This window comes from Periplaneta americana, chromosome 2 (genome assembly GCF_040183065.1).
Source record: "Periplaneta americana isolate PAMFEO1 chromosome 2, P.americana_PAMFEO1_priV1, whole genome shotgun sequence".
Taxonomy (NCBI): Eukaryota; Metazoa; Arthropoda; class Insecta; order Blattodea; family Blattidae; genus Periplaneta; species Periplaneta americana.
The window spans coordinates 19,998,295-20,141,468 of NC_091118.1; the positions used below are offsets into that span (position 1 = coordinate 19,998,295).

Sequence of the window (143,174 nt, forward strand, 5' to 3'; positions counted from 1 at the left end):
AGGCAATATTAGCGACCCTAGTGGTTAGCAACTATCTATGGATGCATATTTACTACGTATTATCAAAATACATCTCATTTCTCGTGAAAAACAACTGAATAGTAGACTACAGTGGACTATAGTTGACTTTATGTTGTCAGCAAACAGCTGGATACATTAAGAAGATTGACAGATTTACTATGTATTGAGTTTCATGACTGTATATACTAGACTGTGCTTTTAGTTGATTCTTTTGTTTTGTTTTTCACTTTTAATTTATGAAATATATATATATATATTTTTTTTTTGTTAAAAGTACAAATGTTGTTCAATATATAAAGAGAATCTTTTATTTGTTGGACAGTAATCCCACATAGAAAATCTACTGACCAAGCGAGTTGGTTCAGACAACATTTGAGTCTCGCATTCGAGAGGGCCCGGGTTCGAACCCTGTGGCCGGACAATTTTACTGGGTTTTTTATGGTTTTGCTCAGTCATAAAAGTAAATACTGGGTTGGAAATTTACACACCATGATTCATCACAATCTCAGTCACCAATTAAATCTGAAACCAGTTACTTGAACACAAGCCATCTACAGGACTGAGCACGAATAACCAGCCTGCCTCATCTCACTAACACGCACATAGAAATTTTTTTTTAGTAGGTTATTTTATGACACTTTATCAACAGCTTAGGTTATTTAGCGTCTGAATGAGATGAAGGTGATAATGCCGATGAAAAGAGTCCGGGATCCAGCACCAAAAGTTACCCAGCATTTGCTCATCTTGGGTTGAGGGAAAACCCCGGAAGAAACCTCAACCAGGTAACTTGCCCTGACCGGGAATCGAACCTGGGCCACCTGGTTTCGCGGCCAGACGTGCTGACCGTTCCTCCACAGGTGTGGACCATACAAATGTTTGGATGCTTATGGAGGACATTTTCAGCTTCCATTGTGAACATTACAGACAGTTCATTACTTACATTAGGCTATTCATTTTCACTTTCATTTTATATCGCATTGATTCATTTGGAAGGAAGTTTAGATTCAGATCAAGTGCGATGCGTTGAGCCGGTTATTCATGCCCAACCGTGTATAACACACTACACTAAAATAGCAACTCAACAATTCCCGTACTTTTGTGATCAGAAGTTAAAGTTGGTTCACAATAAACCGTGAACGAGAACCAGGACGGGAATTGGAAACGGAGGACGTGAAAGTGAAAATTTTTTATTCACAATAAACCAAGATTGGAAACGGCTATGCATATCGATATGTATATCAATAATGATATGTAAAGTGGATATTACGCAATCTAATTTTTTACGTGTTTAATTGATCAATGACGTTCTCTCATTAGAAAAAACCAGCAAACATAAACACAGGTTCACCAACTTCAGAATTTATGACAGAATATTTAAGAATTCAATTCTCCTGGTAATCTGGTCACATATACACGTAGCATATATTGAAAGTGATTCTACTGAATTTTCGAGTGGGTTAGAAACAACACATGAAGAAGGATTTATGTCATGGCCTCCATGGTACAAAATACACGACGGTCAAATAGCTTTATCATTGCAACAGAATAAATTTAGCAGGCTGTGATCGGAAACGAGAACAGCAAAGTTGAAACTTGGGCAACCTCACGTTCCCGTTCCCGGGCTCCGGCAAGCTTCTCGTTAATTGTGAATGCTCACACTTAAATATATAATAATAATAATAATAATAATAATAATAATAATAATAATAATAATAATAATAAGACCAGCCTCATGGTCTAGTGGTCAGAGCTTCTGGCTATAGTTCATGAGGTCCCGGGTTCGATTCCCGGTTAGAGCACAGGAATTTTTCCTTAAAGGGGATTATTCCTGTGTTCGTCCATGGTCTGGAATTTAGGTTAAGTTTAGATTTAAGGCCTCTCCTGGCACCACATTATCATAATCATCCTATCACATCATCGGGGTAATGTAACTCCGCCTTCCAGGTGCCCCAACCTCAGAAATGGGTTACAACTAAGCCACGGCCAGGAGAGAAGACCAGAAATGTCGAAAGACAACCTGGTGGCATTGTATAAAAAATAATAATAATAATAATAATCTGTAACACTACAGCCCGTGAAGGGCCTAGACCGACTAGCTGGCTGCTGGCCTCACGCCCACATGCCGAAGCAGAGGTGGACGATCATCGAACCAGAATGAAGGTATCGTGTGGTTAGCACGATGATCCCCCCAGCTGTTATAGCTGGCATTGCAACCGGATTTCGCTACCTATCGTAGCTCCCCAAGTGCATCACGATGCTGGGTGGGCACCAGTCCTGTACACTGGCCGAAATTTCATGAGAAAATTTCTTCTCCCACAAGGACTCGAACCAGCGCGCATTCACACTTAAATATACACATTTTAGCAAATTTTCTATTCTCTTTCTCGTTCTGGTTCTTGTTTCCGGTTTATTGTGAACCAGCCTTTAGTCACCCTAGTAATACTTTTCTTGGATTTACAGGTCCGTGATTGATGTGAAGGATCACAAAATACCCATAGACTGCGGTGTCGCAGCCCATCATGCAGAACTGGATAACGATGATACAGCTGATGATTGTGGCCTCTCAGATAACACCTCGGATCAGAAGTTGGAATTTTGTGGTAATGATGCTGCAGCGTCCAAAGACCTTAAACAAGGTATAGATACAGACTTAGGAGTTAATTCTTTTAAATGCTACGTTTGTGAGAAGAATTTTTCAAGATGGTCTAAACTTCAGAAACACTTACGAAACCACGGACGCGACAAGCCTTACAAATGCACCATTTGTGGTGAGTGTTATCACTTCCCGTATCGCCTTCGTGCCCACTTATCATCTCACACAGGCGAAAGACCTTTTAAATGCAATGTCTGTGAGAAGAGTTTTACGCGGCTTGACCACATGCGGAAACACGCGTTGACGCACAGTGGTGAGAAACATTTTAAATGTAGTGTTTGTGGTAAGAGTTTTGCCCGGCTCGATCATCAGCAAAAACATGAACTAACACACAAGAGTGACAAGCCTTTTAAATGCGACATCTGTGGTATGACGTTCGCACTGATCCAATACTTGCGACAACACGCAACAACGCACACTCGCGACAAACGTTTGAAATGCAACTTCTGCGATAAAACGTTCGCACGGCCGCAATATCTTCGCTCACATTTAGTAACTCACGTAGGTGGGAAGCAATACGAATGCAACATATGTGAGAAGAGTTTTGCGAGGTCTGATTATCTAAGAAAACACTTGCTAACTCATAAAAACGAGAAACATTTCAAATGCAACTTTTGTGATAAGAAATTTGCTCAGAATCGTCTTCTTCGGTTACACATAGAAACTCACACTAACGAGAAACGTTATAGATGTAGTTATTGTGATAAAACGTTCACACTACGACCATATCTTCGAAAACATGTATTATCAATGCACTGTAAAGACACGCCTTCAAATAATTGAGTACAACTTGTGTATAATGTATTTTATGTAATTGGTTTGCTTTTATAAAGAGCAATAGCCTTGAAACGTGTGATATTTACGAAAACAGACATTGTGTTCCATGTGCAAAACAGACATAAAGAGACAAACTCTTTACAGAACTGCGCAGTGTTGTCATATACTGTGTAGCAAATACAGGATGAATAATTGGGTTAACCATATCTACAAAATGTGTGTTTTTTGTAATATTTGTATTACAGATTAGCACAGAAAGGTAAAAAAGGGTTTTAACAGAAGAAACTTTGGATGCCACTGACTTTCGTTTGGAAAATTACCTTTAAAAATGTAAAATTAGATGGTTTGTTCAACAAGCAGGAATTTCTCGTTCTGCTCATAAAGCTACAGAGTTGTTGAAAATCAAACTGCATGAAATTAATGTTTATGAGCTATAAGCTTCACCTGGGCTATTATGGAACAAGGTGTACATTTTCAGGGTGGGTTGTGAATAGCAACAGTAAGAAATATAAATGACACTCGGGAGGAAATTAAACGTAGAATAAATATGGGAAATGCGTGTTATTATTCGGTTGAGAAGCTTTTATCATCTAGTCTGCTGTCAAAAAATCTGAAAGTTAGAATTTATAAAACAGTTATATTACCGGTTGTGAAACTTGGACTCTCACTCTGAGAGAGGAACATAGGTTAAGGGTGTTTGAGAATAAGGTGCTTAGGAAAATATTTGGGGCTAAGCGGGATGAAGTTACAGGAGAGTGGAGAAAGTTACACAACGCAGAACTGCACGCATTGTATTCTTCACCTGACATAATTAGGAACATTAAATCCAGACGTTTGAGATGGGCACGGCATGTAACACGTATGGGTGAATCCAGAAATGCATATAGAGTGTTAGTTGGGAGACCGGAGGGAAAAAGACCTTTGGGGAGGCCGAGACGTAGATGGGAGGATAATATTAAAATGGATTTGAGGGAGGTGGGATATGATGATAGAGACTGGATTAATCTTGCACAGAATAGGGAGTGATGGCGGGCTTATGTGAGGGTGGCAATGAACCTTCGGGTTCCTTAAAAGCCATTTGTAAGTAAGTAATTCTTGTTTTATTCTCTGAGGCGTGATTGCATCTCCATGACTACGTAAATTCAAAATATCACCACTACCTGTTCATAAAAAAACAAGACATCATTGGCATAGTTCCCTCCTACTTGACGAGATAGTTCGTGTGTTATACCATGAGTGGGGAAAGTATTGTCGAACTTTCTTTTTTGAGGAAATAGTTCATGCATGTAGGTATGTGAACCCAATTTTACACCTTTTTTTTTTTTTTTTTTTTTTTTTTTTTTTTTTTTTTTTCAAAACTTTACCCAGATGCAACGAAATTACACATTCTTTCAACAGGATTCCACCACTACTCATACAGTGAAGGTAAAGTTTCCCTACAAGAAATTAATAAAATTTTTCAGGACATAGTAATTAGTGTTAGTCTGTGACAACTCTGTCTCCTGACCTAGCCCCCTGTGATATTTATATTTGGGGTTCATTAAAACTTATGCATCTATTTCTTGATGGGAACTTCAGCGAGTGATGGACAACTTATTAAGCAGGTACCAAAAATGTATAGAAAATGACGGCGGGCAATTTTAGCATGTTTTTTATTGAATTGGGTGAGTATGTATCATTCTGAAGAAAATGAAAGAATCAGGAAAATTATTCGTTCTTCAGTCATGTCCACCACGAGGAGGGTTTTCACGTCAGTCCAAGCCTGGAAAGCAGATAATAATCTACATGATATAACAGGTAACTTAGCCACCACTGTAGCTCAGTTGACTAAGGTGCTTGCCTGTCGATCCAGAGTTGCGCTCGGGCTCGGGTTCGATTCCTGCTTAGGCTGATTACATGGTTGGGTTTTTCCCCAACAGTAAAGCGAATGTCAGATAATTTATGGCGAATCCTCTGCCTCATCTCGCTATCCTCAATTCCATCGACGCTAAACTGAGTAGTTGATACAGCATTGTTAAATAACAAAGAAAAATTAAAAAAAAAAAAAAAAACTTAGCCATTAGCATAGCACAGGTGGTAGTGCATTAACATACTGATTCAAGGCTACATTTGGTTGTGGAGAATTACATAGTTGAATTTTTGACGTACAACTTAATCTTTCTATTTGACAATGTAGTCACCAACCATTACGTAAAAAGTCGGCCTCAGTAGCGTAGTTGGTATAGCATTGGCCTTCTATGCTCGTGGTTGTGGGATCGATTCCAGCCGAGGTCGATGGCATTTAAGTGTGTTTAAATGCGACAGGCTCATGTCGGTAGATTTAATGGCATGTAAAAGAACTCCTGCAGGACAAAATTCTGGCACACCGGCAATGCTGATATAACCTCTGCAGTTGTGAGCGTTGTTAAATAAACCATAATTTTTTTTTACCATTAGGTATTGATGTCAAGTTTCTATGTGTCTGTAATTAAGTTTAATTGATACGTTTTGTACCTATGTATTTAAACTGTAAAAACTTACGAGAATCCTTGGATTTTCTATAGCACCACACTGATACTTCCAATTTGCATTTTTTGTAAGTTCTAGATTGTGGGGATCTGTGACAGGCTGGGTTAGTTGATGCTTTTCGTATATCTTGCATATACGAATCTGTGACAGGTTAGGTTAGTTCAGGCATTTTCTAAAAAAAATGCTTTACATGCACTAAGTGAAGTGGAATGTGCGTTTCGCGTTCATTTTGAAGAGTTCTAACCCTTTATTTACGTGTTAAATAATCACTTTTACGTTACCTACACCAATCAATTCCTTCCCATTTTTAACTATTTTCTAATATGATTTCAAATCACCTGATGTCCTATATGAATTCTTCACATTCCAAATTACTTTCCCTCTGAAAATTAGACTATTTTTTCCATTTTTTTTTTCGTAAAAAAAACCTTAAGTGTCACGTGCTGTAGAAAACCCGTTTGGAAATCATAACATTTTATACCAGAGCATTAAGATAGGAACGATATATCGGTTTTTACGAAATATCGATATTTTCGTTTCAATACACTGATATATTGTTATCGAAATTTTTATTCAATATAAGCTTATCATATAATATATCGGTTTTCTCATAAATTTATCGCTTTTTGTATTTTTTGTTTTTGTGAAATTATTATGAACAACAAAATCCACACTAGTTAACTCCGATAATTCCAAAGTGGGCAGTTACATAATTGTGCAACCTTGAAATATCCAATCCAATCCAATCAATGCCTTTCTCTGATTGGCTGGTCAAAATGCAAGTATGTGAACGTGAGACTGAGATGGGAGGTTTATCTATTACTATTTTAGTATTAATGTTCTCCAAGACAGAAGCAACTGCCATTCTGAAAAGGAACCGTCTGACTTCAAAACTTTTATTTCTAAAATGGAAAGAGAAACAAGGATATAATACTGGTTTGAGATTTGTTTACGGCTAGGATTTATATGCACAACTTAGTATTGACATTGGTTTCTTATTATATATTTTAGTACATAAAAATTCTATCCCTATCATCACCATCAGTCTACCACCACCACCACCACCACCACTAATGTTTGGATTGTTATAGTGTAACAATAACTTGCAATGGGAACTTACTACACAAGAATTGTATCAAATCAATTGTGAAGTTTGCTAAAACATTCTAAGAACTGTTTACTTACATTTAAAAATAAATAAAAGATCTGTTTACTTACATTTAAAAATGATTACGTTGTTATCTAGAAAAGAGCATTATAATTTGTGTCCTGGACTGAATCCTATATAAAATTAGAATAATTGAATCGTGGATTGGAATAAACTGACGGGGATCCTAAAGAAAATTGATGTGGATTGGAAAGAGAGAACCAATAAATGAACCTAGTAACCTATAAATCGGGGCTGGCCAGCAAGAGCGGATTCTACTCTCTCACGGGGAGCCATATGATTTCTCTTCATCCCCTTTCTTCCCCACCGAACACCACGCAGCATTGATTCAGTGACGGATGAATATTAAGCATCCCCATTTACAGTTTGGATCTGCTCTCGATGCCCAGCCCTGCTATAAATGAAACGAGTCAAAGGAGAAGAAATATCAGAACCAAGTGAAATAGGGGGAAGAGTACGACAAGGATGTCCTTTATCAACTTCTACTTAGAGGATTTAGTGAAGAACTTTTTTCAGAACATGGAGGAGTGATAGTAGGAGGTAGAAGAATAAAGTGTTTCAGATTTGCTGATATGGTGTTGTTAGATGATATTAAGGGATAAGCTACTGGAGTTAACAGCTGTGAGCAGTATGGAATGAAGATAAATGCCAACAAGTGAAGAAAAGTAAAGAAGGTAAACTTGCGAATTCTAAATGATGCAGTAGAGCAATTGGACAGCTTCAAATACTTGGGTTGTACTATAAGCAGTAACATGAGCTGCTGCCAAGAAGTCAAGGAGAATAGCAATGGCAAAGGAAACTTTTAATATAAAAACGAGCATCTTCTGCGGACGTCTGGAGAAAGAACTAAGGAAGAGACTAGTGAAGTGCTTTGTGTGGAGTGTAGCATTGCATGGTGGCAGAAACATAGACATTACGACGAAGTGAAGAGAAGCGAATAGAAGCATTTGGAATGTGAATATGGAGAAGGATGGAGTGTGTGAAATGGACAGAGTAAGAAACGAAGCTGTGTTGGAAAGAGTGGATGAAGAAAGAATGATGCTGAAACTAATCAGAAAGCGAAAAAGGAATTGGCTGGTCACTGGCTGAGAAGAAACTCCTACTGAAGGATGCGCTAGAAGGAATGGTGAACGGGAGAAGAGCTTGGGGCAAAAGAAGGTATCAGGTGACAGACGACATTGATATATGGATCATATGCGGAGACTAAGAGGAAGGCAGAAAGTAGGAAAGACTGGAGAATGCTGGGTTTGCAGTGAAAGATCTGCCCTTGGTCAGAATACTATGAATGAATGAATATTTCAATGTCAAATACTGACTCATATAGGGTTCACTTAACACTTTCCCATTGTATCATTTAAGCTCAACTTACCTCCCCCAAAATTTTGATTTTGGTTAGGAACTACATAATAATTATGGTATTGAAAATGTATTGTTTATCGTTGCAATTTTATATTTAATCTTTTGACTGTTATGTTAATTTCAATGGTAATAGGGAATAGGCTACTAAAATTTAAGCAAGTTTATTGTAATAAATGTACACCTGCAAATGTAATTGCATTAGTATCTATTAATTTGCTTACAGAATAGCGATATATCGATAATCGTTTCGATATACCGATATATTTTCTGCAATATATATATATATATATATATATATATATATATATATATATATATATATATATATATATCGTTTATTGAAATTAGGTTTGCAATATATTGCAGTATCAATATATCTGTATTTAAATTCATTATTTAGTTACTGCATCACAGCCAGCTAGATCTTCTACAGCAGACTCACTGCAATATGATTGGCCACTATTTTATAAAAATGAAATGTATTGCTCTTGTTAATGACAAATTGGGAATTGGAAAGGAAGGCTGTACTTAAAAAGATGGAAGGTATGAGCTTTCTGTTTATGTAACTTCATATAATTTGTTTAAATTTCTAGAGATTTTAACTTACTATTATCAGGATTACCAGCTGATATTTGGTTGGAATTTTGAAGTAAGAGGGAAAGGAAGGAATCTGTGTTCTGAAATTTATCCAAAAAAACTTTTAAAATCATTATAATAATTAGGCATTTCCATCGACTGACAAATTCTTTTGTGCTTGTACAGGATCGCCCATAGGAATTGTGCCCCTCCCCCCTCCACCATTTTAATGAATGCTGTAATTCTAAAATTTAAATGCAGTACTAAGACATCGAGCTATGGAAATTTTATTACAGTGACTGGCATCCTTGTTTATTACTGAAATTGAAATATTATTTGAGCAGGAGAAATAAAAAAAGACCCTCAGTTTATGAACGTCCTCAATCTTATAATCAGTAAAAAACTAGAGCTGTAATTTTAAAAATAACTGCAGACCTACTTTAGTCAAAATATTGATTAGTATGCAGATATAACTAAGTAGGTCTAGTATTAGACTAATTAATTCTTGTATAATAGTATCCAAACTGAAACGTTACATTTAAAGAAGCTCTTGAGAAGTACGCTACTTTAGACTTCTTTATAAAATAAACTAATAAAAAATGTAATGTTATTCTGTTGGTGACCTTTTATGAGATCTAGTCCACAACTGTGGAGTAACGGTCAGCACATCTGGCCGCGAAACCAGGTGGCCCGGGTTCGAATCCCGGTCGGGGCAAGTTACCTGGTTGAGGTTTTTTCCGGGGTTTTCCCTCAACCCAGTACGAGCAAATGCTGAGTATCTTTCGGTGCTGGACCCCGGACTCATTTCACCGGCATTATCACCTTCATTTCATTCAGTCGACCTGGTTGGCAAGTTGGTATAGCGCTGGCCTTCTATGCCCAAGGTTGCGGGTTCGATCCCGGGCCAGGTCGATGGCATTTAAGTGTGCTTAAATGCGACAGGCTCATGTCAGTAGATTTACTGGCATATAAAAGAACTCCTGCGGGACAAAATTCCGGCACATCCGGCGACGCTGATATAACCTCTGCAGTTGCGAGCGTCGTTAAATAAAACATAACATTAACATTTCATTCAGACGCTAAATAACCTGAGATGTTGATACAGCGTCGTAAAATAACCCAATAAAATAAAATAAAATAAAATTTATGAGATCTAGCCAATAGAATATTGTCATTCTGTACCATTAAACTATTTCCCTCAATTCACACACTACTTTTTTTTTTTTTTTTTTGCTCCTTGTTAAGTGCGGGGATTCTGTACGAGATAGACACATAATGTTTGTGGATGAAAATTTGCGTGAAAACATGATTCTTAATAGCATAATATTTACTATGTTCAGATTTATAGAGTATAAAGTTATTTGTTTTACTTTCTAGAATAAGTCGATAAATACGATGAAGTAACAATGCAATATCACCTATATGTTACTTTTAGCTATCCCACTTTAGCCTTGTCACACACAGTCGTCAACCTCCTGTCACGAAACTATCCCCCATCACCTAACCCACTGTAATTACTTAGCTATTGGCGCATGTAACCACGTCGTGCAGAATAGCAAAAGTGTAAAATAGGGTTCTAGTGTATTTTGTGGCATTATTTTAGTTCTCATGGATGCTGTTAAAGATGAACCAAATCTGGATCCAATGGCTCTGGAGAATGATAGAAATGAAGAAGGGGAAAGGCCCATGCCTATGGTAAGTGACAAACTAGGTTACAAGCCTCATATTTAATGTATGATAATGTGATTAATAAACATCTTTAGATATCTTTTAAAAACCTACTTCATGAAGCAAAATATTGCCTAATTCCTCTGTTCTGATACACAGGAAGGCAATTTCTTGAAAGTGGATATTGAGATTAAGGAGGAACCTTCTGAACTGGTCGACGACCTCACATTAGATATAAAATATGAAGAAAATATATCTCCCACTACAATCCCATTGATGAAATTTGAGACAGAGGTGAGTTTTGATATTAAAATTATTATTTTTTTCTTTGAAGTCTTGCACAAGAAGCCAGATTATTTAGAATATTTATTATCAAAGAGATAGGTTTGGAAGTAAATCCCGAAAAGACAAAGTATGTGATTATGTCTCGTGATGAGAATATTGTACGAAATGGAAATATAAAAATTGGAAATTTATCTTTTGAAGAGGTGGGGAAGTTCAAATATCTTGGAGCAACACTAACAAATATAAATGATACTCGGGAGGAAATTAAACATAGAATAAATATGGGAAATGCGTGTTATTATTCGGTTGAGAAGCTTTTATCATCCAGTCTGCTGTCAAAAAATTTTAGAGTTAGAATTTATAAAACAGTTATATTACTGGTTGTTCTTTATGGTTGTGAAACTTGGACTCCCACTTTGAGAGAGGAACTTAGATTAAGGGTGTTTGAGAATAAGGTGCTTAGGAAAATATTTGGGGCTAAGCGGGATGAGGTTACAGGAGAATGGAGAAAGTTACACAACACAGAACTGCACGCATTGTATTCTTCACCTGACATAATTAGGAACATGAAATCCAGACGTTTGAGATGGGCAGGGCATGTAGCATATATGGGAGAATCCCGAAATGCATATAGAGTGTTAGTTGGGAGGCCGGAGGAAAAAGACCTTTAGGGAGGCCGAGACGTAGATGGGAAGATAATATTAAAATGGATTTGAGTGAGGTGGGATATGACGATAGAGAATGGATTAATCTTGCTCAGGATAGGGACCAATGCCGGGCTTATGTGAGGGCGGCAATGAACCTCCGGGTTCCTTAAAAGCCAGTAGGTAAGTATTAGCATGATAATTATGCAGGACACGTCGAACACACTAGTGGGAGAAGTGGGAAGTAGGGAGTTTTGGGTGGTAACTGAGAACAGTTGCCAAAGACTTTATTATTATCTCCTTAACCCTTTTACTCTTCCCCTTCCTATTCTCCTTTCTCTTTTTCACTGTCTGATTGTCTCATATATTTGCACTTATTATAACTTTGTATTTGCTTGTCTTTGCATAGTTGGGATTTGATCACACGTCAGGTGAGGATTTGTATGAACTTACTGGTCTGAGGTTTTATCACTAGTCCACAAGACCTGGTTGGAAGAAATTATTTCATTTCTGATATAGTAATGGTTGGATTTGAAGGGAATTTTAAGTGGTCTAGAGCAAAATTTCCCGTAAATGAAAATGAATTTACAAGGAATAATGAAATAACAGAATTAGGTTACCCAGAATTCAATGAGTACTGTAGCACAGTCTAGTATATACAGTCGCGAAGCTCAACATGTAGTAAATATGCAAACATTAGATAGTTGCTCACCACTAGGATCGCTAATATCGCCTCATTACAGGCAATGCAAAATAGTACCGTCACAGTCTATTGTTTCAAGCACCCTCAAAACTCAAGCTTCGTGACTGTATATAGTAGACTGTGACCGTAGATAGTGATTTATGTGGTGGCTGCGGAAATATATTTGCAAGTGCGTTGGATTTGAGAGAAAATGAGATACAGAAACACTTCATGTAACATAGTCTACTTCGAAAGTATTTAACTGTGATTTTAATTTCCAAAAGAATCCAATTCTCAGTATTGACTAGGTAACGGATTTCTAGAGGTTTTAAAAATGTATGATATAATATCTGTACAGCAGGGACATGTAATATTAAAAAAAAATTATGAGAAATTACCATTCTTTTACTAGTCCATAAATACGAAATTTTGGACTTTACATATACTGTCAGTATAGGACACCTGGGAACCTTAAGTTCACTTGATTTAGTAAAAATCCTTGTTTTTCAATAACATATTGCAGTTAAAAATTTGACATTCTTTTGAAGAATACATAATCAATTGGCATGTTATTAGTCTAGAAACCTTAGTTGTCAAAGTTCACTTTCCACTCTGTTTTTCCATAATTATAAAGCAGTTGTCAATCCTTTCGTAGTTTATTTCTTCTGGTTATGAAACATCCTCTTGTAAGTTTCTACCATATATTATAGAAATTATATTTTTCTTCCCCAGAAAGATCCATGTAATATGGCTGCAATGCAAGAGGACCTGATGACAGACATCACAAAAGCGGATGTTGACTTGATTGATAGGTGAGGATAGTTATGTGTGAGTTTCCATGTTTCTTTTCTAAAGTTACGTTGCAAAGTCTTGTCCACCATTGTTTTTGTATGAAGGGGTGTTGATGATATTTTAGCCCAGCACAGATAGTAACAGATTTCATGGGCAATAGAGTTGTAAACTTACTTTTTTGTAATGTTGACAGAGAATTTAAAGTTCTTAGCTATATTATTCTATATTAGATAGATCCCGAGAGAATTGAATACTAATCAGAAATGACTGAAATGAGAAAGGATAAATTGTTTCTCTGTGAATATGTAATGTTATAAGAGAGATTAAACAAAGTTTTTGGAGAGATATGTTACTATGGACGAAATATGAGTTCATAATTTCTACCTGTAACAAGAAATCAATAAAAACTGTGAAAACACCCTTCCACATCTGTTCCAAAAATATTTTGAATGCACTAACCAGATGGGAAGATTACAGACAATTCTTATATTGGATGCAGAAAGCATTATCGTTGTTGATTTCCTGCAGCATTATTACTATAATTTGAAATATTATTCTAACCTTCTAAGATGTCAACGAGATTGCTCAAGAGATGAAGGATGCTAAAAAATAGTCATTCTAAAGTAGAGAGCACTTTGAACTTGAGTTACATTGCAAGACTGTAGGTTTGAACTGTTCCGTCATCCAATATATTCGCCACAATTGGCCGTACCAGACTTGAAAGAGGACTGGTAAGGAAGGTAATTCGAGAGCAGTGACTTCATATTGCAGTAAAAAAAAAATCCCGAAGGAGATCCTAACAATAGTATCCAGTTGAAAGGGATTTATGTTTAAAAAATGAATAGGTATTAATCAGATCGTACCATTTTTATACAGTGGGTAAAAACATTAGAATCTCTACACTCTCATGGTAGCTCATTCATTTTTGATGATAAAATACTATAGGTAAAATTTGCCTGGTATGCAGCCAATTTACAAGGCTTCCTTGAATAAATAATTTATTAAAAACACTGGTTTTTTTTTTATTGTACGAGTCTATTCTATGTAAAGACATTGACAAATTTAATATCTTAAAATTCAGAAGATTTCAGACATTTATTCTCTTTTCTTATTCATTACCTTTCGATTTAAAGAAAAGCATAGGTGCCAGTAAAGCAGTTTTCTGTACCTGTAAACAATTTTTTTTCTCCAATGCCAGAGCCTTTAACTTCTTGTTATTTGCCACAACTCCGAGATGTTCATACGAGGCGTGTTCTTAAAGTAAGTTCCGTTTTCAATTATAGCTGTCGCATCGCTGCAATCGTTATTTTGCACATGCGTGTTTTCTTCTTCAGTCCTCAGGCAAGCTGTGCATGCAGTTTCAGAGCTTCAGTCCGTGTGTGTGGTTAGTTGTGATCAGTTGAAATGTTTAAAGTGATCGAGCACCCCGCCGACTGTGAGATGAGGTCTGTTATCTGTTTCTTGAATGTGAGGAACATCAAACCAGCTGACATTCGTCGTCAACTTTGTGAGGTGTATGGTGATGATGCCATTAGTGATAGAATGGTCAGGAGATGGGTTGGGAAGTTCAACGAGGGCCATGTCTCTGTGCATGACGAGCAGCGTACCGGTCGGCCATCTTTGATCAATGCCGATTTGGTGCGTGCTGTCGATGAAAAAATTCATGAGGAGAGGAGGTTCACAGTTTCTTCGCTTTCCTTGAGTTTTCCACAAATGTCGTGAAGTGTTCGAAATTTGGTTGGGAACAAATTGGCCAATCCCCCCTTCAGCCCGGATTTGGCTCTGAGTGACTTTCATCTCTTCCTGCACCTCAAGAAGTTCCTCGGTGGTCAACATTTTGATGGCGACGATGAAGTGAAAACAGCAGTGCGGGAGTTGTTTACATTGCAGGCGGGCAAATTCTACAGTGAGGGGACAGAAAGACTTGTGCCACGACTCGATAAATGCCTCAATAATGGTGGAGATTATGTTGAGAAGTAATTGAAGTGTGGGGAATACAATGCAACAAAAATGGTTTGCAAATATCTTCCCGTTTACTTAGTACACCCTTTTGGAACTTACTTTAAGAACATGCCTCGTAGATGTCGCTAGTACTAAAAGTACAGACACTTAGTTCGTTAGAAATTATCGAGGGTGCATCACATGGGCTGGGTTTGCATTGCATTCCTAATTGAAGATGGTGGAAAATTGTTGGAGTGTTGCAAGGGATTGTCAAACGTATTATATTACAAATTCAGGGTGGAGCAGGATTTGGAGCCGGTCTCCCTGGCTTATAAGCTCGGTGCACCACTGTGGTTCCATGAACGAATTAATTGATACAATTACGTCTTCTGTGATACTCCTATATTCTCTGAACCGCAGGGGTAGCTTGGATGGCTGGCATGTGTGCCTGCTGATATGGTGCTGTGCTCGGACGTGTGTTTGATTCTCATTTGGGATGATTACCTTGTTGGATTTTCCCCAACTGTAAAGTGAATGCCAGGTAATATTTGAGACATCCTCTGCCTCATCTCGTCAAGTGCCTCCTTGCTATCACCAATTCCATCAATGCTGAATAATCTAGTAGTTGATACACTGTCGTTAAATAATAAACAAAAAAAATTCTGCTTGATTGATGTCTATGCTTCACTTTTAAGCATTGCTACCATAATGTTTATTACAATCTTTAATATCAGGTAAAGACAATTTTAAAACTTTCATCTTCAGACTATTGAAATGAAGTATGGCAATAGACAACTATAGCCATGTTTTTTGTTCCAAATATTCTTCCCTATCATACTTTAAAATAACGGCATTCAGTGCCCTTCAATCTTGTATCACTTACGAGTATAAGAACTTCCGTACTAATGGAGTCAAATACAGTAGAGCATCGATTATCCGAATACTGATCAACCGAAACATTGGTTAACTGAAAGCGTTCCAGTCAGCAAATTTGAATTTGCACGCGCTCCATGTAAAAGTTTTGCTAGCGCTGTTCGCGAGATTTAGCGGCAAAAAAAAAAAAACTAGTCTCAGCTCTGAAGCAAAAAGAGAAAAGTTTGGACTTCTTTTCCTAAACTGTAGGCCTACTTTAATGGCCATTTTGAACTTGTCGAACTAGGCTAGTCAATTTTCTGTGTTACTTGTAAGACTGTGATACAAAATATATACTGTATGTACAGTTTCGTGTTTAATATCAGTGTTTCCTTGTTTCATACTGCTCCTATGACACTGGTACAATTTGTTTTCGTAAATGATCGATTATCCGAAGAATCAGTTATCCGAACACTCGATTGTTTCGGATAATCGATGCTCTACTTTACAGTAATAACTAATGACATAGATTTTGACAGCAGTAGTAGTGGTGGCAATAACAATAGTGTTGTTAGTAGCAGTTGTTTAGTCAACTGTCTGAAGTCAGATCTAAACCTCGCAAGTGATACCAACAAGGCACCATTTATGAGGCAACTAGGCCAGGAGATAATGAGGTCGTGTGGCCAGTTCCTTTCCCCTTTCCGCAGCAGTATTGGTGTAAAAATGAAGTTTGTTATATATTTAAGAATACTAATTAATGTTGTAGGGGAATTAATTATTTTAATTCTTTGACTAGGTACCATTTTAACATTATTTCTGTACTCTGAAATTCTCTCTTGGTTTTATAAAAATATAAAATCGAGATTGTGTGTGTGAACTTGTTAACTGTATGTCATATCTCGTGATATGATTGCACTACAATTTGCATTTTTTATTAGAATGAAGGAAAAATTAACATCTCATTAGGATTTTGTTCTGTACTTTGTCAACACTCATATTAGTTTTCTTCATTTTTATAACTGTAAAACTGGATTTACAGGCTCAACCAGCAACACTGCCAAGGAGATGTCAGAACTAACGAAAATATCACATCTGAGGGGTCTGTGCAACCCTCTGACATGGTGGTGATGCACACTCAAACATGTACAAATGGAATGCATCAGGATTCTGGCCTTGCAGATAAGCGTTCAAACCAGGAGGACTTTAAGTGCGAAATTTGCTCGAAAGTCTTTAATTCACTGTATGTTTTGAAGAGACACAAACATACTCACTTGGGGCAGAAGCCTTTCAAATGTGACCTTTGTGAAAAAAGTTATTCACGACTTGACAATCTTAGAGCCCATGCATCAACTCACACAGGTGATAAGGTCTTCAAATGTGACATTTGTGAAAAATGTTTTAACCAAAAGGAACATATTCGATATCATGTATTAATTCACACGGGCAATAAGTCCTTCAAATGTGACATTTGTGGTAAGAGTTTTACACGAGTTAATGATCTCCAAAAACACAGAGTAATTCACTCAATTGAGAAGCCTTTCAAATGCGACGTTTGTGAGAAGACCTTTAACCAAAAGCAGCATATTCGAAATCATGTATTGACTCACACAACCGATCAGCATTTCAAATGCGACATTTGTGGTAAGAGTTTTAGACGAGTTAGTGAGTTTCAAAAACATAGCTTAATTCACTCATCTGAGAAGCCATTCAAATGTGACATTTGTGAGAAGACCTTTCCAAGTAGTCGATGTGTTAAAAATCACACACAAATGCACACTATTGATAACAAGGATTTCAAATGCGAAATTTGTGAGAAGCGTTTTAGACGAAAGGCTGAACTTAAACAGCATTCACCAACTCACACAGGCGAAAAACCTTTCAACTGTAATATTTGCGCCAAGAGTTTTGCACGGCTTGATCATCTTCGACAACACGCATTAACTCACACAGATAGTAAGCCTTTTAAATGCTGTGACAAGAATTTTAGGAACCGTCAAAATCTTAAAATTCACAATTCATGTCAAACAGATAACAGGCCCTTCAAATGCCACATTTGTGATGTCTTTTCTTCGCCTTGACAATCTTCAACACCACACATCTACTCACACAGACGATAAGCCATTCAAATGCGATACTTGTGGGAGAAGTTACAGTATAATCATCTTCGACAACATGCATTAATTCACGAAAATAAACATTTCAAATGCGAAGTGTGTGAGAAGAGTTTTGCACGAATGTATGAACTTCGAAGACATTTATTAACACACACAGAAGATAAGAATTTCAAATGCAACATTTGCGAGAAGAAATTTGCTTGAATTAATTGAATCGTTGAGTTGGAAAAGGGGTCATGTCCTGAAAAGTAAATTGTTCAGGAGAGACAAAAAACTCTGTACATGACCCCTTCTCCAACTCAATACTAATCTAACGCACACTTCTGTGGACAGGACATGTCTCCTTGTTATACCAAATGATGCGTACAGACATAGCAGTCAGGTATCGCCAATAAATGCCATTTTGAAAAATGATGGACTTGACCCCTTTTCCAACTCACCGATTCAATTATCTTCAAAGACCTGCATCAACCCACAAAGTAGATAAAAATTTCGTATGTTTAATTTGTAGCACGAGTTTTAGAATTTGGAACGATCTTCAAATTCATGAATCGACTCACTTAGATGATCAAGTGATCGCATTTTAAAATGCGATACATGCAGAGAGCTTTGTAGGAATTGATAACCTACAAAAGAATGCATCTACCCTCTCAAACTGTACGAATATGTACAGTGAAAAGCTCTTTGAAAATTCACAGTATCTCCCCATGCAGTTATAAAGGTGATAGCTCTTTATATTGCAATCTTTGTGATGAGTTTTGTACGAATTGAGTGTCTTCAACACAATTCATTCACTTAATAAACCTTTGAAATGTGAAATATGTGAGTAGTTTTTCTCATGACTTCATCTTTTACAGCAGTAAAATTTTGGAAATATTCAACATTTTTTTTCCTCCCTTACTGTATCTTGTACAATAATGAAAATTAGTTTGTGTAAAACACTGATCTTCTATATGAAAAAAATATTTTTACAATTAAAGTTCTTTACATTTTTTTTTTCTTTTTTCTTTTTCAAAATTCAGTTCACTGTGCAGTGATGAAGCATTTCCCTCATAACTCAAAAACTATCAAACATTCTGTGTTGAAATTATTTGTGTGTATTTATGCATGTCATATCTACAATATGATGCAAGATCATTTCTCTACCTTTGATAGATTGTCTGATAAAAAATAAATTTATATAAAAAATGGTCAAATCAGTATTTTCTTCTAACATAAAATAAAAAAAAAATATTGTTTATTAAGGAATGAAGTTGAAAGAGCATGATATTGTAAACATGAGATTCAGCAATAAAATAAAAGAGAGAGAACATGAAAAAGTTAACAAGTTTATGAGTTACAGTACACTGCCACCATTTTGAATTTTGAAAAAAAGAAAAATAATTTGTTTCAAATTGTAAAACTATTTTTTTCATGTAGCAGAAGAACAATGTTTCATACATACCAATTTTTATTTTTTTATTTTAGTTGGTTATTTAACGACGCTGTATCAACTACTAGGTTATTTAGCGTCGATGAGATTGGTGATAGCGAGATGGTATTTGGCGATATGAGGCCGAGGATTCGCCATAGATTACCTGGCATTCACCTTATGGTTGGGGAAAACCTCGGAAAAAACCCAACCAGGTAATCAGCCCAAGCGGGGATCGAACCCGCCAATTTTTATTATTGTACAAGATAAAGTAATGGAGGAAAAAAAAAATGTTGAATATTTGCAAAAGTTTTTTTTAATATGTCAAATCTTTTTGTAAAATGGTTACGGTAATTATGTAACAGAACTTCATCTCAGTGGTAAGCTTTTTACAGAACAAAAAGAAATTGTTAATGGTTTTTGCTAATCACATTAAATCTGTTCAGGATACATATAACCTTGCTTGTTAAAACGATAACAGTTCATTACAAACTACTGTTGGGAGCTAGAGTGTTTAATAGTGGGAGATGACGTAGGGTAAGGGTTTTGATATCAGTCACAGCTTCAGGAGAAGATAAAATCTTGGCTGTTAAACTTATATCAATGTTTTGAAGTTGTCACTAACCATCAATAACTGTCAAGATGCAACCAATATTTATCTGAAAGGTTAATAGCATGTATATTTTGATTAATTGTTTAAGCATGGACAATGCTTAAAGCTTTCCTTATCACATTTATTCTCTCAGACTTCATAGCACCAACCAACAGTAACAAACGACAATGTTTGAAAGACATTTAAAGAATCAATACCATCAAAGTCAATGGGAATTTACGACATTCCAGATTTTATAATTAAAATATTCTCTGAGAGATTACAGATAAATCACTATTCTAACTTGTGAAATTTTTTCGAACACTTACTAGGGCTGGATAAAAAGTAATGGCAACAGTTTGATATTTCTGACATGGCTTCATTCACGGGGTACAACATTTACGTACCTTCTATATAGTCGCCCCCCTTATTTATTACCTTTTTGCCAAATGTTTGGAAGGCGTCGTACACCATCAACGCGTCCATCTTTGTTGATGTTCCATATTGACCGCCCTATAGCATGGATAAGTTCATCTCTGGTATTGTACCGGGTCCCTCGCAGTGGTTCTTTCACTTTGGTGAAAAGATCGTAATCGCATGGACTCATATTGGGTGAGTACGGTGGATGTTCCAGAATCTCCCATTGCCAGTGGCGCAGGAGGTCCTTGACACCAGCAGCGGTGTGACTCCTTGCACTGTCATGAAGAATGATGGGGTTCTGTACCACCAAGTGTCGTCGTTTTCTCGTGAGCGCTGGACGAAGGTGGTGGTGGCTTCACGCAGTCTCTGAAAACATTCTTGTGCACTACGACCTCGTGCCACATCAGTTTTGATCCAGGAACGTTGCTCTAGTTTAGTAAACGTGGTCTTAGGGCGCTCGCACTATTCCTATGAAAGTCAACATTCTACACACTGCAATAGATTGACAGAGTACTGTCGCCACTGGATGCACTAACCCATCTAACAGTCCTTGTTCATGTCCACACAGCTGGCAGCTCTCGAACGCACCATCGTCACGTGACAGCAGTGTTGCCATAACTTTTTATCCAACCTATGTATATGCAAGTATATTTCCTGTCACAACATGCCTTCATTAAATCTAAACCAATGGTATCTAATCTGGTTCCATAATTAAAACGCGGGACAGATTGATTCGATATATTTAGATTTTAACAAAGTGTTTTATGTTGTTTTACATTATATCTTGCTTTATAAGCTAGAAAACATTTGTCTGAAAATAAAGCAAACTGTTTTTGGACAGTGCTGTCTCCACTTTTGCTTCTAAACTTTGAAATCGAGTTTATATTATGCTGTGGAAGGGTAACTAATAAAATGATTATCCCTCTTATGTGTTTAATGGGAGATATACAGTTTTGAGCATTAAAAAAGTTGAGGAAATTCGAAATTTTTTCTTCAGTAATTAATGACGCTTCCATCTTGCAATTTGATATGCTCAGTATTCACTGCTTCTGCAATTATTGGCAATTTTCAGATTTACTAAAAGTCACCATTTTGAGTAATTATCATGACAAGTGGCCATTTTGTGCACTGATGTGCCTTTATGGTAATGTTCACAAATATGAATATTTCTGAGCCATTCTTTTTCTATTCGTTCCTGAATGTCAAATGAACACTATGAACTACAATCTTTGAAGTATTTTTTTTTATATATAATTTCTTACGAGAAGTTGAATTTTAATGTTTTTAAGTACAAATTTTTTTTTAATAAACAATAATTGTTACAGCAATAATTGTAATTCATATTGTTCACAAGTATGGAAGAAAGTTGCATGCAAAATTTTACTGCAGTCTCTTAAAAACTGACAGAGTTATCACAAAATCGGTTTTGAAAAATACAAGTTAGGAAGCGAGTGTTAAACATACCTGATGTGTATAGAGCTAAATAAGTACACGCTTGTACATTTATGGTCACTTACTTACTGGCTTTTAAGGAACCCGGAGGTTCATTGCCGCCCTCACACAAGCCCGCCATTGGTCCCTATCCTGAGCAAGATTAATCCTTTCTCTACCATCATATCCCACCTCCCTCAAATCCATTTTAATATTATCTTCCCATCTACCTCTCGGCCTCCCTAAAGGTCTTTTTCCCTCCAGCCTCCCAACTAACACTCTATATGCATTTCTGGATTCGTCCATATGTGCTACATGCCCTGCCCATCTCAAACGTCTGGATTTAATGTTTCTAATTATGTCAGGTGAAGAATACAATGCATGCAGTTCTGTGTTGTGTAACTTTCTCCATTCTCCTGTAACTTCATCCCTCTTAGCCCCAAATATTTTCCTAAGAACCTTATTCTCAAACACCCTTAACCTGTGTTCCTCTCTCAGAGTGAGAGTCCAAGTTTCGCAACCATAAAGAACAACCGGTAATATAACTGTTTTATAAATTCTAACTTTCAGATTTTTTGACAGCAGACTGGATGATAAAAGCTTCTCAACCGAATACTAACAGGCATTTCCCATATTTATTCTGTGTTTAATTTCCTCCCGAGTATCATTTATATTTGTTAGTGTTGCTCCAAGATATTTGAACTTCCCCACCTCTTCAAAAGATAAATTTCCAATTTTTATATTTCCATTTCGTACAATATTCTCGTTACGAGACATAATCATATACTTTGTCTTTTCGGGATTTACTTCCAAACCTATCTCTTTACTTGCTTCCAGTAAAATTCCCGTCATTTCTCAATCGTGTGTGGATTTTCTCCTAATATATTCACGTCACCCGCATATACAAGCAGCTGATGTAACCCATTCAATTCCATTCCAAACCCTTTCTGTTATCCTGTTATGGTCATATTTACCTAAATATTATATATATCGTAAAAATTTCTTCCCTGATATGAAGATAAATGTCTGATCTTTATATAAAAAAATAATTGAAAAATGACTTTTCTTGACCCTCAAATCTGTATATCCCCCCTTAAGATGTTATGTACTTCATCAAAGGTTTTGTGTCATATATGCCATTTTGCTACAATTACTCGTGGTACTATCCATTACGTAAATAATGCACTTGAAGGAAGTTGTTGTCGGTGGTGTTGTGTTTACAATACTAGGAGTTGCATCTCAGGTTTCCTTGTCTCCTCAACATCCTAAGATATTTGTCAAGAAGTTATACCAACAATGCGTGCAATTGAGAGAATGAATATTTTCTTCGCTTTCTAAAAATCTTCCAACATAAACCACATAATATAGTAAACACTAGCCGACCAAAGCCTTGACGATGGCACCAGTAAGGTAAACACTGGCCAACTAAAGCATTGGTGGTGCCAGTAAAATAACACTAGCCAACCAAAGCCTTAGTAGTGGTGCCACTCGTTATTATCCTGAATGTGGTTGAGCTAGTGTAAGAACTTCTAAGTGATCAATATATTCTGGCACTGGAGATTTCTTTGACATATGAAATAAGGCATGCCAATGGATTCAACTCCACAGCTGCACTTTACTTTCTGCATTCATTAATGAGGCAAACTAGAGTATCTAAATCACACGTATTTTCCCCTAAATCCCGTTGACTCACATACTAGGTTCTACGTTGCCTACTGTGACCGTATTTTCCAGAAACTGCCATATTTGAGCTAATATTCTTGGATCCTCCTGGCTTCTGTATTGGTCTCCTAATTTTCCCGAATTTTATTTTTATCAATCATGGTCACTAATTTTTAATGCAATCTAATAATAATACTGGCCAAATATAATGCATACATTTTATCTTTCCACGCTCGTGGATGTATAGCAGACGTGGCAGTGCACAGCACAGCTGCACACATGCGAGTGTGGAAATAAAATTTATGCATTGTCGTCACCCTCGGTAGAGTAGTTGATATAGCACTGGCCTTCTGTGCTCGAGGTTGCGGGTTCCATCTCGGCTGAGGTCGATGGCATTTAAGTGTGTTTAAATGCGACAGGCTCATGTCAGTAGATTACTGGCATGTAAAACAACTTGTGCGGGACAAAATTCTGGCACACCGGCAACACTGATATAACCTCTGCAGTTGCAAGCTCGTTAAATAAACCATAATTTATTTATTTATTTATGCATTGTCTATTTAGATATAAACTGACATTAATATCAGTAGTTTAGTAGGTATCAGTCAAGACAGTTTAGTTCCGGTGATGCTGTAATGTTTGGTGTTACTTTATGCACATAATGATTGTAAATATTTGCATAGCAGGATAAAAAATTAAACAATCTGCAGCATCTTGTTGACAAATATATATATATATATATATATATATATATATATATATATATATGTATTTATTTATTTATTTATTATAGGCCTCTTGGTCTGGCTGCAAATCTAGTGTGCCAGGGATCGAATGCTGGTTGGGATTAGTTGTCTGATTGAGGTTTTTTCTGCGGTTTTCCTTCAACCCATTAAGAGTAGATGATGGGTAACTTCCGATTTCAGATTCTGGGTTGCCGTCATTGTCACCTTCAGCTTTAGCCATTCTGTCTACTTTCATATTCACATGTCATTCTATCATGGGGGCTAACAGAATCCAATCTAATAGGCAAATGGCTACTCGCCAATCTGCCAGATTTCAGAAATAAAAAGTGGGCTGGCTAACTCGTGTGATTCGGGTTCCGCATACTGCGGATAGATGACAGGACTGTTGACCCATTTTTCAAGTTCCACACCACTTCGGCGGGTCCCGTTATCAATTCGAAGCATTTTGATATTCATTAGAGTGAAACTCTAAACAACAAGTTGTTAATATTTAAGTCTTATTCGATAGTCACAAAGTACTCACTGAAATTTCTGAAAGTAAATTAATTATTTATTTTTATTCATATGACCGATTATTTACTTTCAGTATCACAGCCATCTAGATATATAGAAGACACACTGCAATATGATCTATTACAGTTTTATAAAATTGGAGTGTATTGTTCTTAGCGAGAATTGGGTAGGAAGACTAAAAGAATGGAAGGTATGAGTTTTCCTGTATGTGTAACTTTTCGTGTAATTTAGTGTATTTATTATTACTATTGTTATTACTATTACTCAGTACCGGTATATACTCTCAACAAAATATACACGTATAAACATGAGTAAAGAATTAATAAAAAGGAAACAAAAGGGCAAGAAAAAGGACTACAATAGGTCGAAAAATAGAGAAAAGTGAATGTGGAAAGTAACCTGTACATGTTATTAATTATCCTTACATTTTTATACAATATATAGGCCAATGTCTCACCTATTTTGTCTTACTGTTCATATTTTATTATGCTTTCTTCTTTCTTCCTATATGTTATATATTAATGTATCATTTGTACTGATTTATTACTCACATTTTAGTATGAGTATCTCCATTTTTTTTGTATGCTACAATATTTTTTATATTTGTGTGTTTTTTGTATCGCAGTTTTACTCCTGGTTGAGTTATAGAAGGTCGTATGGCCTTAAATTTTCCAGGTTAAGCTATTATTATTATTATTATTATTATTATTATTATTATTAACTAACTAACTAACCCACTGTAATTAGTCTTGAAGAATAGTTTATTCTATGGCATAATTTCAGTTTTCCTGGATGTCATGGATGGTGTTAAAGAAGAACCAGATGTGGATCCATTGGCTCCAGAGAATTATGGAAATGAAGAAGAGAAAAGCCCCATGCCTATGGTAAGCCTCAAGTTTGTATGATAACAATACTGTATGAACAAACATCTAATATCTTTTGAAACCTACTTTGTGTGACAAAATATAATTCGCCTGTTTATCATGTTTGATGCACAGGAAGGCAGTGCAATGAAAGTGGAAATTGAGATCAAGGAAGAACCTTCCGATGTGGTCGATGATCTCGTATCAGATATAAAATATGAAGATGATGTAGATCCCATTGCATTCCCAGTGACTAAGTTTGAGGCTGAGGTGAGTTTTGATATTTAAATGAATCCTTGCACAAGAAGCCAAATTATTTCAGTAACTTTTCAGAGTTAAATTGAGAATATTTCTCTGTCACACCCTTCATCGGCATTATCTTTGAAAACGTGTTGTTTAGAAGGTGATCCTTGCAATGTGATGTTATTGATCTCCTAACTATACACTGTGCTCGTGCTTGAGTTCGAGTCCCACTTGGGATGATTGTCTGATTGGGTTTTAATGTGGAGTGTTCTTTTGTTTACACTTAAGAAGAATTGTAACAAAGATTACAGTATTGCCACAGTCTAGTATATACAGTCGCGAAGCTCAATACGTAGTAAATATGCAAACATTAAATAGTTGCTCACCACTAGGATCGCTAATATCGCCTCATTACAGGCAATGCAAAATAGTACCGTCACAGTCTATTGTTTCTAGCACCCTCAAAACTCAAGCTTCGTGACTGTATATAGTAGACTGTGGTATTGCCCCTTATGTGAGTTCCATAGATGTCACCCGCAATGCATTCATTACTTATAACTTCATTTATTCACTCATGGCCTAGGTTATGCTTCTGCTATAACATTTTTCAAATGAAATACAGGACCTTATGTTACCGGATTCATCTTCATATGCTTTTATATTTTAAGACATTATGTGCATCACAGCATTAATCAAATGGCATGCACAACTATACTTGTTATGTTGACAGTTCTATCCTCGTTTGTTTTTATATTTTGAGAGGTTATGTAAATCGCAGCATTTCGTGAAAGAAACTACCCAGCAATTCAGGATATCATTTCTTTAAATAGGCAGTTCAAACAATAATTATGACTTATTAAATAATAAAGGAATAAAAAAATTATTTCATAATTATATATTGATTATTCTTTTCACATTTATTCCTTTTTGTGTTTTATTTCGAAGTACCTAAGTGAAAGTGTTTTCTGATAATTGAAAAAATAGAAACAAAGACAAAATAAATAATTTGCCATTACACTAATTAAAATGATTAATTAATTCATTGTTTAAACATAATGAGTAACTCTAGGGGCAAAAAAAATGAATTTTTGTATATATAAAAAATGCACAAACCTGTAAAATGTCGTAATTATTTACATCAAATATGCATGGGGTCAAAAAAAGACGCAGATAAGTACCGGTAGTATGAAATTCTAGAGCATTCAAGTTACGAGGGTTGAGAGAGTGTAGAAAATGAAGAGAAAGTCTGTTTACAAGGAAAACACTTAAGTCACATATTAGTTCTGAGAAAAAGACATTTATAATGTACAGACTGTATTTGTATAAACTTTTGGAAAGTGAAATATACATAAAGAGAAACAATTTGCCAAAAATAATATTTAGAGGATTCAGGTTTATCAAGAACTTTCAAACGCAATTTTCTCAGCAGTAATATTTTCGACTTAATGTGTCTTGCTTGTAAACTGATGATCTGAGCAATTAAAGCTACCTCTTACTTTTAAAAAGTCCTGCATTTAGCTGTGGTAATATAGAAAAGCTCGAGACCTGACAAGCTGAAAGAATTTGTGTTGTATGATTTATTAATGTTCATATTTTATTTTCCACTAAACCACGTTGATCTTACATTTAATTCCTTATAAAGGAAACGTAAATAAGTAGTAGTTCACTGTAAATTAAGAAGTACCGTAGCAAAAGTAGAACATTGCCAGCTTCATTATGCTCTGTATCTTATTATAATAATGTAACATATTTGGTTGTCAGGTCAGTTGCATTTCAGTGTCTCGTACTTGTCCATTTTTGTTGTTCCTGTTTACTAAACGTACTCATCTGCTAATTGCTAAATAGTGATAACTTTCTTTATCAGGACGAATCGTGGAATGTGGATGAAACAAAAGAAGAACTGTTACCAGATGTTAAAATAGAAGATGTTGACTTGACTGACAGGTGAGCATAATGGTGTGATCTTTTATTCTGCATGGCAGAAGTTAGTCATAATATATGTCTAGAATTGTTTTCATACTCATGCAGCATTTAGCATCTCTTAATTCTAAACTTATTTCCTCTTCACGAAATTCTTTAGTTATCAGGTAGAAATTGTGTTTAGTTACTAACAAGTAATCATCACAATAAAGTTGCTGTTGTGACTCAAGCATTGCATTGTTTCTTGAAAAGGACTATAATTTCTGCTTCTCAAAGTGTCAGTTATGTTTCTTCTGAATGAGGAATGTAATAGTAATATGCGTTAAAAGAGCGGTATGTTGAAGTTTTCATGTTCGAGGAAAAGTTTGAAAAAGCGAAACATAGTTGAGCTTTTTTAATTTCCGAGAATTGAAAGAAAACATACCGATCGTGTATCGTACATTATTTTGTGCGAAAATCGTTTATTACATACCTGAAAGAGGAATTTCTAATTAGTTGCAATGAAATCTCCATCTTGGTTTCTGTTCAATGATGGCAAATGTGCAAAACAAAAATACCTATCTTCAACATTGTTGCTTTAAAATGTTTACTGTGTTTACTATACTCCAGCAGGCCGTGATATACGTCTGTCTTCCCCCCCCCCCCCCCAGTCTATAAATGCGAACTTAAAACAAACGGTAAGGTTATGTAATGATTTATTTTTCATTTTAATATTTTAACAATATTATTTATATAACATATTGCAGTAATAACATTGGCATCTGGAATCTTGTTGATTTTTTCACGGCTTCCTTAATGTTACTTGCATCCCGAACGCAGGAACTTTAGTGGAGTTGTAGAGTATACTTAATTTTTGAAAATATTTAAAAACAATAATTAACAGTGCAATTTACGTGAAATTGCAGTGGTAAGTTTCCAATTTATAATTATTACTATATTGAACGTTTCTAAAAATAATATATTAAAAGCCTAAAGCAGTAAAATCAATATGTCACTTAAGCGGTAAGAAGAGGGAAATTGTTGTGTGTGTTAGGTTGGGAATACTGAATGTGGAATTTTACATTTTCCGCGGATTGGTTTTGTGCGGAAACCAAGGAAATACGCACGATCTCGCACAAACGATATTACCTGCAGAAAGTATTACATGATACTATTACAATGATGGAAATAGATGATTACGAATTTTTTACAATTCTGGAATCTCATTTTCAATAGCTGGAAAACAGCACACTTCTTAATTGTATCTTATGTTATATATCCAAACTATAAAGATCAGTGTCAGTCATCAGAAATTGAAAGACATGTTTGTCTGTTCTTCCTTTTTATAAGAATATTTTTGGAGGTGGATTTTGTCAGTCTCGTGTTGGTATTAGAAACTGTTGTGGCTCTAGATTATACTCCTAACGTGGTTGTTTATTATCCTCTGAAGGAAGGCCCTGGGTTCTGTCCCATTTCATAGCGAAATTGTTTTGTTGCTAGAACTTGTAGGGTTCATTCACTCTCCTTTCGTGGGGGTAAAAGCAGTTGGAGCGTGAGGCTCACCACACCATCTGTCTAGTGCCGAGGTCATGAAAACATGGAGCTTTACCTCCATGCTCCCATGTGCCTTCGGGGTGTGTAAAGAGTATACCATTATTCAATGAGTGCTGGATGATTCAACAGTTGAAATGGTGTTACTGTTATACAACCAATTAGGAAGCAGTAATTTTAATGAATAATTTCAAGGGAAAAACTATTCCAGGGCCGGGTATCGATCCCAGAACAATTTTTTCCTTGAAATTGTTCGAGTCTGCTTCACAGGGAGCTATACCTGAAAGCCAGATTTGTAGTAATTTTAATGTTACGATAATGTAACAAGATATTGGAATATAACAAGTGTAAAAGTAATAATAATAATAATAATAATAATAATAATAATAATAACAGTTAAATTAAAATTTTATGTTTTATTTAACGATGCTCGCAACTGCAGAGGTTATATCAGCGTCGCCGGATGTGCCGGAATTTTGTCCCGCAGGAGTCTTTTACATGTCAGTAAATCTACTGACAATAATAATAGTAATAGTAATGTCATAACAAGATGATGATGATGATGATGATGGCGACGACGACAATGATGCAGTGAGGACTCAAACTTCGACTTGAGTCATTGACTCTATACACAGTGTTCAGGCTAGAGGTATCAAGAAATAATTCTGTACCTGAGAGCTAGAGTGGCGTAAGTCCACTTTTTTTTGAAAATGATATTATTACAGATTTGAAGTGCTCTTATTGCGATGCATGAGTGCCACAATGGAACAAGTCTCTAATGATAGTAATAAACGAAATAAACAAGATTATAATGATGCATGTCCAACTCACTTTAAAACCAAATTTAAGTAAGTCCACTTACTCCTATTTGGCTCTAATAATTTTTATAGAGAGCAAATGTAAGTCCACATAAGCTATTTTAGCTCTTTGGCTTTGGCTAAAATGTACACAACGCATAACTGAAACTATCCGAAATCAAATTCATAAGGAATATTGGAGTAAAAACAGGTCCTGGGATTCAAAACGTCAATTTATATCATGTGTCACTAGTAAACCAGTACAACGGAGCAGACCAAGGGACTCAACAAGGGCAAATATGAGGACACAAAGTAATGTGTATTCTTTTACAATAGAAACTGCAAAAGAATCAGTGTGTAAGACATTCTTTCCGAATACATTAGCAATATCAGAATCCTTTATGAGAGTAGCATTGGTGAAAACTTAGGAAGTTGGAATGGTGAAACCTGATAAACGTGGCAGACACTCTTCATTCAGTAAAACCTCTGATTGCATTATTGAGCAAATAAAAGCCCACATCAGAAAATATCCCTCTTATGAAAGCCATTATAGTCGAGAACGAACAAATAAGGTATATTTGGGCGGTCATCTTAACATATCTAAAATCTATGCACTTTACTTGATGAATGTAAGGCTTCCTGAGTTAAAGAAGCGAAGAAATGGCTATTTAGGCGCATCTTTAATGAAGATTTCAATTTAGATTTCCACCAACCAGATGTTGATACATGTGATACATGCGATCTTTACTGTGTACAGTTGCATGATGCTTCAACAGAGGAAGAGATTAAAACCATAAAAGAAAAACAAGATATGCATATGGAAGAGGCAAATATGAGGTACTGCTTGAAAAATGTGGATAAGGAAACTGCAAAAATCAATGAAAAACACACAGTTATAATGGCTGATCTGCAAAAGTGCTTGCCCACTCCATAACATGAGGTTTCTGTCACTTATAACAGCTACTATACGTGTTTAAGACATAAACAATAAGTGTAGCCTAAGTGAAACCCATAAGAATGAATTTGAATGTCTGTTATATTAAACTAGTGTTACTTGTATTTTGATACATGAATAAGAATTTAAAATATGACTATTTTGTATGTGAATAATAAAATGTAAGTCCAGAATGTATTACTTATATTTAGAGCTAAAAAACGCAAGTCCATTTAATTCCAATGTAACAAACCATTGGAAAATAAAAGGTGTTGATCATGTAAAGAGTAAGTAGTAGTCTATACAACACAATATGAGATTCGTAAGAAGCGAATAAGAGCACAAAAATAACAAAAATATGAGAATTTTTTTGTTTCTAGGCTCTCCTGTAAAATTATTGTTTTGTGACTTGCGTCACTCTAGCTCTCAGGTACAGAATTATTAACCATTTATTAACAGAAGGATTTTTATAACAACAATGCTAGAAATTTATACAACAAAATAAGAAAATTAAAAAAAACCAAAAAGATAAAATTTATCATTGCGATTTATGTCATGAATTGCTAACAGTCAATGTTAGTCATTTTAATTGAACGTAAAATGTGGACACCACAGCAGACAGTGAATTGCGTGCTTTGGCTTGCTGAATTTAAATCTGTTACCAGAGTTCGACGCCGAATTCGTCTAGAATTCAGCGTGGATCCAGCTACATCGAAATCAATTTTGCAGTGGGATAGAACTCTTAAAGAGACAGAACCCTCGATTCCACAAACAGACAAACCTCCCAAGAAGAAAATTACCGAAGAAACGGTCGATCGTATATAAACTGCATTCAACTGGAGCCCAAGGAAGTCCATTAGGCAGGCTAGTCTTCAGTTACAGATTCCCAAATCATCTGTTCATGATGTTCCTCATAAACGACTCAAATTACGTGCATACAAGCTCTATCTATAGTCCCGTCGCTCTAATTTCTGGCAGCCAATCGCATTGCAGGTCGGCTACATTTAAACGTGTGCGTCTTGTGATTTGCTGATTCATTTCTTAAGGCTCGATAAATATTTAATATAACCAACCGCCATTTTAGCTCTTTCGTTGGTGTTCGCAGAAAGCACACGAAGACGTTATTTGCCTCTCAATTATTTGCTGAATTACATTGTGTTTGATTTATTATCATAGGAGCTACGACATGATAATGTTTAACGGTGTGGCAAATAGATTCCTCGTATGGTAGCTCGGGAACGTAAGAACAAAAATGGCGAACGATACTACCTACCTAGACTTTATAGAGCCTTCACTTTCTAAGACGTAAGCAAAGAGGCAGAGTCACGCCGGAAATAACAGCGTTGGGACTATAGAATTCTAGATGAAATAGGCGTCGAACTCTGGTAACATATTTAAATTCAGAAAGCAAAAGCATGCAATTCACTTTTTGCTGTGGTCTCCACATTTTACATTGAATTAGAATGATTAATGTTGACTGTTAGCAATTCGTGACATAAACCGCAATGATAAATCGTATCTCTTTTGTTTCCTTCAATTTTCTTGCATGTTGTATAGATTTCTGGCATTGTTGTTATAAAAATAAAATTTTGGAGAGTTTCTGCATCCTGTGCCAAACCTATAGTAATAAAATATTCTTCTGTTAATAAATGGTGAACAATTTCTTGATCTAGCCCAAACACAGTACATTGTCGGAATTAAAGTTGATCATGGCAACAAAATTTGCCATCTTTGTAATGAAAGATTTATTTACATTGTTATTGTTCTAATTTGCTGCTAAATATTAATATTAACAGTTTAAACCAAACTCACAAGTATTCTCTTCTCTAATATTTTCAATAATTGTAGGTTATCGGTCCAGATTGGCATTATTTATATTATTTCAAGAGATATTTAGAATAACAGGAAGAAAAATAAATCTGTAATCAAGAAAACAATAATCTGAGATGCATAATAATATTGTAAATAAGTTTAATTGACAAGATTGATACGTGAGACAAGGATAATTTTGATACCTGGATATCGAAAAACAGAAGATAGATGAAACATGTATTTCCACAGTAGAGAAAGCTGCATATTTTATGACAAAACAGTTTACATAAAGCAAAACATGGATGATTAAACAGTTGAAATTTTGTTAAACAGTCAACTAGAAAGTAGTACTTTTAATGTTACAATAATGTAACAAGATATTAGAATATAACAGTGAAAATAATAATAATAATAATAATAATATGATGATGATGATGATGATGATGATGATGATGAATATGATGTTGATGCACTGAGGACCAAATTGGGACTTGAATCATTAGAGTATATGTTACAGTGAAATGTCAGTATAACAAACTCGGGAGGGTACTGTAATTATTTTCTTTATAGTGAAATTTCGTTAAACCGAAAATTGATTAAATCTGCTTACAAATTGTGTCCCATACTAAGTATGGAATAACAGATACTGTACCATAGTGATAATTATGCATATTCTTAAGGCATCTATTTTTGTATATTTTACAATATTTTTCATTCATCATGGCCTTGTTAGGACGAAAAAGTAAGTTTTACAGAGCAAAAAGTATGTTGAACTTTCGCGATTTTCGTATTTTCTTGCGACTTCGCTTTTCTTCTCTCCTCTGTCTACTTCAATGATTTTTCTCTTCTTGTCTAACGAAAACTGCTTTCTTGTCTTTTTTTTCTGCCATACCTGCTTCTTCACTTCTTCCCTCAACAACATTTAGGAACAAACTGCCTTCGAAAGTTGGATTTTATTAAACTGTTTCATTTAAATTATAAATTCAAATCACAACAATCGTGTCTACGGAAGTTCATTCAGAAAACTCACTGAAACCATGTCTAGCGATAACTCGTTTATTTTATTATCTTTGGAATTCATTTTAAGTAATTTTTAACTGCTTATTAGGCCTAATTTCGTAAAAATAACATTTTTTTTTGTATCGGGATACATTATTATTACGTTAAACTGAATAGTTCGTTGTTGTGTGGACAAGCTTCAGGGCTTCTACGCGTTGTCTTGGTGTTGGTGGCTGACGTTTCGACCGCTGTGTTGTGGCCATCTTCAGCAACTGCTCTGAAGATGGCCACAATACAGCGGTCGAAACGTCAGCCACCAACACCAAGACAACGCGGTAGAAGCCCTGAAGCCTATCCACACAGCATGTACACCAGCTGCGGAAGCCTACGCGAACACCTGAATAGTTCGTTACTTATTTGTTCCTTAAACTGAACATTTTTAACGTGTATATTAATAGTAAAATGGCTGGGACTAAAAATTATTTAGCTATTATGAAAAATTTTTAATTGCAGCATTTGTAACAGCGGCATTTAACTGTTACAACATAAAATCTCGAAATGTAGTTTTTTATATAAAAAAGCTCTTAATACTGGCTCTCGTAGTGGTAAAGTAACGTAATTACTGGTGTGTGGATAAGCTTCAGGGCTTCTACCGCGTTGTCTTGGTGTTATTGGCTGATGTTCCAACAACTGCTCTGAAGATGACCACAACACAGCGGTCGAAACGTCAGCCAATAACACCCAAGACAACGCGGTAGAAGCCCTGAAGCTTATCCACACACCATGTACACCAGCCGCGGAAGCCTACACGAACACTTAACATAATTACTCTCTGTTGTCTAAAAAAATTAAAAATGTATTTGAGAATTAAATTGTGCTACATCTGTAACCACAAGTACACTGTGCAGATTCTTCTGAGATTAGTGTATCGTTTTGAAGAAGATGAGTATACTTTCCAAAACATTTAGCTGATGTAACTTACTAGCTGTGTTTAAAATTCATGTAAAAATTTGATGATGTAAACAGCAACTCAGATAATTACATTAAGTGAAAGTTACATGCCTTTTTCTCAAGTATGATGGACTGTTTCAGTTTTCTGACCACAACACTGTAAATTTACAGGCTCATGCAGCAGGATTGCCAAGATGATGTCAGAAGCAACGAAACTGTTACAAGAGAAAAATCTTTACAACACTCTTGTGTGGTGATGCACACACAAACACTTAAGAATCTAATATTTCTGAATAGTGAATCTGAAGCTAATATTTCACCTCAGAATGACTCATCACGTATATATGTCGCAAAAGTCATTACTGATCCTCCAATTAAAAAAATAGACGGACAGCAAACTTTCATATGCAACTTCTGTGACAGAACATTTACACGACTTGATTCTCTTCGAATTCACGAAAGGACTCACACAGGAGATAAGCCTTTCGAATGTATCTATTGTGGAAGGGGTTTTAAAAAGAGGCAACATCTTCGAAATCATACACTAATTCACACAGGTCTTAAGCCTTTTAAATGCGACATTTGTGAGAGAAGTTTTGCACGAATTCATTCTCTTCGTTATCACACATTAACTCATGCACGCTTTAAGATCTTCAAATGCCAGATTTGTGAGAAGACTTTTCAGCGACATCATAGTTTTCGGAAACATTTATCAACCCACACAGATGCCAAGAATTCGAGCAGTAATCTTTGATAAATGGACGTTCATCAGATATGTTTTAGAAACTGTATCACCTTGCTACCGACAGTATACTACACTCCAGCGTGTGTTTCCGTGCATTCTGATGGAAGAAATAGAACATATTGAATTTAATATAATATGGCATCAAACAAGGAATTCCTTAATAATACTGTGGCTCTAAGTGAATGAATATTGATGTGTTGGCAGCAATGCATAATTTTAACAATGTAGAGAAAACAGTGGCGGATTCTTAACATTTTCAAGAGGAGAGTCAAGCAGTGTACTTCAAAACATTTTATGTCATCAATTCATCACAATTCTGTGAAGGAAAAGAAGCACTATTTTAAATTATTTACGATAATGAATAATAGGAAATGAGGTTTAAATAGTGAGAAACTTGAACACTTTACATTACATATATGACAATTACAGGCATTGTGGTGTCATAATAGGCATACCTTGTAGGAAGGGGGGCCAAGAGAAGCAACTGGACCTACTGAACAGACTACTTTTTTTTTTTTTTATACTCGTATGTTATGTATGTATTTGTATTTTTCCCTTCCATCTTTTTCCATTTTTGTATTTTTTTTCTTACTTCTTCTCTCTGTATTTGTTTACTTTTTCATTTGTATTTGTTCCTGGTGAGGTGGTAGAGAAAGCTTAATGGCCTTAACTCCACTAGATTAATTAAATAAATAAAAGTATATTCTGTTCACAACTATGTATATTTTCCATGTGCATTGGTTTCGTACCTATTGTTTAGTCAACTATCCTAAGACAGGTTGGAACCTCATAAGTGACACCAATAGGGCATCACTCATGAGGCAACTAAGCCAGGAGATAATGGTATAGGGTGGCCAGTTCCTTTCCTCTTCCATTGCATGCATTGCTGACTAACAACATATTTCACTAATCAGACATGTATAGAAACAATTGTTCTTCCTCTGACACATATCATCAAGTGAGATGTACTGCCTGATAATAGATGTACAATCTTAGAAAAAAGTTTTGTCACACAGATACTGGATAAGTCCCAGAAAGGAGGCAGTGCTCAATATCAGACATACATCGAAACAAAACTAATTTTATTATCTCTACTAGTCGTTCTCTTGTGAACCAGGCCACTCGTCCTCCGATCATGTGCACTGTCTTCTTTCTGGGATAGTTATATACAATAAAAGTAATTCGATACAGTTATATGAACACTTTTTAATGATTGAATAAAATTAATAAAATCGGTTAAAAACCATGTCAGTCTTCCTTAAGCTACGTTACGCAGTCAAACATCCACACCAGCGTCGTGGTACTACCACTGAAGATGGAAGAGCATTCCTCCGAAACATGTATGGTTTTTAACTGATTTTATTAATTTTATTCAATCATTAAAAAGTGTTCATATAACTGTATCAAATTACTTTTATTGTATATAACTATTCTACTCATGAACACTGTTGCATCTGACCTAACTTATGTAATTCTTTCTGGGACTTACATAGTATCTTTGCTACAGAACCTTTTTCTAAGACTGTGCATATCAGCCAAAACCTCAAATCAGAAGTATGACCTACACTAATAGAAATGAATGAAAGGATTTTGTGGAACGGAAATTCGACTTCGGTTGCCATGGTAATGCTTATGTCATGCAATTGTGAACGAGTATATTCCCATATATAAGGAGAATTCACATTAAATAATACATAACCTATTTGAAAGAGTTTATTATTATCTAATTAGAGTGGGGGAGGGTTTGCAGTATATTTAAAAAAAATGTTATTCAGTTGTGCTTTGGCATGGACGCGACTTCGCGTGCACAATACATGCTTAACTATAATTATATTAACTAGCTAATACAAGCTTAATATTACTCACATACAGATGGAGAAATAACATTTACAGGATATTCTCATGTGATTATATACATTATACCATTTAATTGTCTGTGACTCAAAAACATTCCTTACTTGTCCTTCTGTTTAAATGTATTATTACTTACTTACAAATGGCTTTTAAGGAACCCGAAGGTTCATTGCCGCCCTCACATAAGCCCGCCATCGGTCCCTATCCTGTGCAAGATTAATCCATTCTCTATCATCATATCCCACCTCCCTCAAATCCATTTTAATATTATCCTCCCATCTACGTCTCGGCCTCCCCAAAGATCTTTTTCGCTCCGGTCTCCCAACTAACACTTTATATGCATTTCTGGATTCGCCCATACGTGCTACATGCCCTGCCCATCTCAAACGTCTGGATTTAATGTTCCTAATTATGTCAGGTGAAGAATACAATGCGTGCAGCTCTGCGTTGTGTAACTTTCTCCATTCTCTTGTAACTTCATCCCGCTTAGCCCCAAATATTTTCCTAAGAACCTTATTCTCAAACACCCTTAACCTATGTTCCTCTCTCAGAGTGAGAGTCCAAGTTTCACAACCATAAAGAACAACCGGTAATATAACTGTTTTATAAATTCTAACTTTCAGATTTTTTCACAGCAGACTAGATGATAAAAGCTTCTCAATCGAATAATAACACGCATTTCCCATATTTATTCTGTGTTTAATTCCCTCCCGAGTATCATTTATATTTGTTACTGTTGCTCCAAGATATTTGAATTTTTCCACCCCTTCGAAGGATAAATCTCCAATTTTTATATTGTTTAAATGTATTATTAAAAAAAAGTTTAAATATATTATTATTATTATCATTTTTTTGTTACTATTATTATTAGCATTATCATCATGGTTATTATTATTATTATTATTGTTGTTGTTGTTGTTGTTGGAGTTGGAGTTTTAATTGTTACTTATAGCGTATTTGATTCCTTTCATCAGACATTCTTAAGTCTTACAGCAAATTTTATTTATTTATCCTAATTCCATTACCATAATTTCTGTATAGACGTTTCACTCAATCATAGGGATTTCCTAAAATCTTGTCACTTTTTTATTGTCTAAGACTATATTATAGAGATTTAATCAATGACGTAATGTTACATTACTTTTATGCTTTATTGTCTCAAGCATGATAAGTTAACATTCCCTTGTATCATTGCGAAACTGAATTTACAGACCTATGCAGCAGGAATGCCAAGAAGAAGTGGGACGTCATGAGATTGGCTTATATGAGAAATCTACAGAACGTCCCGGCATGACGATACACACAGAAACGCATACGAAGCAGTCTCATCAGAAGTGTGGGATTGGTGGTAATCCTGCAACCCAAAAGGTCTTAAAATGCGAATCATGTGACAAAATCTTCACTGCTCTGCGATATCTAAAAAGACACAGAAGTATCCATATGGAAGACAAGCCTTTTCAGTGTGACATCTGCGAGAAAACGTTTGCCCGACTTGATTATCTTCGCAGCCACAAGAAAACTCACACGGAAGATAAGGCTTTCAAATGTGAAATTTGTCAAAAGCGTTTTAGACAAAAGCAACATCTTAGAAACCATGCATACATTCACACAGGTAATAAACCGTTCAAGTGCGACATTTGTGGTAATGGTTTTTCACGGTATGAACACCTTCGGCAACATAAAACAACTCACACAGGTGATAAGCCTTTCAAATGTGACGTTTGTGAGAAGACTTTCACACGACTGTATTACCTTCAACATCATGCGTTCATACACACGGGTAATAAGCCATTCAAATGCGATATGTGTGACAAGACTTTTGCAAAGTTTCATCATCTTCAAAGACATGCACTAGTCCACAAGGATCATAAGGACTGTATATGTGACATTTGTGGGAAAAGTTTTGCACGCCTTGATTACCTTCAACTCCATAAGTCAACTCATACAGATATTAAGCCATTCAAATGCGAGAATTGTCAGAAAAGGTTCAGAAACCGGCAACAGCTTGACAATCATGCGTCAACCCACACAGACGATAAGCCATTCAAGTGCGAAAATTGTGGTAAAAGTTTTGCAAGATTTGATTATCTTCGACTGCATACTTTAATTCACACAGAAAGTAAGCCCTTCAAATGCGACAGCTGTGAGAAAAGTTTTGTTCGGCTTGACTATCTTCGACAGCATGCATTAACTCACAGAGACAAGCGTTACAGATGTAAAATTTGTGACAAGAGTTTTGCGCGAATGCATCATCTTCGAAGACATGCATCAATTCACATGAAGTGCGAAACAATTTAAATAATTTTGAGTTGAAGTTTTAACGACAATGTTACATACTGGGTGTTCAGTTCAGAGTGTGTCATGGCTCGCTGTATGTCATCATATGGCTAGTCTATGAGCCTAGAGAATTCCATCTTCCTACACTTCCACAGAGGTGTATTACCTTTGTGTCAGAGAAGTTGCCTAGCAAGTACGGCGTTCATTCTGAAGAGTACTTATCGATATGTACGGTAATGCCACGCCGGTAGTGGCAGGAATGTGAACTGTTTGGAAACATGTACTGAGGTGGGTTTCTTTCTTACTGTCGGGATATGGGGAGAGGGTTAAGACGATTACTTACGTATTTGTTGACATTAACTTCGACGGTCAACATGGACACGGAGCATTTGATTTGTACGGTAATGCCGCGCCGGTAGTGGCAGGAATGTGAACTGTTTGGAAACATGTACTGAGGTGGGTTTCTTTCTTACTGTCGGGATATGGGGAGAGGGTTAAGACGATTACTTACGTATTTGTTGACATTAACTTCGACGGTCAACATGGACACGGAGCATTTGATTTGTACGGTAATGCTGCGCCGGTAGTGGCAGGAATGTGAACTGTTTGGAAACATGTACTGAGGTGGGTTTCTTTCTTACTGTCGGGATATGGGGAGAGGGTTAAGACGATTACTTACGTATTTGTTGACATTAACTTCGACGGTCAACATGGACACGGAGCATTTGATTTGTACGGTAACGCCGCGCCGGTAGTGGCAGGAATGTGAACTGTTTGGAAACATGTACTGAGGTGGGTTTCTTTCTTACTGTCGGGATATGGGGAGAGGGTTAAGACGATTACTTACGTATTTGTTGACATTAACTTCGACGGTCAACATGGACACGGAGCATTTGATTTGTACGGTAATGCCGCGCCGGTAGTGGCAGGAATGTGAACTGTTTGGAAACATGTACTGAGGTGGGTTTCTTTCTTACTGTCGGGATATGGGGAGAGGGTTAAGACGATTACTTACGTATTTGTTGACATTAACTTCGACGGTCAACATGGACACGGAGCATTTGATTTGTGTTGTGGAATGTTGCTGTACGCAACTGATGATAACAAATACCCTGCGTACGACTTGGCCGCGCAAAACACAGTTCGAAAGAGGTAATGGTAGCACACAGACTTTACAGACTGCCATCTGTTGCTACGACGTTCAAGTTATACCGTACACGTTCTCAAGTTCAGATTGAACGCCTTGATTAATAGGCAACTTCTCTGACATAAAACCTGAAACTCGCTTCAAATCGCTGACTCACAACAGTGACGTCATGACACACTTTGAAATGAACACCCAATACTATATAGTTGCGCATTTGTGAAAAAAGTTTTAGAAATTGGCATCACTCTGACATCCAATGTCACAGGTGATAAGCTTTTAACAGTGTGATTATTCGTTTGTGAGTCAACTTTCTCTCTATTTGTTATCGGGTGTTTGTGTCACCAGCCAGCAAGGTCATTCAAATACCTTCGCCTTTAAGCTGTGTTCAATAAGCTGACAATTGCATTATTTAGCATTTGTGTTTGTGAAATAATGAGTAATGTTTAGAGTGTGAAGAATTCAGTAGTGTCCAGGGCTAGAGCATTTGTGACTAGGGTATCGAAATGTCATGTACGAAATATTGTTTTGTACATTATATTTGTTAAAACTAAGTCAGTTGGTAGGACAATAAGAGTGTTTGAAACTGAATTTCCTGCCACTAATATTCCGAATAGAGGAACTTTACTGTTTGAAGGTTTTGTGAACAATTTGAGTTAGGAATGGTACTTGAAAGAAGCAATGTAAAACTCCGGGTTTTAACAGATCAGAAATTAGATGGGAAGACCAGAAACTAAACGAGACAGGTGAACGATTAGAACACAGATCAACAAACTCACTTACATGTCTTTCCCAAGGGACTGGAGTTTCTAAATCGGCAGCAGATAATACCACATAATTGCTTAAATTAAACCAGTGCTGCCATGGTAATTTTTTTTCTTGACCATATCCCCTACCCCTTTTCTTTCTTGAAATATACAGGATGAACCATAAGTACTTACTTACTGGCTTTTAAGGAACCCGGAGGTTCTTGTTGCCCTCACATAAGCCCGCCATTGGTCCCTATCCTGAGCAAGATTAATCCAGTCTCTACCATCATATCCCACCTCCCTCAAATCCATTTTAATATTATCTTCCCACCTACGTCTCGGCCTCCCCAAAGGTCTTTTTCCCTCCGGCCTTCCAACTAACTCTCTATATGCATTTCTGGATTCGCCCATACGTGCTACATGTCCTGCCCATCTCAAACGTCTGGATTTTACGTTCCTAATTATGTCAAGTGAAGAATATAATGCGTGCAGCTCTGCGTTGTGTAACTTTCTCCATTCTCCTGTAACTTCATCCCTCTTAGCCCCAAATATTTTCCTAAGAACCCTATTCTCAAACACCCTTAATCTCTGTTCCTCTCTCAAAGTGAGAGTCCAAGTTTCACAACCATACAGAACAACCGGTAATATAACTGTTTTATAAATTCTAACTTCCAAATTTTTTGACAGCAGACTGGATGATAAAAGCTTCTCAACCTAATAATAATATGCATTTCCCATATTTATTCTGCGTTTAATTTCCTCCCGAGTGTCATTTATATTTGTTACTGTAGCTCCAAGATATTTGAATTTTTCCACCTCTTCGAAAGATAAATCTCCAATTTAATAGTTTCATTTCGTACAATATTCTGGTCACGAGACATAATCATATACTTAGTCTTTTCGGGATTTACTTCCAACCCTATTGCTTTACTTGCTTCAACTAGAATTTCCGTGTTTTCCCTAATCGTTTGTGGATTTTCCCCTAGCATATTCACGTCATCCGCATAGACAAGAAGCTGATGTAACCCATTCAACTCCAAACCCTGCCTGTTATCCTGAACTTTCCTAATGACATATTCTAGAGCGAAATTAAAAAGTAAAGGTGATAGTGCATCTCCTTGCTTTAACCCGCAGTGAATTGGAAAAGCATCAGATAGAAACTGGCCTATACGGACTCTGCTGTAAGTTTCACTAAGACACATTTTAATTAATCGAACTAGTTTCTTGGGAATACCAAATTCAATAAGATTATTATATAAAACTTCTCTCTTAACCGAGTCATATGCCTTTTTGAAATCTATGAATAACTGATGTACTGTACCCTTATACTCCCATTTTTTCTCCAATATCTGTCGAATACAAAAAATCTTATCAATAGTCGATCTATTACGCCTAATACCATAATAATACCATAATACACTGCTCTCTTAACCCTTCAGTACTCGCGTGGATTACAATAGTAATCCACTGATATTTAATCCTCTATTACGTCACTGCCTGCAGCACTGCGTAGTTGAGCGTCAATGCAATTTCTCGTCACAGTCTAAGTGAGGCATTACTGGTGTTTAGACGTATTTGTCGCAACCCTTTGGAAAGTTATACGAAGTTTTATAAAGTGATGCACAATTTTTCCGAGTGGATTACCATTGTAATCCACGCGAGTACTGACGTCAGTTTTTTGTTCAGGTAAGTGAAATAGTTTTTAATATGGTTATAAGTGATGCAATGCAGTAAGTTTATGAAAAAATGTGTGACATCGTTCCATCCTCTTCGCAGTTTGCTCCAATGGGTACGGAAACTACAAACAACATTTGCAAATGGCTGGATGAAGATATGGATGATGGCATTGAAAATGAAAGTGATGATGAAAGCAACAGGGGAGATCTTTAGAATGAAGTTCACGATTCTAATTCAGAAGAAGACAATGATGATGATGATGATGATGATGATGGTGGTGGTGGTGGTGGTGGTGGTGGTGGTGATGATGAAAGACTAATGTCTATAAATGATGGAAACTGCTATACGGATAGAAAAAAGACTACAATTTGGCAGGAAGAACCAGTAGCTCAACGAGGGAGAAGACGAGCACAAAATATAGTGATTCATTTATCGAGCCCTAAAAGGGCTGCAAGAATTGCGCGGACCCACACAGAGAGTTTTGACTGCTTTATTGATCAGACAATAATCAATGTAATTGTAAGGGTACTAATATTTGTATTGAAAAAGTGAAGCGTAATTACGGACGTGACAGAGATTGCAAATTAACAAATGACGTAGAAATTGAGGCACTCTTGGGTATTTTGTATTTTGCTGGCGCCTTGAAATCGGGAAGACTGAACGTAAGAGAACTATGGGATAAAAATGGCACAGGAATAGAGTCAATTTACCTGACAATGACCTACAATAGATTCTAATTTTTGTTACGATGTCTACTCTTTGATAACATTTATGACAAAAGGAAAGGAAAGAAATTTATGAATTGGCTGCTATACGTGAAGTATTAGAGTTATTTGTTCAGAACTCACAAAAGTGCTGTAGTCCAAGCGAATATGTAACTATAGACGAGCAGTTGGTTGCATTCAGAGGACGATGTCCCATGAAGAGTATATACCTATTAAACCAACAAAATGTTGGATCAAAATTTTTGCTAAGGTGGATGTGAAAACATATTACACTCATAACTTGGAAAATTTATGCTGGTATTCAACCAGACTGTCCATTTCACCGAAGTAACAGTGCACATGCAGTGGTGAAGAGGCTGGTTCATCCCATCAAAGGAACAGGAAGAAATGTGACCACCGATAACTGTTTCATGAGCATACCTCTGTGTTTAGATCTTCTAGAAAATGACAAAATTACACTTGTAGGAACATAGAAAGAAAACAAAAGAGAAATCCCTCCTCATTTCACAACTACTAAGACAGGCAAGTTAACAGTACATTGTTTGGATTCAATGAACGCTGCACAATTATTTCGTATGTACCAAAGAAAAAAAAAACACTGTTAGCATTATCAACCATGCATTATGATAAGGCAATGGATGAGGAAACGGGAGGCAGCTAGAAACATGAAATAATATCATTTTATAATAGAACTAAATGTGCTGTGAATGTCCTGGAACAGTTATGCTCAGCCTATGATTTAAGCAGAAATTCACGACGCTGGCCTCTATTTTCTTTGACTTACTAAACATGTAATTTGTTTGAACTGTATGGAAGAAATGCGTAGGCCTACTTAGATAATTGAATCAGATGTAGATTAGGCTATCATGTGCGTTAAATCTGAACTGCAAAAACATCTGTAAAATATTATATGTGAAGTGTGAATGATTGTTACATCCCTGAATTTTTTCATTGCTACACCCCTGAGTGTGGTATTTAGTTATCAAATATGACGCAACAAAGGTCAGCAGTAGTGAACTTGCGTTTCCTGTGGGAGAGTTTACATCAAGAGATCAGGTGACCTTCAAACAGCGAATGAGCAACAATTCTAGATAACCTACATAATTAAGATGATAGTGAACTAACTCATAACTATGGTGCAACAATAAATTATGACTCATAGACACGTCCAGTGTGGAAACATTATGTAAACATGTCACTTGAATGCAATTTGTGTACTATAATACGTTTCATTATTAATATTTATATTTAATACTTTCCGTTATGCGTAACATATCCATTCTCATTACTGTAATAACTGAACACAATATATTTCTTAACATTTAAATCTAATTGCAATGTTTAAACCATGTCTGCAAACAAAAACAAATGTGGATTACCATTGTAATCCAGGTGAGTACTGGCGTTACGAAATTTAACGCGAGTAACGAAGGGTTAAATTGCCTAAGCATATTGTGAATGAAATCAATGGCCTTTCCAAAACACACAATGAAATATTTCTTATAAAACAATTTTTTATCTCGAAGAGAAAGGAAATACGAGCAAAATTGTATTAAGTTTTTTTTGTTATAAATATCTCGCATAATGACCTACTGAAATTAATGACATTACTTACAATTCATTCTGCATATTACTCTTCTTTGTCTATCCTTCCGACTGCAGTTAAATAACGTATATCTTTATGCTAAGGAACAAGTAAATAAATTACTTTTTTTTTACTTTGTTTAATATTGTAAAACAAGCTTGATTTGAAGAAGGTCCCATGAAGCTTCTACAGTAAAAGCATACTTGACTAATTATGTAGCAAGCATCGGGCAGGCCATCTTCCCGCAATAGAGGTCCAGGGCACATATATTACCAAATATGGTAAATACTATACTTCAAATTAGACAGGATTGTACTAAGTTATAAATGTATTAGAAACATAATAGCAATAAATGTAAATGAGTGCATGCGATTGAATTGATTAAAGTGGAATTGATGTTATCAGGTAATTAGATTGACAAATAATATGTTTAAACAAATAAGCTGACAGCTGTATTGAGGTTACGTAGACGATTTTGCTGACCAGCGAATGCGGAAGGTTAGACACTGGCCTACATACTCGCATAGAATGTACCAATTCAGCTATTCAGTTTGTTCACTTATTGTCGACATCGGCTAACCTCAATGCGATATTTATTACATGAAATAGTTAAGTATTATGCAAACAGGGAACTGAAATTTAAATATAAATATGTCTGTTGTAAAAGATAATTGGATGAATATAGCAGCAGGGACGATTTATATATACTTGTTTATTATAGAGTAAAAAAAAAAGAGAAATTCAAACTTAGCAAGTAAAGAAGTTTGAATGTTTAAAATAAATGCGATAGGATGAAAATTTGCAATAAAACCAGAAGTAAGTGTAAGTTAAAAATAAATTGAATAGTTATATGATAGAAAATTTGTTATTAAATTATATATTTATTGTGTATTATCACTATTTGTGCATATATCAGTTTCAATTATTAAGTTTATGTACTTTTGAACTATTAATAATAAATGATACTAATACTAATATATTACTAAATATACACACATATATCTTAATTAAATTTATGCTCGACCATGCCGAAATGTAGTAATTATACACCTGGTAGCAGTCCTTTAATGCATGTCATTAAAGTACACCTATTCATTAAAGTTCAGGTTTTCGATTATTCTCAGATATGCAATCGAAAGACAATGAGGGAAACGTCACGGAGGCTGGAAATCCAATACTGTCGCAGAAGGTTATGTTCTGTTACTATAATAATTAGCGTTAATTGTAAATAATATTCAAATAAATTAAATATGTCATCTCGTTTTTCAATTCTAACTCAGTTTTCAGGTTATATCAAAATTAGTTCATGTTATTCTGTAGATTATAACAAGGTCAATGACATTATTGTTCCTCGGAAAAAATCAATACTTTCGCGTCTACGCACATCTCACAATTTACGAGCGATCACAAGGTCACTTTCACTCTTGAGTTAAATACGAATAAAATGAATACTTCTGAATAATTTCAAGTTAGAAATATGGTCGAGCATAAAAAGTGGTATGAAACTTGCCTATAATGGTAATTAAGATGCTCGTATGAAAATTATGAAGATCGCTTGCGCTCGTTTCATAAACAAACATACTCGCGTCTTAATTACTATCATTATAGGATCGTTGCATAATGTACTATTTCCAAATAAGTACTTTAGTACGATTCTTGGCATCTCTCAGTGCAGTCCCTACTTGGAGATCCGATTGAGGGACTATTTTACCTCTGGAGAATTTTACACTTAGTGACTCCATGTATCATAAGCAGTGAAAAATATAAGGAGACTGCATTGATGTTAATGCAGCTTCTGTGAGTACCTCTTTGTTACTATAGACTTTTTATAGACTACAGTGGACTTTATGTTGTCAGCAAACAGCTGGATACATTAAGAAGATTGATTGATTGATTAAATTTTCAGTGTTTCATTATGACTGACATTAGCCTCTTTCCACTCTAACGGGAAAGTATATTCTCTGGACCTCTATTGTGGGAAGATGATGGCTTGGCCAGTGTTTACTACATAATTATTGTGTCTCTAGATAAATCCTGATGTAGATATTTGCAGCACTTCGATGTTTTTCAACCATTGTTCTGGATTCCAATTTGTAGAGATGAACCATTTATGTTTATGAACATCAAAGAAGATATATTAGAAAGAGTATGGTTGAGAAGATGTCAAATCATTACAGCTCTTCATGTACCAGACTTAGGCACCCATATGCCGTATGGCTCAGAATGGGCAAAATCTTCTCATATCCATACGATTCATTAAAAAATTCTATTTTCCCATATGCTGTATGGCCCCCCATGACAGCACTGATTAAAATCAAATAACAAACTCCAGTGTATAAACTTATTCTTAGACGTAAAGACAGTTGATTAAATTTCTATTGCTAGATTGTGCGATCAGTTGAAGACAGTGAGTGAGTGTCGAAGAGGATCATTTTCAATTCCTGCTGTAAATAAGTTAAAATTTTGTAAATAGAAATCTTTGATAGGATGGATAAGTCGCTCTTATAACTGACCTGACATAACATTTGGCGGCAAACAGCAGTGTAGTGCATGCATCCATCCATCCATACATACATCATATAAACCTTCATACACATAGTGTAATAGCCATTCAAGAAATGATAGCAGTGTTGGATTCTTATATCACATTTGTTTACTAAAATAAATCATATTTTCCTTAATTGGATCAGCTTTCTTCTTTCCATACCATCCCATTCCTTTATTTGTTACATTCTAGTATTTTATAAGTCTCACTGCAAGAAGTTGCTGCGAGAGAATAAGTAGCACAGCCAGCTAAGGAGCCATCCCTCCACTTCTGCTCAGCTGTGTGAAGAATTTGATATACACACCCCCAGTCCTATGAATAGAACATTTATTTATTTAGTTACATATACCCCCAGCATCACTCAGTGGGCAGTGCCTTACTGAAAAGAGTTGGAAGTTGTTTATGATTTGGGTGTGTAAATAGTAAGTTAACTTTCATAAATCACATAAATAATATAGTAGCATCAACATTATAAGTCTTCAGGTTTTATTATTAGAAATACTATAAGCTTTAAAAATGTCAAGGCAAAAACATATTTATATTCAAGCTTTGTTAGATCTAAAGAATATGTGTCAATTGTTTGGTCCCCCAATACTATTAAGTGTAGTCTACTAGTACATTAATTGAAAATAAACAAAAGAAATTCCTTAGGTTACTTTATTACAGACAAAATGGCAAGTATCTGCTATATGAAAACTATGTTCCACATACTATGATTATGAAAGTTTACAATTATAATACTTCAAAATTACGTAGGGTTATTTATGACATTATGTTCCTTCATTCAATTATAATGAATGCAATTACAATCAGTGAATTTGAAGTTCCTAATTATAGCAATAGATTTAACAAAACGTTTTTTAAGGTGTCCCTGGACAAATTATAGTATAAGTAGCCTAATGCCATATATAGAAATTGTTACTGTTATAATAAATATTTTAATAATTGTGATATTTTTAGTTCTACAAGTACATTTATGTCTGCCATAGTATGGAAAGCTCAATTTGTAAGCAATTGGAATTAATTAGTATATAAGTTTGGTAGTTTTAATTGTTACCTTATTGCTATTTGTAAGTAGTTCACTAATATTATTGTTGGGTAAACTATGAAAACAAAATAAAATAAATAAATCACAATCAACATAATCATTGTCTTTATGTCAACACATGGTATCATTTGTGGAACTTTGTGAAAAGTATTTAGAAGTGTTATTCATCTACGGACTTCTTCTTAAGTTCTACAATTTCATTTGTTGAACATTTTCCCCTTCTCTTCAATTTTCCGCCATTCTTCCCTATCTTGTATTATGTGACCTCCAATTTTCAATCTTCATTTCTTTCTGGTCGTTTGTTATATCATTCTCCCATCTGATTTTGGTCTTATTCATCTATGGACTGCTTAAATAAAATAAGTTCAAATTTAATTATTTCTCCTACTTAGAAGACATTTTCTGAAACAGGTTAAAATTATTATTAATTTACGGACAAGAGACAATAGGCCTACTTACTCGTAAGATTCATGGGGGGGGGGGGGTTGGTTCTGCATTAAATTTTGGCAGTTCAAAACTATAAAGGCAGCCATTGTTGAAACTAGAACATGATGGCTTAGGAATGGCACGACATTAACAAAGTGTTAAATGACTGAGTTACAGATATTAACTCAACTATATATGGTACATTACAATATAAGCCTACAGATCCTACACTTCCTACTCTACTCTGCTACCATGCGTGCTCTTTAGAAACCTCTTACGCCATCTCGTATTTGAATACTAAATCACTACAAGCAGTGTCGCCAATTTCGCGATTTTGTCGCTAAATCTAGCGATTTTTTACTTTTTCGGCGACAATTTCTTGTATATTTTCTATTGCCTAAATAGGGATTTGGCGACTTTTTCAGCACCCTCTAGTCACAAAAATAATACTTTATCTATTGATAATAAGGAATTAGTGACTTTTTAACTACTGTTTTGCGATTTTTCGGACCTTCAGTTGGCAACTCTGACTACGAGTAGAAAAAACAGGTTAGGGAGAGGAATGAAGAGATGTAGATCTAATAATATTACAGTATGCTATATTTTACTGTTTAAGCTTGAATTATGAAATTTGTTCGTTCCGCCTTCCTCATAAGAGTTAAAATTAGCTAGTATTAGGGCCTATAGTATTGCTTTGTAAATAGCGAATCATATTAGACTGACTCTTCACTCACTGCATTATGATCGCTGTATGGTTTGGAAATTAGTTCCAGAAATGCCTTTTGTCATTGTATATTGGAAAGCAAATTTCATTTGTGATGTAAGAGCAAGCGCTTTTTATTTAGGTGACATTTTCTTTATACCTATTCATTGTTATAATGCACAGGTATGTTTAGATTTTAAAATACTGGTATCTGTATTTCTGTAATATGCTTTAAGATATTTAACACATTTATAAATCTCATACTAATATGATGTGCACCCACGCAAAGTTCAAAATAGATTAGATTAACTTTTTTTTTTTTACAGGCGGTGCATTGACGATTACTACAAGTAAAAGTTTTCCAAGTAAACTTGAGCACTTATGTAATATTGCTCTAAATGAAGAGAAAGCAATATAGGCCTAGTGGATTCTTCAGGAGAGGTGTGAACATTTTCCATTGAGAAACAGCTTCATAATAACAGGTAACATAGGTGAGTACTTCATCAACCTCCCTCAGTATAATAGGAGTGGTATGCTACTCTGTGCAAATGACTAAAATGAGACCAAGTGAAATTGTTCCTTGTATAGGCCTACGTAAGGAACAATGAAGAAATAACTTAATAGGTTAAGTTCCTTCCCAAATCTTCGATTTTTTGTAACATAGATGGCTTTGTGCACATTGTGAATATAAGCATAGGCGAAAATTGGCTGTACCTATTGTTGAAAGTAAAATATCGATACTGTAGTTCTTATATTCTCTCCCAATGAAGACACTATTAAGATATTTGTTTATTACAGTAGCTATTATATTAGGCAAGAATTAGCCTATGTAGTAAATTTCTTGTAGTTAAGTTTATGTAACGATGTAATCTTGTAAATTCTGCAAACTAAACTTAACCTAAGCAAACTGAAAACTAACTTGAGCAAACCAATCGCGACAACCATGGTCTTCGAATTTATTTGTATTTATCTTCATCCCATACTGCTCACAACAGTCATTTAGCTCCTGTAGCATATCTTTTAGTATCGTCTCCTCTTCTGCTAACAACGCCATATCTTCAGCAAATCTTAAGCACTTGGGCAAATCGCAATATAGCGAACGTAGAAGCTCCGCCCACGACCCCTTCTACTTTTCCCCTATTAGCTCATCAGACACTCTACGTGATAGGCGAGTGTTGTGTCGAATACACATTTCATCTGGGTGAGAATAACTTCCCCTACTGGCGTTCGCTATATTGCGATTTATCCAATTTATTTTTCTGCTTCCCCTACTTTTACCTCTCCCATGTTCTGAAAACAGTTCTTCACCAAATCTTCCAAGTAGATTTTGAACAGGGTAGATGATGAAGGGCATCCTTGTCGTACTCTTCTCCCTATTTCACTTCCTTCAGACATTTCTTCTCCTGTCCTGATTCTGACTCGTTTCATATAAAGGTTACATACTGAACAGCCTCCCGTCTTTCCAATCCATACTTATTTTCTTTAGGATGTCCATCAATTTGTTGTGATAGCGATATATTTTACAGATAATTAAGTGTGGAATATGAATATAATTTTAATATGAGAAGAAACTCTAAGGCCATGAAAGAAGAGTTCAAGAAACGTTCCAGCAGCGTAAAATCTGGAACTAATTTTGACACCGTACACAACTGATGAATGCGACGAAAGGAGTCGGTATTAGTTCGGAACGTGTTCTGAATTGCTTGCTGGAACAAATCTAATATTATACTGGTAGCTTCCTCATATGTATAAGAAATAAATTCGCACAAGAAACTATTTTTGTTAATAGTGTGGCTTTAGATTATCTCATTCTCAACCCTTCATATGTCAAGGGTGGTTTAAAATATGTTTTATGCTCGACCATGCCGACCATGCATGTCATTAAAGTACACCTACTCATTAAAGTACAGGTGTTCAGCCAATGACAACTCAGCTTACAGGTGTTCAGCCAATGACAAGTCAGCTTTGTACCATTATAAAACCGCAAGTATCGATTATTCTCGGATATGCAATCGAAAGAGAATTAGCGAAAATTCACGGAGGCTGGAAAACCAATACTGTCACAGATGGTTATGTTCTGTTACTATAATAATTAGCGTTAATTGTAAATAATATTCACATAAATTCAATTTGTCATCTCGTTTTTCAATGTCGAATTCAATAATCAAGGTTATATCAAGTTTAACGGGATTACATCAAGGTCAATGACATTATTGTTCCTCGGAAAAAATCAATACTTTCGCGTCTGCGCACATCTCTCAATTCACGACCTAGAACAAGGTCACTTCCGATCTTGTCAGATACAAATAAAATGTATACATCTGAATACCGGTAATTTCAAGTTAGAAATGTGGTCGAGCATAAAAAGTCGTATGAAACTCGCCTATAATGGTAATTAAGAAGCTCGTACGAGCATTATAGGCTCGTTGCATAATGTACTATTATAGGCCTACATTGCGATTCTATATATCTTCATTCCATATCAGTTTCTTAATTGTATTATATAGATTTTAGTATTTCTGATTCTTTTAGTAACTTCACTTTGAATTTTCCCATTAGAATTAATTTCAGATGCTAAATACATAAACTTTTTTACTTTAGTTAGATTCTTTCCGTCTAGTTCAACATCACAATAAGTATTTAAAGATGAAATATTCGTGAATTATTAATTTTTAATTCCTGTTCACAGAAATAATTTTCAATGCCATCGAGTAAAAACAAACAAATATCATTCAACTTCACTGGCACTGAAAATAATATTTTACTTGTGAATTGCTCGAAAAAATATATATAATTTCGAACAATATGGATGTAATCAAAATAGAACCCGATAATGACCCATTGGCACTACCAACTGATAATAGCAATGAAGAAGAGGAAAAACCACTGCTTATGGTAAGTGAATAAATGTTACACTTTGATTTCATTCCATGACGAACTTCTTTCCTCCAGAACTCTACATCTGTTAATGTGTACTTTACTCATCTGTGATTTATTTTTTTACATAGGAAGGGAATTTCGTGGAAGTGGATGTGAATATGATCAAAACAGAATGTTCGAACTTGAGTGATACTCGCGAATTGGACATAAAATGCGAACAAAATGGAGAAGATACTACATTACCAGTGTCGAAGGTTGAATTTGAGGTGAGTTGTTTTGATTTCAGTGGTGTCCCCCCCCCCCCCCCAGTTCTTTCACTGCCATGTCACTAGAAATCTGACTACTTCAGGTTATTTAATCGCTATTTCTTATTCCTCGTAATAAAATAATTTAGATTGGTTTGTTTGAAGTTTTGTCAAAGTAACTTGAAATGTGATGTAAGCAACATGAACTGAATTCATTCATGAACAAAGCAGGTGATTGATGCTAAATACTGCTGATTCTGTCACTAGTGCTACTGTCCCATTAATTACTACTACTGCTACTGCTACTGTCTTTACTAAATACTGCTTATTCTGCCACTATGCTGCTGTCCCACTAATTACTACTCTACTACTACCACTGTCATCACTAAATACTACTGGTTCCGCCACTAGTGCTGCTGTTGCTGCTGCTTCTGCTGACAAATTCGTATTTTTGTCTGTTTATGAATCATATTTGTCAGTTATCCTTTAATATATTATACTATGAGGTGATGATATTTTTTTGTATTTTTAGGAAGAACATTGGAATGGGGATACAAGAAGAGAGCAGCCAATGCAAATTGTGGGAAGAGAGGAAGGTAGCTTGACTGACAGGTGAGGATATTGCTGTGTGAACTTGCTTTTTTCCCCAGCTATAAAGTGGAACATAAAGTTACAATTTATTTCCTTTTGTCTCTAAAGGAATAGAACTGGAAATAAATCATTTTAAGAAGATTGGCAAATAAGTACTCAGTTTCCTTGTTAGAAGTTTTATCTTTTGAATTTTTAACATTCTCATTATTTGACTGAAAGTTACCTAAGTAAAGGACATTCTTTTGCGAGGAAATCAACAAGCATGAAGGGGTGACAATGAAATGGACGTTGATGACTTAGGTAGCAAAGCAAAATTATACAATACTCAAAGGTTGCCAGTCCACACCTGTGGAGTAGCGGTTAGCGCATCTGGCCGCAAAATCAGGTGGCCCGGGTTCGATTCCTGGTCGGGGCAAGTTACCTGGTTGAGGTTTTTTCGGGGGTTTTCCCTCAACCCAATATGAGCAAATGCTGGGTAACTTTCGCTGCTGGACCCCGGACTCATTTCACCGGCATTATCACCTTCATCTCATTCAGATGCTAAATAACCTAAGATGTTGATAAAGCATCGTAAAATAATCTAGTAAAAAAAAAATCAAAGGTTGCCCAGCTGTTGGTAGTGAATGTTTATGTCTTTCCACATCTGCCAGGTAGCTGCAGTAGATCAGTGCTTAGATAGGAACTAGTAATGGACATATCCTGATTTCGAAACCCACCTAGTTTTTATGACGTGTGACGTTTATATTCGACCATTATTAGTACTGTATAAAAATGAAAGGATTTGTTTGAACATTCGACTTTGGTTGCCTTGGACATGCTTACATTATTTTCGATAAACTCAACAATGTGAACGAGTCCATTCCTGTACACAAGGAGAGTCCGCATTTTCTACCTAACCTGCTTGGAAGAGTATTGTCGTCCTTGAGGGGTTGCAGTATATTTTAAAAATTATGGTATCTTATTCGTTTTTTCTTTGACATGGACGCGAAACAGATGCAGACACAATTCATGCGTATTTATTATTATTGTTTCAATAAAAAGCATTGTGATTTTACCTGCTTTGGTCATATCTGGTAACTATTGACATTGAAAAGACGTCATTTTAGTTTTTTATGAACTAATCTTACATGAGCCCCACTATACATGAGTACTAGTAACAGGCAGTTATGCCTCATTCGTGTTATCATCACTAGGTAATTACTGTAACGTAATATTAATAATAATGTAAAATGAATGGGCTTAATAACACAGGGAGTCTATATAATATGACACGAAAATCATGTCCTGTCTAAAGAATAAACGATTCAATACGAATGGTCTAGACTACGAGAAACAGCATAATGGAATGAAATAAATATTTCTTAGGCTTATTAAATATGCATAATCTACAGTAATTCATAAACACGTAAAAATTAACAAACTAGTTTGCCCTAGGACTGATGCAAGTTATAAGTAGAGCTTGGACATTTAGGCACTTAAAAGTTGAAAACAGGCAATTAAAAATAGACACTAAAGATTCGGACTAATATTATAAATATTTTGACTTATATTGCTATGCTGCATTCGTGATGATATTTTGTTATAAACAGGGGTGTTTTTATAGTGCTTTAAATGGCACTTCTTTTCACATATCGACCTGGTTGGCAAGTTGGTATAGCGCTGGCCTTCTATGCCCAAGGTTGCGGGTTCAATCCCAGACCAGGTCGATGGCATTTAAGTGTGCTTAAATGCGACAGGCTCATGTCATTAGATTTACTGGCATGTAAAAGAACTCCTGCGGGACAAAATTCCGGCACATCCGGCGACGTTGATATAACCTCTGCAGTTGCAAGCGTCGTTAAATAAAACATAACATTAACATCTTTTCACATTTTACCTCTTACAAAATAAGATCAATCTACCAGTCCAACTACTAATCTAATACTTAATATAAATAAATGAATTATTAAACCGATTTTCTTAAAACGACTGACGTGACCAATGAAAGGGTTAAATTTTCTTGTTAAATTTTACTTCACTGAATTTTGAAGTGATGAAAAATTATGAAAGTCCTATATCCGAAATAAAATAATGAAATGCACAACTCAGTTTTTCTAGCTTAATAATATGTGGGGGGGGGGGGGATTTCAAATTTGATTTCATTTTAAAATGTCGGAGAAAAAAATTGTATTTGTGTCATGCATGCTTTGAACCAGTATTTTTACTGTTTCATACTTCAAGACTTGTTAGAAATATAAAGATAGAAACAGCAATAGACCTTCTGATAGGAAATTATAGAGGTTTCCTAACATCATGTTTATCTCAATACATTACTGGAGATGATGTTTCGTTATGAGCGCGCAAATATGCAACAACTCTGCCTCAATAATGAAATGCTAGATAGAGGTAACAACAATAGTTGGTAATAAAACAGTTTTAATTTTGTACAATATAATGAAAGGAAAATTCTAAAGGAGAAATACGCAACACACATTACATTTCGTATTTCGTTGATAGAGGTTTTGAGCTTTATTTTCCTGCCAGTAAGAAACACGTTATAAAGAATAAATGATGTATTATACATGATAGCAAAGGTGCATACACACTGGTATGTCACGGCTGTATTGTGTGACAGAATTTACCACATGATTGCTGGGATGGGGCTTTGAACATGCTCAGCACATGCGTACAAAAGCAAAAGGTGAGGGATGAACTGTCATCTGAATCCTATAGATTCAAAATCCCCTATATCCACTTTCACAAATTAAAGGATTTTGACAGTAAAAGCTTCAAATTTAGTGGCTTTTTAAATTGAAACTATATTAATCATTAGAATTCATTCTTAGCAAGTAATATGTGGGCATAACTCAATTCTCAATAAAATGGTCTTTAGGGGGTTTTGAATCTAGAAGATTCATCTGTCAGTTTTTGTGATGAATACAAAGGGAGTTGGTGCATAAGTTTGTAAGTGCTCATACATGCTTGCCCTTCACAGCAAGCAGATAGAGGAAATGGAGCAGAAAGGGGACTGAGGATAACATGTTAGGACTGACAGAGACTTACAAATTATTTTCAGCATTGTGGAATCCGTCAAATATGAATTATAAAAGAAACAAAGAAAATGGGTGCACGGAGGGATATAGCCATGAGTTTAGGGCATATGGAAAATGTTCAAAGGTAGCTGAGCTCATTCAGATGAAGTTTTGAATTTGCTGCTGATTTACTGGGATTTCATGACTCCCCCCCCCCCCCCTCATTTTTTAACAAATGTGTTCGCCATCATTGTCGTAGTTGATGCTTCTGTTTCTCCTTTTATAAAGTGATAAACTGCAATTATTATAGCACCACTGCACAGAAATCTGCAGTGCTTGGGAAAAGTGGCATAAGTCAGTTTCCACAAACATTTTTTATCAATGTATTAACAACTTACGGAACATCTGCTCGCTTGGGAAAAGAGACATAAGTATTTTTCCCATTACAATAATTCATACAGAAGAAACTCAAATCGACATAAACCAGTTTGAAGACAGTTTTTTTCCTTCTTTTGTGAAATTAACATTTTTGACTTGTGCCACTTTTCCCGAGCAGTACAGAAATATAACTTCCTATTTCTCGTCGTACATGATCAAGCTGAAGACAGAGTAGAAATGAAATGTTTGATATTTTCAAATGGTTCTAGTATGCACAGTGTATGTTTGAGGGAGGTGAAGTTGCTCCACACATTATATTTTGCAATGTGCATTTAGTGTTGCAATACAGCCATGGTGTGTCTGTGTGTATGTACCTTTCTATAATCCCTTATTTGATCTGAGATACTAGGTTTCAGTTATGTGATCATACATCTGGATTTACAGGCAAAATTACCATGATCATGAAAGAAGCCAGGAGACTGACGAACACAAGGAGTCTGTGCATCACTCAGATCTGGTCAGACAAACACAACCAAATGTGAAGCAGACGCATCCGGATTGTGAGATCATAAGTAGTGTTTCAGTTCAGAAGAACTCGATTTGCGAATTTTGCCGCACAGGCTTTACTTCACAGCAACGTCTGAAAGAACACATATGTGACAGATCTTTCAGCTTCGACATTTGTGAGAAAAGTTTTTTGAATCAGCAACATCTTCAAAATCAAGCCTTAAATCACGTTGATAATGATGCATTGACATGCGGAATTAATGGTGAGACTTTTCCAGGACTTGATTTTCTTCAACTTCAAACACTAACTGACTCAGGTGGTAAGCTTTTCAAATGTGTCATTTGTGAGAAGAGTTTTGGACGACTTGATCATCTTCGGAACCACTCACTAGTTCACACAGACGAAAAGCCTTTCAAATGCAGTTTGTGCGAGAAGACTTTCAGACATCGACAGCATCTTCAGTATCACATGTCAGCTCACACAGGTGATCGGCCTTTCAAATGTGACATTTGCAGTAAGAGTTTTGCGCGACTCGATTACCTTCGAATACACGCAACAACTCACACAGGCAGCAAGCCTTTCAAATGCGACGTTTGTGGCAAGCACTTTGCACGACTTCATCATCTTCAAAACCATGCGTTGACCCACACAGAACGTAAGGCCTTCAAATGCGACATCTGCAATAAAAGTTTTAGATATCAACACAATCTTCGAAACCATTCACTACTTCACACAGGTAATAAACCATTCACTTGCGAATTTTGTTGCAAGAGTTTTGCACGACTCGATTATCTTCGGCTGCACTCATTAACCCATACTGACAACAAGGCTTTCAATTGCGACATTTGTAAGAGAACCTTTGCACGAATAGATCATCTTCGAAGACACGTGTCTACTCACAATGATGATAAACCTTCGAAATGCCATGTTTGTGGGGAGACTTTTCCAAGTCGGGACTGTCTTCAAAATCATGCATTGTCACACCCAGACTACAAGCCTTTCAAATGTGAAATGTGTGATAAGACTTTTGCACGGATAGATAATCTTAGACAACACTCACAAACTCATACAGGGGCTAAGCCTTTTAAATGCGATGTTTGCCAGAGAACATTTAGAAATCGACAAATTCTTCGACATCACATTTCGACTCACACAGGATTTAAGCCTTACAAATGCCATGTTTGTGGAAAGAATTTTGCACGTCTTGATTATCTTCGAAGTCACTCAGGGACCCACACCAGAAATAAGACTTTCAAATGCGACATTTGCGCGAGGATTTATAGTAGTCAACAACGTCTTCAAACGCACAAGTTATCTCACGCAATGAGTATGCATGGTTCAAGTGATGCAGATGGAAATCCTTTCAGATGCAAAGTTTGTGGTAAGAATTTTGTAAGGCTCAGCAATCTTCGACAGCACACAATAACACACACAGGAGAAAAACCTTTTAATTGCGGTATTTGTAATAGGAGTTTTAGGAATCGACAAGTTCTACGAAATCATATGTCAATTCATACAGGAGATAAGCCTTTCAAATGCGACATTTGTGAAAAGACTTTTGCACGGGCTGATTATCTTCGAAACCACGTAGCAACCCACAAAGGCAATAAGCCTTTCAAATGCAATATTTGTGAGAAGACGTTTGCGCGGAATGAGTATCTTCGAAACCACATATCAACCCACAAAAGCACTAAGCGTTTAAAATGTAATATTTGTGACGTGGGTTTTGCACGACGTGCCGATCTTCAGAGACATACGTCAACCCATGAGGGTGATAAGAACTTAAAGTGCGACCTATGTGAAAAAAGTTTCGAAAGTGAACAACAACTTCGAAGTCATGCATCAGTTCACATATGCGATGAGCCTTTTGTGTGGATAATTAATGATTAGAAACTGAAACAATTTGATTGGCTTGAATATCTAATTTAAATCACAGAGGCAGTAAGTTTTGGAAATAGGTAATAAGATTCAAATCTAGTCTTTCAGGTAAAGCTCTCTGTAAAGCAGATTTGAATAATTTCAAGGGAAAAATTGTTCCGGGACTGGGTATCGATCCCAGGACCTCTGGTTGAATGTACCAGCGCTCTGCCAACTGAGCTACCCGGGAACTCCACCAGACACCATCTCAACCTTTCCAAGTCACACAGAGATTGTGTGCACTCGATGTGGGTCTCTGGCGTTTCGTCAGCCCATGCGAGTTGTGTGGATATAAAGGGAAAGGTTGAGACGGTGTCGGGTGGAGTTCCCGGGTAGCTCAGTTGGCAGAGCAGTGGTACGTTCAGCCAGAGGTCCCGGGATCGATACCCGGCCCCGGAACAATTTTTCTCTTGATATTAGGTAATAAGATTGTTTTTAGTTTCATGTGTTCATTCTTTGAAGGGTACAAATCCAAGTGTCACATTTGTATGAGGATATTTGCTACAAATAATAGTGCCATCACAAAATAACAGAACATTCCTATGCAGGCCGCTATCACTCCAGCTTCTATTTAACAAAATGTATTGACGGACAGCATAGGACGGCATATGTACAGATCCATCCATTCTTTCCTATGCAATCCTGTCCCATTTCATTTCCACTGCTTAGTTTCCTTGGGATGGATGCTCCAGCTACCATCATATAAGCTGTGAGAACGTGATTACATGGAATTAGTCTGCATAGGAACACCTATGTACAATGAAGATTATTTAAATGTGTTGTTAAAAATGTCTCGCATGACACGAATAGAAAATATTGTTTTTGTTTTTCCTCATTTACATATTGGAGAAACTGTTTAAATATTGGAAAATATTTTTGATTACCATAAAAATTTAAAGCCCATTCATTATTGAGATGTAGGAATAATAATTATTATTTAATATGACAATTATTGTAAGTATTTTATGAGTATAAGCTCAGATCGCTTCCAAGAACACTCCATTCTCACATAACCATTCATCTGTCCAAAGATTCATCAGCCTGAAACTGTATTATTATTCCTGCTGAAGTGATAGAGTGTACTGCCCCTGTTAAATCATATTAGTTTTGTTCCTCCATTAATTGATGGAACTACACGTCGAAAAATGTTTAAGTTTGAGATATACAGTGGTTCCCGCTTAAGAATAACCTGTTTAAAATGTTCACCCACCTAAAATGTTTCAAAATGCTTTGTTCCAAAAATAGCTGCATAAGAATAAAAATTTCAGTTTCTCGTATAAAAGAGATATTTTCAAAGAACATATTAATATTTTGCTTTTTTAATCATATGTTTCAGTGGTTCTGTAATCACTTTCTCGCTTAAGGAACTTTTTGATCTGTTCTATAAAAAATGATTAGTGAAATGCTGTATTATTGTCTGTACTTCAGCTCTTTTTGTTGTTAAAAATGGTGTCAAAAAACGAAAGGCATTTTAAGTACATTAATTGCATATAAAATTACGTTTTACAGCAAGATGGAAGTACCAAACCAAGCAACAGTCAGTTGAAAACTTCGAAGTACAAGAAATATAGTGCTGCTACATTGGTTTCATCAAATTAGCATGAATATTTCTGTTGCAGGCCCAGAGAAAGTAGCTTTTATAAGGCATCAAATTGTTCGATCCATCAATTCAGAAAAGTTTGGGTAGGTTTTATAGGTGGCACACCCACAGGGCTTTATTTACGTAGATCCGTGTTGGACAGTCAGGGGTTTGAGGTAGAAGTTTGTTGAGAAATGAAAGCAAAATTATTGCCTTGTAATTGCAGTTAGTTTATTCATGTCATATTTTCTCACATTTTTCCTAAAGCCTAACCACGTTACTAGCTCGGTTTGTGTGTTTCTTTTATTGAATCTTATTCAGTGTCCACATCCATTGGTTCACATGTACTCGTGGTGAAAGTGCTCATTTGGGACTCCACATTGTGCTGCTTCAGCTTTCTTCCTCTCTCTATAAGCTGTACATCATTTGGCTTTGGTCATTTTGAGCTTAAGCGATTTCTTTTGAGGTTCTCTTTCATCCGATATGCGTTTCTTGTATTTTGCCGCAAATGTTTCGATTTTAGTCATATTTTTTACTCAGTGCTGAGTAATAACTTTCCACTGTCCACTTAGATGCTTACGATTTAGCATTTCCTGGTTAAATCTATTCAGACGAATCCCTTGAGACCATCCTATCAACTTGCAGTCTGGAGATAAACAAACTTGACATGTGACTCAGTGTGCAAGAACCAAAAGTGGCGGATGCTTCCCATGTGTGTGCGTGTCTTTGAAGTTAATATTGTTAGGTGCTTGTATCCTTCGATTATTGAAACCATTTTTCACATTTTGGCTATTGGTTGTACTTTTTGAGATATATGAGATTGTATACCACTTTTTGTGCATGCCCTACTTTTCCTACAGGATACTCCTATCGGACCAATTTTAAAGATGTATCTATGTCTAAACATTCTGAATTGAGGACACTGATGGTTCCGCTATTACATAGTTTTCATTTCAAGCATCTTGAAATTATCAATATATACTTTATTCAGTTTCCATAGTGATTATGTTACAATTACGTTAGTATATACTGTTTACCCTTTTAAGATTATTTCCCTCGTATGTAGTTTACGTATTACACTGTTCCCTCATGAAAAACATCTTAATCAGGGACCACTGTAGTGACAACAGCAAGAACAAAGGCAAAAACTATAGGATGGGCAATTGCAATGTTTGTGATCACAATCAGCATCATCAAACCAGAAACGTTTTATCCTTAGAGTTGTGCAATTTGTGTTTCTTGAATTGTTTCTGTTCAGTATTCCATAATTATTATGCACTGGATTCTGAATTTATTTTCATGTAACAATTATCCTATTCCATTTTGTGCAGTGAGGGTAAAATATAATGGAAGAAATAGTTGACAACATATGCTGGTACAGATGGCACAGGCCTTTTAGCAAGACTTTGAACTGTACAGATAATAAGTAAAGAGTGATGTGGTATTATCGTCTCTGTCGCAGAAAATCAGTGCCTGATGTGATAGCAGTGGCAGTTAGTTGTAAGTCTGGTTGAGTTAAAACAACATTGCCCCTTCACATTAAAAGTATCGCCTTTATTGTTGTTATAAATGTAATATGTACATTGTACTTCAAAATTAGAGATAAGGATACAAATCATGCATTGCACACACGGTTTCTGCTGATATAAAATACTGTTAGAAAGTGACACCAAGTTATAGAGTGAGTCACACCTAAGTTACCGAGTATTCTTACTGAACAATAAGTTTGCATTTTGACAGGAGATGTGTTGGGTTTTTCCAGAGGACACAGTGGATGGGTTCTCTTTGTTAATTGTTTGCACTAAGCTGGCGACACCATTCTTCTGCACTTTGCATTATCAGTCTCTGTCAGTGACTTATTTTAAGGAGAGTCGAGACGTACCAGCTTTCTTCTCGGAAAATGATGCTCTCGAACTCATGCCTTCAACTCAGTGTTTAGTCTTCATTCAATTCCAAAAACTGCAAAGTTTTACGGTCCACACGCTCCTTCTTACTTGCAGCGTTTTGCATTGTAAGTAAAACGACAAACACCTTGTTGTGTCTAGACCAGGCTTAGAATCACAGTTTGACATATAGTACAACTGTGCATTTCCTTATTGAAATGTATGTCCTGAAGAAGGAGTCGTACAAGATGTGTTCAATCATTGGATAGTGTTTCTTTTTATCGAGAATGGAACCTGTTTCTCGCGACTTGTTTAATAATTGAACACATTTTCTCAATTGTTGCATGGCTCTGAGAAACCTCACTGATACTTTGCACTCCCAGTATATTGAAAATCACACATTACTTTCATAATTTTTTTCCAAAACTGTTTTACTAGTTGGAGGTATGAAACTATAATAAAAAAACAGTAATTTATCGAAGGTGTTCGTATGTATTTATTGAAATATTTTTACAGCACAATTTTACTAAGAAATAGTATATCTTTACAAATCAATTTTCGAGTTACAGCAGTATTTTACTGGGAGTGCGACTTGTCACTGGCTTAATGGAAATGATTACGAAAGAATAACAACAAATTACTGAGAAAATCCAAAGCACTGCCTGTCAAAAAACAACCTCACTGCTCGGTAACTTAGGATTGACTCACTCTTTATTTGCATAAAAATTTCTAATATTCATTCCGAGATAAGAATGTATATTGTGCAGTAGTAGTACGAAAATATTTTTGTAAAACGCACCACATATATGAAAATAAATATGTAAAGTGTGACACATTCTTATACATTTCTTTCATCTGTATTTAAGAATCTTCAGAATCAGAAGTGCTGATTAATTTTCCACTGTGATCAGCAAAATTTCAACCCATTCCAATGGGTTCTTAGTGGGAGAGTAAGAAAACACAATTTTGTTTTGAGGATGTCATACAATGTATTATATCTAGAAGTGTTAATGAAATGTGTGTCTGTGTAAAAAAAAAAAAAAAAAGCCTTTTTTAATGTGACCATTATTGTTTTTTATTATTTATTTATGTGGGTGCAGTGTGTTACTGTGTTGAATGACAGCATTGACCTTGGGTTATATAGCTATCATTCATTTATCAACATAGAATTTTGTACATGTACAATAATTGGGTCTACCTACATTGCATACACACACATACATTTAAAAATGTATTTTACATTTCCAGAAATATATTCCTAAGGAATTTATTATCTGTCCATTTGTAATTCTTGATATTTTGGCTAATACAGTTTCATTACTAAAATGTAGCCATTCCTTTTTCATAAAACTCTGTTCACTCCAATCTTGCTTAACCCAATGTTAACAATACTTTATATCTTCTATTTCGCCACGTAATATGCATCTGTCATTTTCTGTATTACCCCTAAAACTGTTCATTTTCCACACTCCTAACCTAATCCATGGAAAATCAATTCTAGCATTTCTATCACATATCGTATTATATAGTTCTTGACTTCATACAGTCTTAACTTTCCTGTAATTTTGTAGTGAAGTTTTGTTATTCTTGTAACTAAACATGTTGTTTCCCTATATCGTTACATCTTTGTCTTATAATATTTAAAACATTTTCACTTTCATAATTTTCTCTCTACAGTTGTTCCAGCCCAGTTCTATTAAGTTCATTTTTAAAGTGCTAGCCCATTCATTGTCAGATATCTATAACAAATCTTAACAATCTCGTTATCTTCCATGTTTGAAATTCTAAACCAATATTTTGCTATTCTTACCATAATGTGTCCATTATGCATGGCAATAAATGACAGTGAACACACATAGATTCACGAAGGAAAGTCAATACTAACCATTGGTTCACTGTCTTTTATCCGGGTTTAAATTAGCAGTGTTACGAATTTATGTGTATATATGTGTGCGCGCTTGTGTGTGCATCTCCCCCCTCCTCTTCCTCTCCCTCTTTCACTTGATCCATAGCATTCGGAGAATGGAATGCTATGGATGTTGACGGAATGAAATAGATGCCTAATATGGGGAACCAGGAGAACCCCAAGAAAACCCCAACTGCAACCTCGTCCACCACAAATGTTAACGTCATGAGCAAGCAGATGGTGCGTTGCTCCACAAGGTCTCTGTGATGATGGTTGGCCTCCCACTGCACTCCTCATCATGCACATTTTGGTGTCTTGCTGAAAATTGTCTACACCAGCAATGCACCATCTGCTTGCTCATGACGTTAGGCCCATAGACCTGGCACAGCTGACGATAAATTTCAATTGGTGCTATGCCCTGTACATTCAGAAACTTTATCACTGATTGCACGGCCAAGCACTTCATCTTCAAACGATGCTACTGAGAGCACTCGGGAAGTTCTGCTAGCGCATGCCATACCAGGACATTATTCTATCATGTATGTACACTTGATCTAGGCTTCGCGCAACATACGATTTGCTAGCTGTGGGACGAGTGGGAAAGTTCCTTTATGGACGCGCCTTACTAATGTTATCGTAAGGCCTATACCTAACTCAAAAACGGCTTTCGTGGCAGCAATATGGGAAAGTGTGGAATTTGTTAGTACAATCTACGCTCAAATTTAGGGAATTTTGCCCATTCATACCTTTTGTAAAAAGAAAAATAGTTTAAATGTCATATTTTATTACCGAATACGTAAGAGGTTTTTCGTACAATCATCCTCAGGCTGCAATGCAATTCAAAGCTGCTGCTTCTATTTATTCGAGAGGGGGGGGGGGGAAGAAGATGAAAACATTCCCACATTTTTTCTTGCTGAGAATTATAATGTATTAGAAAAAGAGAATATCTCGTAATGAAAAAGCTGTTGCACAATTAATGACGCTAAAACATCTATATTAGAAATATAAACCTGAATACTTATGTGTAAAGATTTTGTAATTTGTTTTGTCACTCCTGAAGTCTGAAAACGTAATTTGTAGCACAAAGAATTGATATGATTTATGATGAGTGACATTGGGAGGTGGCCCTGTAGCTCCACCCTTTTGTGGAAATAATTTAGGAATTTAGTATATATATTATTCTGTCAAAAATAAAGTACGGTCAAGGACATGTTTGCGCATGCTCACGTCAGATGCATATTGCCATTATCCATGTCACTCACTGCATTAGGATCGCAAAACTTTTCATGGAGGAAGAGAGGAAGCAATAAATTATTTCTTTATTAAAAAAAGAAAGGTAAGTTTCAAAATGAAAGGTTTTGTTCCGAGTTGATGTAACTTCATTTATTTTATTTTTATTTATTTTAGTAGGTTATTTTACGACGCTTTATCAACATCTAAGGTTATTTAGCGTCTGAATGTGATGAAGGTGATAATGCCGGTGAAATGAGTCCGGGGTCCAGCACCGAAAGGTACCCAGCATTTGCTCATATTGGGCTGAGGGAAAACCCCGGAAAAAACCTCAACCAGGTAACTTGCGCCGGCCGGGAATCGAACCCTGGCCACCTTGTTTCACTGCCAGACGCGCTAACCGGTGTGGACAGTTTCATCTACAATGTTTATTTCAAATTGATATTGTGATAATTGACAGGTATTTTCATAATATGTATAATTTAATGTATTTCGAGATTTTTAAACAGATAAATTGACATGATTTTACAACAGCTTCATTTACCTACGTATGCAATGAAATAAACATAACCTAACCTCATTGTCATAGTATTCCAAAGGCTATTCAATTAAGTACAGTTTTTTTTTTAAATTGGTTGCTTTTGTAATAATTTTTAATACATTTAAATTAAGTAATAGATATTTTATAGATTTTATGTTGAACATTTTAGATAAGCTTACTGCCTATTCCAGACGAAATTAGGCCTAATATTGCATGACTTAATTATAGCCAACTTTAATAATTTTCACTGAAATCTTAAGATCTTGAAAAATAATACAATTTTTATACCACTGAATACGTAGCTTGCTGTACAAAAACTGTATTGGTAGCAAATACTTTGGTAGTATTTCTCCAGAAAAGCTAATTTTGTTTTGCTTGATTGACTTTTCTGAGATGTTAACTAATGCTGAGTTCTTGGCAATAAAGTCATTAAAGGGAGACAATCTCAAATACACTGTTACCGGTACCGGTATATGTAATAATAATAATAATAATAATAATAATAATAATAATAATAATAATAATAATAATAATAACAATTTATTTATTTATAGTGGCAGAGTTAAGGTCGTTGGGCCTTCTCTTACACTCTACCAGGTCACTGATCTTACAATTTTTTAGCTACCATATCCATCCCAAGTTTGGTACAGGTATTTACAGTGACTGACTCTATTATGATACTTAATTACAATACCTTACCTTGTCAAGAAGCCTAATTACGAACCCACCTAACCTAACCTAACCTGATGTCACAAAATATAAGGAAAATTTTCTCATGATCTATTAACGATATGGTTGTGAAATTTTGTACACATTTGCTCTGCATTATATGTGACAAATCTCTGCAGACAGAATTTTAAAGCTTCAGTTGCTTTTCTTTTAATAAATTTTCAAAAGTGTAGTTTTTTTTTTTTTTTTTTTAATATAATTGCTTTGGCAAAGTAAAGTTCTTTAATTATTCACCTAAAAACAAGTTTTCCGCAGGTAAATTTGCATTTTGCAATAATAAGGGAGTGTGCAAAATTTCATTACTTTATCTCAGTTTCCGAGAAAATGTTTTTATTTATTGAAAATTGGGTATTCCGGATAATAAGTCGTAAAGTTTGAATATGCATACCATAGATCAGTTATTTTTTTTTTTACCTCTTTTGACTCACAAGAACAACAACAGGCAGTGGTTATAGCAAACGTAAGAGTTGATAAATCATATATTCTAAATTCTGAAGAAAAAAAAAAAAATAAAAAAAAATCAAAGAAGCTAAGTAGGACTGACTAATACACAGAGGAGGAGTGTGGCACTTAACAAGCCATGACTCTTTAAATTTTATAACCCATTTACACAAACATTTGGACTGTAAAATTTTATGGAGAGATTCCAACACTATGTAGGATATTTTTTAGACTAGTTTTTAGAAAATGTGATTTTTGGTCAGTTTAGAGCTACATCTTCTAACACACTTGCTGCCCATTATTTCTCACACACAGTGGATTTAGAGGAAAGGGCTGCACATCGCTGAATATGATCCTGAATCATTTCTTCCTGAAGGTTGCACAATGGACAAAGTGGTGAAGAAATAATTCCTAGACATGCCAATTCCAAATTTGTTGAAGTGTTTTAATAAAGTCATGCCCTGTGAGTAATCGAAAGGATGGAAGTGCACTTTGCCTTAGATAGTCAGAAATTATATTTTGTTGTACATTGAGATACTCCCATCTCTTATTATTTGAAATTTCGTGGAATTTGTATTATATTTTATCTTGATGTTTTGAGTTGATCAATCTTTTAATTGTTGAAAGTGACAAAGTTGACCTGGGGTTTTTTAATATTTTAGGAAGACGGTAAGCTCTTATCATCCAGTCTTCTGTCCAAAAATCTGAAAGTTAGAATTTATAAAACAGTCATATTACTGGTTCTTCTGTATGGTTGTGAAACTTGGACTCTCACTCTGAGAGAGGAACATAGGTTAAGGGTGTTTGAGAATAAGGTGCTTAGGAAAATATTTGGGGCTAAGCGGGATGAAGTTACAGGAGAATGGAGAAAGTTACACAACGCAGAACTGCACGCATTGTATTCTTCACCTGACATAATTAGGAACATTAAATCCAGACGTTTGAGATGGGCAGGGCATGTAGCACGTATAGGCGAATCCAGAAATGCATATAGAGTGTTAGTTGGGAAACCGGAGAGAAAAAGACCTTTAGGGAGGCCGAGACGTAGATGGGAGGACAATATTAAAATGGATTTGAGGGAGGTGCGATATGATGATAGAGACTGGATTAATCTTGCACAGGATAGGGACCGATGGCGGGCTTATGTGAGGGCGGCAATGAACCTTCGGGTTCCTTAAAAGCCATTTGTAAGTAAGTAAGCAAGACGGTAAGCAGCTTCATCAGATGATATATAATTTTCCAACAACATTTACTTTTATTTGGCAGATTAGTTGTTATAGTAGTAATAGCTGCTATAGAATCACTGAATATAACTTCTTGAAAATAAGTGATTCGGAGCAACAGATTTTGAATTATTTAATAGATAGCTTCAACTTCTCCATCAAAATTTGTAGCTGCATAGTCTAAGAACTTATAAAATGCGAAAAGTGGACATTCAGCATCAGCACTAGCTCCAGTTTGGTTTCTTTCTCAATCAATTGAGAAAGGGAGATCAAAAACCCACTAACTCCAATTTTTGACAAAATTGAGTTATGGGCTGAATGGTGCTTTTTAGTTTGTCCCGTATGCGTGGAAGGCAAGAATACACTATTTTTGACATTCATCTGCATTCTGGGGGCTGTTTTAAAACTCAAGGAAGTCAAAACTCCACTTACTGCATGGAATAAGAGAGTTTTTGCATTCCAAGCTTAATTTCCTAGTAGGTGGCAACACTATAGCTCAACCAGCTGAGTAAAGTGATAACAGTATTCAGAATCTCACAAAATCTATAAAATCCATGTAAGTAGACTATGAAAGGCACAATAAGGAGTCGATTTAACTTCCAGAAACCCAATACAGATGCATCATCCCCCAGGCAACTAAAGTTCAATTCAGCATTGCCATTGAAAGAAAAAAAGCAAAAGGACTTGCAAAATTTAATGGTTTATTTCCGAGGAAAGTAGGATGTATTCTCAAACTTTGTTTTTGGACAGTTTGTGGAAGGCTATTGGAACATTGTTAAAAATACCCAAACATTTCAATGAAATTGTAGCCTATACCATAGAGTGTGTGGTCATTCATGAACCTGCACTGCCAACATTAATCTTTCCTCAACTTTAAAACAACTCTGATCAGACTTGATGTTTATTCTTGATAGCAAACAAATGCAGTTGTTGCTGTATTAATATTAGTTGGTATATTATTTGATTTTCTTTAATTTTATGTGGAAATATGGAAAGTTATGGGAAAGTCCGCTGTCCAGTGTTCTAAAGAAAAAGAAACTTTTTAAGACATCATATCTCGGACTGCAATTTAAATTACTGCACACCCCTTTACCATTTACTTAGGAAAAATTGTTGTTATAAACAATTCACAGAGTTTATACACCACATCCACGCAAGACTGTAGCTATTAAGTGTATGTAAATTAATGATGATATAAAATCCTAATGCACTATCTAAAACAAGTTGTCTCTCTTTGGGACATGATAATAGTAATAACAACAATAACTATGTTTGTATTATAGATTTTAATATTGTTCAGTATTTGATGACAGGTATATAGTTTGTAACCGTAAGTAATTTTGTCTTTATTTCTTTACTACAGCAAACCACCTATATATTATGTGTTTAATTTGTAACTAAGTCAATTTTGTGCATTAGCTCTTTACTATTGCTTAAAATTATGTATAAAATCGCAAATTTATGTCATATTCTTGCAGTCTCTCTGCACCTTCGATTATAATTTCTAATTTTATTTAATTTTGTTTTAACTCAATGTAATTATTGCATAACGCATTTAGTATTGTTTACTGTCTATTAATTAGTGTATTCATATTGTAACTATGATTCATGCCTACTGCCACTTCTTTAAAATTGTGTATTATCTCTACATAATGTATTTCACACGTAACAAACTACAACTCTAATATACCAAAGGGTAAAATAGGGTTTCAATATTTGGATAACAATAATAATAATAAAGTCCATATAATAATAATTATTATCCCTCAGTATGATTGTACAGTACAATCTTGATTGTCCGTTTTAATGGACTCGGCATAGTGAAGGTTAATTGGGTGGAGGATTATTCAGGCAGTATAAATTGTTGCTATATACATTTTAAACATTTCGATCTTTTTTTTTTTTTTTAGGGATGGATAATCGAGGTTCTGCTGTATTTATAGTGAAGTAGACTTCTTACTTCCAGATGAATAAATTCCAAGATTTTTCAGTTCTTATGGATGTGATCAAGACAGAACCTGATACCAACCCATTGGATACACAATACGATGACAGAAATGGGGAAGAATACAAACCCTTGGCTATGGTAAGCAAGTACATGTCTTATGTTTCTAAGATTAACAAAAACTTGCTTTCGTCAGGACACCTATCTGTGACAAGAGTGTAATTTATTAATTTGTCGTATTTGTTACTTAGGATAAGAACTTCTTAAAAGTGGATATTGGTGAGATTAAAGAGGAACCTTCAGATTTGATCTGTGATTTCATATCAAATATCAAATGTGAAGACTATGATGTGCCTAATACATTCCCAGAACTGAAGTCTGAAGTTAAGGTGAGTTTTTGTATTTTATTGTGCTTTGCATTGTTCTAGATCCTTGCACATAACTGTTTTAACCTCCAGAGTGCTGAGAGTGTAGTATACTATACTTTAGACATGATTATGATATAAAGATGTCTGTGCGGAGACCCGATAGATATAGATATTTGATAGCCGTCCCAACCAGGGTTTAATAATCGGCCTCCTAATCAATTCTAAATGAATATTTATATTTAATTCAATTTTTTCTTTAATAGAAACCCAAGTTATGTAGGCTATCATTGAAAAATTTATTGGAAATGCAACAAACAATTTAGGCTATAAGACAAATTACATTTTATGAAGAATATAAATGATGATTAATTATGCAAATCGATGACTTTAGTGCAGTGGAGGATATCATGTTCAGGGTGCTGTCAGGTACTTTTAATTTTCGGAAGACTTCTAAGGACTCCCGTGGGATTGTGCCTCTAGCCCCAATCATAATTCCTGGAAGAGAAGGCCTGATGGCCTTAACTACGCCAGAATAAATAAATAAATAAATAAATAAATACATATAACGTCCCATGTCTTGATGTTATATTTGGTCCCCAAATCACTGCAGCATGGCAGATAAATTGCCCGTTTTTCTTTGCAGACTTCTGAAGGTTGTTCCTCGCCGTTCTCAAAATGGACTATGGGATCGAGAATGAGTCCACAATTTTTTTTTTTTTCGGTCTATAACAATGATATCTGCTCTTCGAGTTGAACTGTCGTCGGAAAGGCACCCAATTTCCTCATACACCTCATACTTATCAGCCCGGCGAAGTTCGTTGGCAATCATTGAGTGAATTTTATTATGACGGTCAATTCTCAGTAATTCTCCCTTCCGGCAAAAACCCAGTACATGGGCTAAGGTTTCTTGCTCATCACATCTTCTGCAATGGGTAGTACCAAGGTAGTGTAATATACCTGCATTTCTGCCCTAACTGTAACCTGCATATTTTTTTCAGCATTTTCCCTCATTTAAGTCACTTTTTTTGAGGTGTAGAAATTATATTTAACTTCAAAAATAAAACAACAAATGTTTCAGAACTCAGGAGGATGCATGTTTAGACATTATATAATTATTATAAGTACGGATTGGTGTTTAGCAACACAATGTTCTCACTGGATAGATCTTATTTCTTCTGATAAGAATGTTCACAAATTGAATGCGGTCATTAATATTCTTATACTTTCATTTGATATTACTAGATCACTCAATCAGCTAATTTTATGTTTTATGCATGATACACTTAAGACCAGACAACCAAATTGAAACATGTTTTGATTCATACATATCCCAATTTTCTACTACATAATTGTGAAAGATACTAGACTAAAGTAAATTTTATTTTGGGTTTTTAAAGCCTTTATTGGTAAACTGTACATTAAATCAGTACTTCGTATGCATCTCCTTTCTCTGTTAATACTTCAATATGCTTTGGCATTCTTTCCATATTCACTTATTTTGGATTACTTCATATTGATGCCGTATTTCAACCAGTTTCCCAGTGAGTTGTACTTTAGTAGTAATGGGGATTTTCCTCAACTTCTTCTTCACAGTTACTGGGAGATTCTTTATTGGATTCATGTCTAAGTTGCAGTTGCCTGCCATTCTAAAGTTTTTAATTTTTCTTGGACACGTAACGTTTGTTGTTATTGACTTGGCTTTTTATCATGGTACACAAGCTTGCGTGAATACAAAGTCTCCATAAGGAAATCAGTCCGTCAAATTGAGCATATCTCGTTTGTATTGTCCTGTGCTGACATGATAGGTACTTAACACAGAAGTGGGATGCTTGACAGTTTGAGCCATACACACCTCACCTTCAGCTCTCCTTATATCTATACTACTAATAAAACTGTAACCTAAATTTTTCTGGTAATTTTCGCTTTTATAAAAATAATTGGATGTTAATATGCATAATGAATTAACTATCCTGAGACCGAAAATCGCATTTTTTAAATTTCTGTTTTTTGTGATAATGGCTGAACCGATTTCTGCGAAAATTGGTATGTAAAATAAATTGGTCCCACTTAGATTTTAGGCTATATGGCATTCAAAATACTTTCTTTAAAAACGACAGTTATAAAGGGTACTGAAGTAAATAAATCGAAATATCTCGATTGTTATTGATTTTTTAAGATAATATTACATAACATTTATTTTAAAAGCGTTTCCGATTAGTTTTATTGTCAGAACAATTTTTGTAGGGCCAATATATAACGAGATATCTGAGTTTTAAAATGGTAATGCGCTTTATATCAGTGCCACCTCACTCACACTGATGTAATAAAATGAAAACAAATGACTCTGCATTTAATCTGCGGAAGTTATTCATTTAACACTCCTTTTTTTTTTTTTTTTTTTTTTTTTTTTTTTTTTTTTTTTTTTTTTTTTTTTTTTTGAGTATGCCGGAACTAGTCATCATCATCAATAGCTATCAGGGTTTAGGCCATTTGGGCTGTTCAGTCTCAGGTGAAAAGCTGGTCTCTCCATCGCTTCTTCAGGCGTCCACGATCTCGGTATCCAAAGGGTCTGTAATTTAATAATCTCCTGGGTAGTCTATCATTTGGCAACCATAGAACATGCTCATGCCAGTTGCTCCGATACTTGTGGATTGTCTCCGTAATGGCTGCGATATTTAGTTTTTGTCGGATGTCTTCATTATATTTATGGTCATAGAGAGTGTAGCCTGCTAGCGGTCTTAGTAATCTCATCTCAGCTGCTTCTATTCTTTTCAGTTGACTAGTTGTTAGAGTCCAAGTTTCTGATCCATATAGCAAAGTTGGAATGGCCATTGTTTTGTAGAATTTCAAAATTGTGTCTTGCCGGACCTTCTTAAACAGTGTATTTCTAATTGTTCTTAGCAGCTGTTGAAATTTGGCTAATTTATTATCTATATCTCGAGAATGAATATAGGAGAGATTACAGTCAAAGTAAGTAAAAGCATTTACTTGCTCTACTCCAGAGTTATTGATAACTATTTTAGTTCTTATAGAATTTTTACCAATAAAGGCCATGGCTTTTGTTTTGTGTATAGAAATTTCTAAATTGTACTCTTTTGCTTTTTGATATAACCTGTGAATTGCCATTTGTAAGTTGTCTTCGGTGTTAGCTAATATAATTACGTCATCTGCGTAGAGCAGAGTGTTAAGGGGTTTGTTATCGATCATAAAATGTGTGGCCAAATCAATTTCCCAGTCCTTAATAAGTGCATTAATATATATATTAAATAAACAAGGAGACAGCGGACAACCTTGTTTTAAGCCTTGAGTTGTTATCCTAGTCGTTAAACTAATCTTGTTATTAATTTTAATTTTAATCTTAGTACTAGTAAAACTTATTATTCAGGGGCTATACAAGAACAGATACATAATATGTTGTACAACATAATATAATAAATCCTAAAGCTACAGTCTGTCACTGAAGTTTTAGGGAAAAAGAAGAAGACATTTGAAGCCATGAAATAAATAAACCAACCAAGAATTAAAATAAATATAAATAATTGATCCAATATGAAATATACAGACACACTAAAACACATCCTAATCAAATTCTCAACACACAGATCAATTTCAGAGCACACACACTATTTGACACAACTCTTCAACATATAAACGCACCCACACAACAGGCAGCGAAGTTAAGATGGCGCCGAGACACAGAAGGCTCTGAGGATGGTGTCAAGTAGCACCGAAACAGCTGTAAGCCGCACATGCTTACATAATTAACACGAGTAAGATCGCCATTTAATCAGTTATTTATATTTAAGTGTTAAAAGTAGCGTACGAAAGATTTAACATGGATAAAATAAATAATTTTGCCAAAAACGTTTTTTCTTAAACATTTCTTAAAAACATCAGGAATTTGGCAAAACTTTGCTTTCTAATGGAGGGTGATTATAAGTTATTAAAAATGCTTAAGTCCTTTCGTATCATAAGTTATTGAGCCATTCTGAGAGAAAAATAATATTTGTTTGTAGCAAGTACAGCAAAGCTGCGTGAGTACGGCTAGTATTATAATAAATAAATATATATATATATATATATATATTTTTTCCTCCAATGCCACCAGGTTGTCTTTTCGACATTTCTGGTCTTCTCTCCTGGTCGTGGCTTAATTGTAACCCACTTCTGAGGTTGGGGCACCTGGAAGGCGGAGTTACATTACCCCGATGATGTGATAGGATGATTATGATAATGTGGTGCCAGGAGAGGTCTTAAATCTAAACTTAACCTAAATTCCAGACCATGGACGAACACAGGAATAATCCCCTTTAAGGAAAAATCCCTGTGCTCTAACTGGGAATCGAACCCGGGACCTCATGAACTATAGCCAGAAGCTCTGACCACTAGACCATGAGGCTGGTCTATATACCTAGGTATGTATTTAACTAGCCTACTAGCCACTGCCGAAACAGAAGAATAGCAAGCTGGACTCATGACCTACGACTATGCTCGGGCATAGATTCGAATCCCGTTTGAGCTGATTACCTGATTGGGTTTTTTCGAAGTTTTTCCGAAACGTAAGGCGAATGTTAAGTAATCTCATGTCGAATCCTGGTACTTACCTCACCAAATATCTTAAATCACTAATTTCAATGACGCTGGGTAACTGTATAGTTGATGTAGTGTTGTTAAGTGATCTATTAATAGAAACTTATTATGAAGCATGGCAATGTGGCCGTGAACATGGTCTGGAAGTTACAAAATGGGACATGCTCCGGACTGCTCTCATGCCTGAGTTCGATTCCTGTTTAGGCTCATTACATGGTCGTATTTACTCTATTCCGTGATTTTCACCAGCTGTAAGACGAATGTCGGGTTATTTCATAGTCAGTCCAGACATTTATATTACCAAAATAGCTATTCTATCAATAGTCTCTAAACACACACCTTCATCTCAAACAGCAGAAATAACTAAAATGCTCTCTCAATTAATATCACTCAATAAAAGAATTGTATTCCAATGGATACCATCCCATTGTGGAATCCTGGGAAACGAGAATGCGGATGCTTTAGCAAAGAAGGGCAGCACTGCTACTTACAGACCTTTTACTAAATCTACGTATTACTCTGTGAAAAGATTTATTAAATCTACATACTTAGACTTCAACAAACAAAATTTGATAACACAATCTCAAGGGAAAAAATGGAACTCTCTGCATCATAATCCACAGTTAATTCCCGATTTACCACGAAAATCGTCTGTAGCTGCATTTAGATTGGCAACAGGCTATGATTGTTTGGCCAAACACCTCCATAGAATTGGAATATATCAGTCCCCTAACTGCCCATTGTGCAACTCAAACCAAGAAATGGATTCGGAACACCTCAAAATCTGTGCTTCAGTGGCTGACCATGATAATATCTTTGAAAAATATTGGAGTGCAAGAGGTTAAATGACTTTATTGTCAAATGACTGGCATTAGAAAACAACAACATATTACCAAAATACGTCTTCATGTCACACATTAATAATATCCCTCTCCTACAGGAAGAATCGTGGAAAGTGGATGGAATAAAAGAGGAGCCAGTGTCAAACCTGATAGAAGAGGATTATGACGTGACTGACAGGTGAGGACAGTGGTATAACCTCTTGCTTCTTCAGGTATAAGATAGAATTAACGAATGATATGGTTAAACTTGTTGAAGTAACCATTTTTACTACTTCACTATGTTAAATATTGAAACTATTCTGGTGTTTTACTGTTGTGACTAGTTTCGGTGGGAACTTTACACCATTATCGAAGTTGACTTCAAGCAAAGCAATAAACTGTAATCCCCCAGACTTTTTATGGATTAGAACACTCTGAAATATATTTATTATTATTGATGTCATTGCTCCATTAATGTCATATTTAAGAGAGAGAGAGATATGAGCACGAGTTCTACTCTTTCAGGGGCGAGTTAAAGTTTTTCTGTATATATTATATTTTATGTTACAATTATTAGAAAAATCTATACTAATAATAAATCTGTAGCCGAAATTTTTCTGGTAATTTTCGATTTTCCAAAAATAATTGGTCCTGACATATATAATTAACCGCCATGAAACCGAAAATCGCTTTTTTGAAATTTTTGTTTGTATGTCTGTCTGTCTGTCTGGATGTTTGTTACCTTTTCACGCGAAAATGGCTGAACCGATTTATATGAAAATTGGAATATAAATTAAGTTCGTCGTAACTTAGAATTTAGGCTATATGGCATTCAAAATATTTTATTTAAAAGGGGGGTTGTAAGGGGGCTTGAATGAAATAAATCGAAATATCTCCCTTATTATTAATTTTCGTGAAAAATATTACATAACAAAAGTTTCTTTAAAAATAATGTCCGATAAGTTTTATTCTATGCAAAATTTTGGTAGGACTGATATTTAATGAGATAAATGAGTTTCAAAATTACAATAACAATGCCATCTAAGGCGGTGTAATGAAATAAAAAACAAATGACTTCATCTATAAGGGGCCTTGGACAACAACGATCGAAAGCTAAGAAACAGCCAAAAGAGAATGTTTCTGTGTTTGTATGAAGTAATAGCGGAAGCTAAATTAACCGATTTGTATAATTAATTATTAATTCACCATTGGAAAGTGTAGTTTCTCTAGATGGACATAATGCTATAATGTTATTATAGTAACTTCTGAGTGAATCGAAGACAGGTAAGATTAAAATAGCTTCTTATGCACAGAAAACTTGACATTCATTTCCTGTATTTCCTAAAATATTTTTTATGACCAAATGAGTGGTCTCTGGATCAAAATGATCGCATTTTAATTTTTTTAATATAATTTAAATTAAGTAACATAATAAACGATTTATCCTTCTAACAAACACGAATGTTCCCTGGATCAAATGTCCTATTTTAATTATGTAATTACTTTATATTTATTTCTAACGGGTGCAGCGGAGCGCACGGGTATGGCTAGTAAATAAATAAATATGAACAATAATTGCACGAACCACTCAGTACAATCAAGAATGCTTCCAAGATTCAAGATATCCAAAAGCTAGGCAAGAATATAGTCTTGCATTGATATCAGCTCATTGTGATTTACAAGAAATTGAAGAGGCAGATATGTTGGGCAAAAAAAGTTCCTAAATGAAATAAAAAGCAACAAATTTTCATATGAATCCATCAAACAACACATAAAGAAGTGATTAAATGACAATTATTATCCCAAATTGCTAGAACCAAAAACTGAAAATTGTAAATTACGATAACTTTTGGAAGAATCTTCTTTAGTTCCTGGTACCTTGCAAATCTTCAATTGCTATGTTTAGGTTTATTATTGGTAAGCATCTTGATAAAATTGGCTTATCAGTATCACCAAACTGTCCATTATGCTCTCAAAATGAGGAAATGTATATGGAACATTTCATGGATTCTGAAGCAATTCAAAATTATGAAGATATCACTTGAAAATACTGGGAAGCGGGGAAGAGAATAACTTCACTGTTAACTCTTGAATGTTAGACATATAGGTCTGTCTACATACAAAATGCCTTCAAGTTCAATTTATAATAAAAGAATTCATTATACATCTTGATTATACAACTTTTAACACTATATCACTTCGGAAAACATGTTATGTGTCTTTCTCGTGTTAAATTTTACATTACTGGTACCTCATTAACATGTTTCAGCCTGTTATCGGCCATCTTCAGAACTTGTCAGATTTTTAGATTTCACAAAAATAAAAACACGAATTCGTTTGTAGAGAAATGGGATTTTATTAAAACACGAAAAAATTAAATATGACCACCACCATGTTCTTCAATAAGAAATAATCTTTCTTCTATGCTATAAACGGCATTAGTAATCACATTCCTAGGGATGTTTTCATTGACATCTGATATGGACTGTTTCAGTTCCTCACAGTAGGTCTACTAAGAAATGCCTTTTCTTTTAGATAACCCCATTGGCAGGCATGACTGAACAGAAATAGCATCGTATAAAGCATGGATGGGCATCATGCCTCACTTGAGAAATAATGCCTCAATGACCTTCACAGAGCTTATTGCTCTGAGTGACATCATCTTCACAGTCCCCTTTTCTCCCTCACGCAGCTCCTAGGCGTGGGCAGGTTCTATATCAGTTTCATAAGCAATATCAGTGGTGTCATAATGGCATTACCAAAGCAGTTTGTATGCGTTAGAAAACGATTATTTCATGAGAAATGGAAGAGTTTTTTTGCTGTTTAGAAGGGGAGAACAAACGATGTATGTTATGCTCGAAAATCCTATTGGGCATTAATAAATCATTACTCCTTATGTCATAAAGAACATGCTGAATTAGAAGGTGAGACAAATTAAATGTTATTTTTCGTACTATTCCGAAGAAAATTTATGATCTTAACATTTGCATAGTATACTAAATACGACATTATACCTTAAACACGCTGCATTAAAAAGTACGAGGAATTAAATGTTGTTTGTACGTATTATTTCCAAAAGAAATTTATAAAAAAAAAATATTAAATTTGCGTAGGAAACTAAATATGATCTTCTGAAATTATTTTAGGTCGAGAACGTGCAAATCTATTAAGTAACCTTGATAAACGCCAGAATATTCAAGAAAATAAACATAGACAACGTGATGGAATATTATTGCCTAGTTACGCAATTTCTCGCCTGTGATTTAAATTTATTTATTTTTTTTATTTAAATTTAAATATACAGAATAAAGAAATATAATTACAAAACAAACAAAGAGAAATACAAATAAAATAATACAAGCAATATAAAAAGAAGATACAGTAGTATTAACAAAATTTGAGACCGAATGAGCAGCGCTCGTGCTCAGTCGCAGTTCAGATATAATATTAAAATAAAAAATAATAATAATAATAATATAAATAAATAAGTAAAATAAAATAGGAACTAAAATATAATTACAGCGGCAATGGAATTATATAATATAATATTAACACTAGAGAAGAATAATATCGCACGTGAAAAGTAGGACTAATATATATTTCAAAATTATAGAATACAAATATAATATAGGTTGATTAATTCATACACATAGGCTATAAATTTATTTAATCAAATTGAAGATATTAACACGTTTCTAATTTTCTTGTTATATGTTAGTGGGTTACATGTTAGAAGTTCTGGGTGTAATTTAGTTAAAGCATTGTACAACCGAGGGCCAAAATTTATGCTATGCTTTAGACCAGCAGATGTGAGACATTTAGGTTCTACTAATGTTGAATTAATATTTTATTTTGTGTCATAATTGTGTGTCTGTAATACAAACTTATTACGATTTTTATGATAAAATTTTAACAGCGTATACTTATAAATTTGTTCAATATTAAATACATTAAATTCAGAATAAATTAATTTAGTTGGATAATCGAAATCAATTCAATGATGGAGAAATAGTAAAGAAGTTTATGATGAAAGCTGCCGAATTAATTTGCCAAATTGAATAAAAGTTTTCGAGTCCCTCACGTTAACCAAGCGCTTTCCTAATAATTTGCCACTGACCGCCTTAGCAATTACGATAAGGTGACGCAGGTCACAGCAGTTTATACTTCCTATCCTACTCTGGAGTCTCCTCTCCTAGTAAACAAACTATTTCAAATCGAGTGCCTCACGTAACCGAAAATTGTGCCCATGTATGGTATAAAGGTTACATACCAGTATCAGATTATGTGAAACATGATGATGTTCAGTTTAGTGACCACAAAACTGTGAATTTACAGGCCCATGCAGCAGCAAGATGTCAGAGCCCGAGGGAATGATACATGCAAGAGGTCCGTACTTGGCACTGGGATAGCCATGCATGTGCTCCCACTTAGGAAGGAAACGCATCACGACAGTGGATCTGTGCATAACTCTTCAACACAGAAGGACATACATTGCGAATTTTGTGCCAAAGTTTTCACAGAATCACAACTTCTGCAAACACACAAATGTAGTTCTAATCGTTTGGAGCAGAAATCTTTCAAATGTGACATTTGCGAGAGAACTTTCGCAAATCTTAAGTATGTTCGACGACACGCATTAATTCACAAAGGTGACAAACGTTTCAAGTGTAAAATTTGTAACAAGAGATTTTCACGGAAAAATCATCTACAGATTCACACATTAACTCACAGTGATGATAAGCCTTTCAAATGTAAGATCTGTGATAAGAGATTTGCTCATATTTATTATCTTCAACAACACACATTAATCCACACAGGTAATAAACGTTTCAAATGTGACATGTGTGATAAGAAGTTTGCACGGCTTGAACATGTCCGGGTACACATAACAACGCACACTGGCTATAAGCCGTACAAATGCAAAACGTGTAATAAAACTTTTGCACGACGTGATCACCTTAAACTACACGAATCAACGCACACAGACGAGAAACCTTTCAAATGTGATATTTGTATGAAGTCCTTCACACGATCAACTGCACTAAAACTTCATGTACCTATACATACGGAAGAGAGAGACTTCAATTGTCAGATCTGTGGGAAGAAGTTCGCAACAAAGAATAGGGTCACACGTCACATGAGAAGAGTGCATAAAGATGATCGTGGTTATGACTGTGATATTTGTAATAGGAATTTCTTATGGAAAAAGAGCTTAGAATATCATCTATCCACACACATGACTGAGAAACCTTTCACGTGTCACGTCTGCGGTAAGATCTTCTGGCATCCGATTAGTTTGAAAGGTCATTTACGGACTAGTGCTGAGCAGGAGCTCTTGAACTGCGATGTGTGTGGAAAGGAGTTTAGGAATCCCAAATGCCTGAATCATCACATCACAGTCCATAGAGAATCAACGGCCTCATAATGTACTCCACTCTATGTTTGGAATATAATCACATCTGCTCCCACTTAGTTAAAAATTGTTGCAGTTGTGGTATTTGTTGTAATAGCTACCAAAATTCGAAGCATTCCAAAGGTCACATATCCATTCACACAACTTACAAATTACTCTAATATAGATTTGGAATTCAAAACTGCTTGTTTTCAAGATTCTAAATGGGTGAAGCCATTTGAAAGAACAAATTTTCCTTATTACTTATTATTATTGAATTTCCTTATTGAACTCTATTTTGCCTAGTAGCATGTTTTTTCAAAATGTTCGTGAAAATGAATTTAAGTCGCTAAATTTAATTATTCGTTATTACTTTAGCTAATAATGAGTAAAAATAACTTAAACTCTGTATCACAGAAAAAAATGTGGTAATGTTACCTTGGTGAAGTAGACCCAAAGTCATCTTTGTCATCAATATTAGTTATCCATGGGCCACTCATACTCCTCAGTTTCAGATGAGTTTGTTGATTTGAAAGCTGATGGGTTAGGATATTTCTCGGAAGAGTAAACAACTTTCAGGAACATGCTATCACTCCAACGAACTTCAAATAAGTGAGGTCCTTGTAAAATATTTTCAACAACAAAATTTAAACTTTCTTAGTTAAAACATTAAAAGTGTTATAATTTTAAAGAGGTTGTACATTATGACAGACGGGTCCCGTTTCGACACCGGTCTGGTGTCATCTTTACTGTCTTTCGAACTACTGCTGCTCCTTGTATTTCCCTTGTTCTCTTTTTCGTCCCATATCTTTGTATTCCACTTGTTCTCCTTGTTTCCCTTTATTCTCCTTGTTTTCCCTGTGTGGTCTTTTTCTTCCCATTGTTCTCCTTGTATTCCGCTTGTTCTCCTCCTTTCCCTTTATTTTCCTTGTTTTCTCTGTGTGGTCTTTTTCTTCCCATTGTTCTCCTTGTATTCCGCTTGTTCTCCTCGTTTCCCTTTATTCTCCTTGTTTTCCCTGTGTGGTCTTTTTCTTCCCATTGTTCTCCTTGTATTCCACTTGTTCTCCTTGTATTCCACTTGTTCTCCTCGTTTCCCTTTATTCTCCTTGTTTTCCCTGTGTGGTCTTTTTCTTCCCATTGTTCTCCTTATATTCCGCTTGTTCTCCTCGTTTCCCTTTATTCTCCTTGTTTTCCCAGTGTGGTCTTTTTCTTCCCATTGTTCTCCTTGTATTCTGCTTGTTCTCGTTTCCCTTTATTCTCCTTGTTTTCCCTCTGTGGTCTTTTTCTTCCCATTGTTCTCCTTGTATTCCACTTGTTCTCCTCGTTTCCCTTTATTCTCCTTGTTTTCTCTGTGTGGTCTTTTTCTTCCCATTGTTTTCCTTGTATTCTGCTTGTTCTCCTCATTTCCCTTTATTCTCCTTGTTTTTCCCTATGTGCTCCTTTTCTTCCCATTGTTCTCCTTGTATTCCGCTTCTTCCCCTTGTTTACCTTTATTCTCCTAGTCTTCTCTTTGTTCTCCTATTTCCCTTGTTCTCCTTTATTTCCACGACATGCCACTTGTGCTCACTGACTATTCCAACATAGACGTTTCCAGAAGCAAAAATGCAGTCTTCCTTGACTTCATGCGTAACATACCATACTTTGATATCATTGCTGTAGTCTTGCGGTGTATGATTCCACTGAATCTGAAGAGTGTCATGATTTGTCGTCCAATAAATGAAGTGTCGGCTGGAACAACGTTGTAAGTTACAATGTTTTCATTCGGCGTGTTTCTGTATAATAATGTTGTATGTCATGTTACTTTGCTATACTCCTTGGCTTGCAACTGTCCATCAATGCAGTACGTGAAATTTGTCCACTCAAAAGTTTGCTACCCTCATAACAACAACGTTGTACGCGTACACATTTTTGCAGCTCCTGTAAATTTTACCAAATGTAACTTATAACGTTGTTCCAGCCGACGCTTCAAATGATGATTGCAAACATACAACCTTGTTTCTTTTCTCGCATCACCCACATGCAGTTGTATCCAAAATATGCAGCGTAGTAAAGTTATGCTGTAAGTTGAATGTCAGGTAATCTATGACAAATTCTCGATGTAATCTCGCTGTCACTAAGTCTATTTATACTAGACAACCTTGTAGTCATTATAGCGCCACCAAATAACGAATGTAGAAAAAAGTATGGTGGTGATGGTGGTGGTGGAACCAATCAAAATCTTATTAAGATGGTACTGTAATTGACCATAATATGGTATTATTCAGTTTAATAAATTTATTATGGTTTATGAATCAAATACTGAAAATAAACCTGTTATTATTCTCTATTTGTTGTTTTAGTATCAGTTGTTTTTTATTTTTAGTTGGGATATAGCTCTTTGTATGTGTGTCCGTGCATGCACGTGTTCGCATGTATTACCAGTCATAATAGTAATATGCGTTACAAGAGCGGTATGTTGACGTTTTCATGTTCGAGGAAAAGATTGAAAAAGCGAAACGTAGTTGAGCTTTTTTAATTTCCGAGAACATGAAAACAAACATACCGCTCGTGTATCGTACATTATTTTGTGCGAAGATCGTTCATTACATATTTGAAAGACGAATTTCTAATTAGTTGCAATGAAATCTCCATCTTGGTTTCTGTTTAATGACGGCAACTTCGGAAAACCAAAATATCTTTCTTCAACATTGTTGCTAAAAATATTTTCTGTGTTTACTATACTCCAGCAGGCCGTGATATACGTCTGTCTTTTTTTTCCCCCCAGTCTATAAATGCGAACTTAAAACAAACGGTAAGGTTATGTAATGATTTATTTTTCATTTTAATATTTTAACAATATTATTTATATAACATATTGCAGTAATAACATCGGCATCTGGAATCTTGTCGATTTTTTCACGGCTTCCTTAATGTTACTTGCATTACAAATGCAGTAACTTTTGTGGTGTTGTAGAGTTTACTTAATTTTTGCAAATATTTAAAAACAATAATTAACAGTGCAATTTAGGTGAAATTGCAGTGGTAAGTTTCCAATTTATAATTATTACTACGTTAAACGTCTCTAAAAATAATATGTTAAAAGCCTAAAGCAGTAAAATGAATGTCGCGCTTAAGCGGTAAGAAGAGGGAAATTATTATGTGTGTTACGTTGGGAATACTGAATGTGGTATTTCACACTTACCGCGTATTGGTTTTGTGCGGAAAACAAGCAAATACGCACGATCTCGCACAAACATTTTTTTAGGTAGCTGTTTCTAAAAGTAGACCTTTTAATGCTGGGCAAGCATGTTAAAAATATACTATTGTACCGAAGTATGCAAATAGTATGTTATTATGAAACAAGTCCATAATGTTACACTTTATGGCATGAGCCATTCCTGATTTTGACAAGTGCAATAACTATAACATTATAAACGTGTTTCATGTGTTATTTTTTGTACGACAGCATTATAAAACAATTAATAAAGAAATAACATTAGATTTGTAATGATGGATAGTTTGATATTATCACAGTCTACTATATACAGTCACGAAACTTGAGTTTTGAGGGTGCTAGAAACAATAGACTGTTACGGTACTATTTTGCATTGCCTGTAATGAGGCGATATTAGCGATCCTAGTGGTGAGCAACTATCTAATGTTTGCATATTTACAATGTATTGAGCTTCGCGACTGTATATACGAGACAGTGATGTTATCATATTTTATGGGCTCTATTGTAGTTCGACTGTGACTCATTCGTGTGTCAAAAGACGATGCCGGAGTATCTCAACATGCATTTCAATTAATAGGCCTATCTCTGAAAGTTGTTTTTGGTGCTTAGCCCATTTGGAAAGATAGATCTTCATCTGATAGTCCTAAATTATTTATTTTTCTGGTAAATGTAAATCTTAACGATAACGAATAAAAGTTTTGCTTTTTAATTGACAAGACAATTTTATTTTCAATGCGTTTATCGCGTTGCATGCATGTGAATATGGCACCTGGTGTTAGAATATCGAATCAGCTAAAACAGAAGAGTCTCTGTAGTTTATTATTTTCATTCATCTGCATTCAGAGGTGTACAGAGTGTCATAACAGACTACCTGTTATTTTCTTTTGGGTTATTTTACGACGCTGTATCAACATCTCAGGTTACTTAGCATCTGAATGATAGGGCCTAGTTACCCAGCATTCGCTTGTATTGGATTGTGGGAAAACCCCGGAAAAACCTCAACTAGGTAACATCCCACGACCGGGATTCGAGCCCAGGTCATCTGGTTTCGCGGTCAGATGCGCTAACCGTTACTACACCTAGCTGTTCTACTTCAAACACTTTGGTACCTCAAAATCTCAAACGTGTGATAAACATGCAAACTTTCTGAATATAGGGTCTATGTAACTTATACCATACTCAACATTCTCCGGTGAGTGGAAGTCACAAGTTCAGTTTGCAATGATCAGGATTCAATAAATTAGATAATACATTTTATTACCCTTCTAGACTTCATTAAGGCGCAAGAGGGCGTAGACCTCGGCACTAGAATAAGGTGGTGTGGTCGGCAACACGCCGAATGGATCACGGGATCATCCTGGAAGTTTTGGCAACGAGGAAATTTATGACGATGTTATCAAGAAATTGACGAAAACATTTGATAGGCTTATTACCATTAAATCAAAGAAATAAGTTAATGATAGTCTATAACTTACAAAAGACTGGAAGAATTGGAACAATTTGGTGTTGAAAACAACAAGGAGTGAAATTAATAAGTTTGTGTTATTACGTGCAAATGAAAGTAATAGGCTAGGTCTATTATATTAGACTACTAAAATAATATTAAGTTGTAGACATAACTTAGGCCTAAGCCTATATTGGGCTATAATAGACCTAACTTATTAAGAATAGCGATAACAGGCTAAATGCTCACATAGCCTATAAGCTACCTATTAATTAGACGTAATTATAAATTTGTGTTGTGAGTAGCCCTAAAATGTAGAAAATGAAATTATGAGCAATTAGGCCTAATTAGCCTAGAAGAATAGGCTAATAGACTCTAGTAATAATTACTACCTAATTCATATTGTCATTGTGTTAATAAAAAGTAGGTGGAATAAATTATTTTTCTTCCTCAAGAATAACAATAATTTTTGGATATCCGTACACTGCACCGATGTCGGTTTGAACGGGAAGAGCTGAAATTTTGTCTCTCTACTAGGCTATCTTCAATTCTGATCAATGTTGAACCACGCTGTAATTAGCCAAGGTAATCCTACATCGGACTATAATGTAGGTCCATCTAGCTACATCTTACCGCATTTTCAGGTCACAGGAGCCAGTAATAAGCTGTTATCAATATTAGGCTAGTAAAGGTGACAAGCTTTTCATACCCTTACTACCAAATTGGACAGAACACAAGAAATAAACCCTGTCTGAGAATGTTATTAAGTTACAGAGTTCTGAAGACAAGAGGGATCGACTTACAAGAGTCGCCCTGGGTGGCAGAGTTGGTATAGCGCTGGCCTTCTGTGCCCGAGGTTGCGGGTTCGATCCCGGCCTAGGTCGATGCAATTTAAGTGTGTTTAAATGCGACAGGCTCATGTCAGTAGACTTACTGGCATGTAAAAGAACTCCTGCAGGACAAAATTCCGGCACACCGACGACGCTGATATAACCTCTGCAGTTGCGAGCGTCGTTAAATAAACCATAATTTAATTTAATTTAATCGACTTACAAGAACTCTAATTCCAACCTCTGGTGGAAAGGACAAGTCCACTGACAGTGAGTGACACATAAACATCAAACCACATTGAAAAGTACGCCAGTAGGCTACTACAGCGACGTACCTTCCTAGTCCCAGGCCTATGGCGTAATTAGGCCTAAGTTTATTGCTAGTGACAATTTCGTCCATGTTCAGTTTCCACGATAAAGAATATCTGCATTAGAAAACGGAGTTAAATAACATTAACTTCTTCTTCTTCTTCTTCTTCTTCTTCTACTACTACTATTACTATTACTATCACCACTGCTACTGCTACTTCTTTGAATCATCGAACATCTCTCTATTCTGCCTCCTTCACAATAGCCGCAGTCGGTCCTGGAATTCTTTGTCACAAGACTTAGGAATAGTCGAGGTCTGAAAGTTTTAAATTTCTGCTGCTGAAAAATAGTAGGTCCTACTTCTGAATAAAACTAGTGTCTTGTAAGATAGAAGTTGTAAATTATAATTTCCTTTATTTTGATTCATTAACCCCTACTTATATTTCAGTATTAATTTCACATAACACTAGGCCTATGTATTTAGCCTTTTTAATTCTATCTTGTGTAATTTTATTAAAGTCTCCTCTAACTTTTTTCTATCTCTTAAAAGACTAGCATAAGTAGGTCCATATTATTCCATTCATACATCCACATATTTATCCATCGATTTACATATTAATTAATTTGTTCAATCACCCGGTCATTAGCAGACATATTCGTGGAATCAGTACGTACATCCTACAAGTATCGGACAGAGCCAATAAACAAAATCTATTAAGTATTCAGAAGGTTACATACAGGACAATACTTAAAAGTTTCTAATACGATTCTGCCATTAATTAAAATATGGGTAATAGTAAGCCTAATGTCCCGTGCCATAGCATCGTGGTCTAAGGCATCCTGCCTACGACCCACGTTACGGAATGCGCACTGGTTCGAGTCCTCGTGAGGGAAGAAATTTTCTCATGAAATTTCGGCCAGTGTATGGGACCAGTGCCCACCCAGCATTGTGATGCGCTTGAAGAGTTACGATAGGTAGCGAAAATCCGGTTTCGCAAACCAGCTATTACGGCTGGGGGGGGGGGATCATCGGGCTAACCACACGATATCTCCATTCTGGTTGGATGATGGTCCACCTCTGCATTAGTATGTGGACATGAGGCCAGCAGCCGGCTGGTCGGTCTTGGCCCTTCAGGGTTATATCGTCATGGATTTACCTTACTTTAGTAGGTCTAATGTTACAATCACAAGAAATAAAAACAATCATACAAATGAATCATTATTTATTATACTGACATCCAAATGCAACTGACAAGACAACTCGTGGTCAGAATATAAAGCAATAAATTACCTAATTTTTACGTAGTATAAGCTTATTAGAAACGACGAACTAAGGACGTAGATTCTGGCTACTGTCTGATGATTCGGCACCTTTCTTCACTCTCCGAATGTTGTTAATGGCTAAACTATGATAACTCAGCACATTCCTGTAGACTGTGGCTGTCGTTTGATGACTCCGCACCTCGCTGCAGTCACAGAAGTTGACTATGGCAGAAGTCTAATGACCCAGCACCTCGCTGCAGTGGTTGAAGTTGACTGTGCTGAACTGTCATGACTCAGCGCTCTCCTGCAGTCGAACAAGTTGACTCTGGCTGAAGTCTGATGACCCAGCACCTCGCTGTAGTCGATGAACTTGATTATGACTGAATTCTGATGACTTAGCACCTCACTGCTGTTGCCAGATATAGATTATAGCTGAAATCTGATGACTCTACGTCACTACAATCGAAGAATAGTGATTATGGTTGTAGACTGAAGATTCAGCACCTCACTGCAGTCCTAGTATGTCGATTATGGTTGAAGACTGAAGATTCAGCACCTCACTGCAGTCTTATGTCGATTATGGTTGAAGACTGAAGATTGAGCACCTCACTGCAGTCCTAGTATGTCGATTATGGTTGAAGACTGAAGATTCAACACCTCACTGCAGTCGTAGCATGTCGATTATGGTTGAAGACTGAAGATTCAGGACCTCACTGCAGACGTAATATGTCGATTATGGTTGAAGACTGAAGATTCAGCACCTCCCTGCAGTCGTAGTACGTCGATTATGGTTGAAGACTGAAGGTTCAGCACCTCCCTGCAGTCCTAGTACGTCGATTATGGTTGAATACTGAAGGTTCAGCACCTCCCTGCAGTCCTAGTACGTCGATTATGGTTGAAGACTGAAGGTTCAGCACCTCCCTGCAGTCATAGTATGTCGATTATGGTTGAAGACTGAAGGTTCGGCACCTCCCTGCAGTCCTAGTACGTCGATTATGGTTGAAGGCTGATAACTCAGTACCTCAGTGCAGTCTTAGTATGTTCATTACAGCTGAAGTCTAGTTACAAAATCATGTTCATAAAAATGTTATTTCTTCTTCAATGGATATAATGTAGAGATACTTCAGCTTCTATTTAATTTTATAATATGCTGCATTAATTTCCATTTTTATAAAATAATTTCTTCTTTATTGTTGATTAAGTGCTTCTTCTTGCATTTCTTCTTGGTAGAATGTATTTTTGTGACTCCTCGTTGGCAGCATACAATTTTCTTGATATAAATGTGTTTTCACAGTTGCATTACTTCTTGGTAAACAGTAATGTTGTTTTCCTTGAGTTGAATTTCTTGTTGACAAAAGATATTGTAGTTTGTTCTTAGTTTCATTTCCGTTCATTGAAGATTATGTTACTAAAGTTAATATTTTGCTTTAGTTGGAGCTCTTCTGTATTGACGATGTGGTTTTTTTTAATTACAGAGGAAATTTTTCGCTAATGGAAATTGATTAACGTTTCCTGGATGTTATCACTCATGAGCTCTTGATGTATTTCTTTAGCTTGGAAGAGTTTGGCTTCTCATTTGAGGAGAAATGACATGTTGGCTTTATTTTACTTGTTGGACAAGAAGAAAGTATTTGTTTGAAGAATTGGATTTCATTTATTAGAAAAGATATATAAGGACTGCTAGTTGATGGCTTTTGTTTGATAGGAGGCGATAATGTGATAATTTTTTTTTGTTGAAGATGAAATGCTGATTAGTGCAGTTGGACTTTGTTATGTTAGAAGATATGATTTTTGTTGGATTTTTGATCATTTGATTGGAAGATACTATAATGAGGTTTTCAGAGGTGGATCTTTTTTCCCATTGGAGGGAATAAGTTTTTTTTTACGTGATAAAAGTTGTGATAGCTTTCTTGAAAGTGAACTTTTTTTTTTCAAATGATTGCGATATGAGTTTTGAAATAGAACATAACATTTTGTTTGGGCACATGATATATTTTTTTTTTTCACATGGTGGCGTTCTGATTTTTAAAATGGATATGATTTTTTTTTTTTCAAGTGGTGGCGAGTGATAATGTTGTTGAGTTATACTGGACAATCTGTTTCGTAACAGTGGCCTGGTGAATTGCTTTCGTTTGTATGTAAAATGTTTTGTAAAAATTTACACATTTTTGTTTTTGAATTTTATGCCACTACAGTAATCCATTAGCGTCCATGTATTTTGTTTTCCTAAATACATGGGAATTACTCAGAGTTCTGAGCTTTATTTAGCAATCTTACTTTTTTTTTTTATTGCTTACTTTTGGCGACTCTGTTGTACCAAAAGTAGTATCTACAGAAAGCATAGAGGTAGGGCTCCATGCTCTCTGTACCGTGCGGAGCAAGATTGACCAATACTTGCATCATCTCGCTCCGCTTATTCAGTTCCTGGATAGAGAAGCCAGGTAATTATTGAACGGCACATGGCCGTTTCGTATTTTGTGGTACAGTTCATTTCCCTCCTTATGTCGAGGGAACTGAACTCAGCCATCTGCAGTCAGTTGCCCTACCAACTCATATTATTCAACTCCAATTTGTACTGACTAGCTTCACTGTGTAGACTACAGTTTCATTTTAATCTGCTAAATAATATTTATAGAAGTAATATGATTCTTTGCAATAAAATTCAGGGTAAATATAAAATAGGTGAATGCCACATTCTTGCAGTCACTGTTATTTTGGAATTTTGATACCGATTTGTTATTACATGAATGCATGAAAATATAAACTCCCTATATATTTGCTCAATGGATTGTATTACTTGTCTTCGATTTCCTTAGTCTACGTACTTCTGGTGATCATATAGGGCCAAAAGTACTTTTTTACAGAAAGCACAGAGGGAGTAGGGCTCCATGCTTTGTGTACCAGTCAAAGGTAGATTCAGCTATTCATGATCATCTTGTTCTGGTTATTCAGTTCTTGAGTAACTCGGTAACCCCTGATACAAACTCGACAGATAGCAGCCATATTGCATTTTGTGGCAAAGGAGGAGGATGATTTTTTTCACGTCATAGTTCGTGATAACTTTCATGAAAATGATTTTTTTTTTCAACTGATGATGATGTGATTTTTGGAATTGAAAATGTTTTTTTCCCCACATGATTTTTTTTGAGATAGTATTTTTTTTCTCATGATATGATTTTTTAAAATGACTATGAATTTTTTTCAGATGGTGGCGAGTGATATTTTAGTTCAGTTATTCTCAACAATTCCTTTTTCTAACAGTGGCCTTATGAATTGATTTCGTTTGTATAGATAATGTTTAGTAAATGGTTACATATTTTTGTTTTTGAATTTTATGCCACTGTAACAATCCATTAATGCCCATGTATTTCGTTTTCGTAGATACATGGGAATTATTCATAGTTTTGAGGTACATTTTGCAATTTTAGTTCTCTTTTTGTTTTACTTTTGGCGACTCTGTTCTACAGAAAGCATAGAGGTAGGGCTCCATGCTCTCTGTACCGTGCGGAGCAAGATTGACCAATACTTGTATCATCTCGCTCCGCTTATTCACTTCCTGTATAGACAAACCAGGTAATCGTTGGAATGAAATGGACGGCACATGGCCGATTCGTATTTTTGGTACAGTTCGTTTCCCTCCTCATCTCGGAGGGAACTGAACTCAGCCACATTGCAGTCAGTTGCCCTACCAACTGATATTAGTCAACTCCAATTTGTACTTACTAGCTTCATTGTGTACAGTTCCATTTTTATCTGCTAAATAACCTCTATATAGTAAATATGATTGTTTGCGCTAAATTCATGATAAGTAATTCTAAGATAGGTGATTGCCACATTCTTGCAGTCACTGTTATTTTGGAATTTGATACCGATTTATTATTAACATGAATGCAAGGAAATCTAATTTTATAATATAGTTGCTCAATGGCTTGTATTAGTTGTTTTAGATTTCCTTAGCCTACTTCTGGTGACCATATAGGGCCAGGAGTACTTTTTTACAGAAAGCACAGAGGACGTAGGGCTCCATGCTTTGTGTACTGTGCAAAGGAAGATTGAACTGTAATTGATCGTCCTGTTCAGGTTATTCAGTTGTTGGGTAACTCGGTCACCCCTGAAACAAGCCTCGCCTGATAGCAGCCGTACTGCATTTTGTGGCACAGGTAGTTCCTCTCCTTTCTCGGAGGGAACTGAACTCAGCCACCTTCCAGTCAGTTGCCCTACCAACTGATATTAATTAGGTCCGATTTCGACTAAGTAGTTCGCTTGTGTGCAACTTGCGCTGCTTAATACCTTATGTATTAAATTTTCTTTTTTTAGCATAATTAATATGATCTCCTGAATGTAAATTTATAGTAGGTGATTGTCGTATTTCTGCAATCACTGTTATTTTGAAATTTTCATGGGTCTTCCAGTTTATTTTTACAAGAATGCACGGAAATGTACATTTTCTGTATTTATATTTTTTCGTTTTTATTAAGTTTTATTAGCCTACAGATGTTGATATGCAAAGATAGCCTATTTCAATACATATCAGTTCCATAATCTTTATTTCTCATAATTTTGGCGATTCTAGTAATAAAATTAATGTTTACAGAAAGCATAGAGGTAGGGCTCCATGATTTCTGTATTGTGTCGGTCGAGATTGAGGCATACTTTATCACCTTATTCTCCTTATGTCAGACTTCCCGGGATGACGCATACGAAACGAGGCTGGACGGTTAGCAGTCCTTTGAAATTTGTGACAGTTGATATGTCTCCTTATCTCAGCCACTTTGCAGTCAGTTGTCCTGCTAGCCCTTATTATTGAGTTCCGATGCAGAATTTTAGCTCTGTTGTGCACACTTTCCAGTGTAAAATATTCTCTGTTCTACATATATTTATACATTTACTACTGATAATTGTTTACGATTACAATATAAACAGATGTATCTTTCATTTCTGCTATCAGGGTTATTTTGTAAATTATGCTGTGGTGTGTTATTTTGTAAATTTATGTATGACTTTACAACTGATTTGAATTTGTTTCATTACGATTTAATTTCGTAATTTTTACTCTGTTTTAAGGTGAAAATTTTTAGTTTACATCCCTTTAGATAATTGAGACAGAAATCCTCTTTAATTCTGTGTTGCTGCCGGAGTTCTGTGCTTCCATTCGAAACTGTGAAGTTTGTTAAGTCAGTTGGACTTTCCATTCGGGTTACGAAACCCATACCCCTATTGGGGGACAATAAAATGTTCTGTTACTTTCTGGGGCTTATTAATGAAGCTTGGAAAGCACCTTCACTGAACTCCGGCAATACAAAGCAAATTAAAATTGTCACTGTTGACAAAACTAATGCCTTATTCTCCCCAAACCCACTCAAACCCCAACCCTAACCACCCCAACCTACCCCCATCTATCCCACCCCACCCCACCCCTACCCACCCCTACCCGCCCCTGTACCCACCCCCCTTAATCCCCATGAGGAGTTTTACCTCCATCCTCCACGGCGATCCTGCAGTGGGAAGTGCGCTCGATGTTCCTCCCACCGCGCCGCCGGTGTACCATGAAAAGAAAGAAACTTTATGTTCAGACAAATTGTTCGCAGTCAACTAACTAAGTGTAAGCTACTTCATAAAACTAAGTCCCATAACACGAGTCGGCAAATAACGCCAACTATGACCGTGCGGTGTTATCTTGAGGGAGCCTTTGACAAGTGCGGGCTGTATGGTGTGTTCGAGCACATCGCACTTGTGGGCGTAGGGTATTTTAGTGACTTGTTTTGCGACGTTTTAACAATTGCTATGATTACATAGCATCGAAATGAGATGAAGGTAAATGCAGGGTCCAGCGCCGAACGTTACCCAGTATTCGCTCTTATTGGATTGACGGAAAACCCCGGAAAAACCTCAACCAGGTAACTTGTCCCAACAATGATTGTATGGTTGCCTGTATCTAAAGACAGACACAATATCTTAGTAGAGCTTTGAATTGCATCCAGGCAGCTGTACCATCTTTTGTATATTCGACGTTGCTGGAGATCTTTTGACTCTGCTCACGTAGAGTACAGGAGACGTGCTAGACCCTCTTTAGCTTGGTCTCACCACGTGTAACGAGCAAAACACATCGTAGGCGAATGCTGGACCACTTATGGCTATATATTCAACAAAGTGATAATAGTCTCACTAGGACTCCTTCACAATGGCCACAATTTGTGCCACCAAGTACATACACAATAGACAAAATATCGACGTTAAGTGAAGCGACTTGTGGCTCCATATTGACGTAGACGATAGCAGTCATTCTAGACTTGCTGTATAATGGTCGCATCTTGTGCAGCCAACCACTGTACATACATTGTACATAACGTGTTCGACGTTAAGTGGAGCTACTTGTGGCTCCATATTGACGTAGACGATAGCAGTCATTCTAGACTTGCTGTATAATGGTCGCATCTTGTGCAGCCAACCACTGTACATACATTGTACATAACATGTTCGACGTTAAGTGGAGCTACTTGTGGCTCCATATTGACGTAGACGATAGCAGTCATTCTAGACTTGCTGTATAATGGTCGCAACTTGTACAACCAACCACTGTACATACATTGTACATAACATGTTCGACGTTGAGTGGAGCTACTTGTGGCTCCATATTGACGTAGACGATAGCAGTCATTCTAGACTTGCTGTATAATGGTCGCAACTTGTGCAACCAACCACTGTACATACATTGTACATAACATGTTCGACGTTAAGTGGAGCTACTTGTGGCTCCATATTGACGTAGACGATAGCAGTCATTCTAGACTTGCTGTATAATGGTCGCAACTTGTGCAGCCAACCACTGTACATACATTGCACATAACATATTCGACGTTAAGTGGAGCTACTTGTGGCTCCATATTGACGTAGACGATAGCAGTCATTCTAGACTTGCTGTATAATGGTCGCAACTTGTGCAACCAACCACTGTACATACATTGTACATAACATGTTCGACGTTGAGTGGAGCTACTTGTGGCTCCATATTGACGTAGACGATAGCAGTCATTCTAGACTTGCTGTATAATGGTCGCAACTTGTACAACCAACCACTGTACATACATTGTACATAACATGTTCGACGTTGAGTGGAGCTACTTGTGGCTCCATATTGGACGTAGACGATAGCAGTCATTCTAGACTTGCTCTATAATGGTCGCATCTTGTGCAACCAACCAATGTACATACATTGTACATAACATATTCGACGTTAAGTGGAGCTACTTCTGGCTCCATGTTGATGTAGACGATAGCAGTCATTCTAGACTTGCTGTATAATGGTCGCAACTTGTGCAACCAACCACTGTACATACATTGTACATAACATGTTCGACGTTAAGTGGAGCTACTTGTGACTCCATATTGACGTAGACGATAGCAGTCATTCTAGACTTGCTGTATAATGGTCGCAACTTGTGCAGCCAACCACTGTATATACATTGTACATAACATGTTCGACGCTAAGTGGAGCTACTTGTGGTGAGACCACTAGGTGAAACCAATTTCTGCTTGTCCACACATACACACCCGCACATTGTCACTGTTTTGGTACTTTGCAATCATCCCACAGTGTTAATCGCAGGATTAAATATCTTTGAGCTGACGACTGAGTGAGTATTTTTCACATAATTTCATCTGTTAAGCACGACAGGTCTGCTGTCTCTCGGAGAAACATCACAACTGTTTTATTGTACTCTCCTCCGTTGAGAGGAATGAGCATTAAGAGGGAAACCTCTGAATAGTCGAAAAGCCTATCAAAAATAACTTTTCTAAGCTCGTAAAACAGCAAGGTCTCCACTCAAGTATTGTATTTATAATGGTCATTGACTAGACTTGCAGCTAGAGCTGCGGTTCTTAATATCGCCCTCTATATTGAGCATATGCCTGATCGTATGAAGTGAGGTTGAAAAGCTAACATTTAAGCCTTGTTTGCGTGCTTGTGTTTTCACAGTAGTGATTAAGTAACATGATAATGCTAAGCTATATCAACTTTAGCGTCTTGGTGAATATTTTGAATGCGTATCTCTGTTTCCACTCACTTTTCAGAGGAATATGAACCACTACTGGAGGTACTATAACACTCACTTCTTGATCAGGTTTTTCAGACAGTGTGAGATCACAGCTTAAGGCATTGCGGTAGGAAGGAATATGGAACTAAGTCTGATTAAAATCAATTCTTGTATTATTATTATTTTTTTCTTTTCCGAGCATCTTTTACTACACGTATTCTCCCAGCACGTAGGCCTTATGATGACAGATACTGTTGTAAACGAAACAGTGAAAAGATTATTCCAGTCCAGTAAAATCGGATAACGTTACAAATGTGTACATGAGAACAAAACGGTATATAATTTCAGTATTCCATAACTCAGACTTGTAGAATAACTTGAAAATTGTATCTTAATTTTAGAAAATCAAGGTTTTGCTATGTCGGGAAAATGGCCGTGGGTTTTATGTGAATACTTCTGCCTTAAGTGGACAGATCTAGACGAGATCTTTCGTTTGGTACAAAAATTAGTATGCCACCACATCGGAATCGCGAGATATACTGCCCTGAAATTATCGCCTATGCCCAAAATGGTCGTCAATCCAATAGATATCATCGGAAGCTTATTTTAGCTGCCAGCTCGGATACACCTGTGTCAAATTCACTATCTGAAGAGTGAAATTATTATCAAATCAATACGTCTTCATTTGAATTCGCGTTATTGTTTAGAATGAAAGAGTGCATCATCATCATGATCCTGAACTCCTTTGGTTTCACCCAAGTGTAAGCTGATCTCGTTGTCTCTGTGAACTTCGTATCGTTCTGTAGATGGGGGTGATATTGAACACTCTAATTTTAAGAGTCTGTTCCTACACAGCTTAATTACATTGAATTTTATCATATTCTCCGGTACCAATTTGTGCCACCTAACTAAAGCTGAGCCATGTAGGACTGCAGGACGATATCAAGTTAACTATATCGCGATATTTGTCGAAGATAAATAGTATGAAGGGTGGGGGGTGGTTGCGTACAGGCATGCGACTCAGGCAACAGAACACATTTGCGTTGTGTAGTGGACAGAGCTCCAGAGCTATCTGCATTACCAATCTTACGTAATGTATAATATTTATAATGGCTGAAGCATCAAATATACCAATAGTAAACAAGGTGATGGAGAAATTAGGCACATACAATTTCGCAGTAAGTGGGGTAACTATCATAATATGAAATTTATGTAGCACAGAAATTAAAGGTACGAAACGTACATTCGTAACACAACATTGTAACACGAAACAACATAAAGCACAGATGACAGTTTAACTGAGGAAGGAGGATAAGAATCGCGTGTAAGTTACAATTCAATGTGTACCACACAAAAAGAGATTTTGCACTTTTTATGTGAAATGATTTTATGTGTCAATATAGGGGAAAGAAGGGCGACGCCGCTCAGAGGGCAATGGCGCTCAGTAGCTTGCTTGAATAATCGTGCTACTGTAAAGCGAGAGGATTGTGTTGACAGCTAGAGGTCACTCCTGAAGCCCCTTAGTGGAAAGATGGTTGTTCTAGAGTGGTTGCATGAAAGTTTGTGACAGAAAAATGAATCCGCATTGATCTGTTATAAGAAGTGTTTATTCATAGGCCTATATCAAGGTATGAGACTATATTCTTTGTAATGGATATTTGCCTGTGTTATAATATTGAATCCTGTACACTTTGCTTTGATAATACCATATTCGTCTTACATTCAACCACGTGTTAGCGGCAAGACTGTAACAAGTAACAAAGATAGCCATGTCGGGCGACGGCGCTCAGACCGAGCTGCATTACCCTATACACGATTAAATATTAACTCACTATGACTTTATTTTATTACCGTTATTTTAGGTGTTAATAAGTCATTATAATTAAATCTATCTTTACCTTAGATGGGAGAGACTACCCACAATGTTTGTTATATTTTTATAAAGAATAAGCCTCGTTCGTTTTCATAACTTTCTATTTGTTAACGTGTTACAAAAATAGGTTGGTCTTCATTCTATGTAAATTACGCAAAACTAATTATGTGTCTCCATGAAGGTCTAGTTATCCCTAAAATTAGCAAATGAAAATATCTCCGATTCCAGGACATTCCCATGCAAATAAGCCACAAGCATGTTGGGCTCAGTCAAGAAAATTTAGATCAGAAATATTGACGGCAACCCCTATGAAAAAAACTGGAAGAAACTGATCGTTGCAGATCCAACAAACGCCTGAAAACCAAGGAAAGTAGTGGAAAAAAACTAAAGAAAGAAGAAAGAGAATTCCTAAGAAATTGTTATTTGAGAATTCATCGGATGAGGATATTGATATCAGTAAACTATGCAATGATTCTGATGATTATGAATTGTAATGAATTATGAGGATAACCGCGCACGAGATCTGTGCTTGGTGTGTGGGGAGTTTGGGCGTGACGATGAACTTTGGCTTCCCTTTGTACTGTGTTCACAATGAACTCATGAGGAATGCATTGGAAAAGACACTCCATATGACTATGTGATTATTGCTCAAAATAAGCATTTATTGTCTTTTTTAAGAGATCAGTAAATAATTATTCAATTAGAATAATGTTGAGCGCAATTGCCCTAATACAGAGGGCAATGCCGCTCTGTGTACTTCTTTGTTTTTCCATTTTCTATTTTGATATTTACACAGCTAGAGTTTCAATTATGTGGTCTACAAGAAGGTAAATGTCCAGTGTTAAACTTTATACTTAGAGGAAAGTGCCCAAAACCGGATCCCCATTTTTTTTTAGTTTTTAAAAATACAAACAGTAAAAAATTATGTTTTAAAAGCATGTAATATTTACTTTATAATGTTATGCACCATTTACATTTTACTTTTAGAAAATATAATTAAAAATTGGTATGAAAAAAAAAATATTTTCAATAACCTTACACTTTGGCGATTTGAAAACTAGTTGCCGAAATCGGACCCCTTGTAAAAATAATCAAAATAACACTAAACAAATTTGGAAAAAGGTATTAAATAAAAGAAAATGTAATCTAGTTTCAAATTATAAGTATAATAAGTTATTACAATTACAGGTTTTAGTTTGTAAAAAGAGATATAGGATGTATTCAAAAAAGATACATAAAACGTACAACAGAATTAAATCGTTTAGCGACAAAAATCGCAGATGTTCATGTTCTTTTCAGTCCCAGCACATAACGCAAATGACCGAAAGTTCCCCTTTAGAATCCTCCGAAAATTTCCTGTCACAAAACACACATACCAAGCATCATCTCTGGATGGAAAAACTTTCGAGAAGAGATCCAATTCAGATATTCCAGAGCTCACGTTGTTTTCATTTTCAGTGCTTGATTCTAACATTTTTCACAAAATTTAGGCGTTTTTCACGAGCCTTTTCCCTTTTCTTGAAGGCTGTAGTTCTGAACCACGTCCCTGGCCGCGATTGCTTTTGCGTCCTTGAGCACGATTCCGTGGTTGTTCAGCTTCCATTGCTTCTTTAGCTTTCTTAGCTTCCATCAATTGGGCTTCATGAGACGTAGATGTGATGGTCGTAGAACTGCAAATCTTTCGCCCCCTATTTGAGAACCTCTTTTTTAATTATGGAATGGGAGTGACGTCAAACGGGCTTGTCTTATAAGATGTGGAACCCTGAGGATCCTCAATTGTAGCTGATGACAGAGGAACACCCTGACCTGCCGAAGATGTTGATGGTTGATTTGAGTCAAACTCTACAATAACTTGTGGTTCGTTCATATCACATTCTTCTCCGTTCTCTGGAAAGCTCTGATTTTCTGCTGTTCGTTTCTTTAACACAGATTCATAGAAAGAGAAATCTCGTTTTTTGTTTGCCTCTTCAATGTATTCGGCATCTGAAAACAGCTTCTTGTTCAAGGGTTGCTTTAAATCCATTGATTGCTATTTGAGCTGTTTGGCATCTAATATAGGCTTTGCCAAACAGGTCCATTGCATCAAAAGCACTGACAGCACGTTCATTGTGCCTTAACCACTGCCTGATTTCCTTGCTGTAGTGAACTTTCAGGGGAACCATGAAAGTTTTGTCCAAAGATTGTAGTTTGTGTGAAGAGTGAGGTGGCCGCGACACAATTGTAACATGATTTGTTTTTGCCAAGTTGATCAGCTCAATATTCTGTGTGTGGCTAAAGTGGTCATTCAAGAGCAACAGCACAGGTTTTTCCTTTGTAGGACTGGGAAACTCGATGAAATGTCGAAACCACTGAGTGAAGGAGTTCATTTGGATCCACCTTGAATGGTACGCAGTAAAGATTGTTCCTTCCTTCCTCATTATTCTCTTGAAATTTGGAACAGAATTCCAATAGAATAAGAGTGTGTACAAATACAGGCAGACTTTAAACATGAAAAAATAAGGGGTCCGGTTTAGACAACTGAAGGGGGTCCGGTTTACGCGACTATAGCCAACATTTTGTTAACTCAATAGATTTTTAACCAAACATCTAAATTAAACGGTTTAATGACAAGCAGTAACCTTAAACCTTACCATTTAAGGATATATATATATAGATCGCATGGCTTACCTGCCAATATGTAGGAGAAAAAAAAAATGTAGCACAGTGTAAAAACTTTTTCCACTGTCAAAACACGTAATTGCGGACTGATAAGCAACAAGTGAAGCGGGCGACGTGTGTGCTCCGCTAAAGAGTGGTAGAAGCCTAAACTACTATTTACACTTAGTTCTGCTAGAGTTCAAGAGAATGCAGAGCCAGGAGGCCGGGGGTCCACTTTAGGGGGAGGAGTCCGGTTTAGGGCACTTTCATCTAATCATTATACAGTATATAAAATCTTGTTTCTTTTAAACATTCTTTCTTAGGTGAGCGCCAATGCCCTTTCTTCTCCTACCAATAGCATAAATGACGTTGAAAATACACACTTTAAAACTTTATGCGAAAATACGTGAAAAGGGAAGTCCCTAGTCAATCAACTTTACGGACATAATTCTACTATATACCGAAATGCTATGATGATGTTATATCTCGCATACGTCTAAGTGTAGCAGATAGTAAAATATAGGTTTCCATCTATGGAAGCACAGACGCCGCTGCAGGATTTGTTGCAATGTCGTTACGGGCATTCTTTCACCAGACAAACCCAATAAAACTTTATTAACCTCTGAAATTCGTGATAAAGTGGATCATTTACATACAATCAAGTTCTTCAAATGCCTATGACCCTCTTATGGCCAGACGAAATAAAAAATGATAATGTAGTTATTTTCGTCACGAATGCTACATGTTGAAAGCAGATAAGGAACTTCAGCTACTTTAGCCGAAAGTTATCCTAGCCCATGGGCTACATCGAATAGCCAAAGACGTTCGTTCCTGCTACAGTGATGTGAACAGTTTCATATCGAATGTCAAATAAATATTTTTAAGGTATCAAGTCGAGTTACGAAATTCAGAGAAATGGTTCCTGGAATCTCTCTACCGCCGTAATCCATTGTAATGAGATGGACATAGCTGGATACTGCAGTCTATATTGCTACACATTATAAAAGGATTGTAGACTTAATCAAAACGCAGGTAGTATTTACTGTAATAGACTCCACAATCCAGTATTGATGACGTGACCTGATCTCCAGTTTATTCGTCATGTGAGTGTACACCTTATTCTCTATTGTTTAGCGTACAGAGTCTGTACACGGACCTTCCCTGCTCTTTGTACTTGCTATGCTATAGTTTGGGTGCACGTAACTTAACGACAAACGTCCTAGATGTCTCAGCTTTACACCTAACATAGAGGCTATGTGTTCGATGCCGAATGGCAGCTAAAGCCGGAAGTTCGCTATGTTGCCATGGATTTTCTCTAACCCTTCCAGCCGCACTATTCACCTGCATTTTATTCATCCCCTATCAGAAATGAATGAGTACCAGGGACATTTCCTTGAGGATAAGAACGGCGGGCACGTAGGGCTGATATCCCTACTGGCATTAATGCCGATTGTATAGCTGGAGCCTTAACGTCCCGCGACCCTCTGGGCCGACATGGCCTCTATTAGAATTGCGTTTTCTGACTACTTTGTTCAGTTATAACTTTTCACTGAGGAATTCATTTTGCCATTCCACATGCGTATCTATATTTGGAAGTATCTTCTTCCAATGTAACTTCGGTTTGTTTATTTTATCGCATAATTTGAGCTGAATTAAATTGTTCTATAGCAAATTAATTTTAGAAAAGACTGTACTGTTCATCTGATCTGTTTAATACAATCAAGGACCCACGATATGACATGCGTAATTGGTACGTTTTGCATATTTGCTGGTTACGACTCGTGAATCACTTACAGCAGGATTCTGAAGCAGGCCCTACCGTAGTCATAATTTGTTTTCTTCGGCCATTAATAGCTGGTCAACTGTCAGACATATTAGCCTGTTTTTGTTCCTGTTGAATTCGAAAGGTCTGTGATTTGGTGCTTCCACTGTAGTAAGTTGCTCAGTTCTTGCAATATGAAGGCGATATTAGAACCTGTGGCGTTATTTGGCTTTTCTCTTTTACAATCTTTGACTCAGTAAGCCGATGCATAGTCTAAGACTTGTTTTGTTAATACTGATTACACTGTATATGAGTAATTCGCTATTAGTGATAGCATGTTTATAGTAGTGTTGATTTAATCGCTTCATAATTTAGTGCTATTTTTAAAGTGCTATCTGCAATTTCCACGATGAGTCTGTGCCCTCAAAGTATGTGCAGCACTGTCAGAAATTTGACACAAGTACTTTCGTTGTGATTATTCTTTCGTCGATTTACTGAGGAAGTATTTATTTTATATTCCTACTCGTGTTATGAGACTGCACCACTTTTATAAATCTTAATACGTAAATGCAGATGGTAAATATCCTTACCTATATGCAGATATTTTTAAAATCTATTTTTGTTTGTTATGACTTTATTTAGCGTCTGAATGAGATGAAGGTGGTAAGATAATGACAGAAAGTGAACCAGAAATTACTACAGATTTTGTATAATGACGAATAAAATTTGATTAGAACAGGAATTTAATTTTTGCTGTATAAATATTAAGATTGAAATAAGACACTGATTGTATACTATAAATATCAAAAACTATAACTACAATAACCTATACCTATCCTACACACTAGAACACTAAGAATAATGATAATAGTAATGAAGCAGATTCTCGACTTACCTTAATTGTCTTGGCGACGAGCCCTACGAGGACCGCGGCCGTGCAAGTTTTGCCCTAATCCCCTCCGTCCCTGTGTCTACGCTCCGTCCCGTAATTTCTAAGGACCTTTTCATAGAATTCCAATTGCTCCTTGGTAGGATTAGATGCCAAATATCTTCTGTACAAAGCCTCGTGTTGCTCCTCTGTCATGCCTTGGTTGAAGTCGCGTCTGCCCGTACTGGACGCGCCAGCAGGCTGCGAGCGAGAGCCCCCCGGAGTCTGCTGGCTGGCGACTCTGCCCGTACTGGGCTTTGTAGCAGGCTGCGGGGCGCTCTCCCTCTGGGAGGAGCGCCTCGCTTCCTGCTGCCTTTGACGACTTGACCAGGGAGGAATTCTGTCTGTACGTTGTGGGGTGGACGGTCTGTCTGCCATTCCCGCCCGCATAGAGGGTGACAGCCTGTCTTCCTCCCGAGGTATCTCACGAACCTCGGGAACAAGCACAAGCGTCACCCTCTTGCGCGGACGGTCGGCCCCCTGTTCTTCTGGTGTACCCTTTTTGAGAATAGAGCGGGGCGGCGGGGGTGGCGGTGGTTCGGATGAAGATGGATGTGGGGATGAGGGGGGTGACTGTAGTGTCACTGGTGGTGGGCGTGTTGGTGTGCAGGGGGGTGCGTAAAAGTATGGAAAATGTGTGCAATAACGGGAGTGTGCGTGTGGTGACTGTGAAGGCGGAGACGGCGGAGGAACACGATCAGGGGACGTGGAGGCATCACTTCTCTCCGGTAGACGGTTCCATAGGTAATAGCCCCCCAACCCCACAGTCCCAACGATACCCACGGTTCTTACCAAATCTGGCATACCCCACGAAATCCGCGATGGTGCTTGCACAACCGCAGGTCCTCCCCAGAACGCATTCTTGAGTTTCAAGGAGTGAAACTTGAGGGATTGGAAAATTTTCGACATTTCGAAGCTTCGAAATCGCAATCCCAAGTGTTTCCAGGGAAACGATCCCCACGTCCTGTGTGTTGAGCATTGTTGATGACGTCGCCACGACAATAACGAAGCTGCGAGTGCGTTCAAATACCGACACAATAAAAGATGCGAACGTTTACACTTCTTCTATCCTTGCGATATTGTTATTTCCTTCTTTTGTGCGAATAGTTAAAAAATGTGATTGCTGTTTTATAGCTAGACGAGTATTGAATACCGACATACGAATACATAGGAATTAAAATTTCTATTAGAAATCAATCAGCTTTCTTATACATAAATTATAAATCAAGGTCAGTTCTTTACTCGTTTTGACTTCATACGGTGATATATTATTTAGAGGCATCTTCTTGTTTGAATCCTAATATTAATATGTCGTAAGATAAGCAATTCTTACGCCGAGAACAGGAAAATTTTGGTATAATATCTCAGATTTAGTAAGAGACGGATGTTGATTACCTAAAAATCACTGAAAATAACGAATATACTTAATGCCCTTACATTTACATAAAAGTATTCCAAACACATAAGCTGAAGTGACCTTAAAAGTTAATAAACTGTTGGACGATCTTAAACTTCAGAGTGTCAGTGCTTGCAGAGGGACAAAATATAACTCCACCGATGGTTTCAAGAATTATTTCTTTTTGAATATAAACTGTACTGGATAAATGCATCTACAACATATTACTGCCATATATTATGTAATACATTAATGTTTCTATTACTTTAATTTTCTATAATGGCCCATTTTCAATTGATGAAGTAAGTAATAATAAATATAATATAGTAACCTACATTTTTTAAACAATTCGTTCTTAAATGCAGTCAGTGAACCTTTGTCCTGTAGGACTACTCCTTTGTACACTTTGTCAATTGAAAATGAAAGCAAAGCAGAAGTTGGGAATATTTTCATATATTTCACTCAATTTTTTTAGTTATTTGATACGGACAATATGGCGGAAGTAGCAATTGTCTATCATTGAGCCTGAAAACGTGTACGCTATGTTAATTAAACTCTCAAAACATACTTCAGTACTTCACATACAGCTGGTTCAAGCAGAAATAAAATCACAGCAGAAGTAGATTACACAAATTGTTAGCTAATATTTGAGACGGACAGGATGCCAGAACTAACCTTTCTCTGAAGTTTGTATGCAGCCCGCAAAACTCTCAAAGTATAGCCCAATGCTTTCTGTAAGTTATACTTCATATTTGGGGAAATGAAACGTTGCATAAACTGCATAAGTCGTAATGTACTGAATAATTTTATTAAGCGTTCTGTGGCATATACTCGTACAATAGAATAATAATAATAATAATAATAATAATAATAATAATTTGTAAGGCGTGACATTGGCGGTATTGCGAGAGGAAGTATACTGTCGGTGGTGGTGGTGGTGGTGGTGGTGGTGGTGGTGATGGTGGTGGTGGTGGTGTTGGTGGTGTTGGTGGTGGTGGTGGTGTTGGTGGTGGTGGTGTTGTTGGTGTTGGTGGTGGTGTTGGTAGTGGTGGTGGTGGTGATGGTGGTGGTGGTGGTGGTGGTGGTGTTGGTGGTGTTGGTGGTGGTGATGGTGGTGGTATTAAGCTTTATTTTCCATTTCAGAGTTGCGCCATAAGGCAGTGATGTTTAAGCGCCTGCAGTGCTCTCAGCAACCCGCACAACATTTCCTTAAATAGATGATTGTACTTTATCTTGCTAGAAGTGAACCTTACTTGATTTATATTGTTTGCGGTATTAGCACGTAATACAGGCGCTTTGACATTCCTGCCATTAGACCTTATCTGCAACTCGTAAAAACTTTACACTAAATACCATAAATGAGGAGCTTATTTAAGAATACGTCACACAAAATTACATAAAGACAATGAAAACAAGTGACATAAAAATAACTGGACATGAACATTAAGGGGACAGTATGGTGAAATATTGGTGAAAAATTAAGAAAATTCACCTAAAAATTTATTGTGACTACAGTAGAACCCCGATTATCCGTCACCCTGTTAACCGATTGGTGAATTATCCGTCTGTCTTTCTCTCGCTCTTTTTCTGCAGAAATATATGAAATACTGCACATTGTATTGGCACGTTATTTTTTTTCTAGAGTGTGTTATTACAAGCTTTTTCCTTTACACAGTATGGTTTACTATTCGAGTTGTACTATATAAGTTCTATACAAAATGTCTTCTATGGGTGTCAAAAGAAATCTTGTTGTGCTAAGTATCGAAAAAAAAAAGTGTAAATAATTGAAAGCTTTGTGGAAAGAGAAACTGTGGGGTCATCTCGCACAACAAAATACGAGTTTGGAGTGTATGAAGAATGTAGGCCTAAATCTACAACAGGAGATCTCCATTATTCAGATCTTTTCATAGGCAGCCATATAAGGAGTTTCCTTGCCTCTTAAACATCCATCGTTGACAACGAGACTTAAATTAGTGAACTTGTGACCCACTACCTAATATGTTAAATACAAGCCATAGAGGAAATTATCAAATTGTAAGTAGACTTATTATTCACTAAATTTACGAAAATGTTTTATGGTACGGATTATCCGATTTTTTCGATTAACCGTTCAGTTCATCCCCTTCATTACCACGGATAATAGAGGTTCTACTGTATTTATACCAAGCTCAAAAAGCTAATTAATTTATGTTCCAATGACTATTTTGAAGCTTTTGAACTACTATAAATTATTAGGCCTAATTGTGAAAATTGTTACGCAAGGAGCCTTTTTAGTGATATCAATATAGAATACATTTACAAAATATCATTTGAAATCTATTAGCCCTAATGGCACCAAATTTTGTACAGATGATAATATTGTAGGCGTGTTTATGTCATTTAAAATTCATAAATTTTGGATGAAAATTGTAGAAGATTTAACAGAATGGCGTGGGTATTTGAAGACTATGTTTCCAAAAGGACGAAGCGCTAATTTTTCAGATTTCATTTTATTAAGTCTAAGGGAGTAACATGCATATGAGAATATTATCATATTTTATGGGCTCTGTTGTAGTTCGACTGTGACTCACTCGTGCGTCAAAAGACGATGTCGGAGTATCTCAACATGCATTTCAATTGATAGGCCTATCTCTGAAAGCTGGTTTTGGCGCGTAGCCCATTTGGAGAGATATATCTTCATCTGATAGTCCTAAATTATTTATTTTTCTCGTAAATGTAAATCTAACGATAACGAATAAAAATGTTGATTTGTAATTGACAAGACAATTTTATTTTCAGTGCCTTTATCGCTTTGCAAGCATGTGAATATGGCACATGGTGTTTTAATATCGAGTATCTGTAGTTCATTATTTTCATTCATCTGCATTCAGAGATGCACAGAGTGTCAAAACAGACTACCTGTTATTTTCTTTTGGGTTATTTTACGACGCTGTATCAATATCTCAGGTTACTTAGCGTCTGAATGATAGTTACCCAGCATTCGCTTATATTGGATTGTGGGAAAACTTCAACTAGGTAACTTCCCGTGACCGGGATTCGAAACCGGGTCATTTGGTTTCGCGGTTAGACGCACTAACCGTTACTCCACCTAGCTGTTCTAGCTCAAACACTTTGGTATCTCAAAATCTCAAATGTGAGATAAATATGCAAACTTTCTGGATATAGGGTCTATGTAACTTATACTATACTCAACATTCTCCGGTGAGTGGAAGTCACAGGTTCAGTTTGCAGTGATGAGGATTCAATAAATTAGATAATACATTTTATTATCCTTCTAGACTTAATTAAGGCGCTAAAGGGCGTAGACCTCGGCACTAGAATAAAGTGATGTGGTCGGCAACACGCTGAATGGATCACGGGATCATTCTGGAAGTTTTGACAACTAGAAAAGCTCACCACCACCTGGGGTTGAACCCTGGGTCTTCCAACCCATATTCAGTTGCTCTACCAACCGAAATATTCGGTCACACAATTATTTCTATGTTTAGGCGTAAGTTATCGCAGTTCTCAAAGTTAAAAGAGTTTTTGACACTGCGAACAATTGAAAGAAAAAGTTGATGATATTTTCAACAAATAAAATAACAGTTGATTTTAGGTTAGGTTAGATTAACTATTAACAACAGACTAATATTTTTATGATATGAATAAATGAATCTAAGAAATCTATGACGATAATTATTATCAAGAAATTGATACATCGCTGGGCAGTAACCTGAACACACGTTTGAGCGTCACATTGTTGACAAGTAACTCCATCTGTTAGCACAACCATAAAGCATCTAGTAGATGCTATAGAGTTACCAACAACGAAAAAAAAAATTGATGAAAACATTTGATACGCTTATTACCATTAAATCAAAGAAAGAAGTTAATGATAGTCTATAACTTACAAAAGATTAGAAAAATTGGAACAATTTGGTGTTGAAAACAACGAGAAGTGAAATTAATAAGTTTGTGTTATTACGTGCAAATGAAACTAATAGGCCTATTATATTACTAAAATAATATTAAGCCGTAGACATAAATTAACTTAAGGTCGAATTCATAGTCGTCACTTATAAAATGAGGAAACACTTAAGTAATGAGCTTTTCCTTAGCACTTATTTCAGATCGAATTGCAGAGCCGCTACTCTTTTATATGCACTGAGCACTCCCTTCACATCGAAATAAATATGACAACATGACTAGACGTGAGCGCTTTCGCATATTCAATTGTTAAATTGGCATTATTAATATAGACAGTTACTGAAGTAAATATTATAGAGCTCAAAATTATACGAAATGTCGAGAAGCATTTTAAAGAAGAAGAAAGAAATGAGCTAAGAGAACTAGTTATGAATTAAGCTTATACAATAAATATAGGCCACGGTAAATCTGCATGAACAAACTGCAAAATAATAACGAAACGAGAATAGCTTTATGTGTTGCCAAAAATAGATAGGCTATTATTATTATTATTATTACTAGCCGTACCCGTGCGCTCCGCTGCACCTGTTGGAAATAAATATAAAGTAATTACGTAATTAAAATAGGACGTTTGATCCAGGGAACATTCGTGTTTGTTAGAAGGATAAATCGTTTAATATGTTACTTAATTGAAATTGTATTTAAATAATTAAATTGCGATCATTTTGGTCCAGAGACCACTCATTTGGTGCAATGACAATTCCATTAACATGTTTCTTATTTGTTATTACACGCAACTATAGTTTAATGAAGATTGACATATCATTTAGTTTTATTATGTATACTTTATATTACTTGCTATATGGTTCCATTGAATTATGATAATAACTTAATTTTAACCATTGTTTTCTACGTCTTCAGTAAATGGCGCTTGGCCCACTATGGTTCTGAAATCTTCAAATAACTTAAATAGTGATGCAGCATAAACAGTGATATGTAGGCTAATTATATTTCTTTCTTTCGAAAATGTAAGAATTCACGATCTCCTATGTACCTTTGCCATGGAATGAATAAATGTTTTTTTTCTTCCTACTCAAAAATTTTATATTTTGCACATGGGAATTACTGCAGGAACAACAACGCTACAATCTGAGGCGGCGGTGAAAACGTATTGTATTATTATTTTAAAAGTCTATCAGACCTACCAAATTTTGCATAGAATAAAACTTATCGGAAATCATTTTTAAAGAAACTTTTGTTATGTAACATTTTTCACAAAAAAACAATACTAAGCGAGATATTTCGATTTAATTCAGGCCCCGTTAAATGAAGTATTTTGAATGCCATATAGCCTAAAATCTAAATTACAACGAACTTAACTTATATTTCAATTTTCATCTAAATCCGTTCAGCCATTATCGCGTGAAAAGGTAACAAACAGACAGACAGGCATACAAACAAAAATTTCAAAAAAGCGATTTTCGGTCTCAGGATGAATAATTATACATGTTAACACCAATTATTTTTGGAAAAGGGAAAATTACCAGAAAATTTTCGGCTACATATTTATTATCATATTATATTAATTATATTATATTATATTATATTATATTATATTATATTATATTATATTATATTATTATTATAATTATATAAAAATGCGTTGATAACGGATGTACTCCGATAAGAAAGTTTTTAATTTGTTGTGGGGGCTCTTGAATCTCAGAAGCAACAACCTTTACAACAGCGCAACATAATCTGCTTGGCTCATTACCCAATTTTTTTTTGCATTGCATTTCTTGCATATATAGTCTATTTTATGTATTTTAACACGATTCAATTGAGCATAGTTAAAATTTGAATTATAAAATAATGGATTGCTAAGCTAACGTACTATTACTGCATAGGCCTACTAAATCAATACACTCTCGTTGTTCATTAATTCTCTGAGATTAAAATGAGTGTGTACATAAATATTATTTTAAGAAATACAGAAAACGAATGTACAAAAAAGCCTATCAAATTTTCTGTGCATAGGAATAGTTTAATAGCTTTCGATTGTTGTTGCCCAAGGCCCCTTATAGACGAAGTCATTTGTTATTTCATTGCAACGTCTTAGATGGCGTCATTTTAATTTTAAAACTCATTTATCTCATTAAATATCAGTCCTATCAAAATTTTGTAAAGAATAAAACTTATCGGAAATCATTTTTAAAGAAACGTTTGTTGTGTAATATTTTTCACAAAAATCAATAATAAGCGAGATATTTCGATTTATTTAATTCAGGCCCCCTTATAACCCCCCTTTTAAATAAAATTTTGAATGCCATATAGCCTAAAATCTAAGTTACAGCGAACTTAAATTATATTCCAATTTTCATATAAATCGGTTCAGCCATTATCGCGTGGAAAGGTAACAAACATACAGACAGACATACAAACAAAAATTTCAAAAATGCGATTTTCGGTTTCAGGGTGGTTAATTATATATGTTAGGACCAATTATTTTTGGAAAATCGAAAATTACCAGAAAAATTTCGGCTACAGATTTATTATTAGTAGGGTAAGCAAGGGTGAATAGGGTCAAAATTCATATTTACTCTAATAACTCTCATAACTTAACATCAAACCCTAAGTGTGATACTTCGTCAAAAAGATTGAAGTTTCAGCTACACGTTCAAATGTTTATATTAGAATTAACTCTGCAACAATTTAGCATATTTAGAAATTAAACAAAGTACTGCATGATCCTTTTCACCCTAAGCAGCCAGGGTAAATAAGTCATCAAGAAGGGCGAATGGAAACATTCTTACTTTTAATTTTTATTCGTAAACTTGTACAATAAAATACTTATGAAGATTCAGATCCAGACAAATTATACAGAGTGAGTCATAAGTATGTTTGGAAAACACGTGAGCGTGCTCCTGGATCAAAAATAAGAACAATTCCTTACATGAAAATTTGACGGAAAATGCTTATTTATTGGAGAAATGGTCATATTTTCTTTTTGTTCTTTTTTCGTTATCACAAGTACATGTTGAGAAACTTGTCATTTAACGTTTACAAAAGGCGTTCAGTGTGTCCCCCTCCATCGTTTCACATGCCTGAGCACGACGTACACACGACTGGCGAGTTCGCTCAAATACCATGTTGTCATCACTGATCACTTGGCATGCATTTTCAACATGTTGCAATAGCTCCTCTGCATTATTCACTGGTGTTGAATAGACGACAGCCTTCAAGTGACCCCAAAGGTAAAAGTCTAATGTAGTGAAATCGGGTGATCTGGGTGACCAAGGCACTGAACCACTGCGTCCAATCAAAACAAAAAAAATGTACTACTGTCTTGTTACTGTGTTGTTTTTAAGCAAACACTGGTACAAAATCAAAACAAAAACAACACAATAATATGATCAGATCCTTATGAAAATGAAAATCACTATTTCCATTAAATTTTTATGTAAGGAATTGTTCTTATTTCTTTTATCCCGAAGCACGCTCACAAGTTTTCCAAACATATTTATGGCTCACCTAGTATATTTAATACTAATTCTTCATTACAAGCAATAAATGTCCTGTTTTAATTATTCAATGAACATCTTCTACAAATAAATCTCTTCTTACTCTCAGCTCCAACACAATTTTCATGGTATCACTCATTCCTTTTTCCCATGAATTGTACACACTTTCCGAGCTTTAAAGAAACAGGATCATTCTATTTAACATTGCGAAAATCACATGCAGCGTCATATTCATCTGATGATTCATCTCCTGACGATGATGATGATGATGATTATGGGCACCTTTTCGAACATCGAACATTCAGTTCAAACCCACAAGCTGAAAGTTTAGGCCTACGTATTCTCTTTGCAAATTGCTTCTATTGGTCAACTGAGAACACGGTTTATCCTCCCCTATTCTTTACCTGTTGACCTCATTTTCCAGACGTCTTTGTAGGCAGTAATGTGGTACATTGAAGAGCGCCGCAGCGTGGCGCTGGCTTCGTACTTCACGATAAGCTTTTATTGCCCTCTGCATATACTCCGCCAATCATGAAGACTGCGTCTTCCTTCTGTATTTCCCCATTTAGGACAAATATAAACCCTATTTCAATGAAATCAGTTAAAAATATTCTGACCCTTTTCACCCTTAAAATAGTGACCCGAATCACCCAAAGAGCAGTAATATTTTGCATCGTAAGGTTTGCCATACTGATTGGTCTTAGAAGCTCAACATACGGGTAACCTGTCCTTTAAGAGTCCACTTTCAACTTAATTACTAAATCATATAAGTATCACAATAATAACTGGTAAAACGCACATTAAATAAACACTACAATTTAAGAAATTAAATAAAATATTGCTACTTATCGTTACAATAACAATTTTCTACTTCAAACACCGCACCGAAAACAAGGAAGTTATATTGCTTTCCCGCCTTTCTGCATTGAAGAAGTTCCCAACTTCAATGCTAGCTAGCGCACAATCCAGTACTCTTTGTTCTTTGGCTTACAGAGCGGTGTTCTCAAAACTGACCCGATTCATCTGGTGACCCGTTTCACCCTTGTTTACCCTATAGATTATTATTATTATTATTATTGTTATTATTATTATTATTATTATTATTACATTATAAGAAGTTATTGCTGTGTTGCTACATAAATCTACCTGAAATGATGCTGTAGCATAAAATCTCGAAAAAACTAGTATTTTCAGCATTGGTGAAATCGGTAAGCCTCTCATGGTTGTATTGTGATTTTCAATGAGAGACATCAAAATATGCACAACAGTGTTCTTGTCGAAACGGTATCTCCTCTTAAATTGTTGGTCATTGTACATCTCTAAAGGGTTTTCCATATCTCTTTGTTTTATCGAAACTCATTTTCATTTTCATTATAGAACTCAGTAGGCTAAATTCATTCAAATCATAATCATCATCCATTGTATACCGAATCAGCTGATTACAATGCATTTGAGGAAACACTTGAGTAAGTTGACAAGCTACCTTATTTGAATAAGTGTTCACTTCAGTGGGATTTATGAATTGGAAATGATTATAAGCAACTGCTTAAGGATAAGAGTTGACTATGAATTCGATCCTTAGCCTAAGCCTATATTAGGGTATATTATGCCTAACTTATTAAGAAGAGCGATAACAGGCTAAATAGGCGCATATAGGTATAAGCTACCTATTAATTAGACGTAATTATAAATTTTTGTTGTGAATAGTCCTAAAGTGAAGAAAATGAAATTAACAGCAATTAGGCCTAATTAGCCTAGAAGAATAGGCTAATAGACCCTAGTAATAATTACTACCTAATTCATATTGTCATTGTGTTAATAAAAAGTAGGTGGAATAAATTATTTTTCTTCCTCAAGAATAACAATAATTCTTGGATATCTGTACAGTGCACCGATGTCGGTTTGAACGGGAAGAGCTGAAATTTTGTCTCTCTACTAGGCTATCTTCAATTCTGATCAATGTTGAACCACGCTGTAATTAGCCAAGGTAATCCTACATCGGACTATAATGTAGGTCCATCTAGCTACATCTTACCGCATTTTCAGGTCACAGGAGCCAGTAATAAGCTGTTATCAATATTAGGCTAGTAAAGGTGACAAGCTTTTCATACCCTTACTACCAAATTGGACAGAACACAAGAAATAAACCCTGTCTGAGAATGTTATTAAGTTACAGAGTTCTGAAGACAAGAGGGATCGACTTACAAGAGTCGCCCTGGGTGGCAGAGTTGGTATAGCGCTGGCCTTCTGTGCCCGAGGTTGCGGGTTCGATCCCGTCCTAGGTCGATGGAATTTAAGTGTGTTTAAATGCGACAGGCTCATGTCAATAGATGTACTGGCATGTAAAAGAACTCCTGCGGGACAAAATTCCGGCACACCGGCGACGCTGATATAACCTCTGCAGTTGCGAGCGTCGTTAAATAAACCATAATTTAATTTAATTTAATCGACTTACAAGAACTCTAATTCCAACCTCTGGTGGAAAGGACAAGTCCACTGACAGTGAGTGACACATAAACATCAAACCACATTGAAAAGTACGCCAGTAGGCTACTACAGCGACGTACCTTCCTAGTCCCATGCCTATGGCGTAATTAGGCCTATTGCTAGTGACAATTTCGTCCATGTTCAGTGTCCACGATAAAGAATATCTGCATTACAAAACGGAGTTAAATAACATTAACTTCCTCTTCTTCTTTTTCTTCTACTACTACCACTACTACTACTACTACTACTACTACTACTAGAGGAGAGCAGTGTAAAGCGGCCTACCTGGGTAAAACGGCCATGTGTAAGCATACCTTTAGCAGCATTGCCATATTGCCGATTATGTAGTGCACTACGTCAGAACTGCTTCTGAAAGTGGTCTGTAAAGTCGTGGATGGCTGACTTCACAATTTATGATTATTTCGATATGATAACTGTTTTTGGAGGTTCTGATCTAAAGTATCTACTTATTATTTGATATAATTTCATACATAATATACGTAACGTGAAATGTTTATCTACTGCTTGATATAATAGAGGTTATAAAGTTCAACATGCATGTGTTCGAAAATACTTCAAGATGGCGGTGTTAATGCTATAAGCTTGTTTGTTTAGATGCATGTGTTCGGTGTAAAACGGCCATGCACGGTGGCCGTTTTACACAGTGCTTGGCCGTTTTACACCGTGCTTGATGGTTTTACTCTGATATCTCTGACGTAATACATTGAAACACTAGAACTTCTACAAGTAATTCGGTTTCTTTTCCAGTATCAACTAGGCTATAAGTAGACGCATTAGGAACACTGATAGAAATTCTTGGAGCAGGGAAAATATGAGGGAAGCCATTAAAATAAAATGAGAACTACAAAGGCAAGCAAAATGTATGATTTGTCTAGAACCAATCTGAGACGGCGAGTCGAAGAAAGGAATATAGATGTCATGTGCTGAAAAACTAAAAGAGAAAGCTGAAGCAGCCAGGTTCAAGAAAATAGTTAGAAAAAGAAACATGTATCATAAAATAATTTTGGAAAAGAAGAATACTAAGAACATTGAAATTACAAGTCGCGAAGGGAATTTAGGCGATGAGGAAGATGCTGAATGCATATTTTGTCAAGAAAATAAGTTATCCACTCCATTTCAGCTAGTGGTGAAGGATGGGCTCGCTGTGTGACGTGCATGAAATGGGCTCATGAAGAGTTTCCTGGACTTGATCCTGTAGCAGACGATGATTTCACCTGCGGTTTATATCGCTAGACTATTAAATTTAAATGTCCTAATTCATGTTATAATTGATACCATATTAATGCTTTCTTTTCAATTATATGATCTTAGTTAATTAGATTAACATGTTCCACTTTCACGATAATAAATAATATCGTGTCACTATATGTTTTTTCAACTGAATATGTTTTCTATCATATTTCTTCTAGCATAATATACACTGGGCCGTTTTACACAGATGACAGTGTAAAACGGCCATTATATTACACTTCTGAAAAATTTTAATTTCGACAATAATTATATATATTTTTTCAAAATTTAAAAAATGCTATATCACTGTCCTTGGATGATATACAACTCACACCTTTAAATTTAGACTCTTGAGCACACCGAAAGTTGTGTAAAGTAACACTTAAAATTAAGGTGGCCGTTTTACACAGGTTTTCACTACTATTACTAATACTACTACTACTACTACTACTACTACTACTACTACTACTACTACTACTACTACTACTACTACTACCACTACCACCGCCGCTACTGCTACATCTTTGAACCATGGAACATCCCTGTGCCCTGCCTCCTTCACAATAGCCACAGTCGGTCCTGGAATTCTTTGTCACAAGACGTCAGGAATAGTCGAGGTCTGAAAGGTTTAAATCTCTGCTGCTGAAAAACAGTACCTTACGTCTGAATAAAACTAGTGCCTTGTGAAATAAAAGTTATAAATTATAATTTCCTTTATTTTGATTTATTAATCCCTACTTATATTTCTATATTAATTTCACATTACACTAGGCCTATGTATTTTGCTTTTTTAATTTTATCTTATGTAATTTTATTAAAGTCTCCTCTAACTTTTTTCTATTTTTTTTTAAAGATTAGCATAAGTAGGTCCGTATTATTCCATTCATACATCCACATATTTATCCAATGATTTACATATTTATTAATTAATTTGTTCAATCACACGATCATTAGCAGACATATTCATTGAATCAGTATGTACATCCTACAAGTCCCAGACAGAGCTATAAACAAAGTTCATTCACTATTCAGAATGTCACTGGATAATACTTAAAAGTTTCTAATACGATTCCGCCATTATATAACTAATAGTAATGTTACAACCACAAGAAATAAAAACAATAATACAAATGAATTATTATTTATTATACTGACATCCAAATTCAACTGACAAGACAACTCGTGGTCAGAATATAAAGCAATGAATTAGCTAATTTTTACGTAGTATAAGCTTATTAGAAAAGACGAACTAAGGACGTAGATTCTGGCACATTTCTTCAGTCTCCGAATGTTGTTAATGGCTAAACTGTGATAACTCAGCACATTCCTGTAGACTGTGGCTGTCGTCTGATGACTCCGCACCTCGCTGCAGTCACAGAAGTTGACTCTGGCTGAAGTCTAATGACCCAGCACCTCGCTGCAGTGGTTGAAGTTGACTGTGCTGAACTGTCATGACTCAGCGCTCTCCTGCAGTCGAACAAGTTGACTCTGCTTGAAGTCTAATGACCCAGCACCTCGCTGCAGTGGTTGAAGTTGACTGTGCTGAACTGTCATGACTCAGCGCTCTCCTGCAGTTGAACAAGTTGACTCTGCTTGAAGTCTAATGACCCAGCACCTCGCTGCAGTGGTTGAAGTTGACTGTGCTGAACTGTCATGACTCAGCGCTCTCCTGCAGTTGAACAAGTTGACTCTGGCTGAAGTCTAATGACCCAGCACCTCGCTGCAGTGGTTGAAGTTGACTGTGCTGAACTGTCATGACTCAGCGCTCTCCTGCAGTTGAACAAGTTGACTCTGGCTGAAGTCTAATGACCCAGCACCTCGCTGCAGTGGTTGAAGTTGACTGTGCTGAACTGTCATGACTCAGCGCTCTCCTGCAGTTGAACAAGTTGACTCTGGCTGAAGTCTAATGACCCAGCACCTCGCTGCAGTGGTTGAAGTTGACTGTGCTGAACTGTCATGACTCAGCGCTCTCCTGCAGTCGAACAAGTTGACTCTGCTTGAAGTCTAATGACCCAGCACCTCGCTGCAGTGGTTGAAGTTGACTGTGCTGAACTGTCATGACTCAGCGCTCTCCTGCAGTCGAACAAAGTTGACTCTGCTTGAAGTCTAATGACCCAGCACCTCGCTGCAGTGGTTGATGTTGACTGTGCTGAACTGTCATGACTCAGCGCTCTCCTGCAGTTGAACAAGTTGACTCTGGCTGAAGTCTAATGACCCAGCACCTCGCTGCAGTGGTTGAAGTTGACTGTGCTGAACTGTCATGACTCAGCGCTCTCCTGCAGTTGAACAAGTTGACTCTGGCTGAAGTCTAATGACCCAGCACCTCGCTGCAGTGGTTGAAGTTGACTGTGCTGAACTGTCATGACTCAGCGCTCTCCTGCAGTTGAACAAGTTGACTCTGGCTGAAGTCTAATGACCCAGCACCTCGCTGCAGTGGTTGAAGTTGACTGTGCTGAACTGTCATGACTCAGCGCTCTCCTGCAGTTGAACAAGTTGACTCTGGCTGAAGTCTAATGACCCAGCACCTCGCTGCAGTGGTTGAAGTTGACTGTGCTGAACTGTCATGACTCAGCGCTCTCCTGCAGTTGAACAAGTTGACTCTGGCTGAAGTCTAATGACCCAGCACCTCGCTGCAGTGGTTGAAGTTGACTGTGCTGAACTGTCATGACTCAGCGCTCTCCTGCAGTCGAACGAGTTGACTCTGCTTGAAGTCTAATGACCCAGCACCTCGCTGCAGTGGTTGAAGTTGACTGTGCTGAACTGTCATGACTCAGCGCTCTCCTGCAGTTGAACAAGTTGACTCTGCTTGAAGTCTAATGGCCCAGCACCTCGCTGCAGTGGTTGAAGTTGACTGTGCTGAACTGTCATGACTCAGCGCTCTCCTGCAGTTGAACAAGTTGACTCTGCTTGAAGTCTAATGACCCAGCACCTCGCTGCAGTGGTTGAAGTTGACTGTGCTGAACTGTCATGACTCAGCGCTCTCCTGCAGTTGAACAAGTTGACTCTGCTTGAAGTCTAATGACCCAGCACCTCGCTGCAGTGGTTGAAGTTGACTGTGCTGAACTGTCATGACTCAGCGCTCTCCTGCAGTCGAACAAGTTGACTCTGCTTGAAGTCTAATGACCCAGCACCTCGCTGCAGTGGTTGAAGTTGACTGTGCTGAACTGTCATGACTCAGCGCTCTCCTGCAGTTGAACAAGTTGACTCTGGCTGAAGTCTAATGACCCAGCACCTCGCTGCAGTGGTTGAAGTTGACTGTGCTGAACTGTCATGACTCAGCGCTCTCCTGCAGTTGAACAAGTTGACTCTGGCTGAAGTCTAATGATCCAGCACCTCGCTGCAGTGGTTGAAGTTGACTGTGCTGAACTATCATGACTCAGCGCTCTCCTGCAGTTGAACAAGTTGACTCTGGCTGAAGTCTAATGACCCAGCACCTCGCTGCAGTGGTTGAAGTTGACTGTGCTGAACTGTCATGACTCAGCGCTCTCCTGCAGTTGAACAAGTTGACTCTGGCTGAAGTCTGATGACCCAGCATCTCGCTGTAGTCGATGAACTTGATTATGACTGAATTCTGATGACTCAGCACCTCACTGCTGTAGCAAGATATAGATTATAGCTGAAGTCTGATGACTCTACGTCACTGCAATCGAAGAATAGTGATAATGGTTGAAGACTGAAGGTTCAGCACCTCACTGCAGTCGTAGTATGTCGGTTATGGTTGAAGACTGATGACTCAGCACCTCACCGCAGACGAAGTAGGCTATGTCGGTTATGGTTGAAGACTGATGACTCAGCACCTCACCGCAGACGAAGTAGGCTATGTCGATTATGGTTGAAGACTGATGACTCAGCTCCTCACCGCAGACGAAGTAGGCTATGTCGGTTATGATTGAAGACTGATGACTCAGCACCTCACCGCAGACGAAGTAGGCTATGTCGGTTATGGTTGAAGACTGATGACTCAGCACTTCACCGCAGACGAAGTAGGGTATGTCGATTATGGTTGAAGGCTGATGACTCAGCGCAGACGAAGTAGGCTATGTCGATTATGGTTTAAGGCTGATTACTCAGCACCTCAGCGCAAACGAAGTAGGCTATGTCGGTTATGGTTGAAGGCTGATGACTCAGTACTTCACTGCAGACAAAGTAGGCTATGTCGATTATGGTTGAAGACTGATGACTCAGCACCTCACCGCAGACGAAGTAGGCTATGTCGGTTATGGTTGAAGGTTGATGACTGAGCACCTCACCGCAGACGAAGTAGGCTATGTCGATTATGGTTGAAGGTTGATGACTCAGCACCTCACCGCAGACGAAATAGGCTATGTCGGTTATGGTTGAAGGTTGATGACTGAGCACCTCACCGCAGACGAAGTAGGCTATGTCGGTTATGGTTGAAGGTTGATGACTGAGCACCTCACCGCAGAAGAAGTAGGCTATGTCGGTTATGGTTGAAGGTTGATGACTGAGCACCTCACCGCAGACGAAGTAGGCTATGTCGGTTATGGTTGAAGGTTGATGACTGAGCACCTCACCGCAGAAGAAGTAGGCTATGTCGGTTATGGTTGAAAGCTGATGACTCGGCACCTCGCTGCAGTCCTAGTATGTTCATTACAGCTGAAGTCTAGTTGCAAAATCATGTTCATAAAAGTTTTATTTCTTCTTCTATGGATATAATGTAGATACTTCAGCTTCTATTTCATTTTATATGCTACATTAATTTCCATTTTATAAGTTATTTCTTCGCTACTGTTGATGAAGTGCTTCTTGTTGCATTTCTTCTTGGTAGAATGTATTTCTGTGACTCCTGGTGAGCAGCGTACAATTTTCTTGGTATGAGATGTGTTTTCACAGTTGCATTACTTCTTGGTAAACAGCAATGTTGTTTTCCTTGAGTTGAATTTCTTGTTGGCAGAAGATATTGTGATTTGTTCTTAGTTTCATTTTCCATTCATTGAAGAATATCTTATTAAAGATAATGTTTTGCTTTAGTTGGAGTTCTTCTGCATTGGTGATGCGGTTTTTTTAATTACGGAGGAACTTTATCACTAATGGAGATTGATTAATCTTTCCTGTATGTTATCACTCGTGAGCTCTTGATGTATTTCTTTAGCTTGGGAGAGTTTGGCTTCTCATATGAGGAGAAATGACATGTTGTTGAGTTTATTTTACTTCTTGAACAAGAAGAAAGTATTTGTTTGAAGAACTGGATTTCATTTATTAGAAAAGATATATAAGGACTGCTAGGTGATGGCTTTTGTTTGATAGGAAGAGACAATGTGATGAATTTTTTATTGACGATGAAATGTTGATTAGTGCAGTTGGACTTTGTTATGTTAGAAGATATGATTTTTGTTGGATTTTTTGTAATTTGATTGAGAGGATACTATAATGACGGTTCCAAGAGGTGGATCTTCTTCCCATTGGAGGGAATAAATTATTTACGTGATAAAAGTTGTGATAGCTTTCTTGAAAGTGACGTTTTTTTTAAATGATTGCGATGTGATTTTTGGAATTGAACGTGACATTTTCTTTTGTGGAGATGGTATTTTGTTTTCATATGGTGGCGTTCTGATTTTTAAAATGGATATGATTTTTTTTTCCAAGTGGTGGCGAGTGATAATGTTGTTGAGTTATACTGGACAATCTGTTTCGTAACAGTGGCCTGGTGAATTGCTTTCGTTTGTACTATATAAAATGTTTTGTAAAAGTTTACACATTTTTGTTTTTGAATTTTATGCCACTCCAGTAATCCATTAGCGTCCATGTATTTTGTTTTCCTAAATACATGGGAATTAGTCAGAGTTCTGAGCTTTATTTAGCATTTTTACTTTTTTTTATTGCTTACTTCTGGCGACTCTGTTCTACCAAAAGTAGTATCTACAGAAAGCATAGAGGTAGGGCTCCATGCTCTCTACACCGTGCGGACCAAGATTGACCAATACTTGTATCATCTCGCTCCGCTTATTCAGTTCCTGGATAGACAAACCAGATAATTATTGAACGGCACATGGCCGATTCGTATTTTGTGGTACAGTTCATTTCCCTCCTTATGTCGAGGGAACTGAACTCAGCCATCTGCAGTCAGTTGCCCTACCAACTCATATTATTCAACTCCAATTTGTACTGACTAGCTTCACTGTGTAGACTACAGTTTCATTTTAATCTGCTAAATAATCTTTATAGAAGTAATATGATTCTTTGCAATAAAATTCAGGGTAAATATAAAATAGGTGAATGCCATATTCTTGCAGTCACTGTCATTTTGGAATTTTGATACCGATTTGTTATGACATGAATGCATCAAAATATATATTCCCAATATAGTTGCTCAATGGATTGTGTTACTTGTCTTCGATTTCCTTAGTCTACGTACTTCTGGTGACCATATAGGGCCAAAAGTACTTTTTTACAGAAAGCACAGAGGGAGTAGGGCTCCATGCTTTGTGTACCAGTCAAAGGTAGATTCAGCTATTCATGATCATCTTGTTCTGGTTATTCAGTTCTTGAGTAACTCGGTAACCCCTGAATCAAACTCGACAGATAGCAGCCATATTGCATTTTGTGGCAAAGGAGGAGGATTATTTTTTTCACGTCATAATTCGTGATAACTTTCATGAAAATGATTTTTTTTTCAACTAATGATGTTGTGATTTTTGGAATTGTAAATGTTTTTTTCCCCCACATGATTTTTTTTGAGATGGTATTTTTTGTTTCTCATGATATGATTTTTTTAAATGGCTATGAATTTTTTTCAGATGGTGGCGAGTGATATTTTAGTTCAGTTATTCTCAACAATTCCTTTTTCTAACAGTGGCCTTATGAATTGATTTCGTTTGTATAGATAATGTTTAGTAAATGGTTACATATTTTAGTTTTTGAATTTTATGCCACTGTAACAATCCATTAATGCCCATGTATTTCGTTTTCGTAGATACATGGGAATTATTTATAGTTTTGAGGTACATTTTGCATGTTTAGTTCTCTTTTATTTCATACTTTTGGCGACTCTGTTCTACAGAAAGCATAGAGGTAGGGCTCCATGCTCTCTGTACCGTGCGGAGCAAGATTGACCAACACTTGTATCATCTCGCTCCGCTTATTCAGTTCCTGGATAGACAAACCAGGTAATTATTGAAAGGCACAGGCCGTTTCATATTTTTTGGTAGACCTACAGTTCGTTTCCCTCCTCATCTCGGAGGGAACTGAACTCAGCCACATCGCAGTCAGTTGCCCTACCAACTGATATTAGTCAACTACAATTTCTACTTACTAGCTTCATTGTGTACAGTTTCATTTTTATCTGCTAAATAACCTCTATATAGTAAATATGATTGTTTGCGCTAAATTCATGATAAGTAATTCTAAGATAGGTGATTGCCACATTCTTGCAGTCACTGTTGTTTTGGAATTTTGATGCAGATTTATTATTAACATGAATGCAAGGAAATCTAATTTTATAATATAGTTGCGCAATGGCTTGTATTATTTGTTTTAGATTTCCTTAGCCTACTTCTGGTGACCATATAGTGCCACAAGTACTTTTTTACAGAAAGCACAGAGGACGTAGGGCTCAATGCTTTGTATACTGTGCAAAGGAAGATTGAACTATAATTGATCATCCTGTTCAGGTTATTCAGTTGTTGGGTAACTCGGTCACCCCTGAAACAAGCCTCGCCTGATAGCAGCCGTACTGAATTTTGTGGCACAGGTAGTTCCTCTCCTCATCTCGGAGGGAACTGAACTCAGCCACCTTCCAGTCAATTGCCCTACCAACTGCTATTTTCAGGTCCGATTTGGACTCTGTAGTTCCTTGTGTGCAGTTTGCGCTGCGTACTACTTTATGTATTAAATTTTCTTTTTTTAGCATAATTAATATGATCTCTTGAATGTAAATTTATAGTAGGTGATTGTCATATTTCTGCAATCACTGTTATTTTGAAATGTTCATGGGTCTGCCAATTTATTTTTACAAGAATGCATGGAAATGTCAATTTTCTGTATTCATGTACTCTCGTTTTTATTAAGTTTTATTAGCCTACAGATGTTGATATGCAAAGATAGCCTATTTCAATACATATCAGTTCCATAATCTTTACTTCTCTTAATTTTGGCGATTCTAGTAATAAAAGTAGTGTTTACAGAAAGAATAGAGATAGGGCTCCATGATTTCTGTGTTGTGTCGGTCGAGATTGAGGCATACTTTATCACCTTATTCTCCTTATGTCAGACTTCCCGGGATGACGCATACGAAACGAGGCTGGACGGTTAGCAGTCCTTTTGAAATTTGCGACAGTTGATATGTATCCTTATCTCTGTTTTGAGGTGAAAATTTTTAGTTTACATCCATTTAGGTAATTGTGACAGAAATCCTTTTTAATTCTGTGTTGCTGCCGGAGTTCTGTGCTTCCATTCGAAACTGTGAAGTGTGTTAAGTCAGTTGGACTTTCCATTCGGGTTACGAAACCCATACCCCTATTGGGGGACAATAAAATGATCTGTTACTTTTTGGGGCTTATTAATGAAGCTTGGAAAGCACCTTCACTGAACTCCGGCAATACAAAGCAAATTAAAATTGTCACTGTTGACAAAACGAATGCCTTATTCTCCCCAAACCCACTGAAACCCCAACCCTAACCACCCCAACCTACCCCCATCTATCCTACCCCACCCCACCCTACCCACCCCTACCCGCCCCTGTACCCACCCCCCTTAATCCCCATGAGGAGTTTTACCTTCATCCTCCACGGCGATCCTGCAGTGGGAAGTGCGCTCGATGTTCCTCCCACCGCGCCGCCGGGGTACCATGAAAAGAAAGAAACTTTATGTTCAGACAAATTGTTCGCAGTCAACTAACTAAGTGTAAGCTACTTCATAAAACTAAGTCCCATAACACGAGTCGGCAAATAACGCCAACTATGACCGTGCGGTGTTATCTTGAGGGAGCCTTTGACAAGTGCGGGCTGTATGGTGTGTTCGAGCACATCGCACTTGTGGGCGTAGGGTATTTTAGTGACTTGTTTTGCGACGTTTTACCAATTGCTATGATTACATAGCATCGAAATGAGATGAAGGTAAATGCAGGGCCCAGCGCCGAACGTTACCCAGTATTCGCTCTTATTGGATTGACGGAAAACCCCGGAAAAACTCAACCACGTAACTTGTCCCAACAACGATTGTATGGTTGCCTGTATCTAAAGACAGACACAATATCTTAGTAAAGCTTTGAATTGCATCCAGGCAGCTGTACCATCTTTTGTATATTCGACGTTGCTGGAGATCTTTTGACTCTGCTCACGTAGAGTACAGGAGACGTGCTAGACCCTCTTTAGCTTGGTCTCACCACGTGTAACCAGCAAAATACATCGTAGGCGAATACTGGACCACTTATGGCTATATATTAAACGAAGTGATAATAGTCTCACTAGAATTCCTTCACAATGGCCACAATTTGTGCAACCAACTACATACATTGCACATAACATATTCGACGTTAAGTGGAGCTACTTGTGGCTCCATATCGGACGTAGACGATAGCAGTCATTCTAGACTTGCTGTATAATGGTCGCAACTTGTGCAGCCAACCACTGTACATACATTGTACATAACATGTTCGACGTTAAGTGGAGCTACTTGTGGCTCCATATTGGACGTAGACGATAGCAGTCATTCTAGACTTGCTGTATAATGGTCGCAACTTGTGCAGCCAACCACTGTACATACATTGTACATAACATGTTCGACGTTAAGTGGAGCTACTTGTGGCTCCATATTGAGGTAGACGATAGCAGTCTTTCTAGACTTGCTGTATAATGGTCGCAACTTGTGCAGCCAACCACTGTACATACATTGTACATAACGTGTTCGACGTTGAGTGGAGCTACTTGTGGCTCCATATTGACGTAGACGATAGCAGTCATTCTAGACTTGCTGTATAATGGTCGCAACTTGTACAACCAACCACTGTACATACATTGTACATAACATGTTCGACGTTGAGTGGAGCTACTTATGGCTCCATATTGACGTAGACGATAGCAGTCATTCTAGACTTGCTGTATAATGGTCGCAACTTGTGCAACCAACCACTGTACATACATTGCACATAACATATTCGACGTTAAGTGGAGCTACTTGTGGCTCCATATTGACGTAGACGATAGCAGTCATTCTAGACTTGCTGTATAATGGTCGCAACTTGTGCAACCAACCACTGTACATACATTGTACATAACATGTTCGACGTTGAGTGGAGCTACTTGTGGCTCCATATTGACGTAGACGATAGCAGTCATTCTAGACTTGCTGTATAATGGTCGCAACTTGTACAACCAACCACTGTACATACATTGTACATAACATGTTCGACGTTGAGTGGAGCTACTTGTGGCTCCATATTGGACGTAGACGATAGCAGTCATTCTAGACTTGCTCTATAATGGTCGCATCTTGTGCAACCAACCACTGTACATACATTGTACATAACATGTTCGACGTTGAGTGGAGCTACTTGTGGCTCCATATTGGACGTAGACGATAGCAGTCATTCTAGACTTGCTCTATAATGGTCGCATCTTGTGCAACCAACCACTGTACATACATTGTACATAACATATTCGACGTTAAGTGGAGCTACTTCTGGCTCCATATTGATGTAGACGATAGCAGTCATTCTAGACTTGCTGTATAATGGTCGCAACTTGTGCAACCAACCACTGTACATACATTGCACATAACATGTTCGACGTTAAGTGGAGCTACTTGTGACTCCATATTGACGTAGACGATAGCAGTCATTCTAGACTTGCTGTATAATGGTCGCAACTTGTGCAACCAACCACTGTACATACATTGTACATAACATGTTCGACGTTAAGTGGAGCTACTTGTGACTCCATATTGACGTAGACGATAGCAGTCATTCTAGACTTGCTGTATAATGGTCGCAACTTGTGCAGCCAACCACTGTATATACATTGTACATAACATGTTCGACGCTAAGTGGAGCTACTTGTGGTGAGACCACTAGGTGAAACCAATTTCTGCTTGTCCACACATACACACCCGCACATTGTCACTGTTTTGGTACTTTGCAATCATCCCACAGTGTTAATCGCAGGATTAAATATCTTTGAGCTGACGACTGAGTATTTTTCACATAATTTCATCTGTTAAGCACGACAGGTCTGCTGTCTCTCGGAGAAACATCACAACTGTTTGATTGTACTCTCCTCCGTTGAGAGGAATGAGCATTAAGAGGCAAACCTCTGAATAGTCGAAAAGCCTATCAAAAATAACTTTTCTAAGCTCGTAAAACAGCAAGGTCTCCACTCAAGTATTTTATTTATGATGGTCATTGACTAGACTTGCAGCTAGAGCTGCGGTTCTTAATATCGCCCTCTATATTGAGCATATGCCTGATCGTATGAAGTGAGGTTGAAAAGCTAACATTTAAGCCTCGTTTGCATGCTTGTGTTTTCAGAGTAGTGATTAAGTAACATGATAATGCTAAGCTACATCAACTTTAGCGTCTTGGTGAACGTTTTGAATGCGTATCTCTGTTTCCACTCACTTTTCAGAGGAATATGAACCACTACTGGAGGTACTATAACACTCACTTCTTGATCAGGTTTTTCAGACAGTGTGAGATCACAGCTTAAGGCATTGCGGTGGGAAGGAATATGGAACTAAGTCTGATTAAAATCAATTCTTGTGTTATTATTATTTTTTTCTTTTCCTAGCATATTTTACTACACGTATTCTCCCAGCACGTAGGCCTTATGATGACAGATACTGTTGTAAACGAAACAGTGAAAAGATTATTCCAGTCCAGTAAAATCGGATAGCAATAGAAATGTGTACATGAGAATAAAACGGTATATAATTTCAGTATTCCATAACTCAGACTTGTAGAATACCTTGAAAATTGTATCTTAATTTTAGAAAATCAGGGTTTTGCTATGTCGGGAACATGGCCGTGGGTTTTATGTGAATACTTCTGCCTTAAGTGGACAGATCTAGACGAGATCTTTCGTTTGGTACAAAAATCAGTATGCCACCACATCGGAATCGCGAGATATACTGCCCTGAAATTATCGCCTATGCCCAAAATGGTCGTCAATCCAATAGATATCATCGGAAGCATATTTTAGCTGCCAGCTCGGATACACCTGTATCAAATTCACTATCTGAAGAGTGAAATTATTATCAAATCAATACGTCTTCATTAGAATTCGCATTATTGTTTAGAATGAAAGAGTGCATCATCATCATGATCCTGAACTCCTTTGGTTTCACCCAAGTGTAAGCTGATCTCGTTGTCTCTGTGAACTTCGTATCGTTCTGTAGATGGGGGTGATATTGAACACTCTAATTTTAAGAGTCTGTTCCCACACAGCTTAATTACATTGAATTTCATCATATTTTCCGGTACCAATTTGTGCCACCTAACTACAGCTGAGCCATGTAGGACTGCAGGACGATATCAAGTTAACTGTATTACGATTTTTGTCGAAGGTAAATAGTATGAACGGTGGGGGAGTGGTTGCGTACAGGCATGCGACTCAGGCAACAGAACACATTTACATTGTGTAGTGGACAGAGCTCCAGAGCTATCTGCATTACCTATCTTACGTAACGTATAATATTTATAATGGCTGAATCATCAAATATATCGATAGTAAATAAGGTGATGGAGAAATTAGGCATATAAAATTTCGCAGTAAGTGGGGTAACTATCATAATATGAAATTTATGTAGCACAGAAATTAAAGGTACGAAAAGTACATTCGTAACACAACATTGTAACACGAAACAACATAAAGCACAGATGACAGTTTAACTGAGGAAGGAGGATAAGAATCGCGTGTAAGTTACAATTCAATGTGTACCACACAAAAAGAGATTTTTGCACGTTTTATGTGAAATGATTTTATGTGTCAATATAGGGGAAAGAAGGGCGATGCCGCTCAGAGGGCAATGGCGCTCAGTAGCTTGCTTGAATAATCGTGCTACTGTAAAGCGAGAGGATTGTGTTGACATCTAGAGGTCACTCCTGAAACCCCATAGTGGAAAGATGGTTGTTCTAGAGTGGTTGCATGAAAGTTTGTGACAGAAAAATGAATCCGCATTGATCTGTTATAAGAAGTGTTTATTTATAGGCCTATATCAAGGTATGAGACTATATTCTTTGTAATGGATATTTGCCTGTGTTATAATATTGAATCCTGTACACTTTGCTTTGATAATACCATATTCGTCTTACATTCAACCACGTGTTAGCGGCGAGACTGTGACAAGTAACAAAGATAGCCATGTCGCGCGATGGCGCTCAGATCGAGCTGCATTGCCCTATACACGATTAAATATTAACTCACTATGAATTTATTTTATTACCTTTATTTTAGGTGTTAATAACTCATTATAATTAAATCTATCTTTACCTTAGATGGGAGAGACTACCCACAATGTTTGTTATATTTTCATAAAGAATAAGCCTCGTTCGTTTTCATAACTTTCTATTTGTTAACATGTTACAAAAATAGGTTGGTCTTCATTCTATGTAAATTACGCAAAACTAATTATGTGTCTCCATGAAGGTCTAGTTATCCCTAAAATTAGTAAATGAAAATATCTCCGATTCCAGGACATTCCCATGCAAATAAGCCACAAGCATGTTGGGCTCAGTCAAGAAAATTTAGATCAGAAATATTGACGGCAACCCCTATGAAAAAAACTGGAAGAAACTCATCGTTGCAGATCCAACAAACGCCTGAAAACCAAGGAAAGTAGTGGAAAAAAAACTAAAGAAAGAAAAAAGAGAATTCCTAAGAATGTGTTATTTGAGAGTTCATCGGATGAGGATATTGATATCAATAAACTATGCAATGATTCTGATGATTATGAATTGTAATGAATTATGAGGATAACCGCGCACGAGATCTGTGCTTGGTGTGTGGGGAGTTTGGGCGTGACGATGAACTTTGGCTTCCCTTTGTACTATGTTCACAATGAACTCATGAGGAATGCTTTGGAAAAGACACTCCATATGACTATGTGATTATTGCTCAAAATAAGCATTTATTGTCTTTTTTAAGAGATCAGTAAATAATTATTCAATTAGAATAATGTTGAGCGCAATTGCCCTAATACAGAGGGCAATGCCGCTCAGTGTACTTCTTTGTTTTTCCATTTTTTATTTTGATATTTACACAGCTAGAGTTTCAATTATGTGGTCTACAAGAAGGTAAATGTCCAGTGTTAAACTTTATACTTAGAGGAAAGTGCCCAAAACCGGACCCCCATTTTTTTTAATACAAACAGTAAAAAAATATGTTTTAAAAGCATGTAATATTTACTTTATAATGTTATGCACCATTTACATTTTACTTTTAGAAAATATAATTAAAAATTGGTATGAAAAAAAATTATTTTCAATAACATTACACTTTGGCGATTTGAAAAATAGTTGCCGAAATCGGACCCCTTGTAAAAATAATCAAAATAACACTAAACAAATTTGGAAAAAGGTATTAAATAAAAGAAAATGTAATCTAGTTTCAAATTATAAGTATAATAACTTATTACAATTACAGGTTTTAGTTTGTAAAAAGAGATATAGGATGTATTCAAAAAAGATACATAAAACGTACAACAGAATTAAATCGTTTAGCGACAAAAATCGCAGATGTTCATGTTCTTTTCAGTCCCAGCACATAACGCAAATGACCGAAAGTTCCCCTTTAGAATCCTCCGAAAATTTCCTGTCACAAAACACACATACCAAGCATCATCTCTGGATGGGAAAACATTCCAGAAGAGATCCAATTCAGATATTCCAGAGCTCACGTTGTTTTCATTTTCAGTGCTTGATTCTAACATTTTTCACAAAATTTAGACGATTTTTCACGAGCCTTTTCCCTTTTCTTGAAGGCTGTAGTTCTGAACCACGTCCCTGGCCGCGATTGCTTTTGCGTCCTTGAGCACGATTCCGTGGTTGTTCAGCTTCCATTGCTTCTTTAGCTTTCTTAGCTTCCATCAATTGGGCTTCATGAGACGTAGATGTGATGGTCGTAGAACTGCAAATCTTTCGCCCCCTATTTGAGAACCTCTTTTTTAATTATGGAATGGGAGTGACGTCAAACGGGCTTGTCTTATAAGATGTGGAACCCTGAGGATCCTCAATTGTAGCTGATGACAGAGGAACACCCTGACCTGCCGAAGATGTTGATGGTTGATTTGAGTCAAACTCTACAATGACTTGTGGTTCGTTCATATCACATTCTTCTCCGTTCTCTGGAAAGCTCTGATTTTCGGCTGTTCGTTTCTTTAACACAGATTCATAGAAAGAGAAATCTCGTTTTTTGTTTGCCTCTTCAATGTATTCGGCATCTGAAAACAGCTTCTTGTTCAAGGGTTGCTTTAAATCCATTGATTGCTATTTGAGCTGTTTGGCATCTAATATAGGCTTTGCCAAACAGGTCCATTGCATCAAAAGCACTGACAGCACGTTCATTGTGCCTTAACCACTGCCTGATTTCCTTGCTGTAGTGAACTTTCAGGGGAACCATGAAAGTTTTGTCCAAAGATTGTAGTTTGTGTGAAGAGTGAGGTGGCCGCGACACAATTGTAACATGATTTGTTTTTGCCAAGTTGATCAGCTCAATATTCTGTGTGTGGCTAAAGTGGTCATTCAAGAGCAACAGCACAGGTTTTTCCTTTGTAGGACTGGGAAACTCGATGAAGTGTCGAAACCACTGAGTGAAGGAGTTCATTTGGATCCACCCTGAATGGTACGCTGTAAAGATTGTTCCTTCCTTCCTCATTATTCTCTTGAAATTTGGAACAGAATTCCAATAGAATAAGAGTGTGTACAAATACAGGCAGACTTTAAACATGAAAAAATAAGGGGTCCGGTTTAGACAACTGAAGGGGGTCCGGTTTACGCGACTATAGCCAACATTTTGTTAACTCAATAGATTTTTAACCAAACATCTAAATTAAACGGTTTAATGACAAGCAATAACCTTAAACCTTACCATTTAAGGATATATATATAGATCGCATGGCTTACCTGCCAATATGTAGGAGGAAAAAAAAAAACAAAAAATGTAGCACAGTGTAAAAACTTTTTCCACTGTCAAAACACGTAATTGCGGACTGATAAGCAACAAGTGAAGCGGGCGACGTGTGTGCTCCGCTAAAGAGTGGTAGAAGCCTAAACTACTATTTACACTTAGTTCTGCTAGAGTTCAAGAGAATGCAGAGCCAGGAGACCGGGGGTCCACTTTAGGGGGAGGAGTCCGGTTTAGGGCACTTTCCTCTAATCATTATACAGTATATAAAATCTTGTTTCTTTTAAACATTCTTTCTTAGGTGAGCGCCAATGCCCTTTCTTCTCCTACCAATAGCCTAAATGGCGTTGAAAATACACACTTTAAAACTTTATGCGAAAATACGTGAAAAGGGAAGTCCCTAGTCAATCAACTGTACGGATATAATTCTACTATATACCGAAATGCTATGATGATGTTACATCTCGCATACGTCTAAGTGTAGCAGATAGTAAAATACAGGTTTCCATCTATGGAAGCACAGACGCCGCTGCAGGATTTGTTGCAATGTCGTTACGGGCATTCTTTCACCAGACAAACCCAATAAAACTTTATTAACCTCTGAAATTCGTGAGAAAGTGGATCATTTACATACAATCAAGTTCTTCAAATTCCTATGACCCACTTATGGCCAGACGAAATAAAAAATGATAATGTAGTTATTTTCGTCACGAATGCTACATGTTGAAAGCAGATAAGGAACTTCAGCTACTTTAGCCGAAAGTTATCCTAGCCCATGGGCTACATCGAATAGCCAAAGACGTTCGTTCCTGCTACAGTGATGTGAACAGTTTCATATCGAATGTCAAATAAATATTTTTAAGGTATCAAGTCGAGTTACGAAATTCAGAGAAATGGTTCCTGGAATCTCTCTACCGCCGTAATCCATTGTAATGAGATGGACATAGCTGGATACTGCAGTCTATATTGCTACACATTATAAAAGGATTGTAGATTTAATCAAAACGTAGGTAGTGTTTACTGTAATAGACTCCACAATCCAGTATTGACGACGTGACCTGATCTCCAGTTTATTCGTCATGTGAGTGTACACCTTATTCTCTATTGTTTAGCGTACAGAGTCTGTACACTGACCTTCCCTGCTCTTTGTACTTGCTATGCTATAGTTTGGGTGCACGTAACTTAACGACAAACGTCCTACAGTGCATGAGGATTAAGTTGGCGTTATTTCTACTGTCCTTGTCTGAGGTCCTTGTCTACCGATTGCCACCAGATGTGACGGGCAAGAGGTTTCCTTTTGTACAATTCTTGGAATTCCCTTTCTCCTCCCTTCTCCCTTCACACTTTTGCAAACCCAATTAGTGGATCTCTCAGTGGCGTTTCGGGGTTGTTTGAGTTCATTAGTTAGTAGTATTTTGTGACTAGTGAAGTGAGTTTGTGTCTTTTTTTTATTGGGTTATTTTACGACGCTGTATCAACAGCTCAGGTTATTTAGCGTCTGAATGAAATGAAGGTGATAATACCGGTGAAATGAGTCCGGGGTCCACCACCGAAAGTTACCCAGCATTTGCTCGTTTTGGGTTGAGAGAAAACCTCGGAAAAAACCTCAACCAGGTAACTTTCCCCGACCGGGATTCGAACCCGGTCACCTGATTTCGCGGCCAGACGCGCTGACCGTTACTCCACAGGTGTGGACGAGTTTGTATCTTGTTGTACCAATTTAATATAATATAATTCACAAATTAAAATGTTTTCGGAGATGCATGGTTTCACTGTTACCTTAAATATTGTAATGAGTGTTGTGCTCTTGTATTTAATAATAATGGTAGGCAATATGGGAAAACGCGGGGAAGCCTTGAAGTCGGACGGTATGAACATGGTTATTAAGGCATATAAATTCTTTACTGGAGAATATGACGCACTGAAATGCGGAAAACAAACAATATCTGTGCCGAGTTTTATCGAAAGAACTGCTGCAGCGACAGATATATCATCTCGTGGTGTTAACAGGATTAAAATAGAAAAAAAAAAGAAAAAAAAACAAAACAAAAACAAAAAAAAAAAAAAGAAAGCGGAAGTGGAAGCGTGCTGCGATCTCCAGGAAAGAAACCCCCGAATAGGATTCTTAAAAAACGTGTGTAACAGGTTAAAAATGAGCGCACTTACAAAAGTGACGGAAGAAACTTAGAGGAAGGCCTATAAACACGTAGAAAAGGTTGAAAAATTTTATTGGGCGAAGGATGGACTTGTAGATGGAAATTTATTATTCGTTCGTAATCAATTTGGACGACACGGACATGGACGAACTTTCTGGCGGAGTGGAGTCAGAATTTGAAGAGGAAGAGAATGCCGCCACTGGTAACTCGTGGTCGTTTGAAGGAGTGTCGACCATCATAAATGAGGGTAGAGAGAGATGGTGAGCATTCTCTCTCTTTCTAAAAGGGACTAGACAAGTAAATCCTCATGGACTGTAGATGTCTCAGCTTTACACCTAACATAGAGGCTATGTGTTCGATGCCGAATGGCAGCTAAAGCCGGAAGTTCGCTATGTTGCCATGGATTTTCTCTAACCCTTCCAGCCGCACTATTCACCTGCATTTTATTCATCCCCTATCAGAAATGAATGAGTACCAGGGACATTTCCTTGAGGATAAGAACGGCGGGCACGTAGGGCTGATATCCCTACTGGCATTAATGCCGATTGTATAGCTGGAGCCTTAACGTCCCGCGACCCTCTGGGCCGACATGGCCTCTATTAGAATTGCGTTTTCTGACTACTTTGTTCAGTTATAACTTTTCACTGAGGAATTCATTTTGCCATTCCACATGCGTATCTATATTTGGAAGTATCTTCTTCCAATGTAACTTCGGTTTGTTTATTTTATCGCATAATTTCAGCTGAATTAAATTGTTCTATAGCAAATTAATTTTAGAAAAGACTGGACTGTTCGTCTGATCTGTTTAATACAATCAAGAACCCACGATATGACATGCGTAATTGGTACGTGTTTGCATATTTGCTGGTTACGACTCGTGAATCACTTACAGCAGGATTCTGAAGCAGGCCCTACCGTAGTCATAATTTGTTTTCTTCGGCCATTAATAGCTGGTCAACTGTCAGACATATTAGCCTGTTTTTGTTCCTGTTGAATTCGAAAGGTCTGTGATTTGGTGCTTCCACTGTAGTAAGTTGCTCAGTTCTTGCAATATGAAGGCGATATTAGAACCTGTGGCGTTATTTGGCTTTTCTCCTTTACAATCTTTGACTCAGTAAGTCGATACATAACACTTGTTTTGTTGATACTGATTACGCTGTATGTGAGTAATTCGCTATTAGTGATAGCATTTTTATAGAAGCGTTGTTTGGATTCCTATATAATTTAATGGTATTTTTAAAGTGATATCTGCAATTTCCACGATGAGTCTGTGACCTCAAAGTATGTGCAGCACTGTCAAAAATTTGACACAAGTACTTTCCTTGTGATTATTCTTTCGTCGATTTACTGAGGAAGTATTTATTTTATACTCCAACTCGTGTTATGAGACTGCATCACTTTTATAAATCATAATACCTAAATCCAGGTGGTAAGTGTCGTTACCTATATGTAGATATTTTTAAAAATTTAATTAGTCTGTTATGACTCTTTACCAACTGCGATGTGTATTTAGCGTCTGAATGAGATGAAGGTGGTAAGATAATGACAGAAAGTGAACCAGAAATTACTACAGATTTTGTATAATGACGAATAAAATTTGATTAGAACAGGAATTTAATTTTTGCTGTATAAATATTAAGATTGAAATAAGACACTGATTGTATACTATAAATATCAAAAACTATAACTACAATAACCTATACCTATCCTACACACTAGAACACTAAGAATAATGATAATAGTAATGAAGCAGATTCTCGACTTACCTTAATTGTCTTGGCGACGAGCCCTACGAGGACCACGGCCGTGCAAGTTTTGCCCTAATCCCCTCCGTCCCTGTGTCTACGCTCCGTCCCGTAATTTCTAAGGACCTTTTCATAGAATTCCAATTGCTCCTTGGTAGGATTAGATGCCAAATATCTTCTGTACAAAGCCTCGTGTTGCTCCTCTGTCATGCCTTGGTTGAAGTCGCGTCTGCCCGTACTGGACGCGCCAGCAGGCTGCGAGCGAGAGCCCCCCGGAGTCTGCTGGCTGGCGACTCTGCCCGTACTGGGCTTTGTAGCAGGCTGCGGGGCGCTCTCCCTCTGGGAGGAGCGCCTCGCTTCCTGCTGCCTTTGACGACTTGACCAGGGAGGAATTCTGTCTGTACGTTGTGGGGTGGACGGTCTGTCTGCCATTCCCGCCCGCATAGAGGGTGACAGCCTGTCTTCCTCCCGAGGTATCTCACGAACCTCGGGAACAAGCACAAGCGTCACCCTCTTGCGCGGACGGTCGGCCCCCTGTTCTTCTGGTGTACCCTTTTTGAGAATAGAGCGGGGCGGCGGGGGTGGCGGTGGTTCGGATGAAGATGGATGTGGGGATGAGGGGGGTGACTGTAGTGTCACTGGTGGTGGGCGTGTTGGTGTGCAGGGGGGTGCGTAAAAGTATGGAAAATGTGTGCAATAACGGGAGTGTGCGTGTGGTGACTGTGAAGGCGGAGACGGCGGAGGAACACGATCAGGGGACGTGGAGGCATCACTTCTCTCCGGTAGACGGTTCCATAGGTAATAGCCCCCCAACCCCACAGTCCCAACGATACCCACGGTTCTTACCAAATCTGGCATACCCCACGAAATCCGCGATGGTGCTTGCACAACCGCAGGTCCTCCCCAGAACGCATTCTTGAGTTTCAAGGAGTGAAACTTGAGGGATTGGAAAATTTTCGACATCCTAAAGCTTCGAAATCGCAATCCCAAGTGTTTCCAGGGAAACGATCCCCACGTCCTGTGTGTTGAGCATTGTTGATGACGTCGCCACGACAAGAACGAAGCTGCGAGTGCGTTCAAATACCGACACAATAAAAGATGCGAACGTTTACACTTCTTCTATCCTTGCGATATTGTTATTTCCTTCTTTTGTGCGAATAGTTAAAAAATGTGATTGCTGTTTTATAGCTAGACGAGTATTGAATACCGACATACGAATACATAGGAATTAAAATTTCTATTAGAAATCAATCAGCTTTCTTATACATAAATTATAAATCAAGGTCAGTTCTTTACTCGTTTTGACTTCATACGGTGATATATTATTTAGAGGCATCTTCTTGTTTGAATCCTAATATTAATATGTCGTAAGATAAGCAATTCTTACGCCGAGAACAGGAAAATTTTGGTATAATATCTCAGATTTAGTAAGAGACGGATGTTGATTACCTAAAAATCACTGAAAATAACGAATATACTTAATGCCCTTACATTTACATAAAAGTATTCCAAACACATAAGCTGAAGTGACCTTAAAAGTTAATAAACTGTTGGACGATCTTAAACTTCAGAGTGTCAGTGCTTGCAGAGGGACAAAATATAACTCCACCGATGGTTTCAAGAATTATTTCTTTTTGAATATAAACTGTACTGGGTAATGCATCTACAACATATTACTGCCACATATTATGTAATACATTAATGTTTCTATTACTTTAATTTTCTATAATTGATGAAGTAAGTAATAATAAATATAATATAGTAACCTACATTTTTTAAACAATTCGTTCTTAAATGCAGTCAGTGAACCTTTGTCCTGTAGGACTACTCCTTTGTACACTTTGTCAATTGAAAATGAAAGCAAAGCAGAAGTTGAGAATATTTTCATATCTTTCACGCAATTTTTTTAGTTTGTTTGATACGGACAATATGGCGGAAGTAGCAATTGTCTATCATTAAGCCTGAAAACATGTACACTATGTTAATTAAACTCTCAAAACATACTTCAGTACTTCACATACAGCTTGGTTCAAGCAGAAATAAAATCACAGCAGAAGTAGATTACACAAATTGTTAGCTGATATTTGAGACGGTCAGGATGCCAGAACTAACCTTTCTCTGAAGTTTGTATGCAGCCCGCAAAACTCTCAAAGTATAGCTTTCTGTAAGTTATACTTCATATTTGGGGAAATGAAACGTTGCGTAAACTGCATAAGTCATACTGTACTGAATAATTTTATTAAGCGTTCTGTGGCATATACTCGTACAATAGAATAATAATAATAATAATAATAATAATAATAATAATAATAATAATAATTTGTAAGGCGTGACATTGGCAGTGTTGTGAGAGGAAGTATACTAGCGGTTGTGGTGGTGGTGGTGGTGGTGGTGGTGGTGGTGGTGGTGGTGGTGGTGGTGGTGGTGGTGGTGGTGGTGCTGATGGTGCTGGTGGTGGTGTGGTGCTGGTGGTGGTGGTGGTGTTGGTATTAAGCATTATTTTCCTTTCCACAGTTAAGCCACTAGGCAGTGATGTTTAAGCGCCTGCAGTGCTCTCAGCAACCCGCACAACATTTCCTTAAATCGATGATTGTACTTTATCTTGCTAGAAGTGAACCTTATTTGATTTATATTGCTTGCGGTATTAGCACGTAATACAGGCGCTTTGACGTTCGTGCCATAAGGCCTTATCTGCAACTCGTAAAAACTATACACTAAATGAGGAGCTTATTTAAGAATAATTCACACAAAATTACATAAAGACAATGAAAACAAGCGACATAAAAATAACTGGACATGAACATTAAGGGGACAGTATGGTGAAATATTGGTGAAAAATTAAGAAAATTCACTTAAAAGTTTATTGTGACTACAGTAGAACCCCGATTATCCGTCACCCTGTTAACCGATTGGTGAATTATCCGTCTGTCTTTCTCTCGCTCTTTTTCTGCAGAAATATATGAAATACTGCACATTGTATTGGCACGTTATTTTTTTTCTAGTGTGTGTTATTACAAGCTTTTTCCTTTACACAGTATGGTGTACTATTCGAGTTGTACTATATAAGTTCTATACAAAATGTCTTCTATGGGTGTCAAAAGAAATCTTGTTGTGCTAAGTATCGAAAAAAAAAAGTGTAAATAATTGAAAGCTTTGTGGAAAGAGAGACTGTGGGTTCATCTCGCACAACAAAATACGAGTTTGGAGTGTATGAAGAATGTAGGCCTAAATCTACAACAGGAGATCTCCATTATTCATATCATTTCATAGGCAGCCATATAAGGAGTTTCCTTGCCTCTTAAACATCCATCGTTGACAACGAGACTTAAATTAGTGAACTTGTGACCCACTACCTAATATGTTAAATACAAGCCATAGAGGAAATTATCAAATTGTAAGTAGACTTATTATTAACTAAATTTACGAAAATGTTTTATGGTACGGATTATCCGATTTTTTCGATTAACCGTTCAGTTCATCCCCTTCATTACCTCGGATAATAGAGGTTCTACTGTATTTATACCAAGCTCAAAAAGCTAATTAATTTATGTTCCAATGACTATTTTGAAGCTTTTGAACTACTATAAATTAGGCTATTAGGCCTAATTGTGAAAATTGTTACGCAAGGAGCCTTTTTAGTGATATCAATATAGAATACATTTACAAAATATCATTTGAAATCTATTAGCCCTAATGGCACCAAATTTTGTACAGATGATAATATTGTAGGCGTGTTTATGTCATTTAAAATTCATAAATTTTGGATGAAAATTGTAGAAGATTTAACAGAATGGCGTGGGTATTTGAAGACTATGTTTCCAAAAGGACGAAGCGCTAATTTTTCAGATTTCATTTTATTCAGTCTAAGGGAGTAACATGCATATGAGAATATTATCATATTTTATGGGCTCTGTTGTAGTTCGACTGTGACTCACTCGTGCGTCAAAAGACGATGTCGGAGTATCTCAACATGCATTTCAATTAATAGGCCTATCTCTGAAAGTTGGTTTTGGCGCTTAGCCTATTTGGAAAGATAGGTCTTCATCTGATAGTCCTAAATTATTTATTTTTCTGGTAAATGTAAATCTAACGATAACGAATAAAAATGTTGCTTTGTAATTGACAAGACAATTTTATTTTCAGTGCCTTTATCGCGTTGCATGCATGTGAATATGGCACCTGGTGTTAGAATATCGAATCAGCTAAAACAGAAGAGTATCTGTAGTTCATTATTTTATTCATTTGCATTCAGAGGTGTATAACAGTTGTCATAACAGACTACCTGTTATTTTCTTTTGGGTTATTTTACGACGCTGTATCAACATCTCAGGTTACTTAGCGTCTGAATAATAGTTACCCGGCATTCGCTTGTATTGGATTGTGGGAAAACCCCAACTAGGTAACTTTCCGCGTCCGGCATTCGAGCCCGGGTTATCTGGTTTCGCATTCAGACGCGCTAACCGTTACTCCACCTAGCTGTTCTACTTCAAACACTTTGGTACCTCAAAATCTCAAACGTGTGATAAACATGCAAACTTTCTGAATATAGGGTCTATGTAACTTATACCATACTCAACATTCTCCGGTGAGTGGAAGTCACAAGTTCAGTTTGCAATGATCAGGATTCAATAAATTGGATAATGCATTTTATTATCCCTCTAGACTTCATTAAGGCGCAAGAGGGCGTAGACCTCGGCACTAGAATAAGGTGGTGTGGTCGGCAACACGCTGAATGGATCACGGGATCATTCTGGAAGTTTTGACAACTAGAAAAGCTCACCACCACCTGGGGTTGAACCCTGAGTCTTCCAATCTATATTCAGTTGCTCTACCAACAGAAACACTCTGTGTTTAGGCCTAAGTTATCACAGTTCTCAAAGTTAAAGAGTTTTTGACACTGCGAACAATTGAAAGAAAAAGCTGATGATATTTTCAACAAATAAAATAACAGTTGATTGATTATAGGTTAGGTTAGATTAACTGTTAACAACAGACTAATATTTTTATGATATGAACAAATGAATCTAAGAAATCTATGACGATATTATCAACAAATTGACGAAAACATTTGATAGGCTTATTACCATTAGGCCTAAATCAAAAAGAAGAAGTTAATGATAGTCTATAACTTACGAAAGACTGGAAGAATTGGAACAATTTGGCGTTGAAAACAACAAGAAGTGAAATTAATAAGTTTGTGTTATTACGTGCAAATGAAGGTAATAGGCACTATTATATTACTAAAATAATATTAAGCCGTAGTCATAACTTAATAAGCCTAATTATATTAGGGTATAATAGGCCAAACTTATTAAGAATAGCTATAACAGGCTAAATAGGCTCACATATAAGCTACCTATTAATTAGAAGTAATTATATAAATTTGTGTTGTGAATAAGTTAGCCCTAAACTGAAGAAAATGAAATTAACAGCAATTAGGCCTAATTAGGCCTAGAAGAATAATAGGCTAAAAGACTCTAGTAATAATTAGGCCTACTACCTAATTCATATTGTCATTGTGTTAATAAATAGTAGGTGGAATAAATTATTTTTCTTGCTCAAGAATAACAATAATCCTTGGATATCCGTACAGTACACCGATGTCGGTTTGAACGGGAAGAGCTGAAATTTTGTCTCTAGTATCTTCAATTTTGGCCAATGTTGAACCACACTGTAATTAGACAAGGTAATCCTACATCGGAATATAATGTAGGCCTTCCTACATCTTGCCGCATTTTGAGTTCAGAAGAGCCAGTAAGTTAAATATTATTAATATTAGCTAAAGGTGGCAAGCTTTTCGTTCCCTTAGTACTAAATTGGACAGAA

The 143,174-nt window shown here is 36.6% G+C and overlaps 3 protein-coding genes and 1 long non-coding RNA gene across 21 annotated transcripts in view; 3 read left to right on the forward strand and 1 right to left on the reverse strand.

Annotated features, from left to right (window-relative positions):
- Positions 1 to 3,657, forward strand: part of LOC138715413 (zinc finger protein 431-like) — a 13,609-nt gene extending 9,952 nt beyond the window's left edge. For all 3 annotated transcript variants that reach the window (XM_069848277.1, XM_069848286.1, XM_069848297.1), the window contains exon 5: positions 2,482 to 3,657. In XM_069848277.1, coding sequence (XP_069704378.1) covers positions 2,482 to 3,457 — 976 coding nt within the window. In that variant the 3' untranslated portion in view covers positions 3,458 to 3,657. The remainder of the gene's footprint in view (positions 1 to 2,481) is intronic.
- A 5,249-nt stretch (positions 3,658 to 8,906) lies between these two features.
- Positions 8,907 to 19,908, forward strand: LOC138715499 (zinc finger protein 28-like). 3 transcript variants are annotated; one of them, XM_069848489.1, is made up of 6 exons: positions 8,907 to 9,029; positions 10,666 to 10,757; positions 10,890 to 11,024; positions 13,074 to 13,153; positions 15,495 to 15,615; positions 16,966 to 19,908. In XM_069848489.1, the coding sequence occupies exons 1-5, from the start codon at positions 8,981 to 8,983 to the stop codon at positions 15,556 to 15,558; spliced, it is 420 nt and encodes a 139-aa protein (XP_069704590.1). In that variant the 5' UTR covers positions 8,907 to 8,980; the 3' UTR covers positions 15,559 to 15,615; positions 16,966 to 19,908. The 3 variants fall into 3 exon arrangements, with proteins under 3 accessions (XP_069704590.1, XP_069704599.1, XP_069704580.1); XM_069848498.1 differs by lacking the exon at positions 15,495 to 15,615 and having other exon boundaries at positions 13,074 to 13,169; XM_069848479.1 differs by lacking the exon at positions 15,495 to 15,615.
- A 4,734-nt stretch (positions 19,909 to 24,642) lies between these two features.
- Positions 24,643 to 99,858, forward strand: LOC138715450 (zinc finger protein 665-like). 13 transcript variants are annotated; one of them, XM_069848379.1, is made up of 6 exons: positions 50,166 to 50,211; positions 50,669 to 50,833; positions 53,032 to 53,237; positions 53,351 to 53,488; positions 54,000 to 54,079; positions 57,892 to 64,167. In XM_069848379.1, exons 3-6 carry the CDS (start codon positions 53,148 to 53,150, stop codon positions 59,843 to 59,845), a joined length of 2,262 nt encoding a protein of 753 aa, XP_069704480.1. In that variant the 5' UTR covers positions 50,166 to 50,211; positions 50,669 to 50,833; positions 53,032 to 53,147; the 3' UTR covers positions 59,846 to 64,167. The 13 variants fall into 13 exon arrangements, with proteins under 13 accessions (XP_069704514.1, XP_069704523.1, XP_069704540.1 ...); XM_069848386.1 differs by having other exon boundaries at positions 50,186 to 50,525; positions 50,669 to 50,824; XM_069848373.1 differs by having other exon boundaries at positions 50,187 to 50,525.
- Positions 48,809 to 50,062, reverse strand: LOC138715510 (uncharacterized). Of its 2 annotated transcripts, none has more exons than XR_011336371.1 (2): positions 49,673 to 50,062; positions 48,809 to 49,559 (listed from the first exon to the last, which is right to left on the reverse strand). It is a non-coding gene; the product is annotated as an uncharacterized lncRNA (long non-coding RNA). The 2 variants fall into 2 exon arrangements; XR_011336370.1 differs by having other exon boundaries at positions 48,809 to 49,562.
- Positions 99,859 to 143,174: the final 43,316 nt, after the last annotated feature.

Coding starts and splice junctions, on each gene's coding strand:
- LOC138715499 (XM_069848479.1), top strand. CDS start 8,981: ATGACAAATTGGGAATTGGAAAGGAAGGCTGTACTTAAAAAGATGGAA. Junction 9,030..10,665: donor TGTACTTAAAAAGATGGAAG/GTATGAGCTTTC, acceptor GCATTATTTTAG/TTCTCATGGATGCTGTTAAA. Junction 13,154..16,965: donor GATGTTGACTTGATTGATAG/GTGAGGATAGTT, acceptor CTGGATTTACAG/GCTCAACCAGCAACACTGCC.
- LOC138715450 (XM_069848379.1), top strand. CDS start 53,148: ATGGATGTAATCAAAATAGAACCCGATAATGACCCATTGGCACTACCA. Junction 53,238..53,350: donor AGGAAAAACCACTGCTTATG/GTAAGTGAATAA, acceptor TTTTTTACATAG/GAAGGGAATTTCGTGGAAGT. Junction 53,489..53,999: donor TGTCGAAGGTTGAATTTGAG/GTGAGTTGTTTT, acceptor TTGTATTTTTAG/GAAGAACATTGGAATGGGGA.